General features: G+C 39.0%; 4 protein-coding genes across 11 annotated transcripts; all 4 read right to left on the bottom strand.

Moving 5' to 3' along the window:
- Positions 1 to 977: 977 nt before the first annotated feature.
- fech (ferrochelatase) lies at positions 978 to 33696 on the bottom strand. Of its 4 annotated transcripts, XR_009061074.1 has the most exons (12): positions 33549 to 33696; positions 30022 to 30112; positions 29699 to 29818; positions 28537 to 28685; positions 27783 to 27917; positions 27375 to 27481; positions 23152 to 23250; positions 22776 to 22883; positions 19915 to 20079; positions 17314 to 17373; positions 4916 to 5212; positions 978 to 4700 (listed from the first exon to the last, which is right to left on the bottom strand). XR_009061074.1 is itself a non-coding variant. In XM_057818442.1 (11 exons), the coding sequence occupies exons 1-11, from the start codon at positions 33667 to 33669 to the stop codon at positions 5075 to 5077; spliced, it is 1293 nt and encodes a 430-aa protein (XP_057674425.1). In that variant the 5' UTR covers positions 33670 to 33696; the 3' UTR covers positions 979 to 5074. The 4 variants fall into 4 exon arrangements, 3 of the variants coding, with proteins under 3 accessions (XP_057674425.1, XP_057674427.1, XP_057674426.1); XM_057818442.1 differs by having other exon boundaries at positions 979 to 5212; XM_057818444.1 differs by having other exon boundaries at positions 979 to 5212; positions 33507 to 33632.
- A 3400-nt stretch (positions 33697 to 37096) lies between these two features.
- Positions 37097 to 62689, bottom strand: nars1 (asparaginyl-tRNA synthetase 1). 2 transcript variants are annotated; one of them, XM_057818433.1, is made up of 15 exons: positions 62317 to 62689; positions 58713 to 58795; positions 51031 to 51096; positions 50723 to 50815; positions 50529 to 50618; positions 48277 to 48355; positions 46243 to 46313; positions 46065 to 46151; positions 45679 to 45900; positions 45298 to 45497; positions 40421 to 40556; positions 40215 to 40328; positions 39482 to 39613; positions 38065 to 38196; positions 37097 to 37974 (listed from the first exon to the last, which is right to left on the bottom strand). In XM_057818433.1, the coding sequence occupies exons 1-15, from the start codon at positions 62357 to 62359 to the stop codon at positions 37843 to 37845; spliced, it is 1680 nt and encodes a 559-aa protein (XP_057674416.1). In that variant the 5' UTR covers positions 62360 to 62689; the 3' UTR covers positions 37097 to 37842. The 2 variants fall into 2 exon arrangements, with proteins under 2 accessions (XP_057674416.1, XP_057674417.1); XM_057818434.1 differs by having other exon boundaries at positions 62338 to 62689.
- Positions 62690 to 66312: 3623 nt separating this feature from the next.
- Positions 66313 to 82954, bottom strand: slc31a2 (solute carrier family 31 member 2). Its single transcript, XM_057818448.1, has 4 exons — positions 82712 to 82954; positions 75098 to 75164; positions 74644 to 74872; positions 66313 to 67078 (listed from the first exon to the last, which is right to left on the bottom strand). Exons 1-4 carry the CDS (start codon positions 82718 to 82720, stop codon positions 66910 to 66912), a joined length of 474 nt encoding a protein of 157 aa, XP_057674431.1. The 5' UTR covers positions 82721 to 82954; the 3' UTR covers positions 66313 to 66909.
- Positions 82955 to 86863: 3909 nt separating this feature from the next.
- arrdc1b (arrestin domain containing 1b) lies at positions 86864 to 143306 on the bottom strand. 4 transcript variants are annotated; one of them, XM_057818438.1, is made up of 9 exons: positions 143102 to 143302; positions 116618 to 116728; positions 110201 to 110251; positions 100376 to 100530; positions 99910 to 100002; positions 96415 to 96597; positions 94721 to 94897; positions 93643 to 94099; positions 86864 to 91601 (listed from the first exon to the last, which is right to left on the bottom strand). In XM_057818438.1, exons 1-9 carry the CDS (start codon positions 143217 to 143219, stop codon positions 91537 to 91539), a joined length of 1410 nt encoding a protein of 469 aa, XP_057674421.1. In that variant the 5' UTR covers positions 143220 to 143302; the 3' UTR covers positions 86864 to 91536. The 4 variants fall into 4 exon arrangements, with proteins under 4 accessions (XP_057674421.1, XP_057674422.1, XP_057674423.1 ...); XM_057818439.1 differs by lacking the exon at positions 110201 to 110251 and having other exon boundaries at positions 143102 to 143306; XM_057818440.1 differs by lacking the exon at positions 99910 to 100002 and having other exon boundaries at positions 143102 to 143297.
- Between the last annotated feature and the right edge of the window lie 873 nt (positions 143307 to 144179).

The raw sequence follows: 144179 nt of genomic DNA, 5'->3' as shown, positions 1-144179 counted from the left end.
AACATCAACACCTCATCCCCACAGTGAAGCATGGTGGAGGGAACATCAAGATTTCTGGCTGTTTTGCTGCCTCAGGGCCTGGACATATTGCAATCATTAATGGAAGAATGAATTCAAAAGTTTATCAGGATTTTTTGCTGGAAAATCTGAGACAGTCCGTCAGACAGTTGAAGCTAAAAAGAGGATGGATGCTGCAACAAGACAATGAAGACACAGAAGTAAATCAACTTCAGAATGGTTTCAGAAGAACAAAATACACGTTCTGGAGTGGCCAAGTCCAGACTTGAACCCCATTGAGATGCTGTGGCATTACCTAAAGATAGTGATTCATGGCAGACATTCCAGGAATCTGAACTACAGCAGTTTTGTAGAGTCGAATGGGCCAAGATTAGTCCTGATTGATGTGCCAGACTGATCTGCAGCTACACGAAGCATCTGGTTGAAGTTATTGCTGCCAAAGGGGGGGGGGGGGGGGGGGGGGCACAAAATATTAAATGTGATGGTTCACTTACTTATTTCCCCCCCTTCTGTCATTGTTAGCATACTATCCTCATTAAAATATGACAACTTTTAAATGTTTGGGTGGTTTGAGTTAAAGCACTGTTTTTTCATCTGTGTGATTTTGGCAAAGATCAGATCACATTTGATAGTGATTTTATGCAGAAATGTGAGAAATTCCAAAAGGTTCAGATACTTTTTCATACCACTGTATCACGACACCATGCATTCTACTTTGCTGATGGAAAGCTCGACTTATGTTCTACCTGCGTTAATATTTTTCTAATAAATTTATAAATTGTGATTTATTGACCTGTTTTGCACATGCTACAATCGTTTTAAATAAACAAGAAATTGAACCATGTTTTCCAAATGTTTTATTGCGATCAATATCTGCAATAAAAAAGAATGACCTACTATTTGTGTTTTTATGTACTGTACATGTGTGATGGGCTCATAATACTTTTATCTAAACAGATGAACAATCCCTTGTTGTATTTCCTTGTAACAAAAAATCTGTCAGCCCTTCTGCATTTGGCAACTGTAATATTATTTGTAATTTTGCCTCATTTTGGTCACTGGATGCGTATCAATCTGTCTAAACCAGAAATCCATACCAGAAAATGTCAAAGATGGCGCCGTCCATGTTTCGCTCAGGAAACTTGTTTGTATAATCCAGTTATTTTACATTGCGGTAAACAGGTTTTACTACCTCAATGGAGGGTTTAGAATAGATCAGTCATTATTCATTTGGAGTTTCATTGTTTACTTGTAATTATTCATTCATTCATTTGATACTTAGGTCAACTGTAGGTCTGTGAAGGCTTGTGGGATGTTGTTATGATTCAAGGTTTATATTAAAAGTGACTTGACTTGTGGACTCCTGTTAAATTTTTGTTCTGGAAGTGGTTTTGTTTTAAAAAGTTAATACAACGAAATGTCTGCTTTAACAATATAGTCAGAAACCAGTTCTCATGTAGCGCATTTTGCCATTTATTTGACTGTACAGGAAGACATGCTGACACCCCATAACAATTATTTCAAACAGTGCAGATAAATATGTTCCATAATGCAACAAATCAAATACAAACCAATGAATGCAAACAAAAATATACTTCTGCTGGAGGGAAAATGTGACAATTAGAAAAAGTGATGTTGCTCAACACACTTTTAAGATAACATTTGGCAGCAGACATGACTTTAAAACGACTAAAAATGAGTAACGCCATTCAACTGCTTTAATGGCTTTTTCTCTCAATCATACAGTGTTGTCCTGTGGCTATATTGTAACTGACTGGATTATTTTGCTAAGACTTCCTCACTGAAAGGTGTCTGGAATTAACTGTGCAAATAATACCCGTTTTAATTTAGAGTTAGGGTTTAAACCTTACACATAATACCCATGTTGACATTTCACTTAACTTCACTTACTGTATACATAAAGTACATAAGAGGGTTTGACTACTGTTATTAGCAACCTTTATCGAAGTTTCGGAAGCACAAGAATTATTTGAAGAGATATTTTTTGCGAGAAAGTGTAATTCTAGATAGCTAAGCAGTGGTTACGATACTGAAATGACTGAAACAGTCAAACATGAAACTTCTCTGATTTTGTCTCCCCTTTGAGTAGGCTCCTCTTATCCTTCCTTACTAGGAGCATTGAGATTAAAGTCAGTATGTTGCTTGCGCTGGCGTCAATCAGTCAATAATTGAGCATATCCTTTGGTAAATTCACACTTCCCATAAGCACTAACTTGTCAAAGGCACAATATTACGGCAATTTGGGGGGGGGGGGGGTATATAAAGGGTAATATTTACAAAAGATCGAGTCCAATCTCAAGGAGGGAGGACTAAACGGTAACGAATGAAATCTATAAATACATCTTTAAATATTTAATGTGCCAATTAGAATGGGAAGTAAATAAATAAACGTGTCATTAATTGAAATACTAGCTCAGTGAATGTAATTATATAATTATTTCACTATTTAATGAATTATTTCTTGGACACGTATTGCAGCACTTCATGATTTTATCTGTCAAACTCACCCATTAAAGTAGTGATGCACAATAAAATATTTTTCAATTGATACCGATAAACAATAATTTCCTCATCCATGAAGTTGGCCACCCATCTGATGCGAATTTATAGAAAAACGTCATTTGTGCTGCCATTTTTTTGCGATATTAACAATTCTTTTATAAGTCAATCTGAACTCAACCAGCCCCCCATTTTGATTAAAAATGGCTAAAAATTGTGTCAATCGTTTGTTCTCTGTGCTGGTTTGTGCTGTAAAATTTAATTGTGCTGCTATTGTTTTTGAAACATTGACATATTAAATTTGAGTGATGACATCACGCAGCCCCCCCCCATTTGTTGCATAACCGGCCCAAAATGGTGCCATTCGTTTATGCTACATTTGTGCTGTAAAAATTTTCGTTTGTGCCGCTATCATTTCATATTAATTTCAAGTGATGAGGTCAATCGCAACGAACTCTCTATTTAAACGGGATGGTGTCCCAACAACTAGCACAAATGAATGGCAGCCCTTCGGGTCCCTTTTGCAGTCATTGGGGGACTCACAGCCCCCCATTTACTGCAAAATGGACCCGGAGGGATGCCATTCGTTTGTGCTACGTTTAAACAAGTTGTTGGGACACCCCTCTGTTATTGAGAGTGGGGTATGCTCCGTCAGCCGCTGGAGTTATGAGACTGAAGGGCTGCGAGTGACACAATCACTCGAAATTAATACCTGTAAATCTATAAAACGATCGCAGCACAAACAATTTTTTACAGAACAAATGAGCACAAACGAATGGTATCATTTCGGCAATAAATGGGGCGCTGCGTGACGTCAGTACTCAAAATTAATACCTCGATATCTCAGACGATAGCAGCACAAACATAGCACAGACGAGTGAAACCATTTTTAGCGATTTTTTTTTTTTAAATCATAATTGGGGGCTGGTTGACCTCAAATATCTAAAAAACGATAGCAGCACAAACGAGCACAAATGAATGACATAATTTTCTATAAATTTGCGGTCAACTTTCCACATTAAATGTGAAAAAGTAGTAAATTCCAACATCTAAACAATTTATATTAATTAATATTAATAATACTTATACTTAATTGCACAAAAATGCCTTTGGAAGGGTTGAGGCGCCGGTGCAGAATTGGACAAAACTGCGTCAATTGCGCACATTTGGTGGGCAGATTAAGTATATAATTATCGGATTGCATTATCAGTTGAATTTTTTTTTTTTTTTTAATCTGGATTATCAGCGTGACATCATAATTGCCATTATCGGCCGATAATTATCGGTAACCGATATTATGGTGCTTCTTTACATTAAGTCAGTGGGTGGGACTAACCCCAAGTCTAATCGATTGCTGTTGCCTGAAGTCTTTCAAAACATGGCAGCAAGCGGGACCTGCTGACCAACAATATCGTGTGCAAAGCAGAGGTGTTTAACGAAGTTGTTGCCGTAATATCGGCTATTCGTCGCAGAACTTCATAAATTTATGAGCAAAACGTGCAGTCACAAGTCGTCCACTTTTTTTGACCCAGGTAAAGGAAGCTCCACCTATTGTGTAAGAATATGCTTAGTGGCTCTATTATTTATATCAAATCCACCAGTGTTGGGTAACCAATCAGGAGTTAGTCCTGCCCACTGACGTTGATGGATGAGTTTGACGGAGAAAATATATTGATGAAGTGCTGAAACACATGTACAACATGAAATAATAGTGAAAAAAAATTTTAACATTAAATGGACTATAATTTTAATAACTTTTAATTACACTTTATGTATTTAATTCCCATTTTAATTAATTAAAGAATGTATTTAAAGATATATAAATATATTTTATTCTGTCCCATTTGGTCCTCCATACTCGATAAGATGGAATTTTCTTAAAAGAGCTCTCCCTTTAAACCCTTGAAACAACCTGCTACAGGAAATGGAAGTTCAGAAAAATCTGAAAAATATACTCGGCAGCAGTTTTAAAGAATAAATCATCTCTGGAATTGAGACAAGGTTGTTTTTAGGCTCACCATTGTGAATAACATGTATACTTTTACACCAGCCTGCCATGTGACTATAGACTAAGAAAAATAAGAATCACAACCTTTCCACTATGGTCAGTCAGCTGAAAATGAGACCATAGTTTTCATGGCCAAACGGATGGAATGCAGGAACTACCGCAAAAAAAAAAAAAAAAAAGTCACTTCTATTTACAATTCAGTTATACTTGAATGTAACATTCTTACAATCAGCTTATGTGAATATATTTAAAATGTTTCACACATTCTCACTTATTCCAAAAATAAAGCAAACATGATCAGTAAGTTCTTGGTGTCTGCGTAAACAAAAACTAAAGAAAATGAGAAAAGTATGAAATGCAGAAGCATACCTACTTTCATCCTGTTCCTTTTAGATAATTTTCCTCAAAAAGGTGTAAATTGGTTATGAATGTCTCGTCCGTCATTGGGTTTTCAACATTGGACAGTGCAGAACTTTAGGTCTTTTGCAGCCAGGTGGCCCACACATACATGATGTGTGTGCACATGTCCTACGACAGTTTCTGGTTGGCAAAGAAGGCCTTTGTCTCGCCACAGGTGGGATTGGTGCACAGTGGGCAGCGTAGGGTCAGCTGGCGGGAACATGGTTCATTGGACTTCAAGTGGGAGTGGACCAGTTCTGCCAAAGCCTGGAGAAGACCGTAGACATGCAAAGAGTTGTTTTTACATTTTTAATTTTCACGGAAAATTGTTATTTACAGTATTTGTCTATTTCTAGTAGCGCATGTGGTCCCTCTAGTGGTATCCGTTTTTTTTTACCTGTCCTGTTCAGCTGTTTAAACATGAAGAATAGGACTCTGAGTGTCTTTATGGTCTGAACTAGGCATGTGCCGGTATGAGATTCTGACGGGATGATAACCTTAAGCATAAAAATCACGATTCCGCGGTATTGCAATTAAAACTAGAATGTGTTAAGATATCTGGGTTTAAAAAAGAAAAAAGAAAAAAAAAAAACTTTTTCCATTGAATAAGATTTTTCTTTTTCAAAACATTAGCAAATTGGAACATAGCGATGATGTTAAGTCAAAACAAACTTTAAAGATAAGAAAAAAATAACAAATGAAATATTCTAAATAAAATTTAAATGGGGTCCCTTAGGTGAGCCTAAACCCACATCAAGAGCTCTACATTATTACCAGCAGAACAAAATTGTACCATTTTCCATTAAAAGCCCATGTGTATGACTCGTATCATGTTTACATTATACACACTCTCTTTCTCAGCACAGACAGTTGCCAGAGACAAAAAAAAAACAAAAAACCTTTTACCTCCGCTAGACACACTAAACACGCTTGGGTTACTAACCTTCAATTTTATATAAATGCAAATTTATATTGGAGGTATTGCCTCCTCGGCAGCCACTCTCCTCAAACATGTTTTACATGTTGTCAGTCATGTTAGTTGGACCTCCTCTAAGTCGCGGCCGTCTGTAACTTTTCTGTAGCCGAAGTATTCCCATACCAGCGATTTCGTTTTCTTCAATGGGGGAAAAAGTTCAGGAGTTTAACCTCCTCCAGCCATCGTGTAGCACAGCTGACTTACTGACACTTAGCAACAACTGGTGGTGGTTTGAGCATTACAGTTGCAAGCGAGCGTTTCTCCATGCATTTTTTGGAAAGAAAAAAATAGCCAGTGCCTTAAGGACGGTATGATGGAAAATTTTCGCGGTTTTGAAACCTTGACCTTTTCATACCATGGTATACCTAGAAACCGGTAATCGGCACATGCCATGAACAATTTTAATGTATCAAATGGGAATTTGATATATGCTCCTTTCATTGTGGTTGTTCATTATGTTTTATTTATTAAGGGATAGCAGCTAACATGAAGGGGTTATGGGCTAAACAGAATTAGCTAACGATAGCACCACTATGTTCATAGGTAGCATAGGCATGTTACGATGTATTTCTTGTTGCTGTTTGTTCTTCTCTTTTGTCTGCTTCCTTCATTTCTTTCCCCCCAATTACCCTTCCTGCTTGAATGAACAACCAAAATGGGAGTATGTCAAGCTTCCATGTGATAGCCTCCATTAAAACGGTTCAGACCATAAGGACACTCACATTTCTATTCTCCATGTCTAAGCATGGCACATGACATGCTTAGACATGGAGAATGACAGGTTTAACAAAAAAAAAAAAAAGGAGGAGGTTATGGGTGGACAGAAAGAATAGAGGCAGACAGAAGAGAAGAACAAACAACAAGAAGAAATACATTATTACACGCTTATGAACATGGTGGTGCTATCACTATTTTTTACCAGTGGACACTATGTGGAGGGCCTGATATCCTGGTATCCAAATTAATCAGTGCCTAAGTAAAGTTTAGTTGTATTTAACTTTGAAGTTCAATGCATTTGCACTAAATCTGTAGGAAAGTTTTATTCAGGTAAAAATAATTTTCAGACTATAAACTCCTACTTTTTCCTCCACATTTGAATTCTGCGGTTTATAGTCCAATGCACCTTATTTGTTGATTTATTTAGGTTAAAAGCCGTTTCAAACTAGCGGCAGCCTAGTGTGAAGGGTTCAACGGCAATCCATTCATTGTGTATGTGGGAGGAGACTTCTTGGTGAAAGTGAGCAGCTGCAGTAGTTTTGGACAGAGCAGAAAGTCTTGAGTGAATTCTTGCCGAGGGGCAACGCTCAAAATAGAGACCTGTTCTATTTTCAAAGCGTCGCCGCCCTGACGTCAACAACGCATCCAATAGCAGAGGGGCAGGCGCACATATAGAGTATCTGTGCTATCAGGCTGTTTCGGGGGACGGATATACGCAAATCACGGCCAGTGAAACCTTGATAAATGCGCTTTTTTTAAAAGTTTTGCGAGCTCTGGGACACTTGAAAATGACTCTCATACCTCTCTTGGTATGTCTGTCATTTTTAGCTTAGAATCATGAATTATATTCTTTATTATTAATAATAATTTATTGTATTCTAATATTTAGTTTAAAAAAACGACTTAAAAAAATTATTCACTCGCATATTTTAAACTTTTAAACAAATTACGTTGCAATGAAAAAAAAACGGTGTTTGTAAAAAGGTCACGGATATCTACCTCATAACTCTCGCTTAAATGTAATTTTTTTTTTGTTACTGTCGCATTTTCTCTGGTATGTTAGATGATAAATAATCAATCCAAACAAATAAAAATTGGGGAAAAAAACGTTTAAAAGGGTAAATGTATGAAATAGAACATCTCGACCACTCCTTGATGTCTGCTGTTTCTGCATCGCAACCCTTGTTATATTACCATGTTTCACCCATAAAATCCCCCAAAAATCCAGCTGTGCCCACGGTTTGCGGTTCAAAGCCGAACCGTACGGTTCACCCTGTACGGTTCAATACGCCTTTATGAACCGCGCCTTTTCGGTTTTGCAATTAATTTATTCCGAACGCTTGTGGAATTAATTGGTCGTGCTCTGTGTGCCTGTGTGTGACGAAAGGCACAGCTATGGAGAAATTCCTGCCCCGCAAGTAAATGTCCGATCGCTGTCAAGCACCTCTTTAATAGAAGCCGAGTAACGCCCTCTCTCGCTTATGAGTGAAGTGAAAGTGAAACAAGAAAGAAAACAAAAAGCTATGGCGAGCGGAGGAATGGAGAGACCGAATTTTGAGGAAGCACCGGCTTCTTTCAAATCTGCGGTGTGGCAACATTTCGGTTTCCTCGTGGACTACAATGCGGAGGGAGAGAAAATATTGAAAAAAAAAATTAAAACAATTTGCAAGCATCGCAACTTATAACATGACTCTGGCACCTCAGCCGGCATCACCCACAGATATCACTTTCTCAGAGCAGGCCAACCCCGAAGATGACACCAGTGAAAACACACGGCGGGCTTCGTTAATTTATTTTCAACGCTTGACCCGCGTTACGTTGTTCCCTCGCGGACATATTTCTCCCACAATGTAATCCCCGACATTTATGAAATGGCACGCAAAGCCATCGAAAATGATTTCGCTAAAGCACATAGTTTCGCCCTGACCACTGATAATTGGACGTCCCGTGCTACAGAGTACTACTACCTAACTGTGACGGTCCACTATAATTCATACCTGTCAAATTGTACGGTCTCGGCGTAATTTGTACAAGTGAGCACTGATTTTTAAATGTGTACGCCGTACGTTACGTTCGAAATCTGTACATTTTTCGTGCATTACGTTTTTTTTCCTCCGTTGGGATTTTGTCACAGTTTCGGCAACGAGACAATGTGCGTGAATACGTTGGTTGAATGACGCGAGAAAAGTCAGACACGAAGAGGGAAGAGTGTTTGTTGTGACGCTGTAGCAAACGCGATGCTAGGCTAGGTGGCTTCAATATCTCCTGACTGCAGCCGACAGCCTACAATCTACGCCTAGATATCTCATGCATATAGAACTACATGGGAAATGACAGACTCGGTAGCGTTAGTAAACAGTCGCCATTTTAGAGCAGTAAACTTCTCAAGAAGGCTCTGTTGTAGTGAACCTTCCCAGCGAATCTAAGTAACTTTTTATCTAAAATACTCCTAAATCGGTTCAAATCTTGATTTGAGTCTATCTTTAAAGGATGAAACAGTTTTAAAATTTTCACATGTCGAAAGTAGACAGAAGGGAACAAACGGGAACAATTTTATCAACTTTAACGGTTGATTCACAACATTAAATGACCTCCAAATACAGCAAAGGTTACTATGTTTTTGGATTTTTTTTTTTTTTTGGGTGGGGGGGGGGGGGGGACATGAAAGGTAACACCAGTTACTTTGCCAAGTAACTTTTTTACGACTGTGTATTTCAGTAGTCAGTCACTATACTAACCAAAGAGCTAAGAGGCATTTTAACAGTCGAAAATGTTTACATTTTAAGTGTTTATTTCATTTTCTTAAAAGCAAAATAAAGCCTTTTTTTTTTTTTTTAAATGCAAACCGCAAACCGAAACCGAACCGAAACCGTTATCCCAAAACCAAGGTTCAAACCGAATCGTGGCTAACTGAACAGTTGCACCCCTAGTAAGTACACGATATCTCGTTTAATTTATGGCGTCTGTAATTCTGCTCTCGCGTGCTCTCACCTACAGATGGGGTTTTGCTGTTTAAATTTTTTTGTTTGTTTTTATAATGTCCTCCTGTTCAAAATTTTTCTTCCCCCAGAAAATTGAGATTTGAAGCTTTCCAATGATGTATCACACGTGCATATCGGACAATTTTGAAAGTTGGCTAAATTGGGGGTCTCAGGGCGGAACATCAAGTCACCTGAGTGTTTTTTTTCGCTATATATACAGTGCCTTGCAAAAGTATTCGGCCCCCTTGAATCTTGCAACCTTTCGCCACATTTCAGGCTTCAAACATAAAGATATGAAATTTAATTTTTTTGTCAAGAATCAACAACAAGTGGGACACAATCGTGAAGTGGAACAACATTTATTGGATAATTTTAACTTTTTTAACAAATAAAAAACTGAAAAGTGGGGCGTGCAATATTATTCGGCCCCTTTACTTTCAGTGCAGCAAACTCACTCCAGAAGTTCAGTGAGGATCTCTGAATGATCCAATGTTGTCCTAAATGACCGATGATGATAAATAGAATCCACCTGTGTGTAATCAAGTCTCCGTATAAATGCACCTGCCCTGTGATAGTCTCAGGGTTCTGTTTAAAGTGCAGAGAGCATTATGAAAACCAAGGAACACACCAGGCAGGTCCGAGATACTGTTGTGGAGAAGTTTAAAGCCGGATTTGGATACAAAAAGATTTCCCAAGCTTTAAACATCTCAAGGAGCACTGTGCAAGCCATCATATTGAAATGGAAGGAGCATCAGACCACTGCAAATCTACCAAGACCCGGCCGTCCTTCCAAACTTTCTTCTCAAACAAGGAAAAAACTGATCAGAGATGCAGCCAAGAGGCCCATGATCACTCTGGATGAACTGCAGAGATATACAGCTGAGGTGGGAGAGTCTGTCCATAGGACAACAATCAGTCGTACACTGCACAAATCTGGCCTTTATGGAAGAGTGGCAAGAAGAAAGCCATTTCTCAAAGATATCCATAAAAAGTCTCGTTTAAAGTTTGCCACAAGCTTCCTGGGAGACACACCAAACATGTGGAAGAAGGTGCTCTGGTCAGATGAAACCAAAATTGAACTTTTTGGCCACAATGCAAAACGATATGTTTGGCGTAAAAGCAACACAGCTCATCACCCTGAACACACCATCCCCACTGTCAAACATGGTGGTGGCAGCATCATGGTTTGGGCCTGCTTTTCTTCAGCAGGGACAGGGAAGATGGTTAAAATTGACGGGAAGATGGATGCAGCCAAATACAGGAACATTCTGGAAGAAAACCTGTTGGTATCTGCACAAGACCTGAGACTGGGACGGAGATTTATCTTCCAACAGGACAATGATCCAAAACATAAAGCCAAATCTACAATGGAATGGTTCAAAAATAAACGTATCCAGGTGTTAGAATGGCCAAGTCAAAGTCCAGACCTGAATCCAATCGAGAATCTGTGGAAAGAGCTAAAGACTGCTGTTCACAAACACTCTCCATCCAACCTCACTGAGATTGAGCTGTTTTGCAAGGAAGAATTGGCAAGAATGTCAGTCTCTCGATGTGCAAAACTGATAGAAACATACCCCAAGCGACTTGCAGCTGTAATTGGAGCAAAAGGTGGCGCTACAAAGTATTAACGCAAGGGGGCCGAATAATATTGCACGCCCCACTTTTCAGTTTTTTATTTGTTAAAAAAGTTTAAATTATCCAATAAATTTTGTTCCACTTCACGATTGTGTCCCACTTGTTGTTGATTCTTGACAAAAAATTAAAATTTTATATCTTTATGTTTGAAGCCTGAAATGTGGCGAAAGGTTGCAAGGTTCAAGGGGGCCGAATACTTTTGCAAGGCACTGTATATATATATATATATATATATATATATATATTTTTTTTTTTTTTTTTGACCAAAAATGGCCCTAACCCTTCTCTATAAAGGGTTAAAGGTCGTGTCAACTTTTGAATAGCTGTCCACAGCAGTGACCACTATCCCTAAAAAAGGCTAAATAAGAGACACTATTCAATAGTTAAGACTATCATCCTCCACTATAACACACACACACACACACAAGCCTGGCAAGGGTCTCTAAGGCAGGTTTGACCAGCCAGACAACTGGGCAGTTCACCTCTACTGTAGTCAGCTCTTAAGATTCCCATTGATCTGCTCCTGGCTTTAATAAACCTCTCTCACAGACGCACGCACACACACACGCACACCCAATACAACCCTCAAAGAACTATTAGAGTTGCAGCAGATAGCTGTTGTAGGGCAGACAGTGTGAAGGAAGGAAGTCGGTGGAGGAGTAGGGAAGTGTAAGGGATAGAAGGAAGAAAGCCCAAAACAAGACATAGATTAAATAAGAAAAGTGGAGGAGAAAGGGGGAGGGAGGGAATCCATTTATTGACAGCATCCTGCTTGAAGTTTACTTATTCCAAGCAACAGTCTGCTGTGGTTGCATATGTGCCTTTCCCACATCGCTCCCACCTCTCTTTCTTCATTAAATCACACAACCATAGTATCTTGTCTCTACTATATGTACAGCGTTGCTGCCAGTCATACAAGAATGTGACCATTAGCAATTTGAGATAATGGAGGAAAAAAAAAACAAGTGGTACAATTATCTTGTGTGCCTCATACTCAACTCTAGGAGTAGAATGGTTTAAAGCAATTGTGTTCATCTTTGTAAGTGCACTGCACATAGACAAGCAGTCTAGTAGAGTACAACCACCGATCAACTCGAATCAAAAGGTGCTTTTAGGGATTTGGGGCTACACGGAAAAATAAAAATATTTTAAATACACTGCGGCAAATTAAAAATACTATTAAAGTCTGCTCCACTCATTTATAAGTACACTGGTACTTCTACTTACAACATTGGTTCTGAAAGTAGTTTCACAAAGTGAGTAGTAGTAGAGATGCGTTTTCCATGTAAACACCCTGATCCGTTCCAAGCCCCGCCATAATTCAGACTAGGCATGTGCTGGTTACCGGTTTCAAGATTTACCATGGTATGAAAACGTCACGCTTTCAAAACCAGTAACATTTTCCGTCATACCGTAGTACGATATTAGCTATTTTTTATGTCCCATAAATGCAGCGAGAAATGGTTTATGCTCTGTGAGTGACACTGCTGTTGCTGTCGAAACTACACTTGAGCTTTTTCAAAACCCCCTCAAAAAATGTAGTATGGGAGTATTTCGGCGACCGAAAAGAAACAGATGGCCACGGCTTCGAGGAGGAAGGACACCTCCAACATGATTTCACATGGACGTGACCATCATCCGTCACTTTACACAAAATTAGATAAAGATAAGTAAACGATTAAAGATAAGTAAACGCTGTCGTGAACGTTTCCCACCAGCTACGAGGGTTCACTCCAGCATGTTTCTTGTGTCTAGCGATGGTAAAAAAAATACTATAAGGTACGCTTTTTAACGAGGCTGTTAACGTAGCTAGTTAGCATGCCAAGCCGGCTAACTAGTATCTTCTCTACTGTTACCCTACTTTTTTAAAGTCTTCCGCCATTGTAAAAATCTGTTCAAAATAATATTTTCATGACACAGCCTGTTGTGTTTTTTCTCTCTGGTGACTTTCTGTGTTAAGAGAGGGTGGGTGAGTGTGTATAATGTGTAAATAATGATACGAGTCATACGCACGCGCTCTGTCTCTTACTCTCACTCTCCATTAATAGTCAATTAATATTAATAGTAGTAGTGGTATATTAACCCAGAAAAGTCAGTGAAGTGCCTGCAATACATATTATATAAATACAGCAGATATTAAGGGTGTAATGGTACATGTATTTTTATTGAACCGTTTCGGTACGTGGTCCTCGGTTCGGAACGGAGGCGTACCGAACCAGTTTCTTACGTAATATAACCCTTACTTTTCAAGGCTGAAACGTGAGAACGCAGTGAAACGCAGGCGTTAAAGTCAATCAGCCAATGCACACCAGTCGCAGTGCGGCCGCGTGTTAGACGCGTCCCAGAAGCGGCTCAACACGATGCACGCGAAAAGAACGGCAGAGTTTATTATTTGACGTGAGACGCGACCCTCCTGCGTCAATACTACTACCGGTAGCTAGAATCGTCCAGACCGGAAGTCACTCGTGTAAAAATACGGTGGATCCGGTCGATTTTCAAACTAATATGCAATCGTAACCCACTTTTTGAGTCCATCAGATCGCTTGAGTAGTAGATCCGGGCACAATTGACTTGTCTTTGTTGATTTACTGCCGTCTTCTCTGCTATAATAATAACCAACACGGCCCCGTGTTCAATACAAAACCCTCCTACCACAACAAAACAAGTAGGAACTAATATTCACAAAGGAACTAAAGTTATACAACATAAAATATACAATATAAATGAATACTACATCACATTTGTAAAATATAAATACATAATAAAATAAATAATAGCCCATTTAAATAAAATAAATTGAAATGAGCTAAAACACCTGTAATTAAATAATAACAATAATACACACATCCTGCTTACACAATTAAATTTATTAATTTCTGTGTGGCGCTTTAACTTGAGAAAATGCACCATTAAAGGTTTTGAAAACCGTTCATAAGAAAAACAAATGATTCATTGAGGCATTTCATTTGTAAAATACATGTTAAAATCTTTGTCATTAGGATTGCTTTTCTCTTTAGCACAGGACTTTTTTTTTTCTTTCAGAAAGAAAGCTGACCAATACGTGGGGTCTGAAAGGCAAATTGTTGTTGGATTATCTTTAAATACCCGCTACTTTTTGAGCAGAATTCTAGCTTTGTATAGGTTAATGTTCCTATTGTTGAAAGCACAAAGGTGTATAATAAACAACTAGCACATTTATATTTTGCATTTTGTTTTCTTACTGTACCAAAAATGAACCGAACCGTGACCTCAAAACCGAGGTATGCCCCGAACTGAGATTTTTGTGTTCCGTTACACCCCTAATATATAAATATATATACATATTATATATATATATTATACACATATACAGTGGTACCTCTACATACGATCACTTCGACACACGATCTTTTCGACATCCGACGTAAAATTTGAGCCGCCATTTGTTTCTACATCCGACGAGTTGCTCGAAATACGACGACATGACAGCACTGCAAACGAACCCACGGTGGATTTTCTTATATGAGAAATCAACACAGTTTTCAAAAAAAGTTGATACAGTTGGAGAAACAAGGAAAAAAGTGATGCTTACCTTTGAAATGAAGATGCAAGTTATAGAAAAATATGAGCTTGGGGTGCGCGTCCCTGAACTGGCTCAACAATACAGCTCCATGATCCTCTTATGACCACCGTTCGCCACTATTTATAAGTTAAGGTGACAATTATTATTGTGGTAACATTGCCAAGGAAATCGCCAGCTTTGTCACGTTTTTATCATTTATTTAAGAACTTATCCAACACAAAACGCTCATTGTCTTAAGCAGTTGACTGCTCTCAGGAAAACGAAAGTATTATCTCTACCGCACCGACCTATCTCACTGGAGACGTCACCTTCGCGGTGCGTTCAGGGACAGTAAAAAGTGTCCGCCATATTAGAATTCGATTCGTTACATTATTTTCAGGAATAATTATTAATTCTTCTTCTTCTTCTTATATTATTCTGAATTATTTATTTATAACTTATTTGTTTTTCTATGTTTAATTGCCATTTGTAACAGTGCCAGCAGTATTTATTAAGAATTTAGTGTATGTTTTTAGGCTTTGGAACGAATTAATGGAATTATAATGTATTCCTATGGGAAAATCCTGCTCGACATACGACCATTTCGACTTACAAACAAGGTCCTGGAACGAATTAAATTCGTATGTAGAGGTACCACTGTACGTATATATGGTGGAAAAGCAGTTTCTCTTGCACTCCTATTTAAAATAAACTGCTGTATTTTAAGCCAAAAGAACTGTTGTGTTTGATAGAACAATATGTCTATATGCTGCCATAGCAGATTCATGGCGTAGTAAGACCACAAATTATTTTTAATTTGTCCGTTTTACCCTGGAGACCCCCGTTTAGACGTCACACAACCGCTTTTGTTTCAACCCAGCCATAAAAAGAAAGTAATTATATTTACTATTCGAAACGTCTGTCCCTTTTAGCTTAAAATCGTTAATGGATGTCTAATATTTAGCTTAAAAAAAAAAAAAAAAAAACGACTTTAAAATTTATTCAATCGCATGTTTTAAACAAATTGCATAACAATGAAAAAAAATTGAGTCTGTAAACCAGTCACAACCTACCTCATAAATATCGCTTAATTGTATTTTTTTTGTTACTGTCGCATTTTACCCGACATTTTAGATGATAAATAATCGAACCAAAGAAGGAAAAATTGAAAAAGAAAAACGTTTAAAAGGGTAGATATATGAAAAAGAAAATCTCGACCACTCCTTGATGTCTGTGATTTCTGCATCGTGACCCTTGTTATATTACGACGTTTCACCCATATAATCCCCTAAAAATCCGGTTATGACCATTCAGTTTTTGGATCGAAAAGAAGTAAGTACGCGATCTTGTTAAAATCATGGCTTCTTTAATTGTGCTCTCTCATGTTCTCACCTCCAGTTAGGGTTTTGCGGTTTTTATTTTCTTCTTTTTTAAATGCCCTCCTGTTCAAAATTTTTCTTTCCTGAGAAAATTGAGATTTTAAGGTTTCCAATAATGCATCACACATGCATATAGGACAGTTTTGGTGAAATTGGGGGTCTCAGAGCGGAACTTCAGATCACCTGAGTGTTTTCTGCCGTATACATATATAAGGGTTCAATGGGAAAAAAATTTAACCCATACATCTCAAAATACATTTTGGACCTATTACTGCAATACCGTGATACCGTGAAACCGCAGTATTTTTGCTTAAGGTTATCATACCATCAAAATCTCATACCCGCACATGCCTAATTCAGACATAAATCTTTTATAAAGCATAAAAATGTATCAAAATCTGGATGTTTTGATTTTTTTTTTTATACTTTATAAAAGACAAAAATTGAGAGTTGTGCATAATGTAAAATACAAAGAATAAAGAATACAAGTTAAGACACTCATGTAAAGCTGTCAGAACACGGGGGGAATGAAGAGGACGCTGGGATACACACATACACATACAGTAGCGGTCCGTTTTAGCCATTTGGATGCCAGGAAGATGTTAGGAAATAGCCATTGGCAGAGTAGCTATAATTATGTTACATTCAGTAAACTCTGGGAGCTGCGAGTAGCAGCCTATAATCTATTTTTGCCCTTCGTATTCTGAAATTTCTTTTATAACAAGAGGCAATATTTTCCAGTTGAGTTATGTCGTAACCAGAAAATTCTGTATGTTGAGACGTACGTAAGTAGAGGTACAACTGTACACTATCTGTTCAAACTTCCAGAGTCGTTTGAGTTTCAAAATATTCTCAAACAAACAAAATTTTAGTGGGCTTGGCTTTTTAGTGCTCATCTTCTCCATGGAAAAGGCCCTTAATATTGTTTTATTTTAGAGGAATCTAGGTAGCTAGTAGTGTCGATGTCTGTAGTTCTTAAAAGACAAAATGACAAAAATGTATGCTTACCAGCATCACACATTCGTTTACACGAATGCCGTATTTAGTTTTTTTGAAGGGAATGTTTCTAAAACCTGGGGACCATCCCAATGCGACAGATTCAAATGTTTCATCAAAAATGTGTGCATAACTTTGAGTACCTTCATAAATAAAGGATTTCCATTCAAGGACTCTGCTCTTCTAAGGTTTTCCACACCACACTGGGGAAAAAGGGAGTAGAGGGCAACATTAAAATCAAATTAACTTTAAACAAAAACACTCAAATAAATCTCTCAACGTCCCCAATGTTTGGCACACATTATGGTCTCAAGTTGTGGTACATTTCTTTTCCTATTTTGTAGTTCTGAAGGTTTCGGTGCTTATTGTGAGAAATATTAGAATAGTTTCAGTTTATTTCTTTTTTCCAAGAAATACAAGCACGTTGTTCTGAGCTTCCAATTATTTTCACAAGTGGGCTTCATTTTCTTGGCTGTGAGACACTTCAAGTAGGTAATACTTTCTTCAGTGTGGCTGAGTGCTTTTATAAATAACATATTATTATTTGCTGTTAGAAATGTTCACCGATCTTATGACCCGTGTTACATTGCAACTACAAGGCTGAACTGCATTTTACACACTATACATTCATTTTTCAACATCATTTGTCCCTTTTAAGTTCATGGGAATTTACATAGATGTACAGTCATGTGAAAAAATTAAGATGCTCTATGGAAGCCTGTGTATTTTCCAAGATATTTGGTTATATGAATATTTAATATCAATTTTAACAATATTGAGAGATTCAATAGAATTAAACACTTTTTTTTTTTTTTTTTTAAACAACTTTCTGTAAAATGTCATTTTAAATAAATGCTAATTTCTGTTGAGGAATAAATTAGGACACACCCACATTCAACCCAATTTAAAATGGCTAAAATCACACACAGGGGTATCACAACAGGTGCACATGATTAGAACTTCATTAGCCAGTGTTTTGAAAGAGGCTTGCGTTATTTAAACCTCACATTTAGTTTGGTGGGCCCCTGACTGTTGAAGTGACAGACAACACCATAGTGAGAGCAAAGGATTTGTCTGAGGCCTTCAGAAAGAAGACTGTAGACGTTTATGAGTCTGGTAAGGGATTCCAAAAGATCTCAAAAGAATATAAAATCAGCCATTCCACTGTCTGGAAAATAGTCTTCAACTGCCAACATGCCCAGGTCTGGCCGTCCAAGCAAGGTCACCAAGAGAGCAGACAGCAAGATGCTAAAAGAAGTCTCCAAAAACTCTAAAATGTCATCATGGGATCTACAGCAAGCTGTTGCTACTGTTGATGTGAAAGTGCATGCCTCTACAATCAGAAAGAGACTTCACAAATTTAAGCTTCATGGGAGGTGTGCAAGGAGGAAACCTTTGCTCTCCAAGAAGAACATGAGGGCCAGACTGAAGCTTGCCTTAGTGAATGTAGACGAATACCAGGACTTCTGGAATAATGTTCTTTGGACAGATTGGATACCAGAACAGAGGACATGTTTGGCGTAAACCCAATACAGCATTCCAGGAAAAGAACCTCATACCAACTGTGAAGCATGGAGGTGGAGGTGTCATGGTTTGGGGATGCTTTGCTCTAGCAGGACCTGGCCAGCTCACCATCAGAGAATCCACCCTGAATTCTATCATGTATCAGAGGGTGCTTGAGGAACATGTGAGATCATCTGTGAAAAAATTAAAGCTGAAGCGAAACTGGACCCTGATACGTGACAATGACCCAAAACATACCAGTAAATCCACCAAGGACTTGCTAAAAAGGAAGAAATGGAGAGTCCTGGAATGGCCGAGTGAACGCCCAGATCTTAATCCCATTGAGATGCTGTGGGGTGACTTAAAACGGGCTGTACATGCAACAAACCCCTCAAACATCTCACAGCTGAAAGTATTGTACGTTGAGGAGTGGGGCAAACTTCATTGGCTATTAGGTGGTAGGGTTTCTTAACTCTTTCCTCAGTTAGAATGTGCATTTTTGTTGATATATTTGGTTTATTGAGTAAAACAATTTTAATTATTGTTGTTTACCTGCAATTAAACCATTTTCTTTTCCAGAGATAAAGAAAAACAACATCATACGTTCATATGTGAACATTTTTTAAAAAAGAACTGAATATTTATTGGGGTGTCCTAATTTTTTCACTTGTATATATTATATGTCTCAAATGTTGTAGTTTACAAATAAAGGTATCGTGCAGCAAATGTGCAACTTACGTGTGCGCACATATGTGTGTCTTTGTGGCACCAGTCACATTGATCTGCGGTCACCTTACTGGTGCCTACCAACAGACATGACACTTGGCTGCTGTACAAAGACTGAACCTAACACACATCCGGAACATTTTTTCTTTAGGCCAGATTTCCACCAACGTTACATGATCCTGTCGACATCAGAGAGGTTGAGGCTTCGCCGCCAAAAAATATACACCACTAAATTACGTAGGTGCTTAGGAGTTACAATGATAATGATGCACGACTTTCCTATTTAAAAGACAAAATCACATTAAAATATTATTTACTTTTACATTGTGAGTATGGTTGCACTATTCATTTCTAATTTGACACTTGAGCTGTAAAGATTTGGGGGGAAAAAATGAAATTGGTGAGTCTGGAGAGAGTCAATTATTCCTACATGTATATTACAATAAAAGGGACCTAACACTGTGCAATCTTCAGTATGACTTGCAAACGCGAATGAAACTTGAACAACTTTTTACCTCTTCACCGAGCACCTGTCCATACTCTATATCCAACTCATGTAAAGTCTCTATGTGGTCGGAGGTGAAGGCAATCGGGACAAGCAGAATGTTTTTCTTTCCCCTTTCACAAAGACCTTTAATGACCTCGTCCGTTTGGGGGCCAAGCCACGCCATGGGCCCCACCTGAGGGATGAAATGCAGAACATTATCCCCTTCATCTTTCACTGAGGTGGGGAATTGGCATGGTTATTGCTCCCAGTCATCACACAACAGTCATGATTTTTAAATAAATGTTACAAAAATGCCAATATGAAATTTTACAGAAAAACAAAACAAAACTGCATTTCCCTCTCATGTGAATTATCCCAACCTGATATTCTTATGTCAGAAGAGACTAAATGGTATAGATGGAAACATGACCCCATCTTGTGGTGACAAAAGAAATATCAACTTCAATTGATAAATAGTTGGACTGAAAATTATCTATAAATATTGTACGTTATTTATTTTCTACAGACCCTTGTGACTAAATTAATAAGCAAACGATTTATATTAGACTACAATGTGGCAGTAATGCAAGTACTTAAAAATTTTGGATACAGGCTAATGATACTGTATGTAGTCTTCTGTGTGTTATACAACCACTAGGAAAAAGTATGGAATCACCAGTCTCGGACGAGCACTCACTCAGACATTTTATCATGTAGAACAAACTCCGATCAAATGCTTGAAAAAATAATGAATTAGTTCAAAAGTAAATAGTTTACCATTACCTTACATCTGTGATAGGGCAGTAATGTTTTCTGGTACAAGTATTATTAATGGTCATAAAAAACTGAATTTGTCTTCACATCTTCAGAAGACAATCCCTAGCATAAAGTATGGAATCTCGGACAAGCACTCACTCAGACATTTTATCATGTAGAACAAACTCACATAAAAAGCTTGAAAAAATAATGAATTAGTTCAAAACTGCAACTCTTTAGCATTCAGAAACACTAAAAGAAATGAATAAAAAAATATTGTGGTTGTTAGTAAATGTTACTTTTATACAGCAAGTGCAGGGAAATATATATGGAATCACTCCATTCTGAGGAAAAACATATGGAATCATGAGAAACAAACAAATAAATAACAACCAAAACACATCTCTAGTATTTAGTTGCTCCACCTCTGGCTTTTATGACAGTTTGCAGTCTCTGAGGCATGGACTTGATGAGTATTCTTCATCAATTTGGTGCCAATTCTCTTTGATTGCAGTTGCCAGATCATCCTTGCAGGTCTGAGCCTTGCTGTGGACCTTTTTTTTTTTTTTTCTATTTCCACCACAAGTTTTCAGTAGGGTTGAGATCTGGGCTATTTGCAGGCCATGCCATTGATAGGATGAGTCTTTCTCCAAGGAATGCTTTAACAATTTAAGCTCTGTGGCATGATGCATTGTCATCTTGAAAAATGACAAACATATTTTCAATTGAAGGGCTAAGAAAGCTGACTAAAATTTCAATGTAAATTTGTCCATTTATTGAAGATTTAACCACAGGCATCTACCCAATGCCTTTGCCTAACATGCAGCCCCATATCATCAAGGACAGAGGGAATTGTAAATCTCACTGGAACAACACCAAAAAAAAGTTCCAGCATCATCACCTTATCCAATGCAGATTCTTGACTCTTGACACCTTGTCCAATGGGGATTCTTGACTCTTGACAAGGTTTTTTCCTCAGAATGGAGTGATTCCATATATATTTCCCTGCACTTGCTGTATAAAAGTAACATTTACTAACAACCACAATATTTTTTTATTCATTTCTTTTAGTGTTTCTGAATGCTAAAGAGTTGCAGTTTTGAACTAATTCATTATTTTTTCAAGCTTTTTATGCGAGTTTGTTCTACATGATAAAATGTCTGAGTGAGTGCTTGTCCAAGATTCCATACTTTATGCTAGGGGTTGTCTTCTGAAGATGTGAAGACAAAAATTCAGTTTTTTTATGACCATTAATAATACTTGTACCAGAAAACATTACTGCCCTATCACGGATGTAAGGTAATGGTAAACTATTTAATATATCAAAAGCATAGACTTCATTATATATTGACGGGACGCGGGGCCGATTAATAGGGGTCACAGACCTGTCAAAGTTGACCGAGTGGAAACACAAAGAGCTTTTTACATTGAAAATTCTTGTAAATAAATGCTTAAATCCCTGAATTCTGTATAGATATGGACCTAAAACAGTCTTGATTCTTGGTTATAAGCAAAAAAATTGTTTTTTTTTGGATTTTACGTAAATATGTTGAATGTTGTGCTAGTCTTTAAGTCACTGTGGCATCACCTTATCACCACAAAGAGCTTTTTACATTTAAAATTCTTGTGAATAAATGCTTAAATTCCTGAATTATTTAAAGATATGAACGTAAAACAGTCTTGATTCTTGGTTAAAAGCCATAAAAAAAAAAATAAAATAAAATAAAAAAATAAAATAAAAAAACAGGCTGTTAGCATTTATTTTACATAAATATCGCGAATTATAACGCCAATGCTGCGGCGGCCAATTTCTTCCATTGATTGAACCCACTGTACGAAAAGTATAATAATTACCTTGAATCCTCGAATAAATCGCTCTTGAGACAATCCTTCCTGTTTGTATGCGGTACAGCTTTCGTACTTTTTCAACCTAAATCTGGCGTTGGATCGCTGCATGTGTTTGAGAATAACTGCGACCGACTTTGACGGACTAAAGCGGAGTGTGGGCCGACCCCCTACTTGAAGGCGTGGGGCAGTGTCTGTAGAATGTGTCCCGTCAATATCATTATGAAGTCTATGTATCAAAGTTAGCCTGATTTAAAATAAAATTCCTAAGTGTGTGTGTAACTTTACCCTGGACTGCCACACCAATCTGTAAGGGTTACAGTGCCCAAGTCTCTCCATAACTCTCTGTACCGTGGCACCCACCTCCTGTGGATATGGGTCACCCCTGTTTACAACCTGCATATATTACAAAAAAAGAATAACTGTCAAGAGTAGTAGCAATAGTTAGGACAGTGGATCATAACCTTGCTAAAGGTAAAGGCTGAGTTAGGGAGTAAACTGTTTATTTGTACATCTGGGCTGTGTTTTAATTTAATTCATAAATTCACAATATGAAAGTCATTCACAATGTGTCAGTAATGGCAGTAGCGACGATGTTAAAATAGTATAAGTGCTAAAGTAAAACTACATCAGGCGAAGCAATATCATATACAGTAGCACTTACAGCCATAGGGAGTGAATGAGCCGAGAATAGAATCACAACATCATCTCTCTTCGCTTCTGGAAACTTCAGCAACTCATTACTGACGTGTTCTGCAAAACACTGCACATACACATGTAGAGTTAGAAGACAAAAATTAAATACAACTTTCTTCTCTACCATAATAACACACTGACAATTAGCTACCTATAGTGAGGAGCAGAAGTACTTGCACCTCTTGTGATTTTGCAAGTTCATCCACTTAGAAAATAGGTAGGAGTCTGAAATTTCTAACATAAGCCACGTTTACATGCTGAATTTTATTCATACCGATTCGAATAATTCCGAATGGAAATTTCAGATCAGCTGTTTACATGTCACTTCATCTATTCCGATCCAGCGTTTACGTGTCTGCCTTTATTCCGAAAGAACGTTTGACAACTGCCGTCTGACATGCGCAGATTAATCAAAACAAAGCATCATGTTGCAAAACATGATGATCGATCGTCAGATCAGCTGCTGTTTTAACTTTTCGAGTGGAAACAAAACTTCAGAATGACACGCCGTTCATTTAAAAAGTTGTGTGGGCTGGTGGAGGGATTCATGGATATAAACTTTCCACCGGACTCCAATTAGGTGCGCTGTGCGTGTGCTTGGAAGCCATGTTGCAAGTGACGTTACTTACGTCACTAAGTGACGTCATGACGTCAGTACGGAGCATGTGCAGAAAGAACGCAACCAGACACCATTCCGCTTCCCTGTTTACATGATATAATTTTACTTCTAATCGGTTTGGGAAAAGGAATATTCTACCCCTGTGAAACGGAATGAAATTACATTCGGTTTGGGCCTGTTCATTCCGAATGAGGTGTTTATATGGAACACATTTATTCGGTTTGAACATCTAAACCGATTGCAATTGGAATATTTGGCTCCATGTAAACGTGGCTATAGATGCATTTCCACTTTTGGAGACATAATCTAAGAAAAAAAATCCGGAACCCATGTTGTAGGATTTTTCAATTATTTATTTGTAATTTACTGGGTTTATAAGTATTTGTGCCCCTGAGAAAATCAGTGTTATTATTTAGTTGAGAAGCCATTACAAAGGTCAGACGCTTTCTGTAGTTCTTCAGCAGGCTTTCACATATAGAAACAGGGATTTTGGCCCATTCCTCCACACAAATCTTCTCTAGATCTGTCAGGTTTCGGGGCGGTCGTTGAGAAACACCAAGTTTCAGCTCCAGCTAAAGATTGTCTATTGGGTTGAGGTCTGGAGACTGACTGGGCCACTTCAGAACCTTGATATTCTTTTTACCGGCCACTCCTTGGTCAGCTTGGCTGTATGCTTCAGATCATTGGCATGTTGGAAGATCCAGCCATGACTCATCTTCAAGTCTCTGACTGAGGGAAAGAGGTTGTGGCTCAAAATATGACGATATATAGCAGCATGAGGTTTCCACTCGCATGCTTCACAGTGGGGATGGTGCTCTTGCGATTGTACTCATCCTTCTATTTCTTCCACACACGACGAGTAAAGTTTGCACCAAAAAGTTCAACTTTGGTCTCATCTGACCACATGACTTTCTCCCATGACCACCATGCATCATTCAGATGGTCCCAGACAAACTACAGACAAGCCTTCACATGTACTGGCTTCAACAGGGGAAACTTCTTAGCAATGCATGATTTTAAACCATTGCAACGTAGTGTTTTATTGACAATAGCCTTTGAAACTGTGCATCCAGCTCTCTTCAGGTCATTGACCAGCTCATGCCATGTAGTTCTAGGCTGAGCCCTCACTTTTCTCATCATGAGTGATGCCCCATGAGGAGAGATTTTACATGGAGTCCCAGTCCGAGGTAGATTATCAGTTATTTTTAGCCTTTTCCATTTTCTAACAATTGCTACAACTGTTGATTTATTCTCACCAAGCTGCTGTCCAATTGGCCCATAGCCTTTTCCAGCTTTGTGGAGCTCATCAATTTTTTTCTCTGGTGTCTTTCGAAAGCTGTCTGGTCTTGCCCATGGTAATGGATTATGACCGACTGTGGGGTGAACAGGTAACGATAATGAGCTCAAACGGGTGGTGGATGGGTGGTTACTGAAGGAATAGAATCTTTTCTCGTATTTACCGTTTGGCTGTTTGTATTACTCTAATATACCCAATAAAAAATAAATAGCATTTATATCATAGTTGAAGGAAAACAAGCAGAATACAGTACATTTGACATAGGGCATAAGAGATACGTGACGCCTTCTGACCACGGAAGCCCAACGCGTGCGTCATGCAGTTGACTGAACAAGATTGAGGCTGACTACCATGTGATAGGCAAGACATCTACAAGCCCACTTCTGCAACACCACACCAAATTTCATAATCAGCTCTTTAGAACAGTCCAGAACAAATGGCGGGACATCCTGTACTACCACAACACCCGATAACAAAGTGTTTGATAGCTCAGTGCCTCTCAGATGGTTAGGCGCCCCGAACCTCCCACCTCAGTTGCCTCATTAACCACGACCCAGCAACGGTGACACATGAACTTGACCGCCCAAATCTACAACAGAAAAACACCCAAACACACACTTCCTTCTGCTCACAGCCCGCCCCGCGAGAGCCTCCAAAAAGACTAAATGTTTAACTAATCATTGTCATTTTTCTCGGGAATCTTTTGTTGTCTTTTTACATGGCGACCCTAGAACCAGACTGCCTCCTCGCCCGGGTCTGTTGCTGTTTTGTCTTGCTGTTTGATCATTGTCGACCTGAATAAATTGTCAACTTGTGTTCCGAAGCCTTTTTCCAGCTTTCAAAATGGAGTCAATAGAAGGGGTTAAGACTAAGGGGAACGCACGGGGTCTGGCCTTTTGGCCGGGTTCTCGCCAGAGCTGCGCTAGCGCGGGTCCGGCGGTTCGGTTGGTGTGATTCCTGCAATCTGGCTAAAAGGTCAGATTCCTTCATTACTCATGGGGTAAAAGTGAACCTTTTTTAAGGTAGACTATGAGTGTCATAATTATTGCTGATTCTCAGGGGTACAAATGTAACAGGAACACGTCAGTCCGCAGCAGAGCGTGGAAACCTCCCTTCCGATTCCTTTATGTGGGGACGCTGACAGCTATACCGTTGGCTCAAGCTTTATTGGCGCAGTGGTTAACGTCCCTACATGCCAAGTGGAAACATGGTGGCGCGTAGGTTCACGTCCCAGCCAGACACGCTGACACCCCAGTTACACAAATACTACCAAACCCCAGTAAATTATAAATTACTTAAAAATCATACAATTAGGTTGTTGGTTTTTTTTTTTTAGATTATGTCTCTATAAGTGGAAATGCCATCTCTCTCTCGTCCTGCTGCAGAGAGACTTGTCCATGCCTTTATCTCCTCCAGGTTGGACTATTGTAACGCACTCCTCATCGGGATCCCTGGCAAGAGCCTACAAAGGCTCCAGTATGTCCAAAACAGCGCTGCCGGGGTCCTGATGAGGGTGCGTAAACATGAGCACATCACCCCCATCCTTCACACCCTACACTGGCTCCCTGTTCGCCTCCGTATTGAATTCAAAATCCTCCTTCACACCCATCACTGTCTACATGGTGTAGCCCCCACCTACCTCACCGAACTCTACACACCAAATACTTCAGCCAGAACCCGGTCAGGCCAACTGCACCGTCTACTCCCACCCAGGACTCTGCTCAAGACTATGGGCGACAGGGCCTTTGCAGCTGCTGCTCCCCGTCTGTGGAACGCCCTCCCAGACCACCTCAGAGCCCCGCAGACAGTGGATGCCTTTAAAAAAGGACTAAAATCTTACCTTTTTAAAAAAGCGTACCCTGGCTAATTTTATCTGATTTCTATCTGATTTTATCTGTTTCTTTCTATTTTTGCGTTTACTCTTTTAGTCTTTTTATTTTTTACATGGTAATGTGCACTTTGAGATTTGTTTTTCAAATGTAAAGTGTGTTATAAATAAAATGTAATATTATAATTAAATGCATTTATAATCGAAATTTCAGACCTACCTATTTTCTAAGTGGGTGAACTGGCAAAATCACAAGGGGTGCAAATACTTCTGCTCCTCACTGTATATTGTATAATGAAGTTTGCAACCAATTTCAACCCATTAGTTGCTATGACAACTTTTTGTCTAGATGTAATGTTTTCAATTATTTTCCCTGTTGATTCTGCCCCATTAGGATTGTGCATGGGTGGATGCACGTGTGTGTAGCTGTACGTGTGAGTGTCTAACCTCCACCAGCAGAGGGTGTGTGGGCCAACGGTCAATAACACTCCAGCACATTTTTGGCCTGTCGCTTCTGCTTCTATAGTAACGATAGATGGCGTTTAAACTGCTACCTGTTTACACAAGAACAAAGATTCACGTTATGAACAAAAACAGGGCTCGTTTTTTTAAGATCTTTTGAGATTATTGGGTGTTGCCCTGATTAGCAAATTGATCATTATTACAATAAGGTGCCTTTGAGATTTCCAATTTCTAATTAGGGAAAACAAACATTATAAGTAAAGGTAATCACATTGAACTCAAAATTTGTTTCAAGAACATAATTAGACACAAGCCACTACAGAAATAAAAAATAATGAAACACCTCATTGTTCTGGTAATGTATGGGGGAAAAACATGATGTGTTTCTGTGACCTGTGGTGGAGCAGCTGTACTGAGGATATTGTGTGAAAGCCACAGCTCGGTCCACTCCGTCTTTCTCCATCTCTTCGATGGCCTCCTCAGTCAGTGGGTGGACATACCGAAAACCGATGTAGAATTTATGAGGTGCTGATGTGAAAAGAAGAGAAAGATTGACAAGTGCTACTACAACTACTGGGTTCAAGAGGACATGAGAATGCAGAGAACCGCATCAGTTTTGAAGTTGATTGTCTGATGATTTCTAACTGCTGCTTATAGTTTGTGTTATCAGCCCAGTCCGAAGCAGGCGTGTGAGCAGCCGCTCCTTAACCTTGTTGCTATCTTGCTATACCACCCACAGACTGCTGCTGATTAAGAAGTCTGAAACCATTATTTCAGTTGTACAATTTCTCAGCCGGGACATAGAAGTTAATCTAAAAACAAATCATCTAATTTTATATTACTTATCATATTAAGGGTCAAGAGGAACCTGGAGCAAATATATGATGGACTCTGACAACTATTTAGTCAACTTTACACTCAAGGCCAGTTTAAAGTCTTGACTGAACCTACGGATACTTTAAATGTTATGACTGTTCGCTGAACAGAGCTGCACAAGCAGAGGAAAAAAAAGACAACACAATCACACGGAGCTGCCAAAGTTTTGAAGTGCCAGATAGAGAGGCAATATTTTGCAGCCAGTTTATTCACTGAGTGTTTGAATAACTACACCTGCTTGTAAGAGTGTCATGTTGATGCCTGCTCTCACCTGTTTCAGGGCTCATTTCATCCAACAGCTTTACCATGCCCTCTCCCTGCATGGCGGTCCAACGTTTGATGGGTGAGCCTCCTCCAATTTTACTATACTGTTCCTGGATCTTTGGTGTGCGTCGCTTGGCAATGAACGGACCCAGCTTACTGTGGAACATGGAAGGACATTTACACAAAATATGAAGTACACTACAAATAGAGAATAAATCATTCTATCTGAATAGACAACTCTTCAAAACTATTAATTATAGACATATCAAATCACTCCGAGAGTTACATGGCTATAGTGCTGCAACCATTAATCGATTAACTCAATTATTTGATTAGAAAAAAATATTCGAATTAAATTTTGTTGCTTCGAGTATTCGTTTAATTAAAGTGGCATTGTAATGGTTCATTTTGAAAGTGTTTTCATGTAGTTTTATTGATTAGGATGGATACACTGCCCTCTGGTATGCCTCTTTTCACATGGCTGAATCCAAATGCTCCCCGTTAAGACCAACCTAAGCTAAGTTTTTGTTTGAGCTAATGTTTTTTTAATGCATTCATAATTTAGTTTATAGGTATATTCAGCCGCTTTTTTTTGTTGTTTTTTTTTTTTGCGGGAATAGGTGTCTGAACCATTTGTTAAGAGGATTGTAAAAAAAAAACAAAAAAAACAAAACAAAACAAACAAAAAAACTTTAGCATTTTATAGCATCTAAGCTAGTGGACTTTTTTCTTTGTAAGTTAACCAATTGTTCTTTTGTTGGACATAGATCCTCATTAAAAAAAAAAAAAAAAAATCAAATCGTTTGAGGCCCAGCTCAGGTATTTTAATTTTTCATGTTCCTTATCCGATTACTCGATTATTCGAACTAACTAGTTTATCGATTAATCGACTACTAAAATATTCGATAGCTGCAGCCCTACATAGATACAATACTACCGTCAAAGTCTTTCAATTTGCATACAACTGCCCTGACAAGAAATGTGTCCAATGTGTAGCTGGAGAATTTTCTTACTTTGAGCAACATGAAAATCGGTTTTGAATAACCATTAGTTAGAATGCCACACACAAAATACAAATAAACTTCACCTTGTAGGCCTATCTGTCATAACTGAAAAAAGTAAAACAACAATCCTATTAAGAAGTGTGTTGACACGACAGCAATTCGTACTTCTGTACGGGGAGTTTCATCAAGTCTCTGTCCATGAAGAGCCTCAGCAGAAAGTCATGCACATCTTCTAGTTTCTCAGGTCCTCCCATGTTCAACATTAGGATGCCAGTCTTGGGTTTCCTGCACATTAGTTTATTTTATCAATAATGTACTGTAGAAATTAAAATACAAATGCTTAAGTGTTTTAAAATGATTGATGCTAACATATAATCCTCAATTTTATTTCTAGCAGAAGCTATTGCTCATAATATATGTTGATGCAAAAACACTGATATAAAAAGAATTATTCATTAAAAAGTGTGTGTGCGTGCGTGCGTTTCCACCTATTGTCCTGTATTTCTGGGGTCGCAGTATGGGCCAAAGCTGCAGCAGTGGCTCGTCCTCTCACGCTTAGACTGACATTACTCCTGACAACTGCATGTAGAAAAAAATAAAATTAATCAGACATATGGCTTGGCTACTGAGTCAAGTCAACCCGACATACATTTGGTTTCAACAATACAAGCAAAACCTGTTTCAAATATATCTTTTTAAAAAAAATTTTTTTTTTTACCCGCAGTAAACCAGCCATTCTAAGGTTTTTGACTACCACTACGTTTCCATGAATTCAATCATTGCTTAAAAGATTTGGAAATCTAGAAAAGGAATGGCTAGTATAAATTGTGTTTATACACTGCTGGCCAAAAGTATTGGCACCCCTGTAATTCTTTCAGATAATGCTCAATTTCTCCAAGAAAATGATTGCAAATTTGCAATTACAAATGCTTTGGTAGTAATACCTTTATCTAATTTGATTGCAATGAAAAAACCCGAAAGAGAATGGGGAAAAAATGTAATCATTTTCATTTTACACAAAACTCCAAACATGGGCCGGACAAAAGTAACGGCACCCTCTGCCTAATACTTGGTAACACAACCTTTCGACAAAATAATTGAGAACAACTGCTTTTGATATCCATCAATGAGATTCTTACAATACTCTGCTGGAATTTTAGACGACTCTTCTTTGGCCAACCTCTCCAGGTCTCTGAGATTTGAAGGGTGGCTCCTCCAAACTGCCCTTTTTCAGATCTCTTCATAGGTGTTCTATGGAATTCAGGTCCGTACTCATCGCTGGCCATTGTAGAAGTCTCCAATGCTTTCTCTCAAACTATTTTCTGGTGCTTTTTGACGTGTGTTCTGGGTCATTGTCTTGTTAGAAGACCCATAACCTCTGAGGGAGACCCAACTTTCTCACACTGGGCCCTACATTATGCTGCAAAATTTGTTGGTAGTCTTCAGACTTCATATTGCCATGAACACGGTCAAGCAGTCCAGTGCCAGAGGCAGCAAATCAACCCCAAACATCAGGGAACCTCCACCATGTTTCACTGTGAGGACGGTGTTTTTTTCTTTGAAAGCCTCGTTTCATTTCCCGTAAACTCCATGTTGAAGCCTTTGACCAAAAAACTCTACTTTTGTCTCATCTGACCAGAGAACATTCTTCCAAAGCGTTTTTGGCTTTCTCAGGTAAGTTTTGGTAAACTCCAGCCTGGCTTTTTTATGTGCCTGGGTCAGAAGTGGGGTCTTCCTGGATATCCTACCATAGAGTCCCTTTTCATTCAGACGCGGACAGATAGTACGGGTTGATACTATTATACCCTCGGACTGCTGGACACCTTGAGCCTTGAGATTGCCCATGCTTCCTCACAATTTTGCTTCTCAAGTCCTCAGACAGTTCTTTGGTCTTCGTCCTTTTCTCCATGCTCAATGTGGTACACACAAAGACACAGGATAGAGGTTGACTCAGCTTTAATCAATTTTAACTCGCTGCAAGTGTGATTTAGTTATTGCCACCTTACTGCCAAATGTATCACATTTGATACACCAAAAATTTCATGATTTTGAGACTAATTTAGAATTTTGCCATTTCTTTTTTAATATAAAAATGATGGATGCAAGTCAACACATGCATCTGCAGGTTCCATGAGAAAAAAACAGGATTTAGAAAGGGTTATAGATATTAGAGAGCTTATTACACATATCCATTTTGACTTTTCTTTTTACAAATTTGAAAAAAAGGTTTCATTAGGACCTTATTTTTCAAATTTTGGGATTCTCTGATAATTGCTGCATGTTGCAGGTATTTAAGGGTTTAATTATACAATAACATTAAATTACATACCAGAAAAAAAAACAATGTAGAGCTGCAAAAAGAAAACAATGTAGAAAAGTGTTGTTGTTTTTTTGTTTGTTTTTATTATCATAGAATGAAAACACTGATAGGTGCTGTTCGATTCCCAGTTCAATCAAGGTACCGTTCATTTCACATGGTGTAATACCTCTAAACGTCGCAAGGGTGCCAACAGATTACGCAAGTTTAAAATACTGAAATTGTATAACTCTGATTTCATGTTCCAGGATATAAATGATTAAAATTCTGGTTAATATGGAGATTACTCACATAGACATACTGGGGGGATATCGACTAAGCAAAGGTTAGAGAATTAAAATTTCCTCATGTTGAGCTGTTTAGACACTGAATTCTGTGTTCGATAGTGACGGATATACGGAGTCCTGTTTACAAAATAAAACGTATGCAAAGAAAAGGGTATACTTTTAGACTTGAAACCAAAATAGCATAGTGTAAATGGACAACACATCGCAGTTATTCAAGTTAATTAAAAGAATTAGAGTTGTTAGAAAAGATTTATTTAAAGGGAAAGAAAAGGAACGTCTTACCGTTTATATTTATTGTGGAAAACTAGCCGGAAGCTGACTGTATTTAAACAATTATTTGTCTTTTATTTACGAAACTGATGCCAATGTCAATGGTGTATTGGTGCTAAATTTACTCCACGTAAAAACAGTGCATACCTTTATTACTGCACCTAAGGTACACCAGAAACAGAGCAATTGTGTCCTACCTTGTAATGTTTTAAATAAATTTTTACTTGCATAACCCAACAGAGATTCGTCCGAGCTAACTAAGCTCGATTCTAGTTACTCACATTGAATCAAGCGACCGGCGTTCCCCAGGACTGACATCATGATAGTTTCCAATTTTTGTCGATCTTGAAAACCACGCTGATTAATAAATTGGACACTTCTGGTCTCTTCTACCTTCCCCTTGCGTGTTTCCTTGTCTCGTGTACTTCGTTGTCCGATACGTCAACGAGATTCCTTCAGCTATCACCACCAGCTGCTGCGTCCCAACATGTCAAGTTAGGCTGCATGGTTGTTACTTCCGGGAACTTGAAAATTATTTTGAAAAAATAACATATTTAAAATATGCACAGTACTATACAGTTCTAAAAACACATCGTATTGTCATACTGTATCGTTCAGTATAGAAGGGAAGTAAAAATCCATTTTCTCTTCTGATTGAAACAACTGTGGGGTTTTGTTTTTGCGTTTTTTTTTTTTTTTTTTTGTAATATTAGTCGTGCAACTTTACTCTTCGTTGTGTTTTAATGGTTTGATATATGGTATCATTTAAAAGGAGTTCATTTTTAACGGTATTAGAGACATTTTATTTTCTTAATCATTGTTGTCACTTTCGTTTGATCACTTCCTCAAGCTTGACCGCTTGACTGAACTCCACATTGTTACGTCACGCCACTCCACAACGTAACCGCACCATCGATTGAAGTGGACACGCCCACTCGCCTTTAGAGTTATGCGTGATCGTTACGAGCAGATTGAAAATTACGAGTAGATTGTATTTTAGTCCTGTACATATGACATGATGCATGCGTATATGCATATGTTATAAGCAAGTATACAGTGTTGATATAAAAAGGAAATTTACACGCGTGTGTAAACTTACAGTAAACTCGATACTATTTGCGAGACACATTTCAGACTGTACCGGTTTTTCTCGATCTTCTTAAACCACTTCCTTGTTTCTTCAAAGTACATTTCACTCCCGAGTTCCCTGTCGTGATGGAGTGGATTTTCAGAAATGCGAGTCCAAACTCGTGACACTTCATAGTTCAACCACTGACACATCGGCTCTTATGATACTCGTCGTCGAGTTTGGTACATCATCGTCTACATGTTGACTGTTTACTGCCATCTACTGGTTAGGCAAGGCAAGACAAGACAATTCAACACAACGCAATTTAAAGTGCTTTACATGAAGGTCATAAAAATCACATTAAATCGTTATAACGATAAAACAAAGGCAATGGAAACAGAAATACAATTAATTACAATGAAAATCACATTAAATTCAAATAAGAAATGGAAATAAAGCAGAAAAGGAATAAAAAGCAACTAGGCAAGGCCGTAGGTTTGCATAGGGACGGTAGGGACATTACACCAGCAACTTTTCAGGATACTCAAATTGTCCCCACCAACTTTCAAACAACCTTATTTGCCTTATATAATGAGTTCAGTTATATAGGTCATTTAGATTGTCTTCCCATACGTTGTAAGGATAGAATTGACCCTACCATTATTAAATTAATTGATTGCATGATATACTTACCTTACATGATATACCCCTTTTCCCTTGTTGAATGTGCCGGTCCATTTTTCCCCCCTCATATGCACGCCTGATCGGCTGATGACTTGCATTTATTTAAAATACATTTATTTTCTACATTATTAAAATATATTTTTATTTGCACCCTATTCGGACTTTTTTTTTTTCCTGATACGGTAATCATACATTAATCATAATCGAGGTTAAAAATCTGTTAAAAGTTTGGCTTTGATTGTGGAATAAAAAGCAGTAGTATTTTACCTGAGGGAAGGCTCCATTTTATAAATTAATTTTTGTTATACCCTGACTCCGGACATTTTTTTCAGTTATATCTAATTTATTTCGACAAATATTGAGTGGTCTTAAAACAAATGTTTAACTTTTTGAATTCCTGGGTAGTAAAGAGGTTATTTACAAGTTTTTATTTATTGTGTATGTTAATATAATTTATGTTCAAATATTGCTATTTAAATTTGCTAATAAAATGCAGACATTTATCCTGGAAGTCAAAATGTTTCTTTCATAGTTTTTGAAAACAAAGGTTTGAATCAAATGATGTATCACTTGAACCAATACACATGAAAGTTAGAACAAGTCAATACAGATTTATTTTGCATTGATCATTTAGCCTATCAATTGATTAGGTTCATATTCGTGCGAGATGAAGGCGGGACCGTTGTTCACCCATTTTGTTTGGTCGTATTAATGTGCCGTCCCCGGCAAAAAAAGTGTACATGCATGTTATGCTGTTATATCGTCCCTACCAATTGAGACCAAACATACGCCCTTGGTAGACAGTTATGGATATGCTGTGATAAACAAAAGCGTTTTTAGCCCTGATTTAAAGGAGCTAACGGTTTTAGCACAATTCAGACCTTCAGGTAATTTGTTCCAGAGGTGAGGAGCATAATAACTAAGCGCTGCCTCACCCTGCTTGATTCTTGCTCTTGGAACATACAGCAGACAGGTTCCAGATGTCCTTAGGGGTTTAGATGTTTCATAGGGATACAACAAATCAAGCATGTATTTTGGCCCAAGGCAATTAAGTGTTTTGTAGCTGAGCAGTAGTTTTTTAGTCTGTGCTTAGACTCAATAATTACACCAAGACTTCTGACTTGATTTGTAGCTGTAAGTGACATTGTGCTAAGTGCATCCTTATCTTTGACATTTCCTTTTTTGGTCCAAAAATGATCACTTCTGTCTTCTTCACGTGTGACTGGAGAAAATTCTGGCACATCCATACATTGATTTGATGAATGCATTTACTCAGGGAGACTAAGGGACTATAATAATGCGGGGACACAGAAATGTAGAGTTGTGTGTTATCTGCATAGGTGTGAGAGGAGATGTCATACTGCTCCATGATCTAAGCTAGGGGAATCATAGATGTTAAAAAAGAGTGGTCCAAGAATGGACCCTTGAGGTTGCTTTTATGCATAACATGAATTTCAGCCAGTCATCTGACTACATCCATTGGCAATTACTGATCAGTTTTGTGTCTTTATGTGATTCTCCCAGTCTCTCTGTATCTGTCACAAACATCTAATGACAAGGAATGAGGAAAGGTGTAATACTGAATGAACAGTTGAATTGGAAGTCACAAAAAAGAATATAAAAATAAAACTGGCAATGAGTGTTGGACTACTGAACAAAACTAAACCCATTTTAAATTATAAAGTACGCACTATCTTGTTCTCTTCATTGGTAATGCCATACTTCAGCTACTGTGTGTAAGTTTGGGGCATTACATATCCCAGCAATTTACAGTCACTTATGGTACTTCAAAAAGAGGTAGTAAGAATAATGCACAAGTCTAAATACCTTGAACATACTGTTCTTGGAATCCAAGGGGTTAAAATTCCTAGATCTGGTCAAATTTAAAACGACCATAATCATGTTTAGGGCACGGAAGTTTTGTTTTCAAATTGACAAGGCGGGTATCATCAGAGAGGGGATTTAAACTTGAAAAAAAAAAAAAAAAAACATTATCACTGTACAACAAAAAGAGCTTTTGTCCTTCAATTTGTGGTGTGGACTTGTGGAATAAACTTAGTGAGGACCTAAAGAAAAGCGCTAATTTGAGCGTCTTTTTTCTGTAATTATAGAAACGAATGATAGTACTTATGTTGAGAAAATGTTGAGTGATGCCAACCATTGTTCTTTAGGCATTAGGAAATGAGAAAATAGGTCAATCATTTTGAACTGTTGTGAATTGTACTTGTCTGATTCATGCTGATGATTATGTAGCGGACAAAAGGGTAGGATTCATATAATTTTTTATTTTTTTACTTCTTCCTCCTTTTCGAATATTATGTTTTGTTTGTACTCTTGTATATGCATAATGGGATCAATCAATCAAAACTCAGGGCCATTTTTAGGGAACGTCTTTGTTTCATGATGCCAACGGAATGATGAAGACAACTGCTAAAATAGGAGATGCATTGCTCAATTTATGATGAAACACCAGTTGTGAATTTTGCCATTCATTTCCAAAATAGAGAACTGCAAGTTGCGCAAAGAGCACTGAAACCGTTGGACATGGTCATAAAAGTTTTTTTTTAGTTTAGTTTAGCCAAGTCCATTGGGGTAAACGAACTTATACTTACATTCCATTTTTGATGACTGGGAATTAATGTGGGATTGAATTCCTTTCTGCAGCTTTAACAGAATCCTCAACAAAATTTAATTGCGAAATGTCTTCAGCAAAGGGCCTCCAGTATACCAAGTATAGACTTTAATGTTGAGGGCTGATAAAAGGTGCATTCGAGCATAATTTAGTAATGGAAATCACAATATGTAACATTGGTTCTCAAACACCACCGAAAGCAATATTAGAATAACATTGCATGGAAGGCTGAAGTTGTCATTTAACACACATTTTTGTGTCAACGTAAACAATACTGACCTCATCCTCTAAAAAAATTATACAAGTCATTTGTTTGCATCATTTTATTGAAGTGCTGTTGATTTCAATTACCTCTGATCATATAGAAAAAAAAAATAGAACCAACATTTGATGACGCGTACATAACCGCTATTATCTAATCCTACAGTAGCAGCCGAGGCTAGTTTTTTCCATTTCCCTGCAACACTAGTTAAATGTTCATTGTCAGTGATAATGTAGTGAATTCAAACTTTATCCAATTATAGACGCACACTATCAGCATCATCATGACCTGTGTGCATGTGTATTTTCTAGTCTTCTCTAACAATGTTCTTGTGATGCCAGACATTTGATTTAGTAAACATTCGCAGACAGGAAACTGTCGACATTGAATGCTCTTTGGAAATTTAAACAAGAGAAATGGGAACATCAATTGCAAAAATATTAACAAAAACACTGAGCCATGTTGTCCCTGTACTAACCGTACTAGAGAATTTGCTAACCTTTGATCAAAGCCAGAAAGACTGTATTTAAGGCGTGAAAGCATAATAAGTACTTCACAATTACAGGAAATGTGTTTGTAGAAGAGGGCACAAGCGGACATGATTAGGCTGAAGTGGGTGCAATAACGAGGGGACAATCACAAGGTTGGCTGATGGGGTCATAAATTGCAACATCTAAGATGGAAAAAATTGAACAAATCTATAATTCTGCTGTTTGATTCCATATGTAGGTGGCATGATGGCTCCACAGGCGAGGCTTGCGGTGAGTGTTTCACTTGAATGTGTATGTTTAGGGCCGGCAACGCTGGATGAATCTTGGGTAAAGGCAGACGTCTCTTATGTGGTGTCTGTTCAGTAGCCAGGTGAGGAAACGCTCAAGACCAAGGCCGTAACCACCGTGAGGACACGTGCCATACTTCCTCTGAATAACAAAGAGTTTCATAATGCGCTTGAGTTGTAAAAATTCTATTTTAGGAATAGAAGGAAAAAGGGCCTCAGAGTGGTTAGTTACCTGATCATTGTACCAGTAGTATGGGGTTGGGTCGATGCCCTCTCTCTTGTAACCCTCAAGCAGCTCCTCAGCGTCCCAGATACGCATTGATCCTCCAACAATCTCACCCACATTTGGCATCAAAACATCAACCTGCAGGAGGAGGACATGTCAAGGGAATAAGTTTTCTGCATCTTTTGTCACAAGGTAAGAAGATTTTCAATTTTAATGGAGATATTGTATTGAGTTATCTGTAACTTTCTGTCTCTAAATTTTAGATGAAGTTAAGGACCCATCGTTCATATTCTGCGTTCACATAGCATCACGGGTGAGGAATTTTTTTCATAGCTAGAAAGAGCGTAAATGTCACAATTTAGATGTTGAATCAATTAGAGAATTTTTGGGATTTGGAAGTGTTCAGCACTTAAGAGTGCATGACACAGCAAAAAAAAATCTTAAATAGCATAATTATGTGAATTAGAATCATATTTTGAGACGATTCGACTATATGCAACAATTTGGCAAAGCGCAGATGACGAGAAATTAGTCTTTTAGTCTGCCGTTTAGCGACACCTGTCATTAGAGCGCTCTAGCGTCCCCAGCTGAAGGATGACCTCGGCAGTGTCACGATTTAATCTGATTTAAAATTCAGCCCATTAAGGGGGAATTATTCAGCACGAGGAAAATGTCACGAAGAGAGCAGCAAAATGTCATTGTTTCAATCTCTCTACTCTAGTATTTTTACAGGATATTTTTTTCATCCATGTATTTTTTTCCCCAATTGATAAATAAATGGTATGGTCATGACTAATAACAGCTAAAGGGAATGTGAAATATTTAAAATGTATTTATTCAGTACGACATGGCAAAATTACTCCACAATCGTCAAAACGGTCGACTTCTTGCACCTCCCAAACGATGTTTTATGCCACTGGAGTTAGTCTGGCTTTTGTCATTACCCTGCCCCTGCTTCGGAGAGCGTAAACAAACCAGGACGCGTGACAGCTAGCCGACATGCTAACTCGAACCGAGCAGCATTTCACAGTCTTATTCTCACCTTTGGAAGCGAAAAAAATCACACAAAACTACCGCCGGATCATGTCACACAGCGGCAGTGTTGTCGAATGTGTTCACCGATCACCCCCCTGAATCCGCAGTCCATCTGCATGCTAAAAAGCATTGCTGTATTGTGAGATGCTGGCCCAGGTGACGTTACATTCGCAGTCCTCTTCAATAGAGGAAGTTATTCATTTTCATGGCGCGGGATTCAAATAATTGAATATATAAATCGATCGCTTCCACACACCTTCAAGCGGTCCATTTCATTCAGGAGCATAAAATACAGCGTGAAATATGAAATAAAAATGCTTTTTGCTGTCATTGGCACTTTAAGTTTTGAATTGAATTGAAGCCAGCGCAACCAAAAACTGGTACCTACAGATTCTGTCAGCCGCCTGTCCTCAGGGCAGCGCTGCATGTAGAATGATTTGATCTCAGCTGGGAAACGACAAAGCAGAATGGTTTCATTGATGGTGTCTGTCATCAACCTCTCAGGAGCCTCGGGGATGTCCTGGACAGACAAATGAAGGGGCGCTTAAAGATAACATGCTCAAAGTTAAGGAAAAGACACACAATTCCTGAAAAATATATTTGTCACAATACGGTACAATTTATCATATAGTTCATATATGAATCCCGGCGTATTCATGGCTTGGCATTCGCCAAAGTCAAACTATAATATGTACCATTATATGCTGGAAAACTCACCTAACTGCTGTTTTGCACTCAAGCGGAAGCCTCGAGTAAAATATTAGTATTACTTTGGTGACATGGACCTACTGTATGTTGAAGTTGATAGCAGAGCTTCATGAAAAAAAAAAATCATAAAAATCATCAGTTATTCGTCGACACCAGTGCTAATGGGCCAGATGGTGAGGGCAAGTCCAGTCCTATGACAGTGGAGATTGCAGAGTGCAATCTATTCCAGTATCAAGTTAAATTAAATTAGATGGGGGAAAAAAAATAATATTGAGAATTGCTAATAAATCAAGCTGCTGCTAAAATTCACTATCTACCCTAACATATTACATAAAGGTGTCCTGACTTCCCTTACCATTTCTGATACCATTACAGCAAATACATTAAAATCATAATGTCCGTGTCATGCGTACCTCTCCAAACTCATAGTAGGTGCCATCATCCTTCTTAATGTCATGTTCTTTGAGCCACGCAATGGCATCAGTGTAGTTCATCCTCTTGAAAGGCCTTTTAGGGGGTTTGAAGCCCTGAAAAATATGAGCACAAATTCATCAGAAGATAAAATTAAACTTGGAATACAAAAAACAACATCAGAAAACGTGGTTATCTTGCTTGATACCGGGTTGATGTCATAGAGTAGTTGCCCAGCAGGGGATTTTAATACTCGATCAACAACATCACACACTAAGTCCTCCAGTCTGTTGAGCAAGTCGTCAAAGGTAATGAAAGGACATTCAGCTTCAACGTGAGTGTACCTGCACAGAAAACAATGATGACGTTAAAAAAATGGCATTTTGTAACGTGATGTCACGTATGCAGTTTTGCTTAAGTTACAAGAAGCCCTTTAATTTAGAACATAGCGGAAAACAAATATTGCATAATTAGAAAATGTGCATGTTGTTTTCTGGCCTTGCTTATGGGTTTATTTCAGTGATACTTAGTAATAATTGAACTTGACACAACAGGGGTAGAAAATTAGCCAGTGGCTTTTGAAATTAACTGGCCCCACTATCAAAACCACTGGCCCAAGTCAACGAGTCAGTGATTGATCCCAATAATCAGGAAAAAGAACAATTTGCTTGAATAACATTAATCTTTTTAAGGTAGATTTAATGAAAAGGGCAGCAAAAAGGTCCAGAAACATGAATCTAGTGCACATAATCCTATTCCAATTCCATAATCACTCCAGTATACATGATAAAACCCAAATCGACTCCACTGACCACTTACACAAACTGTATTTTAATGTTTTCGGGAACCAAACACACACAAGCTCTAGGGGGAGGCGGGCCTGCGGGAGAGCCCCGTTCCTGGGAAAAGCTGTTTTGTCTTCCCCTTACCATCCTCTGGAAGTCTACCTCGGTTGTTGTGGCAACAATTTAGAATCAAAGACATTACTAAGGCAATTATGGCTGACAATTTTCAAGCGAGACCGTCATTCTCACGGTATTATTTTCTCTGTAGTCACACGGATGGATGATCACATTATGTTCATACCATAGGTTTTATACTGGTGAACTTTTCTCTAATTTACAGTGAGAAGAAAATAAGTATTTGAACGCCCTGCTATTTTGCAAGCTCTCCCACTTAGAAATCATGGAGGAGTCTGGAATTTTCATCGTAGGTGCATGTCCACTGTGGGAGAGATAATCGAAAAAGAAAAATCCAGAAATCACAGTGCATGATTTTTTGTAACAATTTATTTGTGTGATACAGCTGCAAACAAGTATTTGAACACCTATCAGCTAGAAGTCTGACCCTGAAAGACCTGTTAGTCCGCCTATTAAAAGTCCACCTCCACTCCATGTATTAGGCTGAATCAGATGCACTTGTTTGAGGTCGATAGCAGCATAAAGACACTTGTCCACCCCATACAATCAGTAAGACTCAAGCTTGTAATATGGTTAAGCCCAAAGAGCTGTCCAAAGACACCGGAGACAAAATTGTTCACCTCCACAAAAGACAAGGCTAGGAAAAGGCTACGGAGCAATTGCCAAGCAGCCTGGTGAAAAAAGGTCCACTGTTGGAGCAATCATTAGAAAAGAAGAAGAAGGAAGAAGCTAAATATGACGGTCATTCTCAATCAGAGTGGAGCCCCATGTAAGATATCGCCTCGTGGGGCCTCAAAGATCCTAAGAAAGGTGAGGAATCAGGCCAGAACTATACGACAGGAGTTGTTCAATTACCTGAAAAGAGCTGGGACCACCGTTTCTCAGGTTACTGTTGGTAATACACTAAGACGTCATGGTTTGAAATCATGCGTGGCACGGAAGGTTCCCCTGCTTAACCCAGCACATGTCAAGGCCCGTCTTAAGTTTGCCTATGACCATCTGGATGATGCAGGCGAGTCATGGAAAGAAAGTTTTGTGGTCAGATGAGAGTAAAATAGAACTTTTTGGTCATAATTCCACTAAAGGTGTTTGGAGGAAGAAGAATGATAAGTACTATCTCAGGAACACCATCCCTACTGTGAAGCATTGGGGTGGTAGCATCATGCTTTGGGATGTTTTTCTGCTCATGGTACAGGACGAGTGCACTGTATTAAAGAGAGGATGACTAGGGCCCTGTATTGTGAGATTTTGGGGAACAACCTCCTTCCTTCTGTCAGAGAATTGAAGATAGATCGTGCCTGGGTCTTCCAACATGACAATGACCCGAAGCACACAGCCAGGAAAACCAAGGAGTGGCTCCTTAAGAAGCATAACAACAGGCATGGAAATGGGTCAGGAGTTAAAAAGGTGAGAAGGGTGTGGAGGAAATATGTTCCAGTACACTGTACACCCCAACAAAATATTGAGCTCTGTTGACCCAACATGTGTTTCAGCAGGGCCATGCAGAGACCGGTGGAGGGGCGGGTGCTCGTAGATCAAAAGGGGCACATTAACAAGTATTTAATACACCTTAAAACAACATAACTTCAATTTTAACCAGCTTTAGATAATAATTGGCTGCGACTGTGACATACTTTAATTGGGAGGGGGCAACAGTGAATAGAAATCAAAACTGTCATCAACACTTTCTGGCTGTGACTCAGTCAGTCTGCCTCTTTTCGTCCTTCAACCTCTGCATCAAAACTTCCTTCCTCAACTTGTTCATCTGAGAACAAACCACATCAGATGGTCACTGAGCCACCAACAGCACAGTTTTCTTAAAACTATTATTTCATTATTAACCATACTTAACAACTCTAGCACCTAATGATTAATAAAGCAATGACATAAAAATCTTATAGAAAAATAACATTGTAATTGTGTTTATAATTGTATTTAATACCCGACTATCCTTGCAAACTTGTTCTTACCAGGTCTGCTATTCACCCAGCTGATGAGGTATCCACTGCCTTTAGCAGCCTCATCTAACTCCTTTTTTTATCCCTCAATCTCCCTTCCCTACGGCGCATGTCTATGTAATGAAATATAAATATTAAAAAAACAACAAAAAAAACAGACTCCCCGGTGGCTTTTAGTTTTAAAGCTTTCTTAATTTCTTTCTCTCGCAATAACGATGGAGGTAGATTTGTGTTTTTATTATTCAATCAAAAAACAAAGTTACTTCTATCAAAAACAAAGTTGCTTCAATCAAAATACAGTATATACTTTTAATCCCCAAAAAGTCACTTCAATAAAAAAAATTGTTTTTAATTGCAAAAATAAATTTGAGACAAAAAAAGCATTTGAAAACTATTTTTCTTGATTGAAACAAATTTTTCCATTGAAGTAATGTTGTTTTGCGTTTGGGCCACATTTTGGCTAGGACATTTGTGTCTTTATTATTCAATCAAATAAGTTGCTTCAAACAAAAAAATATATATAAAAAGAAAAACTTTGCACACGTGTCAATCCCCGTTTACCAAAGCCTGAGAGGGTTTGAGTAGACTCACTATGAAGCATTTAATGAAGCCAAGCATTTTCTTACTACTTTATTCTTGTTTAAAAATAATTCGGTGGGGCAGTAACATGTTTAAAACTTATCATAATTCTTACATTTTGAAGTGCTTGAAAACCATTTATAAATGATACTTTGGTGAAAAAAGTGAAAAAACATGTCATATATATGTATCTTTTTTCCAATGTAAAATCTGAATAAATGCATTGAACACGCACAAAAAAATGGGGGGGGGCGCGCTACTTCGCAGTTTTCACTTATTGCGGGGGGTCTGGTCCCCATTAACCGCGAAAAACGAGGGATCCCTGTATTTCTGAAAAGCTTTAAGAAGCAGGACTCATTCCCACCGATCGCAGGCCGGTGTTGTGCCGACACCGGCCGTCAGCTCAAATCCAAGCCGAAAATAACGCGTCTCCGGCGGACGACGGGAGCGATGTGAGGCGCCCCCTTCATTCGAGAGCATGCTGCTTAATTTGACTCAACAGTGTGTTTCTTCATTTATATTACCGCTAAATACACAAGCTTGACGCCAATTTAACGGGAGCTATTTTTTTTCATGGGAGATTTGGCTAGCTCTGGCAGTGTTCAACGCAAGCTGCAACGAATGGCAGTAACTTTTTTATATCGCAAAATGTGAAAACGATTGAAACCATTACTCACCAAATTCAATCTGCTGGCAAATACAGGCAAGTGTGTATGCTGCGCTCTGGTCTGCCCCGGTGTGGATAAGGCCTGCTTTTTGTTTTCGCAGCTTTGCAATGCAACCAAAGGCTCTCCGAGCACTCCATGTACAGTAAGGAATGCGCGCGTTTGGAATAATGGAACGCAGCTTGGGCCGATGATTGGTTCTCGTCAGCGAAGCATCTAGAAGGATTTGCTGACTGTGTTCTTAAGTGCTCAGTTTACGTACTAAGTTAATCACATGATGATAATAATAATAATTATTAAATAAAACCTCCCGACCCCCACCCCTCCCAAAAAGAATTTCTCCTCGGATCTACGCAATTCACGTAGGTCGCCCTTTATGACTTCAAAACGGTGAATTTTGCCGAAAGGTGAGAGATTTTCATGCCTGTAATAAGGTTCTAGCATTGCCTCGCCGGTCACCAGACCTATACCAGTGTGTAAACTGATGAAAAACTACAGGAAAAGTTTGACCTCTGTAATAGCAAACAAAGAAACTGTACCAAAAATTAACTTTGGTTTTCTCAGGTGTTTAAATATATATATATTTGCTGCTGTATCACACAAACAAATCATTTAAAAAAAATCATACAATGTGATTTGTGAATTTTTCTTTGCAGATTAGCTTTCTCACAGTAGACATGCACCTATGATGAAAACTTCTGACCCCTCCATCATTTACAAGTGGGGCAACTTGCAAAAATAGCACGGTGTTCAAATACTTATTTTCTTCACTGTATTTGTCTGCATGTTTTTATTTAGTTTTGTTTTTAATCAACACATTATTTTTACTAGCTCCACCAGGCAGGTGGTTGGAGCATTCTGGTGGTTTTAAAAGTACGTCCTGGCCACCAGGCAATTTATATTGTCAACCACTGCAGAATTTCATATGTTTTACATAGCGAGAGAATAGAATGGCATGCTCACTCTGAAAGGTGTCTGCGGGTGCGAGACTGCTCAGCTCGGTAGGACTGAGCAATGCAGAAGCTATCGCCTAACGCAGGTATGCATGTCTCCAGGTAAAGCTGTGATGACTGAGTCAAATAAGCCTGCTCGCCAAAGTAGTTGAGGTTAAACAGTGTGGAGCCGCCCTCCACCTGAGTCTGCACCAAAGTAGGAGGAAAAACCTGCACAGAAAGTAGACATCGCAAAATTCGAAGGCAGCCTATATTAAATGCATGGCTTATTAAAATCACCGCCTCAGCTTTATTAGGCAAATTTTCAAATTGGTCATGTGTGCACAACCTATTCCTGCTTTACCAGATAGTGCTGTTAAACTAATATGATTTGTTGGATGGTCTGCTTCACCTCATGGTAACCTCGGCTGAAGAAGTGGTCCCTGAAGCACTGCGTTACCAGAGATCGGACTCTGAGGACCTTGGACACATTCTCTCCTCTGATCATCATGTGCCTGTTGTTAAGCTGGACATCCACATCAGACTCTTCGTTCAGGAGGTTGTCAGCCCCGCCAGCTGGCGCAAGGCCGATCAGTTCCCAGAAGTCGCAGTGTAGCTCGTGGCCTCCTGGTGCCTAGGAAAGGAAATGTGAAAATGTTTAAATGACCAAGGATTTTACTAGAATTTTACCAACAAAATTCTGCTAATTTACATACTAAATGCCCCTACAATAGCTTTTACAGCGAAATATGGAAGTATGTTTTGCTGCTTGTGTGAATCATAAACTGGCATATTTACCTGTTTACCAGCAGGAACTGGAGTCACAACGCCATAAAGAGCAACACTGCTTTCCGTTGACAACATTAAGCCATTATAGCACTGGCACTGCAGACAAGAACAAGATCAACAAATTGTGCCTTGTGGTTGTTCATGCTAAAATAATATCCGCCAAAAAGGTAGTGTAAGTATTTGTTACCAATTTATCAGAAAGGACACACTGCAGGAAACCGGTTCCATCTCTCAGCACAATGAACATCAAATTTTTCCCTGTCGACAGACAAAATTCAATTCGAACAAATAAACTTTTTACGAAGCAGCAATATTTTTCATGACAATGACGTGACGAGCTAAAAACGTCTCTTGGGAGACTGGAACAAAACGAGACGAATGCCAGTTTTCGTTTGACCAGACGAGAACGAGATAAAATTGCGCCATAGTTTCTGTCATAAGTTCACAATACGTGACATTTTCTTAGCGTATGTGTGTTAGCCTGCATCGTAGCAGTGTTTGGTCGTGTCACTCATATAACATGCTGATCCCCCCACTCTACACACCCACACACACTTATGGCTGATTTATGCTTCTGCGTTGCGGCGGCGGATCTACGCCGTTAACGCAGACCCTATTTAAGACCCTACTCTGTAGCCTGACCTGAGACTACAAAAACTCCTGACTATGCGTCACATCAATGTATGGTGATGTGAACGTCAAGGACTGCGATTGGTCTAGGGCTGCAACGATCGATTAATATTTGATTAATCTACGCCGTTAACGCAGGCCCTATTTACGACCCTACGCCGTAACCTGACGTGCGCCTACAAAAACTCCTGACTGTGTCACATCAATGCATGGTGATGTGAACGTCAAGGACTGCGATTGGTCTAGAGCTGAAGCTATCCATTATTATTTGATTAGTCTATTAATTAGTTTGTTAGAATAATCGGGTAATCAGATTAGGAACATTTAATGTGATACAGAATCAATTTTAAGAGATATATAACAAAGGCTTGCTAAGATTGCACTTTCAAAAGAGCATTAAATGCAAATACAAAACAAAGAGTGTTTCTTCAAATTCTGCACAACTGCACTTTCATTTCACAAGAGCAATAAATTCATTTAAGAATAAATTAAAATAACTGAGCTTTGCCTCAAACAGTATAAAAAAAATAATCTAAGTACAGCAAAAGAACAATTGGCTAACCTTCATAGCAAAAGTCCACTAGCTTAAATGCTATAAAATTCTAAGTTTTTTTTTTTTTTTTTTTTTTTACAAAGCTCTTACAAATCGTTCAAGCACATATTCCCCCAAAAAACTGCTAAATATACCTACAAACTAAATTATGAATGAGCTCAAACAAAAACTTATGTTGGTCTTAACAGGGAGCAGCAGGAATCAGCCATGTTGAATGAGTTACGTCATATTCATTGTTGTCACTAGAGGGCAGTGTATCCACCAAAATCAGTAAAACTAAATGCAAACACTTTTAAAACATACCATTACAACGCCACTGTAATTAAACGAATCCTTGAAGAAGCTAAATTTGATTTAAAGCTTTTTCCTAATCGAATTACTTGGGTTTTGATTAATCGTTGCAGCACTAGATTGGTCAGCTCTTTCCAGTTCAACACAATAACACCACCGTTTTCAAACATTCATCAAACGTTTTCTGTGTAGCCTACGCTTCAACATTTGTATTATTAAAATTTGTTGCCACGTTGCTTTAGCCTTTAAAGGACTGTGCTGAGTGATCATCACACACTAAATGTAACTTTTAGCGTTAGCATAGCATTTGCATTAGCGTTTAGCGTGGCGAGCGTTTCTAAAACTCTTGGACAACTTTTGTTTTTACCTTCAGTTTGTTGTGTCCAAGTGGGTTTAATTAATTGAAAATAATGTACTGTTTTCCTGCTGGGTGTGCATTATCATCACGAATATGGTGATGCCTTTGTAGACTCTACAATGATGCGCTTGTCTTTCAATGTTCATTTAAATTGTTGGAAACCTGTGAAATGTTCATAGACGAAAACAATTTGAGTAATTTTAAACTAAATTTACACAAAATTTGGCTGCGTTTTCATTGTCCAAAACTAGACAAACACATTTTGAAATGACTCAAATAAAGACTAATAGTCTTTTGGACAAAAATACTTAAGACTAAGATAACTGTTAAATGGGCTGCAAAAAACAAGTTCCAAAGCAGTGAATATTTGAAAACAAAAGTTTCATCACCTTGTCTCCTAAGACGATGAACCCATCCAAACACTTTGACTCTCTGACCTCTCTTTGTTTCGAGTTGATGGATTTTTACCTGTAAAACGCAAACCAAATTAGTCCTGCAAAAGGAAACCTATATAAAGTTGAAGGGGATATATCAGGGTCCCCCCAGGATTGATCAATCTAAATTCAAGACTTTTAAGACCTTTTTAATGCCATTTTAACTGAAAACTAATACTTTTCTCGCACCCATTATTTAGATCATATTGAATCATATTAAATAAATAAAGCACTGAACATCAAATTTAACCTCAATTACTAAGTGTGTTTGACAAAAGAATGCACATATATTGAAGATTCAATTAAAACATATTTAAAGTAACATTATAAAGTCTGTCAGAATTTTTTTAAACACAGACACGCACACAATAATTATGGACAAAAAGAGGAGGAGGACAGGACTCAGACCAGCCATCTTCTGTAACAGGCTAGCCGCTAGTGCACCTGCCAAGACCCCAGTGAACATGGCTAACTCTTGAGTTAAAACAGCGAAATTCACATTGATTCGAAAGGCAAACCGAAATGTTTAAACAGGTCCACTGCCTTCGCATGACCCATAAACTGCAACCTAAAATATCTGGATGTAACTTGAGCCCCTATCACATACACCAAAACAACGGGAATATCGCGGGACTTAACTGTGCACGAGTTGTGTGTGAAAACAATTTCCCGTGTCGATTGACATGGGAAGCAGTGTGCGTGAAAGCAGGCGTTAAATTCCCGGGTCACAGCAGATGGCTGATGACTTAAATATCATAGCGGCGGCCGATGTAACTTCCGCCCTCTTCGACGTAAGAGGAAAAGCGGTAAACAAACATCGCAATTTTAAGCATAGCAAGCTGGAAACAGCTACAATAAACTGAAAACATGACCAAAATTAAAATGTCAATTATTACGTCGGGCCAGGCCAGGGTTCTTTCTCGCTAACTTTTTGAAATAACTATATATTAACGATGTATGAATGATAAACTAAGGAATACTTGTTATAAAATAAATAATTTGGATAAAAAAAAGAAGGCGCCGTATGGTCACTGCAGAGTCAGAGCGTGCCTGTACGCCCTTTTTATCTTCCCCTCTGTGAGTCCGCAAAACCGCATCTGTTTATTTATATTTAACAAACTTTTCCAGCGTCATTTCTTGTGTAAATAAATTTATAATTATCATTAAAATATGTAGTCTATTTAAACATTAAGAAAATGTGCGTTTTTTTTCTGCCAACTGAGAATTCGTTATAAAAGACAGGCTTTTATGCAGACATAGTCACAAATGTTATCTCACAAAACGCGGGTCGGGCTTTAATATCCGCGGACCAGTTCGGGTCGGGCTGGATTTTTTAGGCCCGATTTTACCTCTATCTTAAAGTCTTGATGAGCTTAAATTGGCTGCAGTTACGAAGTCGGGAATGCTCCCGCCGGAAAAAAAACACGATTTGACCAACATTATGTTTAACAAACTCTTCCAGCGTTATTTCATTGTGTAAATGCATTTATAATTATCATAAAAATAAGTAGACTATTTAAACATTAAGAAAATGTGCGGTTTTTTTTCTGCCAACTGAAAATTCGTTACAAAAGACAGTTACGACATCGGGAACGCTCCCTCTGGAACAAAACGCAATATGACCAACATTGTGACAGCCGATGCCGACCAAAAATGACGTAATATCCAAAACAGATAACCAATGGACTCATTTGAAGTATATGAATGGTGGTCTGTTTTGGTGTTCAGAATCCATAATACTTCTGACTGCAGGGTTTTCGTTCCACCGACAAACGGACGCATTCCCGATGCAGAGGTGGATGGATTCTCAGTTTTGCCAGTTGTGGTGGTTTGGCACGCACAAGTTGCATTTCGATTTGTAGTGCAGTGCATCGTAAAAATTCTGTGCGTCATCTTTGTTATGGATTTAAAAAAAAAAAAAAAACTTCATCACGGATATAATTTAGGTTGCACTGAGATGTTCTTGAAAATTAAGACCACGGTGAAAAAATTCTAGACTTACAACAGCCTATTTAATACTTTTAATACCTTTAATAATGGAAAACTAAAGTCATTGCTTTTTTAATACTTTTAATAGCCCGCGGGTACCATGCATATACGCCGCCAAAAGAGTCTTACTCTGCTATTAAGATTGTTGCTAATTTATCATCTTTAAAGAAAACACTTAGGAATTTTAGAACGAATAACATGAATGAAAAAAGACAAACCGTTTCTGGATCAGGCAAACTGGGGTCCTTTTGAACAATTATTTTCTTGGCTTCTTCTAAGTTTTTCTCTCTTCTCTCATTGTCTTCTGCCTTTACAACAAACATGGACCAAAAATACATAAGTTAGTTTAATGGGGAAAACTACAAAATATAAGTATTGCAGCAGATCCGAAGGGTTTAAAAAAGGCACCCACCTCCTTCTTTTCTTTGGAGTCAGTCTTGGCCTGTTCACGGTTGAAAGCTTTCTTTGCATTCTTCATCTGTGTCTTGGAGATCACCGCCCAACGCTGACAGAAACAAATATGGTATTACAAAAACTCGCAATAGGTTCAATTCTTGTGTATTTTTAAAATGTGCCAGAAATGTAAATGTCAAGTCGTGTGTACATTACAGAAAAATGATTACAAATAAAAGTGAATTACTCATTTTCTCTATGTACAAGAAGAATAAATGTGTGAAAGCAATGATAAAGATGTGTCCCCCTCTCAAAAATTCTCACTACCTCCTCCTCCTTCTGCGAATCTACGTAGATTGTAGGGAATGGTTCTTTGCCGATGAAGAGCAGAGCCTGTGACGAACAACAAAAAACACAATTGTCATTATCTGGGTGAAAATATAACATTAAATGCAATATTTTTGTTAGCATGACTGACAATAAAAATACTCAACAAATCTCTTTTTATTAAAAGGATGAATGAATGAATGAAATATTTATTGTCATCATCATCGGTATCATTGACAATCATTGTGATATGATTTGCCCGAAGGAAGAAAGAACCGAAGAAAAAAGACAAATGCAGACGGTAGGAAGCATAAGCTTATCATTTTCCCGTCCCCCCATACAGCTAAAGACGCACAATCAGACATGGTACATTTACATACATCACATGGCCACAAACTCTACAATAACACAATCAACAATCTGGGTTTACATATATTAGTGGTCCGGGCGTACAAGGTTATGGCTTTGTCATTGTCCCTGCCATTGTAGCATCTATTTGTTGTGGGAACATTTTGTTGTGGCTATGTGTGTGGCAAAAATGTTATGTGTTATCACAGCTGGTGTGAGTAGCGACTCAAAATGCTTTTCTTACGAGTCTCTTTAAAGGGTACATTCCTAAGGTGTACATGGTGGCAACAATTGCCGCACACAAAGATCACTGTACCAGTTTCATCAGACATGAATGTATGAGGGAAAAAAATCAAACAACATGTTGTACATATTTTATCACAAGATTAATGTCTCCACAACAAAAGACATGCTTATTATTTGTTTTAAACAGTATCTTTTCCATATACTCCGTAAGCTGGACATTTGAATCAGGAGCTCGGTAGACACAGCAGATAATTATGTTTTTACAATTGGGGATAAGGAGCTCAATTGTAATACATTCCAAGAGATTGTCAATCCTAATTGACATGTCATGTAGGATTTCAAACTTAAAATTTTCATTAACAAACAAGGCAACACCCCCTCCCCCTTTAGATGCCCGATTCATTTGTGACATGTTATATCCGTGCCAATTAAAGCCAGAGCCTTTGTTATCTTTAGTAGATAATCCTTAATGTGTTCAAAATTCTTGTAGTGACTCCTGCAGTTGATAAGTTTCAGCCTACTGTCCACATCCACAGAGTTGTTATACTGGCCCGCTGTGTAGTATTTACAGTTATCCAATATGCTATTGTAGAAGTTGTAGTCCGGATCAAGTTAGAGCAGGGCGGTAAACCGAAAATTTACCGGCACCAAAATTGTTCACGATGACCGAAGTAATTTTGACCATGACGGTAAATTCGGTAATTTAATAAAACAAGAAAATATAGTCTTTTCATCCCGCTTTGACTCTGTGTTGTTCGGCAATGTTCATTCCCCTTTAAGAAAGCAGAAAGTGTGCTTACGTATGGAGTCACGTGGTTATCAGGAAGCCAAACAAACAAGAGCCCTGTGGCTAACGCTAGCGGCTAACGCTACAAGCAAACGTGATGGAGAGTGGCTAACTTTCACCCGACATTAAATAGACTCTTGGCGGCATCCAGACAGGCTTTCACCCGCTGTCCTCTCTTGTTCTCACGATTTCCAAAGAGGATGCTTCCAATCAGGGCCGGAGTGGGACTCATTTTCAGCCCTGGAGTTTCGTGCCACAGACCGGCCCTCTTTATGTCATTAACTACGTTATTAAAATATTGTAATAATAATCGTGCTGTCAAGCGATTAGTTTTTTTAAAATCGCGACTAATCGCATGCTGTCAATAGTAAACTTGCGATTTTTTAAAATGCATAAATTATATATTTCAATTTTTAAATACACCTATTAGCACAGGAGTTCATCAAATTTAAGCCTCATTAGAAACAAGAAAAGAGTTTTCCTTTACACTTGTAAAGATGAATCAAATATGAATTTTCCCCAAATAACTTGTAAAAAGGGAGGCACGGAGGAAGAGCATGTCTACTGACAGTTCTGAGATCAAGGGCTCTAGCGCAGGTTCTGTGTTAAGTTACCATTTTATTTTTGGGGTACTAGCTATAATTTTATCTTATATTAGACTGACTTTTTAAAGAATGAGGAACCTTTTGCAGGTGTTTTGAATTCCACATGTGGCAAGCTTGTACAAAACTGAAGCTTTTCATCATATCCATTTTTTTTTGGTTTGCGGTAGATGCAAATTGACTGATTCAATTTTGTTGGTTTAATCTACCAAAATAAAACAACTTTTACTTGATATTCAAAAGTTTGCGGGCATACTGTATATAGTTTAAATAAATAAAAAAAAATAATGTAAGATATCATTACTTATGAGTGTTTTCATTTTATTCATGACATAAAAATTACCGCAGTAAATTAAATGTGAAAGATTGAATGATTGATTGAAAGAATAATTGAACTCACCAAAACGGCTGTCTCCCAATGCACTTGTACAGTTAAGACACCTGTGTATTTCAGGATAGTTCACGGCACGCTCATCAGTCCACCTTAGAGTGCAATGTTTTGGGTTAAAATGCCTAATTTATGTTTTGCCTGAGAACGTGGATTTCACCCCAATCCTCCGTCTTTGTGCCCAAAAATAGTGCCTGGAGCCTCCATGGTGGAAGTTTTAGTGGTGCTCTCATTAAAATTATTTCATTCTGCATGTTCATTTACGGTTTATCGCTGTACTTTTATCCAAACATGCTCAAAAACAACGATAATGGGTCGCGCCAACAGCCAGACGGGTTCACGCTCGTCATGCTGCTTCAACGGGCCCCATTTCGGCCAAAAAACCCAAAATTAAGTTTTTCCAGAATCAAGTCAACAGGATGATATCATGATACTCTTTCCCAGAGGCAGAGCTGGCGGCATTGGAGAATGGGAACCTGTTGCGGGGTATCGAATTTCAAACTACGGAATGCTAGAAGGGCCACAATTTATCGCGCAAAGCGGGGTTGCGTGATGCCGTTAGTAAATAGTTTAACTGAAAGCTTCGTTAAAAATGTGTATTACGACCGGCCCAAACATCAGGCCGGCCCACCGGGAACTGTCCCGGTTCTCCCGATTGGCCACTCCGGGCCTGCTTCCAATGCTTTCTACTAGTAGCCAAGCCACAGGCTAACACTAGTGGCTAACGCTAGCGGCTAACGCTACAAATAAACGTGATGGAGTTGGATAGCGGCTCTAACCTTGGCGAAACAGCTGAACTTAATGAGTGGATTGGGCACGGACTGCATCTAGCAATTAGTATGTCACGTTATTGTGTATCTCTGTCTATGTGTGATTTCTGATGGCTGTTGTGATAGTAAAGCATTCAGCATAAAGTACAATCCAACAGTGAACATTTTAATATGACTGTTTAATGGCCCCAGCTATTTTTCTGTATGTGCTTAATTCTGTGTCATTAGATCAATGCAGCTTTAATGTGTGTGTGTCTATGTGGGTGTTCATGTGTGCTTGCATGTATTAAAAAATGCACTGGGGAAAAAAAAACTCAAACCTCGAAGTAAACACTTGTGTTAAGTAAATATGTCACAGCAGCCATTAACAATAAATTGTCTTTTTGAAGTGTACTGTTCAAGCTGGAAGTCATTTGTATTACAAAGACATGTTTGCACAGGCATATTGATTTTGACAATGTACATTGTTCAAGCCATACAAGCTGTTATAAATGTTTATACTTGAATTCTTATTGTTTACAATAAATTTTTGTATGCTTAATGTTTAGACTGCATGTACGATTGTTAAACATATTAAATTGAAAGCTGGTAAATAAATCAACAAGAAACGGTTAATCTGTATTTCATGCATTGATTCAGATTTTCAAATTATATAACAGTCCGCTTGGGCGAATTTATCGTCATTTATCGTTATCGAGGTAAATCTGCTCAATCTACCGCGATATGTGCTTAAGGCCATATCGCCCAGCCCTAGATCAAGTCATCATTAATTTTCAAGTGGGGTCAGCTCTTCAAGACTCCTTATAGCTTTAATCTTCATATCTTGCATCTTGATAAGGATCCTGCAATCAGAGACCCAGGTGTTGGCTATTTTCCCAGCTTTCTTGAGTTGAAGTGCTTTTCTTGCAATTTCGGCGAGTCAAGTTGTCATTCAAATAAATCTTCGACCCTTTCAGGTGGCGGTTAAGCAGGGCAGTCTTGGTCTTGTGGTCTGCCAGCTTCATGAGCACCGTCGCCGGTCCTCTCCCCACAGACGGGAGCAGAAAGCAGCGACGGATGTCCAGCGGTTCCAAGTTTATTCCATTCTCTTTCAGCTTAGCGATTGCCAGTTGCGCCACTGTATCACCTGGGCTAGGCGTCAGTTGTAATACCGAAATGATGAGCTCATTTTCACGTCGGCACTGGTCGAGATCGTCAGCCAAAATTTCCAGCCTTTTGACGCGAACATCTCTCTCCTCGACCGCCTGCTTGAGTTTCTTCTTTTTCAGCCCGCATTAACTGGAGCTCTCTGCCGACTTCTTGATTTCTCCTCTGATTTTCTTGATTCTGGCTTTGAATCTAGCCAGTCAAGGAGACCTCTAATTTCTGTATGGAGGATTTTATTTCATCCAAGTCTCCATATTTCAAATTCTTTGGAGCTATGCTGGGAGTCGAGATTGCTGGTCCTGAGTTGGCCCTGAGAGCTTATCGGTTGAGATAAGTTGCTCGTGGGAGCTCGGAAGAGTGCGTCTGCACACAGCTTGAGCTGAATCAAGAAGGATACACAGAGTTGAAATTTTAATCAAAGAAAGTCCCTTGTTGGTTAGCCTGTCGATACGCAATAAGTCAAATTATCGCACGGTAAATAAAAATGAGGGCGGTAATTTTCCCGGCAGCGTTTTATCGCCACGCGCGTGCGTGGATACATATGTCCGTGTGTTGCGTGCATGTGCATGTAATCAGCACATGAGACTCCACTAGTTTTTCACAGATGTTTATTGGCCATCAACACGGCGTGGAAGTTCAGACATACAAAATATGGAAATACTTCTATATTCATTCATTCATTTTCCATGCCGCTTTTCCTCACGAGGGTCGCGGAGGTGCTGGAGCCTATCCCAGCTACCTATGGGCAGTAGGCAGGGGACACCCTGAACTGGTTGCCAGCCAATCGCAGGGCACATGGAGACATACAGCCATTCACGCACACACTCATACCTACGGACAATTTAGAGTGTTCAATCAGCCTACCATGCATGTTTTTGGGATGTGGGAGGAAACCGGAGTACCCACGCAGGCACGGGGAGAACATGCAAACTCCACACAGGAAGGCCGAAGCCCGGGATTGAACCCTTGATCTCAGAACTGTGAGGCAGATGTGCTAACCACTCAGCCACCGTACACTTCTATATTAAATATTGTAAAACGTTAGCATTGCTACATTGAGGCTAATGGAAACAAGACAATGTACTAACCAATTTGTCTACTACAAAACATTGACATTCTTCTCCACAACGCAAAATTGCGGTTAAAAGGTGACACATCAAAGATGAAAACTCACTGGATTCAAGAATTTGCAAGCGATGCGAACAAAAGAAAAAAAATATTACTGATACAACATGTGTGACGAAAGAGAAGTGCATTTTGTTTTTGTTTCTTTTTAATGAGTGTAAAGCTTAGAGTTTGGCAAACGTACAGTACTTCTGGTGAACATTTCAAAATAAAAGCATGTCATGTTCAGGTTTCTGGAGGCAATCGCATATACCGTAATTTCCGAAATTTAACGCACACTTTTTTTTTTTTTTTTTTACCAAAATCAACTTGTCAAATCATGGGTGCGCATTATAAATGGGTACATGAATGAAGACAGAAACATATATATTATATATATATACAGTGGGGAGAACAAGTATTTGATACAGTGCCAATTGGTTTTCCCATTGGCAGTGTATCAAATACTTATTCTCCCCACTGTATATATATCTAAAGACAGATTGTTTTTAATTGGCACGGCCATGTTGTGTTGAAGAAAACGTATGCGGCGATCCGTTGCCGACCAATACGGTACATGACGTCACCATTTTGTTTCAGTAATATTTGTTTCGGTAATCCCACACTGATTGGTCGAATGATTTTGTCCATGTTAAATTCTTTTTTCACTCTTCATAAAGCACAGAATTTAGTTTCTTGAACTCATTTGAGTCAACGTTTATTGCAACTCGGCAACTTGGACCATAACAAACGTAACACAACACAGAGTTCCTGTTTCCGTCAACTACAGTGCCCTCCATAATTATTGGCACCCCTGAAAAAGATGTGTTTTTTAGCTTCTAATATTTTTTTTTATTCAAATAATATGGGACCTTAATGGAAAAAAGACAAAAATCAACCTTCAATACAAGTGCATTCATTCAGTGGGGAAAAAGTCCCACATAAAGAAAAAATTATTTGACATCACATAATGTGTGTCAATTATTAGCACCCCTGGTGTTAATACTTTGTACAACCCCCTTTTGCCAACAAAACAAGGTCTGGGGACTGAGATGGCCATGGGAGGAGCTTGATTTTGTGTCTGGTGAACCATTTCTGTGTAGATTTGGCCATATGTTTAGGGTCATTGTCTTGCTGAAAGACCCAGTGACGACCCATCTTCAGCTTTCGGGCAGAGGGCAACAGATTTTGATTTAAAATGTCCTGGTATTTCAAAGCATTCATGATGCCATGCACCCTAACAAGGTTCCCAGGGCCTTTGGCAGCGAAACAGCCCCACAGCATCACTGACCCACCCCAATACTTCACCGTGGGTACGAGATGCTTTTCAGCATGCATGCACATCTTTCGTGGCACGCCAGACCCACTTAGAGTGTTTGTTGCCAAAAAGCTCAATCTTGGTCTCACACAAAAATACACACGGTCCCCTTTGGTCACATGAGACCAATCAGGGGTGCCAATAATTATGGAGGGCATGTATATCTGTCCCTCTGGAAACTCAAACCCAAATAACATTAGTTCCTCTTGTTACAGTCCACAGCGATGCGCTTTTTCCGTTTTCCGACATCAGTCCCCACTTTTATTTTACCGTATCAATCTATGGAAGAAACATTTATTCATCATGATAAAACGAGCAAGTTATACAGCAGCCTTTAAAAGAAAAGTCACATCTGTTTTGTTTTCTCCTAGATTCTGTTAAGTTGGAGAAGTTGTCAAATCATATTATTACCGTAAATATTGTCAGTTTACGGTAATGTTTTGAACTACCAATGTGCTATGCTTGTGCTGTGTTTCATCAGTCAGTAAAATGACATTTCTGTATCTGTACACGAGCTGTTTTCTTGTATTCTTCTATTTATTGGTGCTAAAATTAGGGTGTGCGTTATAAACGAGTACAGTAATTTTCCCCAGATTTTACAAGTATATTTGGGGTGCGCATTATAGACGGGTGCGCCTTATATTCGGGAAATTACGGTACTTCAGATTCTCCACTAATTTAAAATGACACCCAAGGACTACGTTCAGAATGCTTTTTGCTTCCTTGGCTTTTGAAAATTTGAATGTATAATAGAGCTGGGAATCTTGGGGCACCTAACGATTCGATTACGATTCAGAGGCTACGATTCGATTATTAACCCATTATTGATCTTATCTTATTATCTTGACATTATGAATTGAAATAATGATTTGTTCATCTCATACGTCAATATCATCAGTGGTTAACTATTTTTACATTTAAGTCTCAATACTTACAAAAATTGTTACTTGAACATAGACTGCACTGTTCTTACTTTGAGAGGCGTCTTGAAGGGTTTCTGCTCAGATCCATCTCCATCCTGGTCATTGCCACATTTCTCCGACACGTACACTTCACCTAAGTTACACAATTACAGTGGTTTAATGCAAGAGGTCTCAGCAAATAATCTGATAATGAATGCACAAGAATATGTTGTAGCAATTAAAATGGTTGGTTTTACAAATATCAACCAGCAGATTTCGCATTGAACAAAATGAAAATGGTGTCTTGTTCTGAGGTAATAATCCTAAACCACTCCAAGTATCACAATTACTCTTTAAAAATCCTCAATGGCTAAACTTGCAATTCCACTAAATGGCGTAAAATGTTTGTGCTAGGACAGAGGTCAGCAACCCAAAATGTTGAAATAGCCATAAAAAAATGTCTGGAGCCGCAAAAAATTAAAAGCCTTTTATAAGCCTTATAATAGAGCCTTTCAGACTCCTGTGTAAGGTGACCTATGATTTACCCATGCAATGCCTTTAAGACATGGAGAGATGTCCCTGAAAGTACCCGGGGTAGACACTTTCAGACTGTCCCATGTTGGTGACTCGACGCTCTCTGTGCGGGGAGGGTGGCTGACGGGATTTTAAAACCAGGACATTATGTAATTTTTGGTGGGCATCGGCAACAAAATAAACCACGCATTTCTGAAGATGGACGTTGGACTGTCTCTTCCTCGCCTGTATGATCAAGTAGAAATTTAATTTCATTATGTTTCCAGTTCTATTTAGTAGGGGTGTAACGGTGTAACGGTACACAAAAATCTCGGTTCGGTACGTACCTCGGTTTTGAGGTCACGGTTCGGTTCATTTTCGGTACAGTAAGAAAACAAAATGCAAAATATAAATGTGCTAGATGTTTATTACACACCTTTGTGCTTTCAACAATAGGAACATTAGCCTATACAAAGCTAGAATTCTGCTCAAAAAGTAGCGGGTATTTAAAAATAGCCCGACAACAATTTGCCTTTCAGACCCCGCGTATTGGTCAGCTTTCTTTCTGAAAGAAAGAAGAAAAAAGAAGTCCTGTGCTAAAAAGAAAAGCAATCCCAATGACAAAGATTTTAACATGTATTTTACAAATGAAATGCCTCAATGAATCTTTTTTTTTCTTTCTTATGAACGGTTTTCAAAAGCTTTGTTGGTGGATTTTCTCAAGTTAAAGCGCCACACAGAAATTAATAAATTTGTGTAAGCAGGATCTATGTATAATTCTTATTATTTAATTATAGGTGTTTTAGCTCATTTCAATTTATTTCATTTAAAAGGGCTATTATTTATTTTATTATGTGTTTATATTTTACAAATGTGATGTAGTATTTATTTATATTGTATATCTTTAGTTCCTATGTGAATATTAGTTATTACTAGTTTTGTTGTGGTAGGAGGGTTTTGTATTGAACACAGGGGCCGTGTTGGTTATTATTATAGCGGAGAAGAAAGCAGTAAATCAACAAAGACAAGTCAACTGTGCACCGATCTACCACTCGAGAGACCTGATGGACTCAAAAAGTGGGTTACGATTGTATATTAGTTTGAAAATCGACCGGCTCCATCGTATTTTTACACGAGTGACTTCCGGTCTGCCCGATCCTAGCTACCGGTAGTACTATTGACGCAGGAGGGTCGCGTCTCGAGTCAAATAATAAACTCTGCCGTTTCTTTTGCGTGCGTCGTGTTGAGCCGCTTCTGGGTCGCGTCTAACACGCGGCCGTACTGCGACTGGTGTGCACTGGCTGATTGACTTAAACGGCCGCGTTTCACTGCGTTCTCGCGGCGGCCACATTGTCGCGCCATTGACGTTTCTGGGTTATACTGTCCTACAGTGTTGGTCCTCATTATAGTAGAGAAGACTGAGTAAATACAATCTACACAAAGAAACTGTAATCCGATCGACTCACAGCCTCAAAGAGTAAGGGTTACATTACGTCAGAAACTCGTTCGGTACGCCACCGTTCCAAACACAGCACCACGTACCAAAACGGTTCAATACAAATACATGTACCGTTACACCCTTACTATTTAGCTATTTCCAGGTTGCCATGTTGATAATTGCGATGTTTGTTTACCGCTTTTCGTCTTACTGTGAAGAAAGAGGAAATGACGAGCAGACAGCCATGATATTTAAGTCATCAGCCTTCTCGCTGTGACCCGGGAATTAAACGCCTGCTTTGACACATTGCGTCCCGGACATTATACTAGGACGCGGCCCGTTAAATGTCTGTGTCATCTCTGTGTCACTCGAACTGAGAAATTGCTCACACACAAGGGCTACCCGTTTAAATCCTGCTAATTAAACAGAGTTCAGGTATGTGTGAAGGGGGCTAATGAAGGCAAAATTAGCCTACTATCAAAATGACTACAAATACATAATGAGCCTTCATGGAATAAATGTTTATTTTCCCTTCAGTCCATCCTATAGAGAATGACCCACCATGTGACGACTCTGTTGTATGATGCCGCCTCAAGTTTTTCATTACAATATTAATGAATTAGAATGTCTGTCCTCCTACAGAGACCATATTAAAACCTAAAATATATTTCCCTCCCCTATCTGTTTCAATTTTCAAACATTTTTGAAAAAGCTCCAAGGAGCCACTAGGGCAGCGCTCAAGAGCCATATGTGGCTCTAGAACCGCGGGTTGCTGACCACCGCTCCAGGATATGACTAAAAGTATGTAACTGCTTATAATTACTGGAACTAGTTTCTCAACGTTCTTACCTACCTTAACCTACCTAACACCTCATGTTGATTAGAATTTTTGGTTTACCGTAGTCAAAAATAAACCACACATTCCCTGATAGGTATCTGCATGCCATTTTTGCCTCATGACATTTTTTTAATATACCTGGACCCTGGGCTTTATAGAATAACATTAATTCTATTTCCATACATAACGTCATCATGTTTCTGTGATTAGCATGCACAAGATACCAACCTTTTGAAACAGGATAATGCTTGTGTTATGATAGTTATTAGTTGGAACGCCGTATTCAACAAAAAAAGTTGCACCTAATATTTTGTATTGAGACGTTGCCCAGAAGTCGGTGCATCAGTTTTAAAGGATAATATCTTTATGTTTTTAGCATGAATATAGTAATTTTATCACCAGAAACATCTTTTAAGTCATTGGCTGTCAGTAACAGACTCGAACGGAATTTAATACACTATGCACAGTAATTAGTTTCTATTCCCTTATTCTTCATACAAAACACAATAGTTTGTAACAAGAGTAACAGAAAATGTTGATTTTCCAGGATTTTTATGAACGATGAAGTCGTGATAAATGAACGTAATTCAGTGACGTCTATGTTAAGAGTCTGTGCGGCAATATGACAGCTCCATTTCATCATTCTGCGACAATTATGTCATTTTTTCATGTCCATTGCATAATTCTACTACAAATATTAGGCATTCCAGCAGCTTGTTAATATACCGCAATGTAGTCAAAATGAAAGTGAATGAGACTTCAGCTGTTACTAGCATGCTAACTGCTAGCATGCCTGTGACTGATGCAACTGCTGAGGTAGTTCACACATGTCAATAGAAGCTAATGGGCTAACATACTTAGCTTTCAGACTTCGTTTCATGCTTACCAACAGACACTTGGTCCACACCTTTGATTATATCCGTAGCCATCTCAGTCCAGATGCTTCTGCCGTCCGCTGGTTGTATAATTGCATAAAATAAGATGCAAGGTGAAAATGCAGCTTCTGCCCTGTTGCAGTATATAACACGAGCACTGCACAGCACAAAATAGGAGAGACAGCAGGGTTGCCAGATCGGAAATATTGTCTTCTGCCCAATCAAACCGTAAAACCCGCCCAGTTCAATAAATAAAACGGGCTAAATTACAATGTAACGTTCAAGATAAGATGTTTCACTGATAGAACTCAATTTATATTTATAACGACAATAAAAAAATCAACAGTCAGACACACACTGAAGCTTTGCCGTTTGGCCAAAAGGCATCATGGTACATGTAGTTCTTCTTAGAAAAGGTTAAAACTACTTGTATTTTCATTTGTTCCTTATCAAACGTCAAAAATACACGTTTGTCAATAGAAAACGTTTTCCAGAGGCGATTCAAAGTGATTCCTTGAAAAAAAAAAAAAAAAAAAAAAAGAATACTTCTCTAGTGGGATTAATGTTAAAAGCAGAAGCAAAAGATTTGAAACAAACCAACATAAACAACAAAACAAAAACAATTACAGTGCATCCGATATTTCAATTTTATGTTATTTAGAATTTAGATTCAGCGAGACTGATACACAGTGTATATTTATATATGGCGTAAAACACTCAGGTGACTTGATCTTGACAAGATCCGCTCCGAGACCCCAAATTAGGCCAACTATCAAAATTAATCAAAAAAGTCCAATATGCATGTGTGATATATCATCGGAAAGCTTAAAATCTCAATTTTCTGGGGGAACAACATTTTTTAACAGTAGGGCATTTAATTTTTTTTTTTTTTAAACAGCAAAACCCTAACTGAGAGCACGCGAGACCATAATTAAAGACGCAATGATTTTAACGAGGTATTATCGCGTACTTACCTTTTTTTGATCCAAAACCTCCATGTAGCACGCATCACCAAGTGTCAAGACACAGCTGTGAATGGCCACAGCCAAATTTTTGAGGGATTTTATGGGTAAAACATGGTAATATAACAAGGGTCGTGATGCAGAAATCACTGACATCAAGGAGTGGTGGAGATTTTCCTTTTCATATTTTTACCCTTTTAAATGTTTTTTTTCTTCTTCAATTTTTCTTTGTTTGGATCGATTATTTATCATCTAAAATATTGGGGGAAATGCGACACTAATGAAAAAACTACAGTTAAGCGGTAGTTATGAGGTAGGTATCCGTTGATTTTTACAGACGCTTATTTTTTCATTGTAACGTAATTTGTTTAAAAGTTTCAAATATGAGTGAATATTTTTTAAGTAGTTTTTTTTTTTTAAATACTAGACATCAATTAATGATTTAAATTAAAAATTACAGACATTTCGAATAATTAATACGATTACTTCTTTTTATGGCTTGCTTGAAACAAAAGCGGTTGCGCAACGTCTGTAAACGGGGGTTTCCAGGGTAAAACTGACAAATTAAAAATTGTTCAGGGGCTTAATGCGGCATGAATCTGCTATGACACCATATACAGTGCTTTGCAAAACCATTCGGCCCCCTTGAACCTTGCAACCTTTCGCTACATTTCAGGGTTCAAACATAAAGATATAAAATTTTAATTTTTTTGTCAAGAATCAACAACAAGTTGGACATGATCGTGAAGTGGAACAAAGTGGATAAGTTAAACTTTTTTAACAAATAAAAAACTGAAAAGTGGGGCGTGCAATATTATTCGGCCCCCTTGGGTTAATACTTTGTAGCGCCACCTTTTGCTCCAATTACAGCTGCAAGTCGCTTGGGGTATGTTTCTATCAGTTTTGCACATCGAGAGACTGACATTCTTGCCCATTCTTCCTTGCAAAACAGCTCGAGCTCAGTGAGGTTGGATGGAGAGTGTTTGTGAACAGCAGTCTTCAGCTCTTTCCACAGATTCTCGATTGGATTCAGGTCTGTACTTTGACTTGGCCATTCTAATACCTGGATACGTTTATTTTTTAACCATTCCATTGTAGATTTGGCTTTAGTTTTGGATCATTGTCCTGTTGGAAGATAAATCTCCGTCCCAGTCTCAGGTCTTGTGCAGATACCAACAGGTTTTCTTCCAGAATGTTCCTGTATTTGGCTGCATCCATCTTCCCGTCAATTTTAACCATCTTCCCTGTCCCTGCTGAAGAAAAGCAGGCCCAAACCATGATGCTGCCACCACCATGTTTGACAGTGGGGATGGTGTGTTCAGGGTGATGAGCTGTGTTGCTTTTACGCCAAACATATCGTTTTGCATTGTGGCCAAAAAGTTCAATTTTGGTTTCATCTGACCAGAGCACCTTCTTCCACATGTTTGGTGTGTCTCCCAGGTGGCTTGTGGCAAACTTTAAACGAGACTTTTTATGGATATCTTTGAGAAATGGCTTTCTTCTTGCCACTCTTCCATAAAGGCCAGATTTGTGCAGTGTACGACTGATTGTTGTCCTATGGACAGACTCTCCCACCTCAGCTGGAGATCTCTGCAGTTCATCCAGAGTGATCATGGGCCTCTTGGCTGCATCTCCGATCAGTTTTCTCCTTGTTTGAGAAGAAAGTTTGGAAGGACGGCCGGGTCTTGGTAGATTTGCAGTGGTCTGATGCTCCTTCCATTTCAATATGATGGCTTGCACAGTGCTCCTTGAGATGTTTAAAGCTTGGGAAATCTTTTTGTATCCAAATCCGGCTTTAAACTTCTCCACAACAGTATCTCGGACCTGCCTGGTGTGTTCCTTGGTTTTCATAAAGCTCTCTGCACTTTAAACAGAACCCTGAGACTATCACAGAGCAGGTGCATTTATACGGAGACTTGATTACACACCGGTGGATTCTATTTATCATCATCGGTCATTTAGGACCACATTGGATCATTCAGAGATCCTCACTGAACTTCTGGAGTGAGTTTGCTGCACTGAAAGTAAAGGGGCCGAATAATATTGCACGCCCCACTTTTCAGTTTTTTATTTGTTAAAAAAGTTTAAATTATCCAATAAATGTTGTTCCACTTCACGATTGTGTCCCACTTGTTGTTGATTCTTGACAAAAAAATTAAATTTCATATCTTTATGTTTGAAGCCTGAAATGTGGCGAAAGGTTGGAAGATTCAAGGGGGCCGAATACTTTTGCAAGGCACTGTATTTCCAGAAAACACAGAATTGGATTTTAACATTCTAGTGTGGGCACATGCAAAAGACCTCTTGATGAATGTTGGTAGTAAACATGGGGGAATTCATTTGTGGGTACGCATCCTCAGTAGTGTTCCACTGGGTCATGGGGTGTTTCGGCCTTTGACACTATACACCCTCCCCAGAGGCGGCCAGCTGCAGAGTGATCAGCCCTGAGCTTGCGTCCCAAGCCGAATTAGCCAAGGCAGTCGCCTTGGTGCAACGTGGCAAAAAACCTCAGGGGGACTATGCATGGCAGGGGTGTCCACTTCCCTGAGCCAGGCTAAGTAAGGCTGATCGCATACCTCCTGACGCATTACCTGGGGGCCCAGCTTGGGTCGTTCCTCTTTAGCCATAGTCACTGGCTGCTTCTTTCAGCTGCTTCTGACGCAGCTTTGATGGCTGTGCGCTGGCTCTGGCCCCTGACTCCCAAGTCCCTCAGGAGCTATGTGTAAGTTGTTCCCACAAAGCCTCTGCACCAGACTTCCACTGGGCGACTTCAGCGTTCCAGCCACACTGTTGAGCTTCAGCGGCTAGCTCGAAATACCGCAGGTGTTTCCGCTCATATGCCTCCTCTATGGAGACATACTGTTCTATCAAACAACTGTTCTTTTGGCTTTAAATACAGCAGCTTATTTTAAAGAGGAGTGCAAGAGCAGAAACAGCTTTTTCAGCTTTGTCTGTGTTTTCCGCCAAATATATTTTGATGTTATCACACTTTTTGTGTTTAAATGTCACTGTAAAAAAAAAAAAATCAGACACCATTTTTAAATTGTAACAATTTTCTGTATTTAATCAAACTGAGGCATATTCAGAATATCGAAACAAAAATCAACTTAATTACCACCTAATTTAGGCGTTTTTAAAGCTTATATCAATAGTGTAATAATCTACGAAGTTACTAATCATGAGGTCATTGCTAATAACCTTTGCACCCATTGAGTTCCTGCTGTGAATTATTAAGCTAATCTTAAATACCTCAAATCAATTTACAACTCCTGAATTTCGAATTTCCCTTTCCAACATGAGAGTTCATGTCATTCAAGTACCGTACAGAATAGCAAAATTCGGCAAATAATTGATGGGCGATATAATTGCACAAAAAACAAACAAAAAAATTGCCACACCCCGTAAAACACAACAAAATCTAAAAAAAAAAAAAAAAAATATTGGTGGTGGTTCTTCTGTCTTGAGTGTCCAATGGAGCTGTATGGGACAAACCCTTGCAATCCATGCACAACCAGTATGAATTGTGTTATACAGATTCCCTGACATTTTGACAAAAATGCCCAAGCATCAAAACAGCTCTAACATTTTCAACGAAGATTTATTATTTTATTTCTGGGGGGTTCATACCCTGGAATTTACTGTTCATCTAAACTGCTCTAGCAGTGGAAATGAGATGAAATAACCCAGTGCAGAACCCAAAATGACGCCGAGAAAGATCCAAGTGTTGAAGGACATGACGCATAACATCAGCATGTAGCCCAAAGTCACCTGCAGGAAGTGGAGCAATGTCTGGATTCCGTGTAGCAACCAACTGTGGGACAAGACACAAATATTTACTTTACTCACTCTTAAATTCACTTGTACTCCCTCTGCCTATCCATAAACAGCAGAAGTGGGTAGTAAAGCGTTAAATTAACTTCATTACATTTACTTGAGTAACGTTTTGAGAAAAATGTACTTCTAGTTTTACTAAGCCATACTTTTTACCTTTACTTGAGTAGATTTGTGAAGAAGGAACGCTACTTTTACTCCGCTACTTTAGGCTCCACTAGTTGTTACATTTTTCCTTTTTAATCCACATGCAGTATTAGATTTTCCTTTTTTTTTTTTTTTTTTTTTTAAATACCAGAGACACCAACAATGGCTTAATCAGTAATAATCACATGACTCCATTACACCAAACAGACTCAAGCTTCCCGTTCTTCAATCATGCCTGCCTGTTCAATCCTGTGGCATCTTTAAAGCACCTTAAAAAGTTAAGTAAGTTGACAGAGCGCCGCCGTCACCATGACTTGAAAGTACGGATATTAAGCTCTCTCCCACTTTTTATTTGACATCAATTGATGACGGAAAACCGGAGATATGATCCTATTAGCTTCATGATAGAAAATATGTTTTCTCCACTGCAGAGCACTCATGCTCTTTGGACGAATAATGCTTATTTTCTGTAGATTTTTTCCCCTAACCGGAATTCAAAGTTTTTTTGTTGTATTGTCTTGGCTTAATGTGGTTTTGTAATATGTTATCGTACAGATAGCTCCTGGATTACAAAGTAGTTCCCTTCATACGCTGGCGACATGACTCGAATTTCCGCATAAGTAGAAATGAATCCTTTAAGTACCTCTACATACCCACCAAAATAACTATCCAAAAGCATGTATTACACTAATGCTGCAACGATTAATCGATTAACTCGAGTATTTGTTTATAAAAAATATTCAAATTGAATTTTGTTGCTTCGAGTATTCGTTTAATTAAAGTGGCATTTTAATGGTTTATTTTGAAAGTGTTTGCAATTAGTTTTACTGATGAGGGTGGATACACTGCCCTCTGGTCTCCCTCTTTTCACATGGCTGAACCCAACTGCTCCCTGTTAAGACCAACGTAAGCCAAGTTTTTGTTTGAGCTAATGTTTTTTTAATGCATTGTTAATTTAGTTCATAGGTATATTTAGCCCTTTTTTGTGGGAATATGTGTCTGAATCATTTGTTAAGAGTATTGTAAAACTCAACAAAAAACTAGCATTTTATAGCATTTAAGCTAGCGGACTTTTTCTATGTAAGTTAGCCAGTTGTTCTTTTGTTGTACATAGATCCTCATTTAAAAAAAAATATGAATTATATACCATTTGAGGCTCAGCTCAGGTTTTTTAATTTTTCATGTTTCTTATCAGATTACTCGATTATTCGAACTAACTCATCCATCGATTAATCGACTACTAAAATATTCGATAGCTGCAGCCCTATATTATACGTCACTGTACTGTCTGTTATCTTTCCCCTCTCTCTCACTCAGCTGCGTGACTTCTTCGTGGGAGCAAGTGTGCGCTTCCTCGGTTTACAGAGAATGGTCCGAAAAAGAAAAAATATCCTTTGAGCGGCAGTTCTGTGGGCGGAAATGCCTTGTTGATGCCAGAGGAGAATGGCCAGACTGGTTCGAGCTGATAGAAAGGCAACAGTGACTCAAATAACCACCCGTTGCAACCAAGGTAGGCAGAAGAGCATCTCTGAACGCACAGTACATTGAACTTTGAGGCAGATGGGCTACAGCAGCAGAAGACCACGCCGGGTGCCACTCCTTTCAGCTAAGAACAGGAAACTGAGGCTACAATTTGCACAAGCTCATCGAAATTGGACAATAGAAGATTGGAAAAACGTTGCCTGGTCTGATGAGTCTCGATTTATGCTGCGACATTCGGATGGTAGGGTCAGAATTTGGCATCAACAACATGAAAGCATGGATCCATCCTGCCTTGTATCAACGGTTCAGGCTGGTGGTGGTGGTGGTGTAATGGTGTGGGGAATATTTTCTTGGTACTCTTTGGGCCCCTTGGTACCAATTGAGCTTCGTTGGAACGCCACAGCCTACCTGAGTATTATTGCTGACCACGTCCATCCCTTTATGACCACAACGTACCCAACTTCTGATGGCTACTTTCAGCCGGATAATGCGCCATGTAGGGATGGGAATTGATAGGATTTTTACGATTCCGATTCCATTATCGATATTGATTAACGATTCAATTCTTTATCGATTCTCTTATCGATTCTAATTTGGGGGGAAAAGAAGAACAAACATTTTGATTGGCATTGAGTTTGTTTAATCAGAAGTCACAACCTTAAAAACTCACAACAAGGTCAAAAGAGGCCCAAAGCCTCAATATTAACTGTGGCAATAAGTGGCAAATGCACAAGAATGTAACATTTTACTGAAACATTTTTGTAACAGAAATAAAAAATATTGGTATATATTGGCATCAGGGGTCGCGTTAACTGGAAATTTTCCGTCGTTGACCGGTTTTTTAAAACGGTGACGGAAAAAACTGAAGTCCGTCAGTCATTTTGACAGGTTGCAATTCACATCCCAGACCACAGGGTGGCGAGTTAGCATATTAATTAGCTATTGTCTCTCTTAATGCATGACGTCGTTGGCTATTCTGTCAGAATATTGTAGCGTAACCGGGGTCTGGCGGCGGCACCGTGATTGACACATCAACGCGAGGTTCTTATTGGTGCACCCGGTATGCCAGCGCGTCGTCCAATTGATGGACAAGATTGCCGCCTGTGTATAGACCCCAATCACATGACGTCACAACTCCGCCCCCCTGACCGGAGCCGCCATATTGTGTGTCAGCCCGTCATGTTTATACATTACCGCTACGTACATGCCTCCTATTACGGCGTGTTTTTCTGCTCGTCAATATTAATAATCAAAATGGTGAAAGCGTGTGTGGCGGTTGGTTGCTGTAACAGAGAAGATAGACGGAGAGACTTGAAGTTCTACCGTATTCTGAGAGAGGCGAAGATGAGAGCGAGATGGACTGCTGTAATTCGACAAGAAATCTGGGCACCAAACGATCACCACAGACTATGTAGTAGTCTTTTTATATCTGGTAAGATGCATTTAATATATATTTAGAAGATTTTGGGCTGACAACCACAATTAAGATCATTGTGTGACGTTGGTGATTGGGGTCTATATTGTTGCCTCCTTTTCTTTGGGGGCGGAGTTGTTGGCGGTAAGCAGAGTAAAAAGGGAGAAAAATACCACGACTTCCGTGTCTAATTTTTCGCCGCCAAGCAAGCGTTACAATATTAATTAAAAATGAATGAAAACTAAATACTATTGAATATGTCATCATTATCATTTTAAAAATTTAAGTGACGGGTAAAAATAGACTATGACCGGATTTTTATGACCCTGTCAGTCAAAATGACAGACAACGAAAATGTCTAGCGCAACCTCTGATTGGCATATAGGTCGTTGGTCTGCAGTTAGCAATATGTGTTAAACTTGCAGGCGTCCCCAAGTTTTTTCCAGTGAGGGCCGCATAACTTTTCCCTTCTCTGATGAGGGGCCGGGGTCAGTTTGTAACAGAAAAAGTGTGACGATTGCAGTAGTGCCGAAATGTAAAAAAATATTGTTTTTCAGAATGCCACAATCAAATAACCCTTTCCGGATATTTCACAGAACAAAAGTAAATAAAATAAAAATATTAATATAATAATAACTAATAAAAATAACACTATTAATCAAATCGATAATAACCAAATAACCCTCTCTGAGTTCTTCACAGAAAAAGGCCAGAAAATAATTAACACTATTAAGAAAAGAAAAAAATTCAAAATGCTCTCTGGTATTGTTCAGGGGGCGGGCCATAGTTTGGGGATCCCCTGTTAAAGTAGTATTTACCAGTATATTGAAATGCATGCCTTTTAGTTTTTATGGTGCTTTCACGCTCAAGTGGGGGCGCCCTTGCGCTTCCTCACGTGAAGAAGAAATGCCGCATCCAAGCAATAGTGACGGGATCTGTCGTTCACTTGAGTAAACGAATCCATTCCGGATCGTTCAGTAAAAAGATTCGTTCAAACGAATCGTTCAACAAATTGTTCGCCCCCCTCATCTCCCTCCCTGCCCAAATGACTCGTTCGGTTAGTGAACGGGAAGTGACGTTGCCGAACGAATCACCAAAGACCGCTTCGCAGTATAACTGAACGGGAAGTGACATTCTTGGTCCCTCCCTCTCTCTTGCACACAGGCTCCTCATTGACCACTCGTCGTAGTTTCAGTAATGAGTGACAGGCAATATCATTCTGCTTTCACAGACAGCCTCGTCTCCCTCCCGCTGCTGCAAAAGCGAGGGAGAACTTCCGCGTCGTCTGTCCTAGTTCTATGGGCTCAAAGTCATGGCCTGTGCTTGCATTTCGATTGAGGACACGGTTAAACATTTTCCTTTTGTGGGGGGAGCGGGGGGTTGGGGTCGGGGGCGCACGGACTTTCTTTAGCATGTTCTTGATCACATTTACAATGCTTGCTGTCACGAAAATAAAAATAAATCGAAAGTTTAATTTCAAAATATGGAACGACCAACACATCATATTGACCTCTCGCTCTGTTGTATTTTTGTTTTTATGCTCATCACTATTATTTTTAGTTACTATTGTTAAAACTATAAGTGTAAATAGCTAGTTGTCAAATGTGCTGCTCTGAAATAAAGACAATACTACATTTTGATAGTTGACAGTTTAATTGCAAATCAGTATTAAGATGATCGTATTGAATTTTTGCACTGGTATTAATAAATAAAATAATCCGGTCAACTCCCCTGTCGTCCCCGCATCTCAGATCGTCAAATGCTGACGAGAAATGATTGCTTGCTCTTTACGATGTCGCCTTTCTACCCTCATTAGTCTGTTAAGAAAAATGTAGACATATTGCGACATCTCCCGTGTCTGCGTGCGTTGTTTTGGGGCACTTGAGTAGCGCATGATGGACGGATTGACATAATTTGTCAAACCAACCGACACGCTCTGACACGAAAAAAAAAAAAAAACACTCGGGAAAAAATTGACATGTATATACAGTTTCATTGCAAATCAGTATTATGGTGATCGTATTGAATTTTTGCACTGGTATTAATAAATAAAATAATCCGATCAGCTCCCCTGTCGTCCCCGCATCTCAGATCGTCAAATGCTGACAAGAAATAATTGTTTGCTCTTTACGATATCGCCTTTCTATTCTCATTAGTCTGTTAAGAAAAATGCAGATATCTCCCGTGTCCATGTGCGTTATTTTGGGGCACTTGAGTAGCACATGATGGACGGATGGACATAATTTGTCAAACCAACCAACACCTGACACGAAAAAAAAATAAAAAATAAAACACTTGGAAAAAATGGACATGTATATACCGTTTCATTTCAAATCAGTATTATGGTGATCATACTAAATATTTTTTTCTGTGCACATATGAGGTAAATATCGCTGCCATGAAGCCTCCTTATAGTGACAGTTTGCCCCCTTCATTGCCGTCACGCGACCGCAGCTCAGCTTTTGCTTGCCTCGGAGCTACCCGTGTTTTAAATTACTGTAAATTTGATAGTCGCGAGTCTGTTGAGAAAAGTAGTACACTAAACCATGCTCGCTAGATTTGTGTGGTGTTTTTGTCTTTTTGAGCTGCATTTGATAGGCTCCACGTTAACAAATATGTGACAAAGTCCTTTCCTTTCATTTTTTGATTCGTTCACCGCATATTCATTACTGGAAAGTCAAGTTAGCAGCAAGCTAGGTCAGGAACCGGAGGACCGAGTCACTGAACGGGAAGTGACAAAACTCAGTCTTGCCCCCCTGCCTGCACGCTGGCTGCTCATTGGCCACACGTGGAAGTGAGTGACATACGCCCTGATTCTGTTTCCGGTCCCTCCCCTGCCCGCGATGAGGCTGGCGTCTGATTGGTCGTGTGAGATGTCAGAAGACGCTGCCGCTTGCTCAACGCCCTCCCACGCAGTGAACAAGCACCAACTTCATAGAACGAATCAGTGCAGATGGTGATTAGTTCGGTCTCGTTCACCCAAACAATTCGTTCAAAAAGAACGAATCGTTCGCGACCGATACAACACTACCAAGCAAGTGAGCAAGTGAGTGAGAGAGGGAAGCACTGCTGCAACCCTACGTTCTTTGTTAATGCTTGTAAAATATCTACAGAGGCAACGCCTGTATGTATCATCTTTTGTGTTGTTGCTGTGTGTTTCCACTCGCGATCGGACACTTAAATTCAGTTGTGTAGTGGTTTGAACGATGTGCTAATGCTAGCGAACGCATGCTAACTGCATTGTTATTACTGAATTAGCCGCTAATCATCGCTGATTTACGTTGATGCAAACCTGTTTGTTATTGGGGACGAAATTGATTTGTTTCATATCTATTTTTAGTTTCACTCTTCAAGTGATGGTTGAATAAAGTCAGCAAATTATACCAACGTCTTCTGTATCGTCATTTCGGAGTTTAGCTAGCTGTATAGCTGTCTCTGTGAGGACAGTGCAGTCTATTCCCTCCCGATGCAGATATCTCCACCTTCCCTCCCGATGCAGTTATCTCCACCTTGCAATGATTGTAAGTATGTTTTGTTGTAATTTTTCCTCGCGAAGTGATGACACACTTTTGAGCGTTTGAACCTACGTGCTGTCATTGTTATGTTTGCAGCTGCAATGCTCGTGCTAAACCGTTCGTAACCTTTCATTTTCACCCTCTTTCCTGGTGAAGTGTAGCCAAACTTTGGAGCGGGTGGTTCTTGGCGCCATGCTAGTTTCATGTGTTTGGACAACAAGACAGTCACGACGCAATATGCGTCTTCAGGACTCATTAAAGGGATCGTTAAGGCTTTTTCATTGTGATGTCGAGGCCTCGAAACACTAGGAACCGGTTCCGAATTGGAATCGGATTTCGATTCCCATCCCTAGCACCATGTCATAAAGCTGGAATCATCTCAGACTGGTTTCTTGAACATGACAATCAGTTCACTGGACTCAAATGGCCTCCACAGTCACCAGATCTCAATCTAATAGAGCATCTTTGGGACGTGGTGGAACGGGAGATTCGCATCATGGATGTGCAGCCGACAAATCTGCACCAACTGTGTGATGCCATCATGTCAATATGGACCAAACTCTCTGAGGAATGCTTCCACCACCTTGTTGAATCTCTGCCACGAAGAATTAAGGCAGTTCTGAAGGCAAAAGGGGGTCCAACCCGTTACTAGCACGGTGTACCTAACAAAGTGGCCAGTGAGTGTATATGAGGTGTGTCAGAATTATTATCCACATATTGAAAACTTCTTCACCCATCGCCTTGTCGCCTGCAAAGAGGCGATAGATATTGCAATATACAGCAGAGATCCTTAAAAACTGCCTTTACAATTACAGAAGAACAGTTAGGGCTCGTAATGAGTGGTTTGGCAGATTTAAAAAGAATGTAGTCTGTAGTATGTAGTTTGGGTTGAAATCAAACCTTTGTGATGCAAATTGTGGAACTTCTCTGACACACATCATGTTTGGGAGAAAGAAAAAGAGTTGCAAGGAATTGAAACTGGAATACCTGGCCTTGTTGTTTGGAAAGAAAGAGCTTGATTCTCCTGTCGTCAAAGAGCTTTCGGAGTGGCTGTTTTCTAGCACAGAACTGTTGTCGATTTGGTGGGATGGTGTGCCAGCATAAGGAGTCGAATATTCTTTCAACGACGGGCCCCTTCCAAGCCACAACCTCCAAACTTTGAGCATTTCATATAAAATTGTGAGCAGCATGACCACTAGCACTGACACAAACATACCTGAGGAGACACACACACAGAAACACAATAAAGCATCGTTACAGATTCTATGTCAAATACCATTGACAACAGAAGTGACTTACAGACAGAAATACAGGTTCAAGCATTATTTTGGGTTTAACTGTTTTAAACTGTAGCAATAAAATCAATTATATTATTAATTAAGATAACAGATTATATAGGTCTACAAAGGGGAACTGCAGAAAATATGTAGTATATGAGTACCTCCAGGGCTGTTCACATGCCAGAAGTCAAACAGCAGCGTCACGCTGCTTGAGACTTCAAAGACCATCTAAGAAAAAAGAAAAAAAAACAATACAAGAGAAATATTAAGACAGTAGCCACGTTTACATGGAGCCAAATATTCCAATTGCAATCGGTATAGATGTTCAAACCGAATAAATGTGTTCCATATAAACACCTCATTCGGAATGAACAGGCCCAAACCGAATGGAATTTCATTCCGTTTCACAGGGGTGGAATATTCCTTTTCCCAAACCGATTAGAAGTAAAATTATATCATGTAAATAGGGAAGGGGAATGGTGTCTGGTTGCGTTCTTTCTGCACATGCTCCGTACTGACGTGGTGACGTCAATTGGTGACGTAAGTAACGTCAAATGCAACATGGCTTCCAAACACACGCACAGCGCACCTAATTGGAGTCCGGCGGAAAGTTTATATCCATGAATCCCTCCACCAGCCCACACAACTTTTTAAATGAACGGCGTGTCATTCTGAAGTTTTGTTTCCACTCGAAAAGTTAAAACAGCAGCTGATCTGACGATCGATCTCCATGTTTTGCAACGTGACGCTTTGTTTTGATTAATCTGCGCATGTCAGACGGCAGTTGTCAAACGTCCTTTCGGAATAAAGGCAGACACATGTAAACGCTGGATCGGAATAGATGAAGTGACATGTGAACAGCTGATCTGAAATTTCCATTCGGAATTATTTGAATCGGTATGAATAAAAGTCAGCATGTAAACGTGGCTAGTGTCTATTTGAATACCATGTAGCCTAAACTTGTGATCAAAAGGTTCGAGACACTTCACTTCATTCAGTAGTATGGAAAAGTGGCTTAAAACCTTTGACTGCAGTTGCACCGATATATGGACATCAACTTTGCTTTTGAGCGCACTGATTACGCTCTACATGGATGGGCTCTTAATACAGCAACATGGGTTGCTCTTAGAGCTGGGAATCTTTGGGCACCTAACGATTCGATTACGATTACGATTCAGAGGCTCCGATTCGATTATAAAACGATTATTGATGCACCCTCCTCCCTTTTTTTTTAATTTATTTTTTATTGTTTTGTACATTAGTTCCAAAATTGTTCAAAAATACTCTCAGGCTAAACCAAACTACTATTTCAGTATCAAGTTAACATATAGCAGTAAACAAATATACAAAAATAACAGTAAATAAAAAAGTCCAGTCCCCATTCTGTATCAGCAACTTTAAACTACTTTCAATTAATTTAATGTTGTGAATCAACCGTTAAAGTTGTTAAAATTGCTCCTGTTATTCCATAATTTCTCTTTTGTCTACTTTCAACATGTGAAAGTTTTAAAACTATTTTACAGATAGATTCAAGTCAATATTTTACTGATTTAGGAGTATTTTAGATAAAAAGTTAATTAGGTTTGCTTGGAAGGTTCGCTACAACAGCCTTGCAGGGAAGTGTACTGCTTTAAGATGGCGGCATCTAGCTTTTTTGTAGATGTGCTGCTAACGATACCGAATCTATATTGCATCTAGTCCTATATAAATGATATCTACCCTAACATAATGTGGATGTACTTTGTAGCAGCTTTTCGGCAGCAGTCAGGTATGTTGTTATTTTTTTTATCTCGTGGCATGAGTTGAGCTAGAGCCGTGAGCTGAGCATTGGCGTTACCCGAGGGGCCGGGTAATGAGAAGCATGATGTTTAGCTACTCTGGCTCCGTCCCTAATTGCATACCAAAGACTGCGCGGCGCGCTGAGTGTGTTGTACTTCTGCTTTACTTGGCATATTTCGGAATTTGGATTTTTGTGAATCGTTCTTGAATCTTCCACGGCTGAATCGCAAATAATCTAAGAATCGGAAATTTTGCACACCTCTAGTTGCACTTGATGTTTTTTTTTTCAAATCCCCCTCAGGTGAGTTGTATCTGCCCCAACATGTAATGACTTATTCCTTGGCAAATATCACTATTTTGTTCCAAGAAAGAAGTCATGACATTTACAAGTCCACAGATATCCGTGATTGTTGTTGTTAACAGTTCTAGTATAGACGATATAGATCCTTAAATAAGCCAACCAATGACGATATAAACCTGGCCTCAACCTTCAAGACATAATACTGTGAAATGCCCTTCAGGTGTCAGCTGCGGGTGTCACATCTCATTTCCTGGTTTTATAGGTGCGAGTTGAGCTGACCAAGTGAAAATGTAACTTTGGTCACACAAAACAGACTCACAAAACACTAGACAGAAATACTAAACAAAAAAAAAAAACAAAAAAAATATTTTGCAACAAGTAAATAGAAATCTCATTTAAACTTGACTCCAGAATTGTGTTCACGAAATTGAAATTACCATATTTTCTGCACTATAAGGCGCATCGGAGTATAAGGCGCACCTAATAGTTGTAAAGACCAGTGTTTTTCAACCGGTGTGTGTGCCGTGAGGGATCGTCAGGTGTCCCGCGATAAATTATCTAATGTCGCATTTATATATATATACTGTATATTGTAATGTCCGTAACTGTGCGGACCCTTGAAGGGGCCATCAGACTGCAGAGTGGTGACGTAGCAGGAAGCAAGCAAGGAGGGAGGGAGAATGGCGTGAGAGCAAGTTAGTGGTCGCATGTTGCGGATGCCGCTGTTATTTTGTTTATTATTTTCCATTGTTGACACAATAAAGTGGGAAAGTCATCACCGACTCCTCTCCTTTGTATATCCCCATTCGGGGCTATTACAATATTTTTTTAACGTCGTCGGGCAGAGTTGCAATAGGAAGGAAGGAAGGAGTAGGTAGAAAGTTCTCAGACGTCTGCAGATGAGCGAAGTTTGCTCGTGTCGCTTTCAAAAACTGCTCGGATTTCTAGCAATCTACGAGCCTGCTGTCCGCGACAATGTGGACCCCAACACGTCTACTGCACATTATTTGGTTAGACTCGTCATGTGTCGATATACTCGAAAGTATCCTTTCTATCTTATCCATATGTGACGAACGTCAATCCTCCCCCTGTGTTATATTACAACTAGGGCTGTCAAAATTATCGCGTTAACGGGCGGTAATTAATTTTTTAAATTAATCACGTTAAAATATTTGACGCAATGAACGCACATGCCCCGCTCAGATTAAAATGACAGCAGTGTAATGTCCGCTTGTTACTTGTTACCTGTTTTTTGTTGTTTGGCGCCCTCTGCTGGCGCTTGGGTCCAAGTGATTTTATGGGTTTGGGGAGTGAGCATAGTGCATGACATCAGCAATGGCGAGCTACTAGTTTATTTTTTGATTGAAAATTTTACAAATTTTAATAAAACGAAAACATTAAGAGGGGTTTAATATAAAGTTTCTATAACTTGTACTAACATTTATCTTTTAAGAACTACAAGTTTTTCTATCCATGGATCGCTTTAAGAGAATGTAAATAATGTTTATAGCATCTTGTTTATTTATTGTTATAATAAACAACTACAGTACTTATGTACCGTATGTTGAATGTATATATCCGTCTTGTGTCTTATCTTTTCATTCCAACAATAATTTACAGAAAAATATGGCATATTTTATAGATGGTTTGAATTGCGATTAATTACGATGAATTAATTTTTAAGCTGTAATTAACTCGATAATAAATTTTAATCGTTTGACAGCCCTAATTACAACACATTGTTGAGAAGAGCAAGGTGGCTAATGGCTAAAAATCTGAGCAGTTTTTCAACGCGACATGAGCAGCACAGCGCCATGGTGCCAAGCAAGTTTAAATGTCATCTCCAAAGGAAACACCCGTCGCTTCAAAACAAGTTGATGGACTATTTTGTTCGCCTTCGTGGAAACACAGAGGAACAGGTAACTTTTTTTTGTAATATAAAAACTACGAAGGAAAATGAGAAAGCTCTCAAAGCCAGTTACCTTGTTGCTAAATCTAAAAAGTCAGACACCGTGACAGAGACATTAATACTACCTGCCTACAAAGCCATTGTCTGCGAGATGCTCGCCCCTGATCTGGTTAAAGACATTGCTCAAGTCCCCCTGTCTGATAATTCTGAGCTTTTTCAAGCTGAACTGCTATAGAAAAAATATATATATTAAAAACAAAGACTGAGAGCTGTTGAAGAATAAGGATATCGACTTTGTGTTCATCTAAACAGCCTCAAGTTTCACACTGAGTAAGTATAAATACTGAGAAATTATCTTATAATTGAATATACTGTACAGTAAATAATTTTGGAACAGTTTTTGTTTGTGGTGCGCCGTGAGATTTTTTTCCAATGTAAAAACGTGCCGTGGGTCAAAAATGGTTGAAATACACTGGTATAGACAAGTTTCCGAGGTACTTCCGCCTTACTTCCTTATGTCTGCCTACCACTTCAGTTTCCTATTTTTTTACCATTGACTTCAATGGCGCTGGAGTGGCATCACTCACTAAGAACCCTGAAAAACCACAATTTGGAAATACCACATCTTATTGCCATCTCGACATGGGAAGACAACATCAAGAAGTGGCCGAGGGTGACCACAAGTAAAATATTATCGTATTCTATCGTCTCTACAGCAGTTGATGGAAACACCATCAGGAACCTCCGAGGCATTCCAGTACTAGTTGCACACCCACAAAGTTGGATATGTCCTCATTCACGAACACGGGAATTTTGTCTTCATGGAGGCGGATGTAGAACCAAGCCAGGGCCTTAATGCTCCGTACCACAAACCATGGGTGCTCGTAATACCGCAGGGAGGGAGACGTCCAAACTTCAGGCTGTCCCGCAGGTCACGGCCGTTCGTGTCTGACGCTGTCTTATGGAAGGTATGTGCTCCAATAATACGAAACCTAAAATCTGGTGCATGAAACGACTTGTTGCCTTTCCTATTGATATAATGATGATGATTGTAGTTATGAAGTTTAATAATTTTTACTACAGTACAACTACTGTTGTTGCTGCTGCTAGCCTGTTGCTAATCAGTACGTGTTTGATGGCACCGCATAAATCCAAGTGAATCCAAGTTTTTGGTCACTTGTTTACAGCTGGAAAATGCTGTTAGGCAAGGAAAGACAACTTGACTTGTACATTGATAGATAGATATATATCGAGACTACGTGCGCTCTACTCTGATGATGGACGGCTCGGCGCCCGGGGCGGCCGAGAGGCAGGGGCTGGGACAGACGGTGGTTCGCCGAGATCCAACTACAAACTTTCTAACATCTTTAAGTTATGGTATTGGAGCTGGAATTACCGAGGACAGCGGGAGAAAGCCCATCTGAATGAAAGTGAAAGTTTGGCTCCCTTAAGCTCTGCTCTCTGATAACACATTCCTCGTATGCTTAACTTTCGTTAATATTTTTCTAATCATTTACTGAGATGTTTTGCACATGTACCAATTATTTTAAATAAAACAATAAATGGAATCATGATGTCCAAATGTTTTTTATTGCGATCATTATCTGCAATAAAAAAGAATGACATACTATTTTTTATTATACGTACATACCTTGTAGTATTTCCTTATAACAACAAAATCCGTGTCAGCCCTTCTGCATTCAGCAAATGTAATATAATGTGTAATTTCACCTGATTTTGGTCACTCAAGTGGCCGGCGTATCAAATCTATACCTCACGCCTCCTTAATTCAGCGCTAATGTTTGTTTTCTTGGGTGACTCTGGCCTTTTCCCAGTCCATTCCCAGGGAGGCCATTGAGATCCGGAAGTGAGGACCGAGGACCATCAACAGGGACGGGGGGGCTTACACGTTGCCTGGCACCGCCACGCAATTCTTCCTGTATTTTTTAAAACCTGTGAGAATAGTCTGGGACCCAGCTCCTTGATGGCTTCTCGAGGCCAATGAAATCATTCGTCCAATTAGATTCGATTTATTTGCGTGACGTGTTCTTAACGAGCAACGTCACTGTTGCGCGTCGGAAGTCGTCTCCACAACAAAACAGATGGCAAACGGGAGAGCAGAGAATATGTTCCAATCCGCGGTAAAATCTGTTTTAAATCACCAAAAACACATCGACACAAGTCATTGACAACAGTCTGCCTCGAGCTAGCCATGTTGAATAAACTTCTCCATTCTCGGCCCGTGCCTATAACTATTTTCTGAGATAAAAGAAAAATTCAACTAATAAGGTGCACCTTCAATGAATGGCCTTTTTTAAAGTTGCTTTCATATATAGGGTGCACTGCATTACAAGGCGCAGTAGTAGTAGTAGTATTGATAGTAGTAGTAGTAGTGGTGGTGGTTGGGGTTGCATTATGTATCCACTAGATGGAGCTGAGCTAAAGGGAATGTAATGCCATGATTAACGAGTATAAAAGGCGAATCGGAATATAAGGTGCACTGTTGGCTATTGAGAAAATTGAAGGCTTTTAGGTGTGCCTTATAGTACAGAAAATACGGTAAGTGATTTTTCTCTGTGTGCTAAAGCACTGAATTTTTTTTTTTACTACTCTCCACAACTGCATTAAAGTATGTTTGTATTACATTTACGGTATTTCCCACTTAGAAGTTTGTACTTCGGGTTATGTATTGTCTTCATGTTCTGGGAGCCTTACCTCAAAAACACTTATATCACCTGCTTGACCTTAATTTGCTTTGTCTGCATAAAGCAAGAAAGACAAGGCAAGGCTTTATGTGTACAGCACAATTCAACATAAGGTAATTCGAAGCGCTCTGCACACATTAAAAGCAGCAACACCATTTAAAGCAAAAATTGAGTTAAAACAGCAATACAGCAATGCATATTTGAAAAGTATGGGCAGAAGAGTACAGCAGGTGTGTGTTTGGAATGTGCTGTAGGAAACAATTGTGTTTTAAGGCCCAATTTAGAGAAAAACTTAGATCTTCACATTGTTTGTCCCACAGATGAGGAGTATAATGCTGCCTCGCCCAGCCTGTCACTCACCAATCCAGTTCAAGATGACCTAAGGGGTTTGAATGCTTTGGGTAGCGTCTTACAAGTAGTGGATACAGCAGCGATATCTAACATATTGATCATCGAGAGAAAATCTTATGCTGACATTAGAAAAACACTTTGACTAATGCTGACATTGAGCTTTTTTTTTTTTCTCAGTGGTATCTCTTCAAATCTTGAGCACTTTGGTCAGGGCTGCAATTTATGGCGTGAATTAGGGTGTATAAAAGAATCAATCATTTTCAAATACAATGAACAAAGGCCTAGGTTTACATCATAAAAGGACGTCGACGGAATTTCTCTTTCATTTATGTATAAATCTTGGCGATCATTGATGGAGAATGACGTCTAATCCAAACTGACTGGGGGGCTGGCAACTTTCTCTTTATGTTCAACTCATTTGGCCGTCGTTGATGGTGATAGATGTCCAGTCGAATTTGACTGGGGGTCTGGCAGCGATCGTCAGACAACCAGTCAAATTGGATTTGACGTCTATCGCCGTCAATGACAGCCACCAAGTTAAGTATGATAAGATAGAGTAAAATTACTTTGTCGAAATTTTTGAACAGTTTTTGCTCCTTGTTTGCTTTTCTATTATCACTTGCATGCTTTCCTGGAGTATTCCTCAAACACAGGCAAGAGCATAAGGCATGCAGACATTACGATGGCGTGGTAATTGCTAAGCCTAAAATTGTGCTTTAACAGAACTCACGGGCATCATGTTGAACTTGTTGGACGGAGGGAAGCGCCAACTGCAGTACTGGTATTAACTCCGTTTCCACATGGCGGCTGGCTTCTTCTGGCTGGCCGAATATTGATGCTTCGACAAGTTGAATACGAGCCAGGTCTTGTTTCACACTGCTTCACACAGAAGTATGAATCCACCCCAAAATCACTACCTCGTGACTTTAGAATAAACAACGGGTTGACGGGTAATTGAGTTTTACCGAAGAATAGGTGTGATTGTCGAAATAGTTCCGGTTTGTGGTGATTATGCGCATGCGTGTTAACATGTCAGACGGTTACCTCGTGTTCACATTGTTTTAGAATATGAATTAGATTAACATTGCAATGTTAACTGATGTTCATAAAATACGTCATGTGAACCGTGAAACAAAACAAAAACAAAAAACATTTTATATTTTTACTGATGAGAATTCGAACTGTTTTAACGTGTCTCTTCCACAAGAGGTCACTAGTACGACAGCATTTAGATAATTCATGTTGAGCCAAATCATCATGCACACACATTATCACGGTTATCTTTAATAATTATGACTTTGGAAAAATGTAACTTTTCGAGTTGTATTGGTTGCAGTACAATGATCATTTGATGTGCAGGAAACAAGAACGCGATTGAATCCAATTTGACTGATTTATGTCTGTTTGACGTGTAATACTTAGATAAATAACAATTTCTCAGATTTGTTTGTCATGAGCTAATTATATATATGGCTGAAAACACAGGCAAGGCTGAAAAAAATAGTTTCTGCTCTTGCACCCCTCTTTAAAATAAACTGCTTTATTTTACGCCAAAAGAACTGTTGTGTTTGATAGAACAATATGTCTATATAGCAGATTCATGGCACATAAAACCTAACTATTTTTAATTTGTCCATTTTACTCTGGAAACCCCCGTTTACAGACGACACGCAACTGCTTTTGTTTCAACCTAGCCATAAAAGAAGGCAAGTAATCGTATTTATTATTCGAAATGTCTGTCATTTTTAGCTTAGAATAATTAATTGATGTCTAATATTTAGTTTTTAAAAAAAAACTTTAAAATTATTCACTCACATATTTTAAACTTTTAAACAAATTACGTCACAATGAAAAAAATTACCTCTGTAAATATGTCAGACCGATATCTACCTCATAACTATAGCTTAATTGTATTTTTTCTGTTACTGTCGCATTTCCCCCGATATTTTCAATGATAAATAATCGATCCAAACAAAGAAAAATTGGGGGGAAAAAAATAATTAAAATGGTAAATATATGAAAATGAAAATCTCGACCACTACTTGATGTCTGCGATTTCTGCATCGTGACCCTTGTTATATTACCATGTTTCACCCATAAAATCCCCCAAAATAATCATCATTCTGTGTCTTGACACTCGGTGATACATGCTACATGGAGTTTTTTGATCGAAAAGAGGTAAGTACACGATAATATTTCATTAAAATCATGGAAGCATTTAATTATGCTCTCGCGTGCTCTCACCTCTAGTTAGGGTTTTGCTGTTATCATTATTACCTTGGTCTTTCCAAGGGAAAGAACAAGGTTATGTTGTTGTACAACTTTATTGTACTTCTTTATTTTTTTATTATTATTATTCAATAATTGTTGACGTTTTTTTCGGCGCGCCGCGCAGCCCGAACCGTACCTCCAATCGGTACCGTTCAAGTATCGGCACGACCGGAATTTTCGCGCGACGATGGGAATTTTTCAAACGGCCCCGAAAAATTTTCCGTTCGCCCGTAAACGGCAATTTTCCGAAAAATAAAAAAAGTTTAAAAATGTATCTAGTCCTACAATTTTTGACCAAATCACATAATTTGGGCATCAAAAATTCCGGGACGTTGAGGGGCATAAAAGTTGTATACAGAATTTGGCAAAAATTTACGGTTCCCCGGAAATTTGCCAAAAACTTTCCTATTCATTTTGAATGGAAAAAAAACGCGCGCTTCACAGCCCGAACCGTTAGACCGATCGGCACCGTTCAAGTATCGGCACGACCGGAATTTTTGCGTGACACAGGAAACTTTACAAATGGCCCCGAAAATTTTTCCGTTCGTCCGTAAACGGCAATTTTCCGTGAAAAAAAAAAAAGTTTCAAAATGTATCTAGTCCTACAATTTTTGACCAAATCAAATAATTTGGGCATCAAAAATTCCGGGACGGTGAGGGGCATAAAAGTTGTATACAGAATTTGGAAAAAAATTACGCTTCCTCGGAAATTTGCCAAAAACTATCCCATTCATTTCGAATGGGAAAAGTCCCATTCACTTCCAATGGGATTTCCAATGGAATTTACATTGCATTGATGCCATTGACGGCCATGCATGTCGAATCTACTGATGCCAATGTACTTGGATTCAACTGACTATATAGATGTCGATGCCATTGACTGCCATGGACGTCCAAAATTTTTCCCATTCATTTTCAATGGGGAAAAAACAAAATTACCCCAAATCAACAGAAAATGACCAGATATCAATAGGACGTGTCCCCCAAACTTCCCCAATTCCATTGACGCTTATGAAGGGTGCCGCCATTGACTTACGTGGACGTCCAAAATTTTTCCCATTCATTTTCAATGGGGAAAAAACTAAATTTCTCCAAATCAACAGAAAATGACCAGATATCAATAGGACGTATATCCCAAACGTCCCCAATTCCATTGACGCTTATGGGGGGTGCTGCCATTGACGTCCATGGACGTCCAAAATTTTACCCATTCATTTTCAATGGGAATTTTTTTTTTTTCTCCAAATCAACAGAAAATGACTAGATATCAATAGGACCTGTCCCCCAAATGTCCCCGATTGCATTGCTGCTTATGGAGGGTGATGCCATTGACGTCCAGGGACGTCCAAACTTCCCATTCATTTCCAATGGCATTTCTTCATGTTTGTTCATTCTTTTGATGCCAATGTACTTGGATTCCATTGACGCTTATGTAAGTTGATACCATTGACGTCCATGGACGTCCAAAATTTTTCCCATTCATTTTCAATGGGAATTTTTTTTTTTCCCCCAAATCAACAGAAAATGACTAGATATCATTAGGACGTGTCCCCCAAATGTCCCCGATTGCATTGCCGCTTATGGGGGGTGATGCCATTGACGTCCATGGACGTCCAAACTTCCCATTCATTTCCAAAGGCATTTCTTCATGTTTGTTCATTCTATTGATGCCAATGTACTTGGATTCCATTGACGCTTATGTAAGTTGATACCATTGACGTCCATGGACGTCCAAAATTTTTCCCATTCATTTTCAATGGGAATTTTTTTTTTTTCCCCAAATCAACAGAAAATGACTAGATATCATTAGGACGTGTCCCCCAAATGTCCCCGATTGCATTGCCGCTTATGGAGGGTGATGCCATTGACGTTCATGGACGTCCAAACTTCCCATTCATTTCCAATGGCATTTCTTCATGTTTTTTCATTTTATTGATGCCAATGTACTTGGATTCCATTGACGCTTATGTAAGTTGATACCATTGACGTCCATGGACGTCCAAAATTTTTCCCATTCATTTTCTATGGGAATTTTTTTTTTTTTTCCCAAATCAACAGAAAATGACTAGATATCATTAGGACGTGTCCCCCAAACTTCCCCGATTCCATTAACAATTATGAAAGGTGCCGCCATTGACGTCCATGGACGTCCAATTCTCCCATTCATTTCTAACGGCTTTTACTTTGTTTTTTGCCAACGACTGGCATTATCATCCATTCTATTGATAGACCTGAGTGGGGCTAAGATCTGTATCTCCACAGAGGAAAGACCAAGGTGTGTAATTTCTCCCGAAATTGCAGTTTCTAGTTATTATTATTATTATTTTTAAATGCCCTCCTGTAAAAAAATAAAAATCTTTTTTTAATGCCCTCCTGTAAAAATGTTTTTCTTCCCCCAGAAAATTGAGAATTTAAGCTTTCCAATGATGTATTACACATGCATATAGGACAATTTTGAAATTTGGCCAAATTGGGGGTGTCAGAGCGGAATTTCAAGTCACCTGAGTGTTTTTCGCCATATATTTATATACATATTTTTACATCACTTTTAGTGACATAATTGTAAATATGCAGTGAAGAAATACCAAGCATTTTGTCAGCACCTATTCAAATAAGTTGTCATTTTCACTGATGACCAAAAGTTCAGATAACTTTATTATTCTATTGCACACATTTGATACATTACATACGTTGGTACCACTGGCATGTGCATACTGCACCTTTGAACCAATTATAAGTCAAAACAAAACAAAAACAGATACCCCTTGGCAATAAGTGAGGAACGATGCTGAGTATAAAAACTGTGCAAGAAAGGTGATTCATAAAGCATATCACTGGACCAACAAAATAAATGATTAGAAAAATCCTTTCAGCTGATCAAATGGCTACTTCTTTTGGCAACTTAGGAATTGCACATAAATTGTGTCCTTACAGTTATTCCAGTGGGTATATAAGTATTTTTTTAATTAATTATTTTTTTTTAATTGAGGGGCACATTCTGACCTATAATCCCAGAGATAGAGAGAGACTAACTCCATCAAATGCGTAGCTGATATCCACACAGCAACATTCTTTGCTGCTGAGATACGTAGCTATGTGTCTAAATTGGCAAAGAAATTAATTGCCGGCAAGAAAATTACAGCAGCATTACATTCAGATCAGTGGGTCTTCAGTGCTCTTCCAATGGTACACATAAAATTCAAATTAACTAAAAGTCATTGGCTCATGCCCAAAAGTACATTGCTATGTCATATATATCATGACAGGATTAAACAAATGCAAAATTTCAATGAAAGAAGTGAAAAATAACAAGCACAAAAAGAAAACACAGATGATATAAAGGCAGGTTGAAGTGGGTTCAATGAAATTCAATATAAGGTATTTCATACTATACTGAGTTTGACATTAATGTCTGGATGTTTTAGAATTGAGAGGTGGGCCTTTCACTTTTGACAATTATATGTGGGTTTCAACCACCAACCTCATGTTTAGCTCTGCATTTTACCATCCTGTGCAGGAAACTCATTTTACGTAGGAATATTTCAATTTCGAAGCATGAACAAAGACAACATTGGTGAATACAGACACAACTCTCTCTGTTACTACAGGGATGGCTACTCACCGGCCTCACACAGCATTTACCAAAAATAGAAGCAGAATTCAGTTTTGCACCTTCTAGTTCAATTACACTAACACCTGGTCTTCCTGCCCTTGAGCTCATTTACCGACTCATCTAGCAGCAAGGGCGTAGGTTTGTTCTCAACATTGGTAGGGACGATATAACCGCATAACCTGCATGTACACTTTTTGGTGAGGATGGAACATTAATAAGACCAAACAGATTGGGTGAATAGGGGTCAGGGCTACATTTCTCACGAATATGAACTGAATCAATTGATAGGCTAAACGATCAAAACAAAATTAATCTGCATTGACTGATACTCTCATGTGTATTGGTTCAGGCGATACATCGTTCGATTTATACCTTTGTTTTCTAAAACTACAAAAGAAAAATGTTGAAAACTTCAGAATGTCTGGATTTTATTAAATTTAAATTGCAATATTTGAACTAACTTATATACTGTAACATACACAATAAATAAAACTTGTTAATAATCTCTTAACTAGCTAGGAAAGCAAAAAATAAACATTTGCCTTAAGAGTACTCAACATTGTCTGTCTAAATCTGGGGTGTCCAAACTTTTTGCAAAGGGGGCCAGATTTGGTGTGATAAAAATGTGGGAGGCCGACCTTGGCTGACGTCCTTTTTGTGGCGTTCTCTTTCGACTCTCGGGCTCTTGTGAAATACTGCTGCTGTGATATTATACCAGCTTCAAGTTGCTTACATTTCTCGCTGCGTATCTTTCCTGTAATCTTGTCGTACATGTCAGCGTGTCTTGTTTGGTAATATCGCCTCACATTGAACTATTTAGAAACACCGACTGTCTCTTTGCAAATGAGGCAGACACAGTTGTTGCGTATTTTATTGAAGAAATAGTCCAATTTCCACCTATCCTTGAACGTTGGCAGTCGCAGTCAATTTTCTTTTTTTTTTTGTTGATCATCGTCATTTTAGAAAATTGAAAGGAAAGGATCACACGGGGTAATGTTGCTTAGAGCAGGGGTTCCCAACCTATTCCACTAAGGCACACTGTGGGTGCAGGATTTCATTCTTACCAAACAAGATGACAACACTTTTTCCCCAATCTGGTGTTTTACAAGTGCAATCAGTTGATTGCAGTCAGGTGTGGCTTGTTTTAGCAGAAGCCTCATTGGTTCAACTGTCTCTGCTGGATCGGCTGGAACAAAAACCAGGACCCACAGTGTGCCTTGAGGACTGGGTTGAAAACCCCTGGCTTAGAGTGCTGCTGCCTTTTAGTGGGTAAATGATGAGCAGCATTTAGTGTGTAAGTTACTTCATATTCTGGTAGCAGTACTGCTGACCAATTTATTAAGTCTGTGTGCGGGCCAGACATTATTGATTTTATGACAGAGGCTGGGGGCCGGATTAAATTTGACCACGGGCCGCATTTGGCCCCCAGGCCGGACTTTGGACATGCCTAGTCTAAATAAATAAATATAACTGAAAAAAAGTCTTAATCAGGAATTAACAAAAATAAAAATGGAACCTTCCTACTGTTTTTGTCCACAAGCACAGCTGAACTCAACAAAAAAAAAATTTTTTTTACCTCTACTATATTTAATGTATAATTGTCTGAAAAAATGTCTGCATAGGCTGCAAATAAAAAAAAGTTTTTAATAGATAATGTGGAAAATAAACATTTTTTAAAAATGCAAGTCATCAGCCAATCAAACGTGCGTTTGAGGGGAAAAATGGACTGGCATATTCAGCAAGTGAAAAGGGGTAAATGTAGGTCCGAACAAAATTAAAATAATTTATTAACGGTAGGGCCAATTCTATCCTTACAATATATGGGAAGACAATCTAAATTACCTATGTGACTGTTATCATTTTTTAATGCGAATAAGGTTGCTTAAAAGCTGATGGGGACAATTTGAGCAGTGTTCGTAGTGTTATGTCCCTACCGTCACCCTGCAAACCTACACCCTTGACAAGCAGTGATGAAGGCTGTCTTTAGTGTCAACCGCGCAGATATGGATAGAGTTGCCAAAAATTATACTCGAGTAGCATTACTTCAAAATAATATTACTCATGTAAGTAAAAGTAGTCATCCAAAAAATGTACTCAAGTACAAGTAAAAAAGTATTTGGTGAAAAGAACACTCAAATCATGGTAACATTGTGAGTAATTGCTTACAGTATTTGGTGTTTTAAAACAATGGTATTTTTCCCCTCTTTTTGTTAGTATAATACTGTACTATGACCTATTACATAGCCACATTAAACAAAAGAAATACAAATAAAATATTCAGGCCAGAGGAAAAAAATCTACAGACAGGAAGAATCATTCGTCCAAAGAGCATGAGTGGAGAAAATAGTTCCTAGTTTGAATAGTTAAATAGTTCCATCACTGTTCCTATTATGAAAATAATAGGATCATATCTCCAGTTTTCCTCGGTCAATTGTCGCCAAATATAAAGTGGGAGAGAAGGTAAAATCCGCACTTTCGAGTCATGTTGACGGCAGCGCAATAGTCATACTTTTATTTAACATTGCTTTAAAGACATTATGTTATTGAACAGGTTGGAGTGATCATAGAATGGCAAACTTGAGTCTGATTGGTATAATGGAGTCGTGTGATTATTGTTGCGACATCTCATTGGTAAAACTGGGAGAGCAACTGTTGGCATCGCTGGCAAAAATAAATAAATAAAAAATAATATGTAGAATGAAAAATGTAACGACTAGTGTACCCCAAAGTAGCGGAGAAAGAGTAGCTTTCTTCTTCACAAAGGTACTCAAGTAAAAAGTATGGTGTGGTAAAACTACTCTTAGAAGTACATTTTTCTCATAAAGATACTCAAGTAAATGTAACGGAGTAAATGTAACTCTTTATTACCCACCTCTGCAACCAATACCTGCCTCTAAAGAATTGCGGCTCAGGCAGTCTTCATCACAAACTTAGGTCAAACTAAATGTACAGTAACGCTAAGGTTGTGCACTGCTGACTGTGATTATATCCACAGGTAAAAATATGAACATTATACATTCATAGTACTCCCTCAGGATCCAAGAAAAAATCCTCTGTGGCTGTAAGATAAAGAAAGACCTATGATAGGACATATTCCTGCCAAAGGTAGGTCTCCTATTAAGATTCCAGTTTTCCCATGTGAGCATGGAAGACCCCGGACAGAATCATAGTGTCTCAGGTAGCGGTCTGTCCAGGTCACTTTATTGGCGACTATGTGGCTGTTAAAGCACATTAAGATAAAATTCATCTGGTTTCACATTGCTTTTTCTCGAAGCAGAAGAGTCAAATCACGTTTCTTAACTTTTCATTGAAACTGCGTAAAGAAACTCCACAATCGTAAAGAAACTCCACAATCGTCTGATCCAATGAGTGATCAAAGGGCATTTCATATTTTCGCAACATCATGATCCCTTTTTACTTGTCCAGGACACATTATTCTTTGGTGGTTTGAAATTGGTGTTGATTTCAACAAGGGTATTTCCATGAGCCGGTGCTGTGTTCGGTGCTTCATCATCCACTTGTTCTATTGTGCACTTTTTAAGCTGAGGTTAGTTGCGACCGCAGCTTTCTTCATAACTGGGTGGGGGCTCTGTGACACAGATATTAACAAAGAGGGATGCCATATTGCGTTACTTTCTTTAGTCTTTAGAAAAGTTGCTTCATCACTTCTTTTATTGTCCACTGTCTAAACTGAAGTTTGTGTTGCTGCAGCTTTCTTCATAAGTGGGTGGAGGCTCTGAGACACAAAGATACAAAGAAAAAAAAGGATGCCATACGTCATTACTTTCAAGAGTCATTCAGAGAAGAAGAAATAAGCTACAGAATCCCAAGTGTATGACTGAATATAACATTTAAAATGCTTGAAAGAAGTTGTGCTTCAACAGCAAAACATGGGGGAAAATTTCTCTGTATATTTGTTGATTTGAATATCAAATATAATGCAGAGTGAAAATAGGATTTCCATATACACAAATGTTTAGAGCACCATACCAACACTAAAGAGGCGGTCAGTTAGTTAGTTAGTTAGTTAGTTAGTTAGTTAGTTAGTTAGTTAGTTAGTTAGTGTATAGTGTTTCCCATAATCTGCAGGCTTGTGGAATGACTGAATGTAAATGAGTTTTTAAAGTATTCATTTGTAACATTGGAATTTTGAATATGTACAGTGCTGGCCAAAACTATGAGCACCCCTGCCATTCTGTCGGATAATGCTCAATTTCTCCCAGAAAATGATTGAAATTACAAATGCTTTGGTAGTAATATCTTCATTTATGTTGCTTCAATTAAAAAACACAAAAATGAATGGGGGGAGGAAAATTAAATCATTATCATTTTACACAAAACTCCAAAAATGGGCCCAACAAAAGTCTTGGCACCCTTTGAAAAATCATGTTATGCTTCTCTAATTTGTGTAATTAACAGCACCTGTTACTTACCTGTGGCACATAAAAGATGGTGGCAATAATTAAATCAGACTTGCAGCCAGTTAAAATGGATTAAAGTTGACTCAACCTCTGTCCTGTGTCTTTGTGTGTACCACATTGAGTATGGAGAAAAGAAAGAAGACCAAAGAACTGTCCAAGGACTTGAGAAGCAAAATTGTGAGGAAGCATGGGCAATCTCAAGGCTACAAGTAAATCTCCAAAGACCTGAATGCTCCTGTGTCTACCGTGCGCAGTGTCATCAATAAGTGTATAGCCCATGGCACTGCGGCTAACCTCCCTAGATGTGGACGGAAAAGAAAAATTGATGAGAGATTTCAACGAAAGATTGTATGGATGGTGGATCAAGAACCTTGACTAACATCCAAATAAGTTCAAGCTGTCCTGTAGTGCAAGGGTACAACAGTGTCAATCCATACTATCCTTCGGCGTCTGAATGAAAAGGGACTCTATGGTAGGATACCCAGGAAGACCCCACTTCAGACCAAGAGACATAAAAAAAACAGGCTGGATTTTGCCAAAACTTACCCGAGAAAGCTAAAAACGTTTTGGAAGATGGAAGTTCTCCGGTCAAATGAGACAAAAGTAGAGCTTTTTGGGAAACGGCATCAACATAGAGTTTAGAGGAAAGAAAACAAGGCCTTCAAAGAAAAGAACACCACAGTCAAACATCGCAGAGGTTCCCTGATGTTTTGGGGTTGCTTTGCTGCCTCTGGCACTAGACTGCTTGACCGTGTGCATTACCCAGCGTGAGAAAGCTGAGTCTCCCTCAGAGGTCATGGGTATTCCAGCAGGACAATGACCCAAAACACACTTCAAAAAGCACTAGAAAATGGTTTGGGAGAAAGAACTGGAGACTTCTAAAGTGGCCAGCAATGTGTCCAGACCTGAATCCCGTTGAACACCTGTGGAGAGATCTGAAAATGGCAGTTTGGAGAAGGCACCCTTCAAATCTCAGCGACACTGGGCAGTTGGCCAAAGAAGAATGTTCTAAAATTCCAGCAGAGCATTGTAAGAAACTCACTGATGGATACCAGAAGCAGTTGTTCGCAGTTATTTTGCCCAAAGGTTGAGCTACCAAGTATTAGGCTGAGGGTGCCAATTCTTTTGTTCAGCCCATTTTTGGAATTTTGTGTAGAATGATAATGATTTTTTTCCCCATTCCCTTCTGTGTTTTTTCATTGCAAGCAAAATAAATGAAGATATTACTACCAAAGCATTTGTAATTGCAATCATTTTCTGGGAGAAATTGAGCATTATCTGACAGAATTTCAGGGGTGCCAATACTTTTGGCCAGCACTGTAAATGGTAATTTTAAGAGTGTTACCATGTGCTTACCATGAGGATAGTCCCAGCTACTGTACTCTGGAGGCAAGATAAGAGAACAAGAAGTTGGCACAGGCGTGGGGTCTCCCTCAGTAAAGAAAGGTATGGTGGCCCCGGTTGACACACAGAACAAGGGGGCGGAAATGTTGTGCTGTCTGCGGCCAGGAGGCAGCACTGCACTGGGAGCGTGGCTAAAAGCGCTCGGGGACATAGTTACAGGCTGACCAGAGGAATCTTGCTGTGAATGACTCTTCGTGGGGATCTCCTCGCTGGCTGCGCCAACTGCATACAGCTGTTCATCGTCCTCAACTGGAGGAGCGCTAGGTGTTACCCCAGCTACATTGGGTGCAATTGCCATATCGCAGTGATCTGGAGTGGAAGGTACAGTCCCTGCTGGAGATAGGTTGATGGCAATGTTCCCGATGTAGATGGGCAGAGTGACAACTGCTTCTGGAGATTTTAGTGCTACCTGCAACCATATACCATTACAATATGTAGTTTTTGTGTCGAAAATTTACAAAAAAGAAATATGAAATTTCAAAAGGGATTCTAACATATGGCATGTCCTAATGACTACAATCCATTGTAACTTTACAATTTAATCAATTGCTTCTTAAATAACGTTTATTGACCAAATAGTAGCAACTGATTCTTGGGTCTCCCGTAATCTGTTGGCTTTGATTGTGCTGTGATTAAAGTGGCAGACAGTAAGCGAATACACTTTGTAACAGCAGTAAATGACCACAATCTGTAGAATTGTGCAATTTTAAGTATATTCTAAAATGATTAATGGTGGCAACTGTCTGAAAATAAAAAAATAAAAAAAATGTATACATCTGAAATATATATACATTCTTGAAAATTTGATCCCACACTAATTGGTACATGTGTGTTTCAATCAAATGAAAGCTATACATTTGTTAAAAGACTTGAATAAAGAATAAAGTACAAAAGCCAATATTGTACAGCAGAACAATGTTCTGTGTGTCTATCATTTTATGTATTTTATTTGTAACTCCTCGTCAAAACGAGCGTCTTGTGAATTGTTAATAAAGTATCGTAAATATACTGAGCAAGGAGACCCACAAACCTGAATGAAATAGTCAATATCTATGAGGCTGCAACCTGTTAGAGCTGACTGAGGAAGAGGTGGTACAATGATCTGTTCTCTCCACTCAGCGTGTTTTCCTGCCTTCACTCCGGCTCCCTCTACTTCTGCAATGGTTCGGAGGTCAAACATTTGTCGCTTGGTCTTATAAGTCACTTTCTGGTAAGAAAACAAATACAGATCCATGCAAACATGAATTAACATGTGACAGTAACTACAAATCTTTTTTTCATACACTTACCTAGTTTATTGTCAGGTCAAACATTACTTTCTTTTTTTTCCCTCTCTTTTTCTTAAATGATCATGAACGTCCTAATTAGTGCATTTACTATTGTTGCCTTAACGGCACCATGAGAATAACATGGCAAAAAAAGAATTACAATAAGCATAAAAAGGTGACTGTTTTATTTAGAGCTGTCCCCACTAGTCGACGTCATCAATGACGTAAATGCACGAGCACAACATCCTGTCGACGGTAAATAAAGGGTTAAAAAATATATATGCGTGCAAAGTTGAGAATGTCGGACGCTCGGTATGCAAGCGGGGAAGCGGCACAAAGCCAAAAAGGCGCACCAGAGTGGCCAAAACATCGACTTCTTTCAATGAAACAAAGGACGGTACACTTTTGTCTCCTGTCTCTTCAATGCCAAGCTTGCCTGCACATCGGACGTGAATTAAAACCTAAAGCGCCGTCACACAGTTGTAATTTTGGAAGACGACAGGAGACAACACACTGGCAGATCGTAAGTCCATCTAACAAACTATATGTTTTATTGAAGTTGCTAACTCTGACGCAATAAGTACATTTATCGCACGGTGAATAAAAATGAGGGCGGTAATTGTCAAGGCTGCGTTTTATGCGTGTGCCGTAGAGTTAAAGTTCAGACATACAAAATAAGGAAACACATCTATATTAAAAACTGTGAACATTAGCATTGCTACATTGAGGCTAATGGGGAAAAAAAGACAACCTACTTTAGCCTGCAATAAAACATTGGCAGTCTTCTCCAAAACGTAAGCTTGCGATTAAAAGGTGACAAGCTTACTGTTAGCGGTTTAGCGAATGTGCTTCCGGTGAACATTTCAAAATAAAAGCACATCATGTTCCTCATATAAATAAATATTTCCGGAGTTAATCCCACATACTGTACTTCAGAATTCAGATTCTACACTAAGATTCGCTTTAAAATGACACCCTTTATGAAAAATCTGACTGGCAATGAATAATTACTATAATTATTATAATACTACTATATATACTGTAGTAGTATTATACAATATTAATTCTAGATCTTTTTTAAGAATAGTTTTGAATCATGTTGGAAGGGTGAAGTCGGTGTTCAGAATCTGTTTACATTCCATTATTTTGCACTAGTTAAGGCTATCAACATTTGACCTCATTGTTTATTTGTGATTTATTGTTATTTACGTGTTTATTTGTACTTTAATAAAGAATTTAAGTTTTCCAAAATGTTTTTGTGATTTAGTAAGTGTCAACAAAAAATTCATTGCTAAATTAGTAAACAAACAAACAAAAACAAAAAAAGTATTGGATTAGTCGTCTAATCGTAAAAATAGTCGGCTGACTAATCGGGAGAAAATTTGTCGTTTGGAACAGCCCTAGTTTTATTAGAATGTTTAATTAGAATTATTGATTAATTTGTTTCAGCCTGTACCTGTATGAGACTTGCCAGTACACATCCTGTGTCTTTTCCAGACTTGTTGTGGATCTCAGTGGCTAGCTTGATGACCTGACCTGGGATGTAGCCCCTGAGGTCACTGCGAGCTTTCAGCATTAGGGTCCCGGATTTCACCAGGAGGTAGTTAAATTTCTTAGTGGTCACAGCGTAGTTCATGAGCTATAGAAAGAGAAAAGAAAGAAGGATGATTGTCTTCTGCAACATCTCAGTTTCGGATAATCAAGAGTGACAGAATTCATTCATCACTTCAGCGGCATGCCTGTTTTTTTTAGAGTCTCAGGAAAGCCAGAGGCCTTAAGGGGTAAGGGATTAAAAATATGAGTAGCTCTCAATTTGCTATAAGGAATATTATATTTTGGTAGTAGAGCTATAACCGAAAATTCGGCTTCGGAAACTTTCAGAAGAAAATTGAATTTTTCGGCTTTCGGTTAAAAGACCGAAAGTTTACCACAGAAAAGTGTGAAAAACTGGAGTACTCTTGAGATGACATAATCAAAACATGGCGAGAAGTAATACTACTGGCTCACCACCAACATGTCTTCGGTTTGTAAGTATTGAAAAACTGGAGTACTCTTGAGATGACATAATCACAACACGGTGAGAAGTAATACTACTGGCTCACCACCAACATGTCTTCGGTTTGTAAGTATTTTGAGGTATCAAAGAAATATATAATGCAGATGATTAAATGAAGGACAATAAAATAAATTTGCTTCATCGCTGCTACACGCTCATTCTGAAGTTGCTTTTACATTGATGCCCCGCTTCACATCGAGTACAGTGCATTTGAGCCCGTGCGTGCGTAGTTTGGAGTGTAATCAAGCGAACAGTATACAAATAGTATTTAAATGCATACATGTGCATTTGCTGTGGTGTAGTACAATACTTGGATGTGGCACGACCACTTCATCTTTCTGTCACATTTGTTCCTGTGACTTCCACACCCTCTCTGCTAGTCACCGTTTAATCCGGCTGGGAGCAACTTCGCTCGGCTTCGTTGCTGCTAAAACTCGGCCCGCTTGCCTGGCTCTCACTCGATCGATTCCACTTGTTGCACAAGAAAACACTGAGTTTTATTTTAAGGAGTAAGAGAAAGCTTTGTAAAGAGCTTTACTAGTTTCAGCGAGAACTAAATAGTTTTTTGTTGTGAACTACAGTTCACAATTTTATATCGAGATCTCATTTAGATTACCAAAGGCATGAGATCTATTTTTTGAGTGTCCCAAAGCAGCGTCACAAGACTGCCATAAGACCGTCATAATTATTACATGACATTATCATGGGAATTAATGAATGCTTATGACAGATATCATTAAGTTTCGTCGGCAAATTATGTCACTAACTCCATTTATGTCCAGCTCGGATCTTTTACATCCATTCAAAAAGGAGATAATTTGACAGATGACACAAGATCACATGTCATAAGCATTCATTCACGCTCATGGCAGTGTCATGTCATAATTATGATGGTCTTATGACAGTCTTAAGGCGCCACTGTCAAATAAACTGTTACCAAATACCTTAACTAGCAGCTAATGAAACAACTGGAGCAGTGACTGAAGAAATAATTAGCGCAGAACATGAATTTTGATTGTTATTTACATGTGTAGTGCTTCAATGCATGCTAGGAGGCATGTTGGACGACAACAGTGCTGACAGTAGGTGGCAGCAGGGGTTGACTGTCTCCCCCAAGAGAACGGTGATGGCCAAATGAAGCTTCTTGAAGTGGTGGTTCATCTGGTCTTACAACAGTCTTATGATGCCGCTGTCGAATAAAGTGTTAGCGGTTGATATCTTTCGATGTAAATATCCCATAATACAGTGAGGACAGCTGTGGCTTATCGTCCAGTGCAGCTTATCTATGAACAAATGCCATTTTGTTGTCCAATTTGTTGGGTGGTGGCCTTATTGCGCAAAAATTACGGTAAATTTCTTGAGCCTCCGGGTTTGTAGAACCAATGCCAAGGCAAAGTTTTCTTCGTCCCACTCCCTTTCAGGCATTTTTTTTGTTTTGTTTCTTTTTTTTATCTGTGTTTCTTGAAAGCAAAGAACTGTATTCGTGAAGATGAATGTAACTGCCTGAAATGAAATGAATTTTTTTTTTAAAAAGGGCATAAATAATGAAATTTTAAAAATTGGGAAAAAAGGTATTATATGCATGGGGATGGGAATTGATAGGATTTTTACGATTTTTACGGTTCCGATTCCATTATCGATATTGCTTAACGATTCGATTCTTTATCGATTCTCTTATCGATTCTAATTTGGGGAAAAAGAACAACAAACGTTTTGATTGGCATCGAGTTTGTTTAATCAGAACTCACAACCTTACAAACTCACAACGAGATCAAAAGAGGCCCAAAGCCTCAATGTTAACTGTGGCAATAAGTGGCAAATACACAAGAATGTGTAACATTTTACTGAAACATATATCTAATAGAAATAAAAAATATTGGTATAAATTGGCAATAGGTTGTTGTTCTGCGTTTGGCAATATGTGTTAAAGCAGGGGTCCCCAAACTTTTTCCTGTGAGGGCCACATAACTTTTCCCTTCTCTGATGAGGGGCCGGGGTCAGTTTGTAACAAAAAAAGTGTGACGATTGCAGAAGTGCATAAATGTAAAAAATTATTGTTTTTCAGAAAGCCACAATCAAATAACCCTTTCTGGATTCTTCATGGAATGAAAGTAAATAAAATAAAAATAATAATGTAATAATAATAATTAATATTAAAAACACTATTAATTAAATAGATAATAACCAAATAACCCTCTCTGAATTCTTCAAGGAAAAAGGCCAGGAAATAAAGAACACGATTGAGAAAAAAAAAAAAATTCAAAATGGCCGGACCAAATGTGGAGGCGGGCCGTATTTGGGCCAGTTTGGGCACCCGAAGAAATGCCGCATCCAAGCGAGTGAGCGTGCGAAGTGAGAGAGGGAAACACTTCTACGAGCCTACGTTCTTTGTTAATGTTAATATCTACAGAGGCAGCGCCTGTATGTATAATCTTTTGTGTTGTTGTTGTTGTTGTGTTTCCACTCGCGATCGGACACTTAAATCCAGTTGTGTAGTGGTTTGAACGATGTGCTAATGCTAGCGAACGAATGCTAACCATACTGTTATTAGCAGCTAATCATCGCTGATTTACGTTGATGCAAACCTGTTTGTTATTGGGGACGAAATTGATTTGTTTCATTTCTATTTTTAGTTTCACTCTTCAAGTGATGGTTGAATAAAGTCAGCAAATTATACCAACGTCTTCTGTATCGTCATTTCGGAGTTTAGCTAGCTGTATAGCTGTCTCGATGAGGACAGTGCTGTCTATTCCCTCCCGATGCAGTTATCTCCACCTTGCAATGACTGCAAGTCGCTTTGTTGTAATTTTTCCTCGTGAAGTGAAGACACACTTTCGAGCGTTTGAACCTACGTGCTGTCATTGTTATGTTTATGGCTGCAATGCTCGTGCTTACCCGTCGTAACCTTTCATTTTCACTCTCTTTCCTGGTGAAGTGTAGTCCAACTTTGGAGCGAGTGGTTCTTGGCGCCATGCTAGTTTGATGCGTCTGGACAACAAGACACGTCACGACGCAATACGCGTCTTTAGGAATCGTTAAAGGGATCGTTAAGGCTTTTTCATTGTGATGTCGAGGCCTCGAAACACTCGGAACCGGTTCCGAATTGGAATCGGATTTCGATTCCCATCCCTATTTAATATGCATGTGTATTTTTCGGCCTTTCGGTTTCTGTTTTTCAGCCAGGTGATTCCAATATTCGGTTTGCTTTCGATACATCCTTATTTGGTAGTAAGGCAGGCCCCAGGAGAGAAACAATGAAAACATAACACTGTGCTAGACTAAGAATCCCTCCCTGATGTGAAATTGAATAAGCCTTAATCACAGCTAAAGGTTAATGCGTGTGTAATAAGATCACTCTTACATCAATGTCGGGCACCTCATTAAGGTTGAGCAGGTTGAGAAGGTAGAAGGGCCTCTGGGCTTTGTAGTCCTTGGTAAAGCGAGGTGTGTCAATGGCAGCTTTTACACGGTATGTAATCTTTCCAAACGGTCCTTCAAAAGAAGTTGGTACTGCGGCTGAGAGAGAGCAAGAAAAAAAGGACATTTTAATACCTGAGTCTTTAAAAAACTAGTTTCTGAGAGGTAAGAGAGGCAACATACTGTATGTAAAATCAATACACTGTGGGCAAATAAGTTTTACCTCCACATATACAACATAAATGTCCTATATAGTGTAAGGGTTACAGTTTAGAAAAAAGCTGAGCCACACCCTCTGCTTGTTATTGTATTCCTTCCAGCCTGTTCGTCATTGAGAAGTTTCTCCTGAGACACGTCTATTGCTGATGTCATTAAGAATAAATCACCCGAAGCAGGTGGCTGCCGTGGTCAGACAGCAATGCTTTTCCAAAACTGAAGTACATATGCAGAAGAATTCGTACAACAGTTGATGTTATCTGAAAGGCATCGCATTGATCAGGCTGATTCGTCACTTAACATTTTAGACTCATGACCACATTTTGTTTCTCGACACCCTACCTTTACTGGGGTTAAAGTACAGGCAAGGGCTCAAATTTAAGGAGAAAATGTGGTCATTGAAGGGCAGTCTGGAGCCCTAAATATGTATTTAAAGATACTATTGTTATCTTGATCGGTTTTGTGTCAGCTTTATGGCCAGCGGTGCTTTTATTTGATAAACTTGAAAATACAATAGTAATATAATTACGTCACGCAATTCTCGTATCGATTCAAAATCAGTCTGTATCAATCCTTACATGTGTGTTTTTGTGGAAATAAACAATTTTGTGGCTGCACTTCCACTCCAGTCCAGTAGATGAACGCGAACAGCAGCATTGCCTTGCAGTCTGCCGAAGTAACAACAACATTAGACCAATCAGAGTAGAGATTTCTGTACGTTGTTTTCTAGTGGTTGGCCACCATTACTGGGGTGTAGCTTAGAGTCAGTAGTCAATGTAAACAGTAACATTAGCTGCTGTTGGTTTTGTTTTGTGGGCTACACACCTCAGCAATGGCGGACAGGGTACTTCCGGTCCTTTCGCTCAGATTTGTCCTTTTATAAGTCTGAAATGTGGGCTCATTTTGGCTTTTACTGCAAAAACAGGCATGGAGTGTTTAAAATACTGCATTTAAGCAGGTTTGGACTAAGCAGGTTTGCAATAAAAAAGAGAAAATATTGTAATAAAAGCCATATGTTGTTCAAACATAAAACAAAATGTTTTACTTAAGTGCTGGGTGAGGTTTTAGGAATAAAGTAATATAAATGTACTATTATTCATAAGGATCTTATAATTTCATAAACGGTCAAAATTATTTTTCGAACAGATCATGTGATGAGCACCTTAGAGACGGTCCTCTGCTTTGCTTAGCCAAAACTACACCTGAGAAGGCAAGATAAATATTTGGAATTTCTTTGTTTCATGTTTTGCTTTAACGTCCATTTTGATGTGTTTTTTTTCTGAAGTGAAATTCAAATATCACAATAATCGTTTTGAAGTGTAGTGTTGGGATTGTTCAGGATGGAATCGAATCGTGACCGGTGAATTGTATCGCCAGATACGAGGCAAGACACACCCCTAATATACAAGTAGTGCTCTGCATCTTATACTGGGTTATCACAGGTGCTTCTAAATGATACTCTTTTAAACAAACTGATACTTCCACTATTATCTGCTAAAACTAAATAAATGAACCCTAGTTTTGCTTTAGGGACTGTTTGTGTTTTTCCTCTGATACCAAACTCCTACCAAATCTAATTGGCTGCTTAACCCATGTGACTGTGCCACAACAAAAACACTTCTGTTTTTGAATGAGCAGCAAGCCAGAAGTGCCTTCAAATGTAATTTGAATTAAAGGCCTGAGCGTACTTTAATAGCAAAATTGGAAAAAAAAAAAAAAAAAAAAAAAACACTAATGTGAATTGTGGTACACATTGATCATCGATACATGGGCCTCGGTGTCACTTTGCAATCAATCTTTCTGGCGTCCATATGCGAAAGCGCAGACCTGTGGCCCTGACGCATCCATGGTCCAGCCCAGTAGTTCTTAACCTTGCGAAAGGTACCGAAAGGTACCCCCACAGGTTTCACAGGTACATTCAGCGAGTCCTTCAGAACTTCATAATAAAGCCAATTTTATAGTAATTCAAAACCAAGCAAGCTACATCTAAGTGAATTCCTGTTCAAATTTCTTCCAGATTTAGAATTTAAAACAAATAATTTTGCCCTTTGCTGTTGATTTTCACATTAGAAAATGAAACTCATTTCATTTCACACCGTTTCCTTTTTTGTTTTCATGTCTACATTCTCATTTTATTGTCGCATCCTTGCATCACATAGTATTTTCACGGTGTAAAATGAAGCATTTTTTAAAAATTATCTAGACAGTTCACTTTGTCTGTAGGTCTGTTATACTTCCACATACCAAGTGCCAGTCAACCTTCCACTGAGCAAACCAATTTCTCCTCCTATTAGATATAGAGGGCTAGCAGTTGAAAAAAAATGAATAAAGCCTGTAAAATGAGGGCAAACCAGTCCAAAACCTGGTCTAAAACGCCATTTTGCCTAGATTTAGAAGGTGTATAAAATAGGGCTCTGCGTTTCTTAACCTTCACCGAAGCCCTGAGGCTTACTCACCGAACCCCTGGGGTTCGATCGAACCCCAGTGAAGAACCGCTGGTCTAGTTGAAAAAAGCTGCCAATAGACCTCTGCTTTGCACAGCTTACATTCCAGCTCACATCGGTCACAAAGGGACACCCCCGATGTGTCAGACCTCAGATTAGACGAGACGACCCGTCTAATTTAAGCATTTGGGTAAGCGAGGTCCAAAATCTCGGAGACCAGAGACTCAGTTGGCCAAAACAGAATGGTTTAAATTCCAGCAGAGCATCGTAAGAAACTCATTGATGGATACCAGAAGCGGTTGTTCGCAGTTATTTTGTCTAAAGGTTGTGCTACCAAGTATTAGGCTGAGGGTGTCAATACTTTTGTCCAGCCCATTTTCGTTTTTGTGTAAAATCATAATGATTTAATATTTTTCCCTTTCTCTTTTGTGTTTTTTCATTGCAAGCAAAATAAATGAAGATATTACTACCAACGCATTTGTGGTTGCAATCATGCTCTGGGAGAACTTGAGCATTATCTGACAGAATTGCAGGGGTGCCAATACTTTTGGCCAATAGTGTATATAAACGGGTAAATCTTGTGAATAGGTTTTATTTCACTCTGACACTTTCTAAAAAATATACCACTGACTCGCCCTATGCTTTCAGTCAGAGAGCATGAGAGGGGGCGAGGAAAAGCAAGGGGGCATGACGACCAATTAAACTCCGACTGCACAGCAGGGTAGGAACTAAAAATAACCCAAACCCCCTGTGACTCAGCCCACGCTAAATGTGTGTGTGTAAGATAGCAAACTTCACTGTTACTAAGTATGTTTCGTTGATCTGGAGGTTACTTGCGCAGACACACTTTAAGAGTTCAGATGGAATATGTTAGGGCCAATTTCACATGAGGGGAAAAAACACAAACTCATGGTGTAATTCCTCATTGGCTTATAAAAGCTCTTGCAACAAAGTAGTAGTGTTCCACCGATATTATGTACTGGCTCCCAATATGGATTCTGACAACCATCTATGTCACAGGTGTCAAACTGCTCCTCAAAGGGCCTCAGTGGGTGCTGGATTTCATTCCAACCAAACGTGACGAGTACCTTTTAACTAATCTGGTGTCTTACAAGTGTAATCAATTAATTGCAGTCAGGTGCTACTTGTTTTGGCAGAAGCCTCATTGGTTCAACTGTTCATGCTGGATCTGTTGGAACAAAGACCAGGACCCACTGCGGCCCTTTCTGGAATCGGTTTGACACCCCTGGTCTATGTGGTAATAGCTGATGCCAATATTGTACCTCAGTGGTCTCAAACCGGTCCTCAAAGGGCCGCAGGGGGTACTGGATTTCATTCCAACCAAACGAGACAAATACCTTTTCACCAATCTGGTTTCTTACAAGTGTAATCAGTTGATTGCAATCAGGTGCTGCTTATGTTAGTAGAAACCTCATTGGTTGAACTGTCTGTGCTGGATCTGTTGGAACAAAAACCAGGACCCACTGCGGCCCTTTGTGGAGTCGGTTTGAGACCGCTGTTGTACCTAGACCCCGTTTTGTGAAGAATATAAAAGTTTATATCTACATATACACTTGTTTTTTTAACTGCCGTATTTGCGGCACTATAAGTCACATCGGAGTATAAGAAGCACCTTCAATGAATAGCCTGTTTTAAAACTTTTCATATATAGGGCGCAACGCATTATAAGGCGCAGTAGTAGTGGTTGCGTTATGCATCCACTAGATGGAGCTGAGCAAAAGGGAAATTCATGCCATGAGTAACCAATATTGATCCATTAGCAGCGGTCTCAAACCGACTCCACAAAGGGCCGCAGTGGGTCCTGGTTTTTGTTCCAACAGATCCAGCACAGACAGTTCAACCAATGAGGTTTCTACTAACATAAGCAGCACCTGATTGCAATCAACTGATTACACTTGTAAGAAACCAGATTGGTGAAAAGGTATTTGTCTCGTTTGGTTGGAATGAAATCCAGTACCCCCTGCGGCCCTTTGAGGACCGGTTTGAGACCACTGATTTACAGGTTGACGCCCCAAAAAACAGGAACTTTTTAACAAGCCATTAAATAAAAGAGTAATGGAAGAAAGTATATTTTATTTATTGGAATTGAAACCTTAAAAAATGCCAATTAAGAAACGATGGATTTGTTGTTTTTTTTTTAATGACGTTCTTTAAATGGCGTCCTCTTGTACGAATGCATTCTTGAAATCTGCTGGTGAGATTCCTCACTCATTCCTGTAATCTGCAGGTGAGATTCCTCATCTAAGCTGGAATACTGTGAATTTCATCCTGAATTCACAAGTTACTAAAATGGCACATTGTTTACTTGCTCAAGGTCACTGTCTTGCAGTGCTGCCATTTGCTCATGACTGCCAATATGCAAAAGTTTTTTTTTGTTTTGATTTTTAAGTGGTCAACAGCAGATTTCAAGGATGCATTCATGTGGTAGGATGCCATTTAAAGGACATATTTATTAAATGAAAATTCTATAAATATTTCTCAAATGGCATGTTTTAAGGTTCTAACTACCATGAATAAAATATTTCCTTCCATCACTCTTGGTTTTATTGGATAGCTGAAAACCTCACCCTGTTGTTGTAGTTGTAGTAGCCTTAGGCTATGTCTACACTAGGACGGATAATGGTCTTAAACGTTCAAATTAATATACTATATGGCATGTCGGCTACACTAATGTAGCTTGGAACTCCAGACTCACCGCTGTTCCAGCGATTGAGTCTGGCGACCGTCCCGCGGATCAAATTCCCAGGGCGGAGCAAGCCACAGCAAACAGACAGCGGAGTGGACCAATCAGAAACAGGCGGACATGACGTTGGTAAAGCGACAAGAAACTAGCGGGAGCGGAGAAGGGAGAACTGTATTCAACATGGCTAGCGCGAGAGACTGTTGTCAGTGACTTGTGTCGATGTGTTTTTGGTAATCAAAAACTAATTTTACCGCGGATTGGAATATATCGTTCGCCATCTGTGTCGTTGAGTGACGTTGCTCGTTAAGAGCACGTCATGCAAATAATCGAATCTGATTGCACGGATGATTTCGTTCGGCTCGAGAGGCCATTAAGGAACTGGGTCCCAGACTATTCTCACAGTGTTTGAAAAATACAGGGAGGACAATTTGTCCGTGCCAGGCAAACACTAATGTACCTTATGTCCGGATATTTATAACAGGGGCTAGAGAGCCAGCTAATTTGTTAAATGCCGGATACCCTGTCAAATATAGCTGCGGCTACCAGTGTAAAATCGGAGTCAATGGGTAAATTTCCTCCGGGAACTCCGGTTTCCTCCCACGTCCCAAAAACATGCATGGTAGGCTGATTGAACACTCTAAATTGTCCATAGGTGTGAGTGTGTGCGTGAATGGTTGTGTGTCTCCTTGTGCCCTGCGATTGGCTGGCAACCAATTCAGGGTGTCCCCTGCCTACTGCCCGAAGTTAGCTGGGATAGGCTCCAGCACCTCCGCGACCCTCGTGAGGAATAAGCGGCATGGAAAATGAATGAATGAATGATATAAAATAAACCAGGACCCTAAACTGGATGAAAATGAGTATTGAACAAGCCCACATGAATTTACCGATTTATTTGCTATTATTTGAGAACCACTTTCCATCTAGTTTACTACACAAACTGCTATTACTGCCATTTTGATACAATAAGCTACAAAAATGGTTTGAATAGCTTCCAAAATATATAAAGTGATGTGCATGATAATTAATGTAGCCTACATATTAAAAAATAGGTAATTATTGCATTTTTAATTTCTATACATTCAATTCATATTTTTTTTTAATTCACTCAATACTTCCAACACAAAAATATATATATATATCAGGATTTCAACTCAAAAGCTATTAGGTAGCTAATATTTTTTGTTTTATTTTGTTATTTTTAAGGTGAGGAAGAATGTGACTGACCAAGTCTGACATCTCAAATGCTAAAGCAGATAGTGGAAGTGCTCAAACCAACGCTTTTGGCAACAAAGGTCATATATGAAGAAAAGACCCACCAATTTGATCATTGCCCCTCTCCAAGCTCAACTGCTGACTGACACCACTATAGCACTGTTGTTGTTGTTGTTGTTGTTGTTTTTTTTTTTAAGATTTAAAACTTTAAAGAAATTAAGGGTGTCATTCATCATGATCCCTCCAAGAGATATCAGTGGTTGTGGTTTGCTTCCTCTCTATGCGTAGGTGCACAATTTGCAGTAGGTTTATATTTTACAGCAATGATGCACAGAAAAGGTGTCACTGTTTAATAAATGACTTAAACAGTATTTTTACTATTTTGAAATATCTTTTTTTTTCTTCGTTTCAACAGTTGTATTGTAGAATATCATGTATCCAATTTCTGACCAATATATCGATAATCGCTGTATCGTGATATCGTGAGATAATCGTTATCGTGAGCCTTGTATCGCGAATCGTATCGTATCGTGAGGTGCCCTGAGGTTCCCACTCCTAGTAGACATAGCGTTATGCACCCACTAGATCAGGGGTGCCCAAGTACGGTCTTCGAGAGCCCCTATCCTGCTTGTTTTTCAAGTCTCCCTCCTTTAACACACCTGAATCAAATGATCAGCTCATCAGCAAGCTGTTCAGAAGCTTGATAACAATCCCGATTATTAAATTCGGGTGTGTTGGAGCATAGAGTTCATAATGATATTGACGGGTGAGACTCGACCTTCACTGTGCCGTGCCTTCAAGTAGGGGGCCATCCCACAATCCATCAGTTATTCGCAGTCGGTTGCAGCAATCCAACGCCGGATTTATGTTAAAACGTACGAAAGCTGTACCGCATACAAACAGGAATGATTGTCAAAAGAGTGAATTGTTCAAGGATTCAAGGCAATTATTCAATTTTTTGTTTTTATCACAAGAATTTTCAACGTAAAAAGCTCTTTGTTGTAAGGCTGCCGCCACATTGTCTAACAGACTAGTATCGTACTTCGACATATTTACGTAAAATAAATGCTAATTGCACGTTTTTTTTTGGTTTTGTTTTTGCTTTTAATCAAGAATCGAGACTGTTTTACGTCCATATCTATAAAGAATTCAGGGATTTAAGCCTTTATTCACAAGAATCTTCACCGGAAAAGCTCTGTTTACATATGGCAGCCGCCACATTGACTGACAGACTAGCATCGTACTTCGACATATTTACATAAAATAAATGCTAATTGCACGTTTTTTTTTTCTCTTTTAACCAAGAATCGAGACTGTTTTACGTCCATATCTATAAAGAATTCAGGGATTTAAGCCTTTATTCACAAGAATCTTCATCGGAAAAGCTCTGTTTACATATGGCAGCCGCCACATTGACTGACAGACTAGCATCGTACTTCGACATGTTTACGTAAAATAAATGCTAATTGCACGTTTTTTTTTCTCTTTTAACCAAGAATCGAGACTGTTTTACGTCCATATCTATAAAGAATTCAGGGATTTAAGCCTTTATTCACAAGAATCTTCACCGGAAAAGCTCTGTTTACATATGGCAGCCGCCACATTGACTGACAGACTAGCATCGTACTTCGACATATTTACATAAAATAAATGCTAATTGCACGTTTTTTTTCTCTCTTTTAACCAAGAATCGAGACTGTTTTACGTCCATATCTATAAAGAATTCAGGGATTTAAGCCTTTATTCACAAGAATCTTCATCGGAAAAGCTCTGTTTACATATGGCAGCCGCCACATTGACTGACAGACTAGCATCGTACTTCGACATATTTACGTAAACTAAATGCTAATTGCACGTTTTTTTTTTTCTCTTTTAACCAAGAATCGAGACTGTTTTACGTCCATATCTATAAAGAATTCAGGGATTTAAGCCTTTATTCACAAGAATCTTCACCGGAAAAGCTCTGTTTACAAATGGCAGCCGCCACATTGACTGACAGACTAGCATCGTACTTCGACATTCATTCATTCATTTTCCATGCCGCTTGTCCTCACGAGGGTCGCGGAGGTGCTGGAGCCTATCCCAGCTAACTCGGGGCAGTAGGCAGGGGACACCCTGAACTGGTTGCCAGCCAACATATTTACGTAAAATAAATGCTAATTGCACGTTTTTTTTTTCTCTTTTAACCAAGAATCGAGACTGTTTTACGTCCATATCTATAAAGAATTCAGGGATTTAAGCCTTTATTCACAAGAATCTTCATCGGAAAAGCTCTGTTTACATATGGCAGCCGCCACATTGACTGACAGACTAGCATCGTACTTCGACATATTTACGTAAAATAAATGCTAACTGCACGTTTCTGTTTTTTTTTGCTTTTAACCAAGAATCGAGACTGTTTTACGTCCATATCTATAAAGAATTCAGAGATTTAAGCATTTATTCACAAAAATTTTCAACGAAAAAAGCTCTTTGTCTGTGATTCTACTCGGTCAGCTTTGACGGCCACACCAACAATGCAAGCCCCCTATTATTCTGCCCTGCGCCCCGTGTCCCGGCAATATCATTATCAAGTCTATGGTTGGAGGAGGGAGACAGTGAAAACAAGGTGGGTAGGGGCTCTTGAGGACCGGACTTGGGCACACCTGCACTAGATGGAGCTACGCTAAAGGGAATGTCATGTCATGATTAACCAATATACAAGGCGCATTGGATTATAAGGCGCACTGTTGGCGTTTGAGGAAATTGAAGGCTTTTAGGTGTGCCTTATTGTGCAGAAAATACGGTAATTTACTGCATGCTCGTTTTACTGCTAAGTAATTACGATAATTGCCTGGTCAGACACTGCTTAACTAATTGTCTGCCTTTGACAACGCTAGACGTCCAATACAAATGGATTAGATGTCTACTGGTAATAAACTAATTGGTGGGAGGGTGTATATTAGCCGAAGGAAGAACAAATGTTATTATTTACCTTATTGGTGTGCCATTGTAAGCACAAGACATCCAATCCATTTGAAAAGGTAAGGCTGACAGCGAATGAATGTTTCATTTCTTAACACTCCCTGATACTGATGATAACATTTTAATGCCACGCCAATACCAATATAAAGTATCGGTGGGCGACTACAAAGAAGTAAAGGCATGCCGAAACAACAGAAAGTTAAACAAATCATTGAGATTAAATTCACACCTGGGATAAGAAATTGGAAAGGGAAATTGTGTTCGCCTGCTGCCAAAGTACCTGTGAGGAAACAAAAAAACAAAAGATTAAAACTTACAACACTGAGCAAACACAAATGTAAGAAATACAAACAAGGGGAAAAAGGGAAAAGCATTTGCTGGTGTATAGACAAGCAGAGACATTATAGCTCCTCGAAGATTTTATCCAGATACAAACACTGGATGTCATGGTAATGCCCTACCTACTTTCCCAGTGTAATAGAGTTTCACTGATAAAGAACGTTTTTTTTTTTTTTTTTTTTTCAAAAGGCAGATATGTTGTTTGAAGTGACCTACTATCAACAGAAACTAGCCAACAAGAATGAATAATATCGTGGTGACTAATGGCTAAAACACATAGCTGGCAAAGCATTTTCCAGCAAAGTTAATCAATGATAAAAAAAGAAAAAGGCATAGCAGCAATCGACCCGGGAATGAGTGCATTCTTCTGCAACAGTACCACTTTCGTTCAGCATCCTTTTAAGCACCTGCCCTTATAGATTATAGAATAATGATGGGTTGGTTTGCATTTTAATGATTGCGAAATACTCAGTGCGTTATATCTGTCTGCTGGAGTGATTTATTCTTTTAAACATTTTCAGCGTTCAGACGGCATCAGAATGAAAACAATCTTCATTTACAATGCAATCCAGTAGTCATAGAAAATATACAAAATATTATCAATGTATAGGATTTATCAATCATATTATCTTGAGCACATCCAACAATCCGGTATTCTGGTTTTCTTAATGAATCTGATACAAGTATAAGGCTAGGTTGATTGGGTTTGGGCTAGGGTGATCTGGCAGCATTTTCTTGCAATTTGCTGGAATTGCAATTCTAACTAGATTGGCAGGAGCGGGAGTAAAATTTTTATATAGCATCAAAATGCAAACACCTTGAGCCAATCGGATAATTAATAGTCTTATAGAGTTGGCAGCTCATTTAGGTCAGAGTGTAATAAATTTCTCCTCATGACATGCCACTTTTTCCAATTGGTCTTTTGTCATGCAGACATGTGTGTGCAAGGGCGTAGGTTTGGTCTCACCATTGGTAGGGACGCTATAACAGCATAACCTGCATGTATACCTTTTGCTGGGGACAGGACATTAATAAAACCCAAGAGATTAGGTGAAAGGGAGTCAGAGCTACAATTCCCACCAGTATGCTGATGCGTTTCCTACGTAAAATCAAAAAAAGTTAAAATTATTATTTTTAAAGGGAGAAAGCCAGAAATTAGGTGGTTGTTTTTTGTGATTTTGGGTGATACTACTTGACTCATACATGGAACTACATGTTAGCCTACATTGTCCTTCAACACAAGAGCAACGTTGCTTCAATTGGTTGTCTCATCATCTTTTCCCATAGTTTCATCTCTTAAATGCATCAGTGGGTTGAGCAAATATGGAAAAAAATTCTCAATTGGGATTCAACTTTTTTTCTCAATAGCGTACCGCACGAATGCTATTTTTAGACTGTACGTCGCTATCGTAACCCGGAAGTGGGTCAACATAAACACACTCTCGCATACAACTCATGTTATACCGGTAACTCCTTTTTTCTGCAGGTACTCTTTCAAAAAAGAATATGCCGAGTAAACACTGCTGCTATGGAACGACTCTAGACCTTACGACATATGAAGGATGTTTTCTTCATACGTTTCCCGAAGCCAAAAATTCGAAGGAAAAATGTAAAGAATGGATCAACTTTTGCGGACGTAAAAAGACCAGTTTAATGCCAGCAAGATGAAGCCATTCACCTTTATATGCAGTTAACATTTTGTTGGGGGCCATGGTCCTACAGAGGATGTAGAGGTAAGCTGTTCTTACCTTTTCTGTTGTAAAAAATATACATACAGTATATATATTTTAATGAGGGGAAAGTGTAAATAAATTATAGAAATAAAGATTTGTTATTAATTAAAAAAAATAAAACTGTTCGTTGGCTGACACTGAGTAGCATTTGCGATCGCTACACAAAAGTAGCTATGTAAATTACCCCCTAGAACGGTCAGACACGTAAGACAACCAGAGGATATAATGTATAAGAAAGACAGGGCATATGGTGGTAAAGGATAGCTTGTTGAAATAGGAGAATGTCATTGTCAGTGGCGTAAGGCAATGCACACAAGAAAAAGGTGTCGATAAAAAAGCTACCTCTGGATCAGATCGGCTCTTTTGCCCGTCTTTTTCAGCCCTCGACACTCAAGCCATCTCTTTAACTGAACATTTGTATGTTCTTCTACATCTTAACCAGTAAATATTTAATTTAAATCTTAAATTTATATACTATATCCTAAATGCTAAATCTGGAAACGGTTGGAACTAAATATTTAGTAATTAACTAAATTAAACTAAACTAAAAATTTTGTAATTTTAATTTTTCCCCATTTACCTCAATGTAGCAATGCTAACGTATATAGTGTTTAATATAGATGTGTTTTCTTATTTTGTATGTCCGAACTTTAATTCTACAGCGTGTTGATGAGAGACAAGCACTGGAGTCTCATATGCCATCAGCACGCACGCACCAACGGACGCACGCACGGGCGCGCAGCAATAAAACGCAGCCGTGAAAATGCCCTCATTTTTATTTATCATGCGATAAATGGACTCATTGCATATCGCGACATGCTTAGCAACTTTAATAAAACATGTCATTAGTTAGTTAGATGGACTTACAATCTCCTGTCGTTATCATTCACGGCCGACGTGCAGCCAAACTTGGCATTGAAGACAGGGAAAACACCAGTATACCCTCCTTTGTTTCTTTAAAAAATAAGTCAATGTTTTGGACTCTCTGGTGCGCTTTTTTGGCTTTGTGCCGCTTTCCCCGCTTGCATACCAAGCGTCCAACATTCTGAACTTTCCACGCATATATTTTTTTTAACCCTTCATTAACCGGGATGTTGTGCTCGTCGACGGATTTACTTCATCGATGACGTCGACTATGTCGACTAGTCGGGACAGCTCTAGAATAAAACCTATTCAACGGTGGCAGTCTGCTCTTAGACATGAGTCATTGTAATAATTACAATATATAAGTAAAATACATATTTAGGAGAAACTATTTAAAGAGCATTTTGTGAGCTCCAGCCTTTATTTTGTTACTTTCGGTCTCCAGTCATGTGAATTTGCATATTAAGCTAAATATTTAGTTCCGACCGTTTCCTGATTTAACATTTAGGATATAGGATATAAATTTAAGATTTAAATTAAATATTTAGTTCGGGATTTAAAGAATCAGGTCCAAAACTTCTTATCTAAAAATGAATATTTAAGTTGCTAAATAATGTTGTAAATGTGCAAAAAAAAAAAGTGACTCTAAAAATTTCACACCATTTTAAACACTGTGTGGCGCTAAATGTGAGAAAATGTCGTAATTTTCAGCATGTGCTGTTTTACAAACGGCGCCCCATAGTTCTAAGGAGACGTGTTATTGGATTTTACTCAAATTTTGCAGGTTAGCAAGTTCACACTGTTTAATGCTACGCTAACTCTGATGCAGGTCTGATGAACAGCAGGTCTGATGCAGACATTGATTTCTTTTGTTCATTGCTTACAGTGGCTGCGGCTGCTGCTGGTGGCCAAAAAGGACTTTTAATATCCCTCCTCTTGGAAGGGGGCGGAGGAGGCGGCATGTAGACATGTGTTTCTGTCGAGGTTGTGTGTGTGTCTTCGTGTTGGGAGGGGGGATAAGGGGGTGTAGTCATCAGCCAATCAAACGTGCGTTTGGGGGGGTGGACCAGCACATTTATCAAGAAAAAGGGGTAAATGTAGGTCTGAACATAATGAGAAAAAAATCACTAAATAATGGTAGCGTCAATTCTATCCATACAACTTATGGAAAGACAATCTAGATGACCATAAAAACTGAAGTCATTATACAACGCAAATAAGGTTGCTTAAAAACTGGTGGGGACAATTTGAGCATCCTGAAAAGTTGGTACTGTTTTGTCCCCACAGTCCCTATGTAAACCTACGTTCTTTTGTGTCCGCGCCCACAGTCCCTATGCAAACCTATGTTCTTTTGTGTCTGAGCTTTGTGCAGAGAAGAGAAGTCATGTTAAGTCTGGCTGAAATGTGTAACAGAAAACGATGAGATACAATCCACAATGACAGAATTGCATGTTGATGTACAGTATAGTACAGTGCCTTGCAAAAGTATTCGGCCCCCTTGAATCTTGCAACCTTTCGCCACATTTCAGGCTTCAAACATAAAGATATGAAATTTAATTTTTTTGTCAAGAATCAACAACAAGTGGGACACAATCGTGAAGTGGAACAACATTTATTGGATAATTTAAACTTTTTTAACAAATAAAAAACTGAAAAGTGGGGCGTGCAATATTATTCGGCCCCTTTACTTTCAGTGCAGCAAACTCACTCCAGAAGTTAAGTGAGGATCTCTGAATGATCCAATGTTGTCCTAAATGACCGATGATGATAAATAGAATCCACCTGTGTGTAATCAAGTCTCCGTATAAATGCACCTGCTCTGTGATAGTCTCAGGGTTCTGTTTAAAGTGCAGAGAGCATTATGAAAACCAAGGAACACACCAGGCAGTTCCGAGATACTGTTGTGGAGAAGTTTAAAGCCGGATTTGGATACAAAAAGATTTCCCAAGCTTTAAACATCTCAAGGAGCACTGTGCAAGCCATCATATTGAAATGGAAGGAGCATCAAACCACTGCAAATCTACCAAGACTCGGCCGTCCTTCCAAACTTTCTTCTCAAACAAGGAGAAAACTGATCAGAGATGCAGCCAAGAGGCCCATGATCACTCTGGATGAACTGCAGAGATCTACAGCTGAGGTGGGAGAGTCTGTCCATAGGACAACAATCAGTCGTACACTGCACTAATCTGGCCTTTATGGAAGAGTGGCAAGAAGAAAGCCATTTCTCAAAGATATCCATAAAAATTCTCGTTTAAAGTTTGCCACAAGCCACCTGGGAGACACACCAAACATGTGGAAGAAGGTGCTCTGGTCAGATGAAACCAAAATTGAACTTTTTGGCCATAATGCAAAACGATATGTTTGGCGTAAAAGCAACACAGCTCATCACCCTGAACACACCATCCCCACTGTCAAACATGGTGGTGGCAGCATCATGGTTTGGGCCTGCTTTTCTTCAGCAGGGACAGGGAAGATGGTTAAAATTGACGGGAAGATGGATGCAGCCAAATACAGGAACATTCTGGAAGAAAACCTGTTGGTATCTGCACAAGACCTGAGACTGGGACGGAGATTTATCTTCCAACAGGACAATGATCCAAAACATAAAGCCAAATCTACAATGGAATGGTTAAAAAATAAACGTATCCAGGTGTTAGAATGGCCAAGTCAAAGTCCAGACCTGAATCCAATCGAGAATCTGTGGAAAGAGCTGAAGACTGCTGTTCACAAACACTCTCCATCCAACCTCACTGAGCTCGAGCTGTTTTGCAAGGAAGAATGGGCAAGAATGTCAGTCTCTCGATGTGCAAAACTGATAGAAACATACCCCAAGCGACTTGCAGCTGTAATTGGAGCAAAAGGTGGCGCTACAAAGTATTAACGCAAGGGGGCCGAATAATATTGCACGCCCCACTTTTCAGTTTTTTATTTGTTAAAAAAGTTTAAATTATCCAATAAATTTTGTTCCACTTCACGATTGTGTCCCACTTGTTGTTGATTCTTGACAAAAAATTAAAATTTTATATCTTTATGTTTGAAGCCTGAAATGTGGCGAAAGGTTGCAAGGTTCAAGGGGGCCGAATACTTTTGCAAGGCACTGTACATACTAAAATTGTTGTAAAACAACTTCATGTGATTTTTTTGAAGACTCACAGTTCTGGTCAAGTTTAACTTGTTATGTTCTCCATTTATTGCTATCAGCTTTACACAACAACCATGACTTGGGGTGACACTGGCACAGCAGACAAAAAACAACAAATCCTTTTTCCATAGCAGACATTGTTTGTTTTGCTCTAAAGTACGTAGCAGTTGTATCTGTGTGGTAGTCTGTCACATTGCTTGTCTCGCTCTGCTTGGGTTGCTGAGCCCACGAGGTAGACCATTTTGAAAAGAGATTGAGATATGGGAAAAACCGCAACAATAAAGGGAATGACAGGAAGTGAGAGCCTGGGTCATTCATTATTTATGTCCTGCTCTGTTAGGAGTCTACTGAGGGGTTGCTTAGGTTGTATTATAGTTCTCGTTTTCATTGATATACACATTTGACATTTTTTTCATCCTGTATTACAACCACTACTAAAATTAGAATTTCAATTTTGCATATCATATTGTAGATATTGAACGAACTCAAGTTTATGAAATTAAAGTTATGATTGTTCAATAAAGGCAAAAAAAAAAAAAAAAAAGGCAAAAAAGGCGCTTCATATCACCTTTGTCAGCAACAGACAACGTGCTGTTGAAGTACTGCTCCTCAATAGTCCATGACGTGTCGTTAAGTTTGCTGGAGATTCCACATGAGCCCTGACAGTTCACTTTGATGGCTGTGAAAAGACAGAAAACAATATATTGCAATTGAAATTGAATTTCTATTGCTGATTAATATAACGCCGCATTTAATCACTGTTACACTTAATTAAAATATAAAGACCATAACATTAGGAGTGTGACAACATAGCACTGTAGCTATGGTATACCTGTATATTGTTGTATTCGGGTAACACAAAATTCTAAATAAAATGACAAGCGGTAAACATAGTGATATACAAAATAAAAATATACAGATTTTTGAACCTTTACAAAAATCATGTAGCCGAAACAATATGCATATGTTCTTAGAGATCTTACATTTTGAAAGTGTGCTGACATTTTTGAACACCGGTTACAACTCAAAAGTCACTAAATTTAGTGAAACACGTTGCTAAGTTACCAACATTGCAGACACAACACACTTCCTCATTTATACCTTCCACAACTTGGCACAACTACACAACTAAATAAAAGCATCACATTTTTCATATTTCATTCAAACGTCTTAAACATTGTGAGGGGACGGCCATTGCTGTATTTTGCCTAGGACTGGGTTATAGTTCACACAGGCCCAGTGTCACCTCTCAGACCTATTCTGTCTGTGAGGATATGAAAAGCATCTGATAAAATACACAAGCGCACACACGCGCACACGCACAGTCTGACAGCAGCCAGAGGATTAAACAGAAAGGCAGCCAAGCAGCAGTATGAAAAGATAATTCCCGATATATTTTTTCAACCTCAGACCTAACCTTGAACACAGGGTATAAAAATGTATATACAAGTAGTGAGTGAGTTTAATATCGAGGACAATATTTCTACATTTTACTAAAAGACAAACACAGGTCAGTATAGTAATACCAATTTGTATTCTGATTTTCATTCATTTTAACTTTATTAATTTAGTTTTTATTAATATTGTATGAAAATATGCATTTATTTAGAATTACAACAATATTGATCAATCATCTAAAAAACAAATGATAATAATATCCATTCATTCATAATAATTTATTTTTAATGACCAAAAAGGGTCACTTGCCTTATAAATTGAAAGTGTCAAATTTGAATAGCTATCTACTGTAAAGACCACTTTCCCTGAAAGAGTTAACTGGTTGGACGACACACAACCTACACCCAGCACCAAGACTTTTTCAATCACGTTATTGCTGCTAAAAGAAAATATGTGTTGCAGTGTTGTTTTTGTCAACAATAATGATAACAAAAATATGTCATCGACAAACAGTATTTTCATGACGATGACGAGCTAAAAACGTGGCTGGGGAAACGAACATAACGAGACGAATGTCAGTTTTCGTCTGACGGGACGCCAACAAGAAGAAAATGCGACATTGTTTCTGTCACATGTTCACAATGCGTGAAATTTTAATATTGTACGTCAGCTTGCATCATGGCAGTTTTTGGGTCGTGTCACTCATGTAAGATGTGCTGCGCCTCTGCCTCCTCACTGGAGTTTAGGATGTGTCCCAAGCTAGGCTGCACTCCATTTTGCTTGTTTCGAAACACGGTATGATTTGTTTTCTTATCTTGACAAGAGAGAATATGCATTGATGCTTTAGCTTAGTTTAAAGGTCTGTGCTGAATGATAATCAGACACTAAATGTAATCCTAGCGTGAGTGCATCATTCGCGTTCGAGTTAGCATTAGCTTCAGAATGGTGAGTGTCCTCTTAAAACACTGGCCTGTCTAAAGCAGAGCCACTTGGCTTTACTAGCTAGTACGTCTAGTTTTTTCTTTTTTTTTTTTGCCGTACTAAAATAAAGTGTACTTTCACATCCACTCAGTGGGTGGCAGTGGCGCTCTCTCTTTTCAGAGTGTGCGCAGTATTTTTGAACCAAGAAAGAGTACACATCAAAGCAATATGGAGAGCTGTGCGCCATACAGCGACCCACTATCTTTTCTGGTTCTCACGTGTCCACCTGAGAAGTGCCATTTTCGACTTGGGATCGTCAAGACGATCGCCCTCAACTCCGATTCTCCCCCGGCCACCAAGAATGCGCTGTTTTCAGGTCTGTTTGGCTTTTGGCTTTGACTTTTAACACAGTGGGTGACGAGGAAAGACCACTCTGTTTACTGTGTCTAAAAATGATTGTAGCTGGAAGCCACATCAATATAGACGTCACTTAAAGACAGACCCCAGTATCCTTGATAAGACGCTTGATTGTTTTTCAGTGAAAACGTGCCGAATATTGCCAACAATCGTCCCGCTTTGCCAGTGTTAAATCAGTAAATCAGTGAACACTGTTGGCATGCTCAGTGCAAAATAACCCCAAACCATTGCAAAGGAGGTGCTACTGCGAGTAGCAAAAATAAAAACAGTCCCTCTGTCCAATGACACTGTCGTTTTTCTTCTATTCAGTTATTTTTTCGGTCAAATTTTTGCTGCTAATCAATTTGAATGTATTATTATGTATTGATTTTTATAACATTTTATTTTTCCGTATCAAATGGTCATAAATGTACCTTGAGTATTTTTACAGTTTGGATGTGACTTTTTTTTTTTTTTTTAATTCAGGCAAATTGATGCGCTTTAAGTCTTTTCTGTTACAAACAAAACAATGTTAACAAAGTTATACTTTATTATAAGTTGATGTTACTTTTTTTCTTTTATAGAAAAAAAGGACGCGTGAGGCAGAGGTGTACTTATAATAGTAAATTTATAGAAAAATGATACTATTTACATTGGCGACAGAGAGTTTGGGGGGGCGCAAAACATTTACGTCTTCATGGGGGGGGCGTAACACAAAATAATCGAGAAGCACTGGTCTATGTTCATTCGAAATTGTTGGAAATCTTTATTTATTTTTGGGCTAAAACTTTTGAGTTTTACAGATGAAAACATCTTGAGTACCGTAATTTCCCGAATATAATGCACACTTTTTTTCCCCCAAATCAACTTGTAAAATCATGGTGCGCATTATAAACGGGTACACGGATGGAGACAGAAATATATATATATTACATATATATATTAGAGATGTCCCAATGCGATATTTGGATCAGATCGGACGCAGATATGGGCAAAAAAATGCGCATCGGTATCGGATCGGAACACGGAAAAATTCCGATCCAGACTTCCGATCCAGTTTTTTCAAAGTCCGGTCCGGCTTTTCCAGCGCACCGATTTACATAATCCATTCCAGTTCTTGCTCCGGTTTGCTAAAATCCGGTCCGCATTTTACGGCACACCTTCAACACACTACATTACCGTCTCCCAATTTACCGAGAGACTTTATCGGTAAAAATGTCAGCTGTGTGGGATCATTTCACCTTAAAGGACGACAAAGACGAAGAGGCAGAGTGCAACATATGCCACAATAAAGTCAAGCGTAGTGGTAAAGCTGTAAGAAGTTTTAATACAACCAACCTAATCAAGCATTTAGCGAAATACCACCACAAACAATATGAGGAGTATGTTAAGAAAACCGAAGAAAAAAAGAAAGGTCCTACGCAACTAACACTGGCAGAAACTTTTGCTATGCATGACAAACTGGCACTCGACAGTCCCAAAGCCCAGGGAATAACAAGAGTCATTGCCGAAGAATTCATTTTTGATGACCAACCATTATCTCACGTGAGTAAAGACGCACCATCCAACACTTAGAACCACGTTACAACATGCCCAGCCGTCATTACATCCTTGAGCGATTCGGCCGTGGAAGATTCGCGAACGATTCACAAACATCCAAATTCCGATCATTGAAATATGTCAAGTAAAGCGGAACTAATACACAGCGCGGTCTTCGGGACGCTAGGAGCAACGGACCGCATTGCGTCCCGAGAGTAAACATCATGCTTGTCATAGACGCGGGTAATGCCAATGCTCAACTCACGGCTTAAGCTCAACTCATGCCGCTGGATAAAAAACACAAGAATACCTGACTGCTGCTGACAGCCGCTACAAACTACGTCAACGTCATTTTACTGGAGATAATAGATATCATGTATATAGAACTAGATGCAAAATGACAGACTCGACTGCGTTAGCAACACTGAAGTATTGAAAAGCAGATGCGTTAGTAAACAGCCGCCATCTTAAAGCAGAAGACTTCCCTAATAGGCTGTTGTGAACCTTCCAAGCGAACCTAATTAACTTTTTATCTAAAATACTCCTAAATCGGCAAAATCTTGACTTGAATCTATCTTCAAAACAGTTTTAAAACTTTCACATGTCAAAAGTAGACAGAAGGGAAATTATGGAATAATGGGAGCAATTTTAACAACTTTAACAGTTGAGTCGCAAAATTAAATGTATTGAATGTAGTTTAAAGCTGCTGTTACAGAATGGGGACTTGAGTATTTTATTTACTGTTTTAAAATGTTAACTCGATACTGAAATAGTCGTTTATTTAAACCTGAGAGGCTTTTTATACAATTTTTGTAACTAATGCACGAAACATTAAAAGCATCTAATAGCTTGGGGGATTTGTGGGATTTTCCACTGAGGTTGTTGGTGTGTTTTGCTTTTTTAAGACAGTTTACAATATTATTTGCACGTTTTATTGACTGACTATGCCATTTCTGTTTGTTATTTATAATGTTTTGTGTTTGTCACTGAATAAACAGGTCAGTTTCTTGTTACCAACCGTTGTGTGTTATTCAAACTCACCTAATTCAGCTGGCTAGATGTTATCAAGAGTACTAAAACCTTTTTCAACATGAGTATGACCACTAAGTAAGGAGGCTAAATAACTTTAAACTTTAACACATGCTCAGATAGGTCGGTATCGGTATCAGCCAGTATCGGTATCGGCTCTGAAGTGCAAAACAATAACGGTATCGGGTCGGAAGTGCAAAAACCTGGATCGGGACATCCCTAATATATATAAACTGATTTTTTTTATTGACACGGCCACATTGTGTTGAAGAAACGTATGCGGCGACCCGTTGCCGACCATCACGGTACGTGACGTCACCATTTTGTTTCGGTAATACTTCACTCTAATCGGCTAAATGATTTCGTCTGTGTTAAATTCTGCTTTTTTCACTCTTCATAAAGCACAGAATTTAGTTTCTTGAACTCATTTGAGTCAACGTTTATTGCAGCTGCGCAACTCGGACCATGACGAACGTAAACACACAGACTTCCTGTGTCCCTCAACTATATCTGTCACTCGGGAAACTCAAACTCAAATAACATTAGTTCCTATTGTCACTGTCGTGTTGACAGCGATGAGCTCTCACGGATTTCCGACTTACGTTCTCACTTTCATTTTACCGTATCAATCCATGGAAGAAACATTTATTCATCATGATGAAACGAGCAAGTTATACAGCAGCCTTTAAAAGAAAAGTCACATCTGTTTTGTTTTCTCTTAGATTCTGGTAAGTTGGAGAAGTTGTCAAATCATATTATTACCATAAATATTGTCAGTTTATGGTAATGTTTTAAACTACCAATGTGCTATGCTTGTGCTGTGTTTCACCAGTCAGTAAAATGACATTTCTGTATCTGTACACGAGCTCTGTTTTCTTGTATTCTTCTATTTATTAGTGCTAAAATTAGGGTGCGCGTTAAAAACGGGTACAATAATTTTCCCTAGATTTTACAAGTAAATTTGGGGTGCGCTTTATACACGGGTGCGCCTTATATTCGGGAAATTACGGTAACTGTCCACTAAAACTACACAAAATTTGTTTGAGATTTCGCCGACTACAACTGGACAACCACGAAAACATTTTGAAATGACTAAAATATCACTAGGTCTAATACTGTAATTTTTGGACAATACGGAGCACCTGACTATAAGCCGCAAACCATCAAATTTGACTCGAAAACGGCATTTTTTCCATAGATATGCAACACCAGACTATAAGCCGGAGCTTTCCTCACTGTATTATAGGATATATACACTATAGCTGTCCTGACTAGTCGATGTAGTCGACGTAATCTGTGACATAAATGCGTTGACGAGCACAACATCCCGTCGACGGTTAATGAAGGGTTAAAAAAATATATGCGTGGAAAGTTGAGAATGTCGGACGCTCGCTAAGCAAGCAGGAAAAACAATACAAAACCAAAAAAGTGCACCATTGTGGCCAAAACATTGACTTATTTCAATGAAACAAAGAAGGGTACACTTTCGTGTCCTGTCTCTTCAATGCCAAGCTTGGCTGCACATCGGCCGTGATTGAACACCTAGTTGTAATTTCGGAAGACGACAGGAGACAACAGGCTGGTAGATCGTAAGTCCACCTAACTAACTAATGACATGTTTTATCGAAGTTGCTAAGCCTGTCGTGATATGCAATGAGTCCATTTAACGCACAGTAAATAAAAATGAGGAAGTTCATTTTCACGGCTGCGTCTTATCGCTGCGTCCGTGCGTGCGTGAATGCACACATTTGTGCGTGCATGTTGATGGCATATGAGACTCCACTTCCTTTCACAGATGTTTATTGGTCATCAACACACTGTAGAATTAAAGTTCTTACTTACAAAATAAGGAAACACATCTATATTAAACACTGTCAATGTTAGCATTGCTACATTGAGGATAATGGGGAAAACAAGACAACCTACTTTAGTCTGGTATAAAACATTGGCAGTCTTCTCCAACACGCAAACTTGCGGTTAAAAGGTGACACTTCAAAGATGAAAAATCACTGTGTAACAGCATTTGCAAACGAAAAAATGAAAACAAATGTATTACTGAAACCACATGCATGAAAAGTGCTTTTTTTTGCTAAGTGTAAAGCTTACGGTTAGCGGTTTAGCGAACATACTTCCAACGAACATTTGAAAATAAAAGCACGTCATGTTCGTTATTTAAATAACGATTTCTAGAGTTAATCCCACATACTTCAGAAGTCAGATTCTACACTAAAAATAGCTTAATGAAAAATCTGATTGGCAATGAATTATTATAATTATTACAATACTATTGTTTATAGTTGTATACAATACTATTAAATATAGCAGTATACTATAATATTAATGCTAGATTTTTTTCAAGAATTGTTTTAAATCATATTGGAAAGGCAAAGTCAGTGTTATGAATCTGTTTACATTCCGATCTTTTGCACTAGTTAATGCTATATGCATTTGACCTCATTGTTTATTTGTGATTTATTGTTTTTTACGTGTTTATTTGTACTTTAATAAAGAATTTAAGTGTTTCAAAATGTTTTTGTGAATTAATAAACGTCATCAAAAATTCATTGCTAAATTAGTATAAAAATAAAAAATAAAAATTTAAAAAATAGACTATTAAGAAAAGTAGTCGTCTGACTTATCAGGAGAACATTAGTCGTTTGTGAAAGCCCTAATATACACCAAATGATATTAACCGGTAACACCTTATTTGACAGCAGCGTCATAAGACCGCCACAATTATGACATGATACTGTCATGAGCATTAATGAATGCTTATGACTGATTTCATTTAGTGTCATCCGGCAAATTATCTCACTTTTGAATGGATGTAAAAGATCCGAGCTGAAAATAAATGGCATTAGTGACAAAATTAGATGGATGACACTAAATGACATCTGTCATAAGCATTCATTGATGCCCATGACAGTGTCATGTCATAATTATGACAATATTATGTGTCTTGTGACGCCGCAGTCAAATAAAGTGTTCCCCATTAACCCAAATAAATCTACAAATAAGCCGCACTGGACTATAAACCAGAGGATTCAAAATGAGGGGGAAAAAGTAGCGGCTTATAGTCCGAAAATTAAAAGTATTTTCGTCCAAAAGACTAAGACTAAGACAAAAACTGAAAGGGCTGCCAAAAACAAAACTGATGTATTGGATTAATCATTAATCCAAGGATTTAACATTTTTTAAATGAATCTGCTATTGACTTGCGTTTCTAATAATATTACAGTTCGTATATGTATTCTGGTTCAATAGACAGGAAAAAGGAAATGTAAACGAGCGCAATCGACCAGTCATTGCCTTGCACCTTTGAATTACGCAACTCCCACTCACAAAACAGATATGCACAAGAAGCAGATGGCCTTGCCAGATTGTTGGCACAATTTCAGGCAGGAGGGAGAACCTAAAATAAATGCAAAAAAAAAACAGGGTCGAGTCTTCTAACCAAGCATATAAATTTATGCATATGATAGTACATAAAGCAGTTTGACTAACAGTTTGAACAGCAAATATTGTTGTCTTTGTCTATTCAATTAAATATAGGTTAAAAAGGATTTGCAAATCAAGTCTTTTTGTTTGTATTTACATTTTAGAAACTTTCACAACTTCAGTACAATCAAGGTTGTGACTGATACACTGTACCATGGTTAGTAAAAATAACTACACACAAACAGCGTTACACAAAATCAATGTCCTTTCAGAATCCTCACACCGCAAACAGTACAGGTGTCAAAAACATACACTTTTTGTTTATTAAGGTTTGAAATGGGAGCAAATCTTTGTTTTTTTTTATCCCACATATAAAGACTGCTCAAGTTGTTTTGACTTTAATAACAACTGTTTGAGTAAAAAAAACAAAATTGACCTAAAAACCATCACGGTCTGTTCACATTTGAGAAGAGACAATACATTGTACTCTGTCTTTGGGGATTTCAGCAGAGACTGTCTGTCTACAGATAAATAATGGGCAGTGACTCAAGATACTCATCAAACCAGATGGAACATAACAAAGGATGACACATTTGTCTGAACTTTCACCCAATAAAGACAGCATATTTTAAAATTTGAAAGCCGGCAGTGAAATAATATAACTACTTTGTTATTGCATCAATTTACTGTGACAAATGTTGCATAAAGTGACACATGTGATGAAAAAAAATAATAAATGTTTTTCATACTTAAAAACAAATTTGACCAGAAAGAAGCAAAGATTTGGATATCATGTAGTGTGAGAGTGATTATAGTTCATTCTTTCTGGTCTATGTCATTGGCTGGTAGTAACAAAACAATCAGGGAGCATTCACCAAACTAGAGCTGTCCCGACTAGTCGACATAGTCGACGTCATCGATGACGTAAATCCGTCGACGAGCACAACATCCCGTCGACGGTTAATGAAGGGTTAAAAAAATATATGCGTGGAAAGTTAGAATGTCGGATGCTCTGTTTGCAAGCGGGGAAAGCGGCACAAAGCCAAAAAATGCGCACCAGAGTGTCCAAAACATTGCCTTATTTCAAAGAAACAAAGGAGAGTACACTCTTCTGTCCTTTCTCTTCAATGCCAAGCTTGGCTGCACGTTGGCCGTGAATAAACACCTCAAGCGCCTTCACGCAGTTTGTAATTTTTTTTCTTTCATTTTTTGTACACCAGAGGGTGCTGTCGCCTTACTAAATAATAATGTTTCATTGACAATGGGCCTATAAGTGCTATTAGTATTGTTTTAATGCTAATTGAAAGGTTTATTTCATGTTATGGTTTATTTTATGGTATAGAAAATTATATAAGGTTAAAAGGTCATAAATATATACAGTATATACAGTGATTGCACTCAAGGGAGAGATTGTCAATGATAAGGTAAAGGCAATTCATATAGGCAATTCATTGATATATAAATAAGGTTTAAAAGGAAAAAGGTGAAAAGTTTTTGTTAATTTCTAATTGTGTTGCTTTATTTGTGCGCACCGTAGCTCTTACAGTGTGTTTACATCAAGGATGGAATAAAAGTTGTAAACCATCAGTTTAAGAGACCATCTTTTCAATCGGGATGCTACACTAGTTAATTCTATCAGCATTTGAACTCATTGTTTATTTGTGATTTATTATTGTTATTTACGTGTTTATTTGTACTTTAATAAATAATTTGAGTGTTCCAATATGTTTTTTGTGAATTGATAAGCGTCAACAAAAATGTCATTGCTAAATTGGTAAAAAAAAAAAATAAATAAAAAATTATTAGATTAGTCGACTAATCGTAAAAATAGTCGGCTGACTAATCGGGAGAAAATTAGTCGTTTGGGACAGCCCTACACCAAACCCTGAGAGACCTTTTTTCACTGGAGGGTACAGACATTCCATGTATCTGGACAATCTACCTAGTTACAGCACATCAGTAGCAAAGAGAACATTAAGGGTACTTTTTTCCTGATTAGGGGGCCTCCAGAGCGAATCATCCTCTTCCATCTCTCCCTGTCTTCTGCTCTCCCTTGCAGCTACCTACCTGCATTATTGCCTCATCACATCCATAATATTGCTTCTCTTTTATTTTCATCTTTGACTCCTATCAGTGATGTTTTCGTCAACAATGACGATAACGGATATATTTATTCGACAAACAATTTTTCATGACGATGACGTCACAATGACGAGTTAAAAACGTGGCTAGTTGGGAGAATAGGGCTGGGCGATATGACCTTAAGTACGTATCAAGGTAAATTTAGCAGATTTACCTCGATAACGATAAATGACGATAAATTCGCCCAAGCGGACTGTTATATAATTTGAAAATCTTAATCAAGACATGAAATACAAATTAACTGTTTCTCGTTGATTTATTTACCAGCTTTCAATTTAACATATTTAACAATTGTACATGCAGTCTAAACATTAAGTATATAAAAATGTATTGTAAACAATAGGAATTCAAGTATGAGCATTTATTTAGCATTTATTAATACATGCACCCCCCCACACAGAAACACACACATTAAAGCTATATTGCTCTTATGCCAATGAAACATTGAAGATTTTATGATGGCAGTAATGACACAGAATAAAGCAAGCACATACAGAAAAATAGCTGTGGCCATTAAACGGTCATATTATGGGTTTCACTGTTGGATTATACTTTATGCTGAATGTTTTATCATCATAAAAGCTATTAGAGAAATCATACACAAAGAGAGATACAAAATAACACGACATACTAATTGCTAGATGGAGTCCCTGCCCAATCCACTCATTAAGTTCAGCCGTTTCGGCAAGGTTAGAGCTGCTATCTGACTCCATCACGTTCATTTGGAGCATTAGCCGCTAGCGTTAGCCTGTGGCCTTGCTACCAGTAGAAAGCACTGAAAGCACCCTCTCCTGAAATCATGGGAACCAGGAAGGACAGCTGGATGCCACTAAGAGTCTATTGAATGTCGTGTAAAAGTTTGACGAAGCTCTCTTTAGCCACACTCCATCACGTTTGCTTGTAGCGTTAGCCAGTAGCGTTAGCCTATCGGGCTTCTGTTTGTTTGACTTCCTGATAACCACGTGACTTCATACGTAAGCACACTGACTGCTTTCCTAAAGGGGAATGAACGTAGCCGAACAGCACAGAGTCAAAGTGGGATGCAAAGACTATTTTTTCTTGTTTTATTAAATTACCAAATTTACCGACATGGTCAAGATTACGTCGGTCATCGGGAAGAATTTCGGTAATGGTAAATTTTCGGTATACCGCCCGGCTCTATGGGATTCTAGAACATAATGAAACAAATGCCAGTTTTCGTCTGACGAGACAAGACGAAAATGCAACATTGTTTCTGTCATATGTTCACAATGTGTGTCAATTTCATATTGTACGTGGAGTTTGTCGGCTTACATCGTAGCAGTGTTTGAGTAGTGTCACTCATGTGAGATGTGGTGCGCTTCTCCCTCAGTCTCTTCACCGGAGTTTAGGATGTGTCTAGCTAGGACGTGCTCCATCTTGCTTGTTTAGAAACACTGTAAGATATGTTTTCTTATCTTGGCAAGAGAGAATATGCAATGGTGCTTTAGCCTTTAAAGATCTGTGCTTAGTTATCGTCAGACGCTAAATGTAGCTCCGACCATTGGCATAGCATTCGCGTTAACATTAGCTTCAGAATGGCGAGTTTTCTCTTAAAACAGTGGCCAGTCTAAAGCTGAGCCACTTGGCTTTTCTGGTCAGTAAATCCAGAGGAGAGCCAGTTGCCGAAATGGCATATAGTTTACAGCCCACTTCAGCAGTTTTGTTTTGTAAACTAGTAATTAATGGAAAATACTGATCGCTTGCAACTTCTTGCTAGACTCTAAGAATAGCAACGACAACAACAACAAAAAATCCCAGACTTTCCAGTGCTAAACGCTCAGATAACATTGTTTTTTTTTTTTTCCCAACAAACAGTTCGTGGCTTCCAGGTGGGTTTAATTGAAAATGAAGAACTGCTTTTCCTGCTGAGTGTACTTATACACTAATACAGTGGGGAGAACAAGTATTTGATTCACTAGCAATTTTGCTGGTTTTCCCACTTGCAAAGCATGTAGAGGTCTGTAATTTGTATCATAAGTTCTCTTCAACTGTGAGGGACGGAATCTAATACAAAAAAACAGAAAATCACGTTGTATGATTTTTAAATAATAAATTTGCATTTAATTGCATGAAATAAGTATTTGATACATCACAAAAACTGAATTTAATATTTGGTACAGAAACCTTTGTTTGCTATCACAGATACCAAACGTTTCCTGTAGTCCTTGACAAGGTTTGCACACACTGCAGCAGGGATTTTGGCCCACTCCTCCATGCAGATCTTCTCCAGAGCCTTCAGGTTTCGAGGCTGCTGCCGGGCAACACGGACTTTCAGCTCCCTCCATAGATTTTCTCTCGGGTTCAGATCTGGTGACTGGCTAGGCCACTCCAGGACCTTAAGATGCTTCTTACGGAGTCACTCTTTAATTGCCTTGGCTGTGTGCTTTGGTTCGTTGTCATGCTGGAAGACCCAGCCACGACCCATCTTCAGGGCTCTCACTGAAGGAAGGAGGTTGTCAGCCAAGATCTGGCGATACATAGCCCCATCCATCCTCCCCTCAATACGGTGCAGTCGTCCTGTACCCTTGGCAGAGAAGCAGCCCCAAAAAATGATGTTTCCTCCTCCATGTTTAGCGGTTGGGATGGTGTTCTTGGGGTTGTACTCATCCTTCTTTTTCCCCCAAACACGACGAGCCGAGTTTAGACCAAAAAGTTCAATTTTGGTCTCATCCGACCACATGACCTTCTCCCATTGCTCCTCTGGATCATCCAGATGGTCAGTGGCAAACTTCAGACGTGTCTGGACATGCACTGGCTTCAGCAGCAGGACCTTGCGTGCGCTGTAGGATTTTAATCCATGATGGCGTAATGTGTTTCCGATGGTTTTCTTCGAGACTGTGGTTCCAGCTCTCTTCAGGTCATTGACCAGGTCCTGCCGTGTAGTTCTGTGCTGATCCCTCACCTTCCTTATGATCAGTGATGCCCCACGAGGTGAGATCTTGCATGGAGCCCCAGAACGAGGCAGATTGACCGTCAACTTGAACTTCTTCCATTTTCTAATAATTGCTCCAACAGTTGTTACCTTCTCACCAAGCTGCTTGCTTATTTTCCTGCAGCCCATCCCAGCCTTGAGCATGTCTATTATTTTATCCCTGATGTCCTTACACAGCTCTTTGGTCTTGGTCATTGTGGAGAGGTTGGAGTTTGTTTGTTTGAGCATGTGAACAGGTGTCTTTTATACAGGTAACAAGTTCAAACAGGTGCAGTTACTTCCGGTAATGAGTGGTGAACAGGAAGGGTTCTTAAAAGAGAACTAAGAGCCGAAATATTTACTAGTTGGTAATGTATCAAATACTTATTTCATGCAGTTAAATACAAATTTATTCTTTAAAAATTATACAATGTGATTTTCTGGATTTTTGTATTAGATTCCGTCCCTCACAGTTGAAGAGAACTTATGATACAAATTACAGACCTCTACATGGCTTGCAAGTGGGAAAACCAGCAAAATCGGCAGTGTATCAAATACTTGTCTCCCCACTGTAAGTATTTTTGTCCAAAAGACTAAGACAAAAACAAGAATTAAAAGGGCTGCCAAAACAACACTGACTCCTAGCTAGAGGTGGACATATATGAATATCCACTAGGTCTACACTATGTAGGACACAGCACAACCAACAAAATAAAACAGCTCTTACCAGTGCTCAGGAAGCTATGCGTATAACATGCTCTGACTCAGCAGCCAGCTGAATTTGTTACCAACACATTGGAGTTCATCCAAATCCGCTTTATGGTTCAATGAGAGTGTACGCAAGCAGAGACAATCCTGGGCTACTACCCGTCAGAGAGACGGTGTCGCCAACAGTTTTTCTAGATGGGAGATGACTAGAATGTGAGACCACATTCAAAGTACTACAATTGCAGAGACATACTGTACATGACTGGTACCGAATCAAATAGCATGAAGGGAACATTTCCTTTGCATTTGAAATCTAACTTTTTGCCTAATTTTGGCCTTTTAATGAAAAAAGCGTTACGGGTGAGCCTTAACCAGCCTGAGCTTGCTGTGTTTATTTCCTTTGTCATAAAGCCTATACACCCAAGGCAGGAATTTGATCCTTCACGGCATATTTTCTTGTCGAAGTTTGGGCCTGTCTTACACTGTTGTTAGCTGTGTCAATTGACTCGTTTAGTGCAGGAAATCAAAATACAGGTCCTGAAATATTTTTAAAAATGCAGCCAACAATGGAAAAACAGCACTTGTGATGCATGTTGCATAAGACAATGTAATGTTTAGGGAACATAAGCCAATAATAACGGTTCCTTTTTTACAATACAATCCCAGCTCTTGACAAGAACAACGTGGTCCACACTCATTACAGTTAAAAGCATTTCTGCCTGAATTAAATTTATCTGCACTCTAAAGAGATAAAGAAAAATAATTACTTGTGATTAGGAAATTACCACTTATATGAATTATAACTTGTCAGACAACTTTTTCCACTGCCCGTAGATAGGTTATGTGATTTGAATAGTTGATATGTTGCTTTTGAATACATAACAAAAGAAGTTTCAACCGTGTCGTCAAAGTATAAAAGAGAATCTTATCTTTAAGAAGTCTTTCATAGAGATTAATTTTAGGAGAGAAACACATGCCAGTAAACACCCTACCTGCTAGGTACCCTTATTTTTTCTAATATGCAGAGCAATTCAGCACGATTGGATTGAAAAGGATTTAGAAACAAACACATCTGCATTTATATTAGAGACATGCAGACACACACACATTCACACACAAATCCTTGCATGTTTGCAGGCAGAGGTAAGAGGTTTAACCCTGAAAAAGTTACATCATAAAACAACCAGCGGCCTTGCTGGTCTTCACTATGTCATTATTTCAGAAGATTTCGCTAAGTGCTTAATTTTGTCTATAGCTTATTATTAATGAAAACATGGCTTTCACTCTAGTAATTTATAAAACTGGCTGGAAAGAATGAATCAATGTAACATGAAGGCATGTCTAGAAACTCTATATCATTAGGGCCCGAGCACCAACATGGTGTGAACTCGACTGAACTCATCTAAGTATCCTTGCGCAAGATACTGAACCCCACGTTGCTCCTGGTGCTGCGTCACCAGTAGGTGAATGGCGGGATAGTGTAAAGCGCTTTGAGCGCCTTGAAAGGTGGAAAAGCGCTATATAAGTATAACACCATTTACCATTTACCATTCATTGAAATATCACGCATTAGGCCTGGCGCCCCCTGCTGGGAACAGGAAATGGCCTTTTTTATGAGACAGACTCCTCCTGGAAGGGAAAAAAACCTAATGAGCCCCCCCAAAAAAATCACCGAAAAGAGATTGGAGAAATCGACATAGGACTCCCGAGGGCCCGTTCAGTCCTGCTTGCAGGGCTAGTTAAGGATGTAATTTCTTTGAAGATAATGTGATTAACTTCCCAAATTGACTTTTCTTATTGATAATATTAACGGAACGGAACGGAACAGAACAGAATAGACCTTTATTGTCATTACACAGTTGTACAATGAAATTGTGGAGCATTTCCCGTATGAAAGTATAAAATCTAAATACATATAAATATAAAATGTGTATGAGATAGTCCTATGTTCAGGCAGTGCAAAGAATCGAAGTGAAGTAGCAGCAGTTTGACAGTGAAGGCATTGAATATTGCACGCTAATATAGCAAGTAAGTAAGTATTGCACATAGTATATCGCATGTAAATGAATATTGGACATTGGGTGATGTGGTATTACATATGGCAGTTCAGGGTGGAGATAGCTTTAGCAAAGAAACTGTTCCTCAGTCTGCAATCAACATTTTGTCCTGTTTCCAAAATAACCTGACATCCTCTTTGCTTTCTCATTTTAATACATAATTAAAACAGTGTTGAAAGGGTCTAGAGCAGTGGTCCCCAACCTTTTTTGCACAATGGACCGCTGTAATGTGGGCCTATTTTTTTCGACGACCGGCAATGTGAGGCAGAAAATTACAGTAAATATAAAACAACACGACAGGGCTAAATATAAGAGTGTGACAATATCTCGATACAGCGATATAGCACGATATTTTGCAACCCAATCGGTTATCGATATGCTCCCGCCAAGTATCGATACTTTTATTTGACATATTGGCCATATAATGGAGTATGGATGCTGTAAACTGCTCAGTGTTTGTTGAGCAATTCTTTGGCGGTCCACGAAGGGCGCTCAAGAGTGGCGGTGAAGGTAAAGTGCGCACAAGTCTCTAGAGAAGACTAAAGGAAGCGCCAAGTGGGTTGAAAAAATTTTTAAAACTTTGTGAGAACGGTGGAGGAAAAAATGAGCAAAATATTGCTATAAATCACACATGTGGACACACTTTAGATTTTACACCAACAAGAAAGGAAGTAAGGTGAACAAGGACTTTGCCGTTTGCAGGAATCGTTTAACAAAAATACGGTTCACTGGCAGCTGGTGATGAAGTGGACACCGGATTTCCTCACTGCTTCGCTTTCATCACTTGAGGTAAGAAAAGATTTGCATTGTAATTGATTTTTTAATTTACATGTATTATTTTGATGACATTTAGTGTTGAATGATATAAAATTAACCAGGACCCTAAACTGGATGAAAATGAATATCAAACAAGCCTACATGAATTTACTGATTTATTTCATATTATTTGAGAACCACTTTCCATCTAGTTTACGAAACAAATTGTTATTACTGCCATTTTGATACAATAAGCTATAAAAATGGTTTGAATAGCTTCTAAGATATATAAGGTTATGTGCATGATAATTATTGTAGCCTACATATTAAAAATAGATAATTATTGCATTTTTAATTTCTATACGTTCAATTAATATTTTTTTAATTCACTCAACACTTCCAACACAAAAAGATTTCAACTCAAAAGCCATTAAGTAACTAATATTTTTTGTTTTATTTTGTCGTTTTAAAGGTATGGAAGAATGTGACTGAGTCCGACATCTCAAATGCTGAAGAAGATGGTGGAAGTGCTCAAGCCAATGCTTTTGGCAACAAAGGTAATATACGAGGAAAAGACACACCAATTATTAGCCTGGTACACCAGACTCAACGCTGTTCCAGCTATTGAGTCTGGCCACCCTTCCCACGGAAACAATTTCCAGGGCGGAGCAAGCCACAGCATACAGACAGCGGAGTGGACCAATCAGCGACGGGCAGACGTGACGTTAGTAAAATGGCGACTTCAGGATGACGGACTTGCGCGCGGAAGTAAACATATGAAGAGAGCGGAGTTTATTCGACATGGCTAGCGCGAGACAGATTGTTGTCAGTGACTCGTGTCGATGTGTTTTTGGTCATTTAAAACTGATTTTACCGTGGATTGGAACATATTCTCGGCTCTGCCGTTCACCGTCTGTGTTGCTGAAGGGACGACTTTCGACGCGCAAGAGTGACGTTGCTCGTGAAGAACACGTCACGCAAATAAACGAATCTGATTTGTCGATTGATTTTGTATCTGCTCGAAAAGGCCGTCAATGGGATGGGTCCCAGACTACTTCTCTCTGTTTGAAAAATACAGGGAGAATAGTCTGGCAGAGCCAGGCTAACCAATTATATCATTCCCCCACTCCAAGCTCAACTGCTGACTGACACCTACAGCACTGTTAAATTTTTAAAAAAAGATTTAAAACTTTAAAGAAATTAAGGGTGCCATTCATCATGATCTCTCCAAAAGATATCAGTTGTTGTGGTTTGTTTCCTCTATATGTGCAGGTACACAATTTGCAGTAGATTTATATTTTACAGCAATGTTGCACAGAAAATGTCTCACTGTTTAGTAAATTACTTAAACAGTATTTTTTTCTATTTTGAAATATCTTTTTTCAGAAGTTGGGGATCACTGGTCTAGAGGGTGGGCGATTGGGGTTTCTGCTTCTCTGAAGAGTAGGGCAGCAACTAACGATTATTTTTATAATCAGTTACTCGGACGATTAATTAAATGATAAGTCAGATAAATGTAACTTCTTTCAGTTACCTTCACAATTTACCTTGAAGTTGTTTTCGACATGTTGTAAGTAGCAATGAAGACTAAAATGGATGACTATTTCCTTCAACTGTATCGATTGTCAAATTCGTCGGCAACTTATCTATTAATCAATTTAATCGATTAGTTGTTGCAGCATTATTAAGATGCTAGTTTAGACAGTAAGATATCCGAAAATTGGGGAAAATCTGAATTGTTTTCCAACGTAAAAGCAGATTTTTGTTCATGTCCTACTTTAACTTAACAAAAATATATTGAATATATACAACTGAGTAGTTATATACGTTATAATTTCAATCATTTAGACAAGTTCAAAATGAAGAAGGTCCTGAACGATTAATCGGTTACTAAAATAGTTGTCCATTTATTTGCTAATCGATTAGTTGTCGATTAAGCGATTAATTGTTGCCCCTCTACTGAGGAGTCTGCAGGAATCTTACAACAGTCCTAAATTACTGGCAGAGAAGCAAGAATGTTGGTTTTGGGGGGTGGGGGGGGAAAGGATGGTTTGATATTTGTGACTACGAAGCTCCTGCAAAGATTCCGACTGTGGTTAATCTTTGAACACACTGCACTGACTGGCGTGGAAAATGCCTCTAAAATATCAAAGGGTACAAAATCTTTATTGTGATTGTAGTGTATAACAAAAATTGGGGATTGTCAGGGTATGGAAAGCAATCGTATGTACTAAAGAACAGTATTACCTCTTCTTCTCCTCAACATATGCCAAATAATGGCTTTTGTACAAAACGCATAATCAATAAAAATATCTGCCTAATGATGTTATCGTCAATATTCTGTTTCTAAAATATTGAGTTGAGTGCGTCACAACCGCAAGCACGAAATGACAGCCCAGACAAAGGAATATACAGTACATATACAGTCCACCTTCATATGTCCTGAGCAACTAAATTCTCTGTAGCCCGTAAACCATCTTGAGTCTGAATATGATGTGCAGTTTTATTGTTATGGGGGCTTGCCCCCTCTTAATGTACATTAGTGGTTTAATTCCATCTCCTGTAAATTTAAATGCTATTGCTTGTCCCACTGTCATCTCACTGAGTGATCCAACCTTAGCTAGCTAGAGAAGAAAAGTGTAGGCAACAGAACCTACTATATTTAATTAACTGTCTGTCTAACCTGAGAAAAACAACTTCTAATCCAAACACAAAACCGAACTGGCATTGACACAACAGGGAAACAGACATTTTCCTGGTTCAGATAGTCTTGGGGATTGGATTATCAGCAGTCATGCTTGAGAGGCGCTGTAGCATTGAACGCAAAATGCAGGCTCAGCAATTATAGCACATTAATTTTGAAAGCCTGAAATGGGAGTGCAATGCAGCTTAACTAGAATACCTGTATGAAGAGGTCCGGGGACTGCAGTACGTTATTCCGACTATCACTATGAAGCTGGTGCTAAAAGTGGTAGTGTGCACACAAAGCAAATATTTTTTTTTGTTGTGGTGCAAAATCGTGGAATACTTTGGCAAAAGAAAAGTTATAGACGGCTATGGCTAGAGGAGGAGGGCCAACCAACATGTAGAACATGTTTGGGGAGAGTGGCAGCTAAGAGGCAATACCTCCAATATGATTATGTGTGAAAAATGTTAATATGATACGAGTCATACACGGGTGCTTTTTATGGAAAATAAATCACTTTTGTTCTGATGGTAATATTGTTGAGCTGTGGCTGTGAGTTTACCTTCACCTAAAGGACTGCATTTATTTCAATTTTATTTTGAATATTTCAGTTATTTTTTGTTATTTAAAAAAATAATAATAATAACTTTATACTTATATTCCAATTTTCTAATATGTTTTTAAAAATAAAAACCCTTTTCAATGTTAAAAAGTTTTTTTAAACCCAATAATAGGGTGGTAGGTGGGTCCCACACTTTTGCTGTATGGCGTGGCTCCTGGGATGTGGCCTGCCCTCTGCCTGGGCTACCAGCCGAAGGAGTAGGGGAGGTCGGGGCTCCAATGTCACGTGGCCCTACGGTGGCTCCTCGGTGTTCTCCTGCTTCCGCCTACCCCTCTCTTCTCTCCCTGGGTATAAGCCCAGCGCTCCAGCACGGGTCGCTGGCTGGATGGCAAGGTGTTGGCTGGATGTCGCCTGCGCCGATGGGGGGGCCCTGCCCTGGGCTTGGTGGGCCCCTGGGGGTCCCGCGATGTGCCGTGCCAGTTGGGGGACTGCGGCTGTGGCTCGTGAGCCGGGTGGGCGGACGGGGGTGGGCGTGGGGCTTGGTGGTGCGTCCCCTCTTCCCATTCCTGAAGGCAGGTTGATGTGGGCGCGGGTGGCCCGGGGGACCACCGTGGATCCCTGGGGGGGTGACGGTGGCCCCCTTGCTGGGCTGTGGTCCTGGGGTGGCGCCCACGCGGCGTCTCCGCTCATCTGCGTGGCTATCACGTGATTGATGGGATTCGTGCATGGTTGGATGTGATTGGGCGCAGTCGGGTGGAGGACCTCGGTGCCGGGATTGGCGATGGGGCGGCGTAGACTGGGTTGTCAAAAAGGTCACACACACAAGGGATTCACACGATTGTTGGGTTCCAGATCGCAGGGCTGATTTGTGTACTCTCCACCCCTCCCAATCACTTATCTTCTAGACTCCCCCCGTCTCTTTCCCTGGTTAACAGGCCCCCCACATGGTGTCAACCGGAAATTTTTTTTTTTTAAACTGCCTTTATTTTACTTTAAAAAAAATAAAATAAACACTTAAAATGTAAACATTTTCGACTATTAAAATGCCTCTTAGCTCTTTGGCAAGTGTAGTGACTGACAACTGAAATACACACACAGTAGTAAAAAAAGTTACTTGGCAAAGTAACTGGTGATACCTTTCATGTTTTTTTTTCATTAAAAAAAAAAAAAAAAAAAAAAACATAGTAACCTTTGCTATGTTTGGAGTTCATTTAATGTTGTGACTCAACCGTTAAAGTTGATAAAATTGCTCCCGTTTTTGCCTTAGTTCCCTTCTGTCTACTTTCGTCATGTGAAAGTTTCAAAACTGTTTCATCCTTTAAAGATAGACTCAAGTCAAGATTTTGCCGATTTAGGAATATTTTGGATAAAAAGTTGCTTAGGTTCGCTCGGAATGTTTACTACAACAGAGCCTTTCTGAGAGGTTTACTGCTCTAAAATGGCGGCTGTTTACTAACGCTACCGTGTGTCATTTCGCATGTAGTTCTATATGCATGAGATATCTAGGCGTAGATTGTATGATGTCGGCCACAGTCAGGAAATATTGGAGCCGCCTAGCATCGCGTTTGCTACAAACCAAACGCGTGACCAAATCCAAACGGATGAAAAAAAACAAAAACGCAATTCACGAAAAACGTGCAGATTTTGAACGTAACGTACGGCGTACACATTTAAAAATCAGTGCTCACTTGTACAAATAACGCCGAGACCGTACAACTTGACAGGTATGAATTATAGTGGACCGTCACAGTTAGGTAGTAGCACTCTGTAGCACGGGACGTCCAACTATCAGCGGTCAGGGCGAAACTATGTGCTTTCGCGAAATCATCTTCGATGGCTTTGCGTGCCATTTCATAAATGTTGGGGATTATGTTGTTGGCGAAATATGTCCGCGAGGGAACAATATAACGCGGGTCAAGCGTTGCAATTAAATTAACTAAGCCCGCATCTTCAACCACGGAATATGGTTGCATGTCTTTTGCAATGCACATCCCCACTGCGTGGGTTATTTTCTTGTGTTTTTCTGACCTGATATTGTAAGGCTTTTGGAACGCCTCTTCTATAGACCCGTGTGTTTTCACTGGTGTCATCTTCAGGGTTGTCCTGCTCTGAGAAAGCGATGTCTGTGGGTGATGCCGGCTGAGGTGCCCAAGTCATGTTAGAAGTGTTGCCGTTAGCATAGGGAACAAGCGCTAAGCAATGCTTGCAAATTGTTTTTTTTTTCTTCAATATTTTCTCTCCGTCTGCATTGTAGTCCACGGGGAAATTGAAATGTTGCCACACCGCAGATTTGAAAGAAGCCGGTGCCTCCTCAAAAATCGGTCTGTCGACTCCTCCGCTCGCCATAACTTGTTTTGTTTTCTTTCTTGTTTCACTTTCACCTCGCTCGTAAGCGAGAGAGGGTGTTACTCGGCTCCTATTACACAGGTGCTTGACAGCGATTGGACATTTACTCGCGGGGCGGGAATTTCTCCACAGCTGCGCTTCACGTCACACACAGGCACACAGAGTTTGACCAATTCATTCCACAAGCGTTCGGAATAAATTACTGTAATTGCAAAACCAAAAAGGCGCGGTTCATAAAGGCATATTGAACCGTACAGGGCGAACCGTACGGTTCGGTTTTGAACCGCAAACCGTTGCACTGCTAATACACAGTACATATTCATAGTTAGCGTAGGCGCTCAATGTATTTCTTGTTGTTGTTTGTGTCTCTCTCTCCTTCTTTTCTTCTGTTCCCCCATAACTCCTTCCTGTTCGCTGCTTTGCCTTAATTAATAAACGAGGTATGTTGAATGATGACAATGGGAATATGTCATACTCCAATGTGAAACATTAAAACTGATCAGACCAACAGGACCCTCAGAATTCCATTCTCCGTGTCAAACAGCAGAACAGGACAGGTTTACAAAAAGATAATAATAGTGAAAAACTACAATAAAAATGAATAAATAAACACAGATATCTCAAAGTAACACATTTTAGAGCTGTAATTGCAATACAGTGTTACTGTCAAACTGTGATATTTTTACTTAAGGTTATCATACCGTCAGATAGAACAGGGCGGTAAACCGAAAATTTACCGGTACCGAAATTCTTCACGATAACAGACGTAATTTTGACCATGTCGTTAAATTCGGTAATTTAATAAAACAAGAAAATATAGTCTTTTCATCCCGCTTTGACGGTGTGTTGTTAGTAGAGGTGTGCAAAATTTCCGATTCTTAGATTATTCGCAATTCGGCCGTGGAAGATTCGAGAACGATTCACAAACATCCAAATTCCGATTATTGAAATATGCCAAGTAAAGCGGAAGTACAACACATTCAGCGCGCCGCGCGGTCTTCGGTACACAATGAGGAAGAACGGAGCGAGAGTAGCTAAACATCATGCTTCTCATTACCCGGCCCCTCGAGTAATGCCAAGGCTCAACTCACGGCTCTAGCTCAACTCATGCCACCAGATAAAAAAAAAAACCAACAACATACCTGACTGCTGCCGAAAAGCTGCTACAAAGTACATCCACATAATGTTATGGTAGATATCATTTATAGAGGACTAGATGCACTATAGACTCGGTAGCGTTGCAGCACATCTACAAAAAGCTAGATGCGGGCGTTAGTAAACGGCCGCCATCTTAAAGCAGTACACTTCCCTGCAAGGCTGTTGTAGCAAACCTTCCAAGCGAACCTAATTACCTTTTTATCTAAAATACTCCTAAATCGGTAAAATATTGACTTGAATCTATCTTTAAAATAGTTTTAAAACTTTCACATGTCGAAAGTAGACAAAAGGGAAATTATGGAATAACAGGAGCAATTTTAACAACTTTAACGGTTGATTGACAACATTAAATTAATTGAATGTAGTTTAAAGCTGCTGATACAGAATGGGGACTGGAGTTTTTTATTTACTGTTATTTTTGGATATTTGTTTACTGCTATATGTTTACTTGATACTGAAATAGTAGTTTGGTTTAGCCTGAGAGTATTTTTGAACAATTTTGGAACTAATGTACAAATCATTTAAAAAAAAAAAAAAAAAGGAGGGGGGTGCATCAATAATCGTTTTATAATTGAATCGGAGCCTATGAATCGTAATCGTAATCGAATCGTTAGGTGCCCAAAGATTCCCAGCTCTAGTTGTTAGGCTATGTTCATTCCCCTTTAAGAAAGCAGTCAGTGTGCTTACGTATGGAGCCACGTGGTTATCAGGAAGCCAAACAAACACAAGCCCGGTAGGCTAACGCTAGCGGCTAACGCTACAAGCAAATGTGATGGAGTGTGGCTTAAGGAAGTTTCGCCAAACTTTCCCCCGACATTAAGTACACTCATGGCGGCATCCAGACAGGCTTTCACCCGCTGTCCTCCCTTGTTCTCACGATTTCCGGAGAGGGTGCTTTCAGTTCTTTCTACTGGTAGCCAGGCCACAGGCTAACGCCAGTGGCTAACGCTAGCGGTTAACGCTACAAATGAACGTGATGGAGTCGGATAGCAGCTCTAACCTTGTCAAAACGGCTAAACTTAATGAGTGGATTGGGCACGGACTGCGACTAGCAATTAGTATGTCGCGTTATTTTGTATCTCTGTCTGTGTGTGATTTCTCTGATAGCTTTTGTGATGGTAAGCATAAAGTACAACCCAACAGTGAAAATTATAATATGACCGTTTAATGGCCCAGCTATTTTTCTGTATTTGCTTAATTCTGTGTCATTACTCCCATCATGAAATCTTAAATGTCTCATTTGCAGAAGATCAATATAGCTTTAATGTGTCTGTGTCTGTGTGGGGGGTTCATGTGTGCTTTGATGTATTAAAAAATGCACTGGGAAAAAAAACCTGAAACCTTGAAGTAAACACTCGTGTTGAGTAATTATGTCACAGAAGCCATTAACAATAAATTGTCTTTTTGAAGTGTACTGTTCAAGCTATAAGTCATTTGTTTTACAATGACATGTTTGCACAGGCATATTGATTTTGACAATGTACATTGTTCAAGCCATACAAGCTGTTATAAATGTTCATACTTGAATTCTTATTGTTTACAATAAATTTTTATACACCAGATGTTTAGTCTGCATGTACAATTGTTAAATAAAATTGAAAGCTGGTAAATAAATCAACTAGAAACGGTTAATCTGTATTTCATGCATTGATTCAGATTTTCAAATTATATAACAGTCCGCTTGGGCGAATTTATCGTAATTTATCGTTATCGAGGTAAATCTGCTCAATTTACCGTGATACGTGCTTAAGGCTATATCGCCCAGCCCTACCATCAGAATCTCTTACCGACACATGCCTAGTGTGAACACAATCAGACACTTGGTCGAGCAAATCAGAGACAAAAACTTGCCACTGGACTATAGGCTATTTTCATCGACAGAGACAGGGTCTTTCTTATCAACAGCCCACTGATTACTGATGGCCTTGGTTGTTAAACTGGACATACTGGCAGACATGATTTAGCACATCATCAGACACTGCTGAAGGGAAACGCCAGATTTGAAAAACTTCTTGACCATAAAAAAGGCCGGCAACAAGCCTTAAGCATTTCTAAAGCACACTAATCTAAAAGTTAGTAGACATGTGAAGGTGAGTCACTTTGCCAGTACCACCACCATTTCACAGTTCACTAGCTTGGAAAGGGAGATTACAGCCTGGGTTAGTCATTTTCTGAAGATAGAACGCAACTCGCTTTAACTGGTCATTCAGAAACAATAAATCCCACTGTATTTATGTTTTTCAACAAGCGTTTAAGTTTATTAAAGCAGGACCTAGAATAAATCTGCTTATTTTCTTTCGTCCACAGGTGTATTGGCTCCAATTCCTGTTACAACATCAGGCTGTACTGTAAGGAAGCTGTTGTCACACATGTCGTTACAGTGTTAAACCTATTTGCAAGTTTGAGAAGAGACTTTTAGGCAGTTGCCACAGAACTACAGTATATTATTAGAACATCAGCTCTCATTTTAGGTTGAACCCATGTCAACTGTCAGAACAATCCCCAAATGGATCATTTTCACCATACAATGGACCCATTGTTCATATCAAGGCCAACTACTGAAATCCTTCACCTTAGTAATATTCTTCTTTATCCTAGAATTGAGCGCCCAATTTTACAGTTCTACCAGAAAAACATTTCAAATGCACTTCCTAATCTCCTATCGCAAGATGAGTACCACCTGCTTATCTGTCATGACTTTTTCTCTAAGTTCCACAGCCAAACAAGTTCATCTCGAGTAAAAACAACAAGTAGAAACCTCTATCAGGCCGGATGTTGTCCAGGATGTGGCTTGTAAATGGCATAACATCAACGACTTATTACGAAACCATAGAAAATAAAGGGTGAATACACAAAAACTCCAACTTAAACGGAAGAAAAATATACATCCCACATTTCCGCAAGCAACGATAAACTTAAGTCAGAATTTGCGTGTGCCTGAGCGCTTCTTCCGAAAAACAAGACTCCTATTTCAGCAACATTACCTTTGTATTGCAGCGAGTTGCTCAGCCGTATTTTCACAGTTCCGCCGATGGACTCTCCCGGACTGTAAACCACCTTATTGTTGGCGAAAGTAATGTCAAATTCTTGAAGCTTCCCCATGACTGCGCTCCGCTACACGTTCTCTTTGCACGAAGACGTAATGCTTGACTCTCACCTGCTGGCTGCTGCGAGGAGAATTTACGTCACTAATAATCATGGGAGGGACACGCTGACATGTCTTTCTGGCAACATCAAGGCAAGCTTGTTAACGTTTGACCTGTAACCCCGTTCATTTAAGAGTAAATAACTTAGTTTTTTTTCATTAACTGTTTGGACGACATTGGCGGCGCTAGACTTCCAATCCATTTTTGTCTGGATTGGGCGTCTAGCGACGTCAATGGCACTGGAAGATGAGCATTCACAACCAGTACTCCGAGTACAAATACAATAGTTACAGAAAATTGTGATATTAATATTGCCAGATATTTATAATATGGTCGTTTTCTTACGATGCATTTAAAAAAAAAAAAAAAAAGTTTACATACCGTAATTTTCGGACTATAAACCGCTACTTTTTTCCCTCATTTTGAATCCTGCGGCTTATAGTCCAGTCAGATTCAGAATATTTATTGTCATTGTTACAAAAGCACAACGAAACTTTGTTTGGAGCATCCATACAGCTAAGTTGATAAAGTGCAAAACCCATATAATAAATACCCGTAAGTACCAAGTGTAAACATTGACACAGTATTGGACATAAAGGTTGGAAAACAAACAGTGTTACCCTTATAAACCGTGTTTGAGCAAATAGTGAAAATTCTTACACCAGGTTTATTGTGGGGATTTTTTAAAATACGTAAAGTACGTAATTTTCTCTTACACAAGAAGCCCACAAACAGTTTGAGAAAGCATGTCAACAAAGCACATAGATTACTGAAACCATGTCCTATGGTCTGATGAGACGGGCGGGCTTTCTTGTGTACCGTCTTCAGAAGAGGCTTCCTCCTGGGGTAACAGCCATGCACACCAATTTGATGTAGTATACGGCATATGGTCTGAGCATTAACAGGCTGGCCCCCC

This window comes from Corythoichthys intestinalis, chromosome 17, assembly GCF_030265065.1.
Source record: "Corythoichthys intestinalis isolate RoL2023-P3 chromosome 17, ASM3026506v1, whole genome shotgun sequence".
NCBI lineage: Eukaryota > Metazoa > Chordata > Actinopteri > Syngnathiformes > Syngnathidae > Corythoichthys > Corythoichthys intestinalis.
Note: the sequence above shows the minus strand (reverse complement) of the source record. Positions and strands in the feature narration are given on the sequence as shown.

Coding starts and splice junctions, on each gene's coding strand:
- fech (XM_057818442.1), bottom strand. CDS start 33,669: ATGAAGTGTCACGAGTTTGGACTCGCATTTCTGAAAATCCACTCCATC. Junction 22,884..23,151: donor CTCATTCACTCCCTATGGCT/GTAAGTGCTACT, acceptor TAATATATGCAG/GTTGTAAACAGGGGTGACCC. Junction 17,374..19,914: donor GACAGGTGCTCGGTGAAGAG/GTAAAAAGTTGT, acceptor CTTTTTCCCCAG/TGTGGTGTGGAAAACCTTAG.
- nars1 (XM_057818433.1), bottom strand. CDS start 62,359: ATGGCTACGGATATAATCAAAGGTGTGGACCAAGTGTCTGTTG. Junction 58,796..62,316: donor TGTGGACCAAGTGTCTGTTG/GTAAGCATGAAA, acceptor TGTGTAACTTAG/GTGAAGTGTACGTGTCGGAG. Junction 45,498..45,678: donor TCAGCCGAGGTTACCATGAG/GTGAAGCAGACC, acceptor CTTTCTGTGCAG/GTTTTTCCTCCTACTTTGGT.
- slc31a2 (XM_057818448.1), bottom strand. Junction 74,873..75,097: donor GCATGTGAACAGCCCTGGAG/GTACTCATATAC, acceptor GTGTCTCCTCAG/GTATGTTTGTGTCAGTGCTA. Junction 67,079..74,643: donor TTTCCAAACAACAAGGCCAG/GTATTCCAGTTT, acceptor CTTGTCCCACAG/TTGGTTGCTACACGGAATCC.
- arrdc1b (XM_057818438.1), bottom strand. CDS start 143,219: ATGGGGAAGCTTCAAGAATTTGACATTACTTTCGCCAACAATAAGGTG. Junction 116,729..143,101: donor CAACTCGCTGCAATACAAAG/GTAATGTTGCTG, acceptor GTCTTTTCACAG/CCATCAAAGTGAACTGTCAG. Junction 100,003..100,375: donor ATGAGGTGCCCGACATTGAT/GTAAGAGTGATC, acceptor CTTGTTGTCCAG/ACGCATCAAACTAGCATGGC.